Raw genomic sequence first — 111,516 nt, 5'->3', positions numbered from 1 at the left:
GCCCCGAGCCGGGCCACGAGAGAGCCCCCGACAGCTCCAGGGCGATCCCGGCCCCTCGCCCCCTCTCCTCCTCTCCTCGCCCCCGCAGCTCCGGGGCCGGCCCCGCGCCCCCGCTGCCCTCCGGGCTCCGAGCGGCAGGGGGGAGGACTGGGGGGGCCTCTCTCCCGCCCCCCCGCGCTGTCCCCTCGCTCCCACCGGGGAAACGGGGGCCGCGTCCCGACGGGGAAGGGTCCCCCCTCGCTGCCCCCGGCAGCCGGCGCCCCTCCAGCCCTGCGCTCGGGCAGGGCCGGGCGGCCTCACCGCTGGGGCTCGGTGCGCAAAACGTGCCCGGGATTTTTGCGCACCGGCGGCGGCGGGCGGCGGGGACCGGCCCGTGCCCGGCTCCCGTTGCCCCGGCGCAGGGCGGGGGGGCGCGGACGGCGGGGCCGGGGCCCCCCTGCGGAGCCCGGAGCCCCCGCTGGGGGCGGGCAGGGCCGGCGGGGGGGCGCAGCCCCGGCGGGGACGGAGCCCCCTGCTCCCTCCCCAAAGCAGCGCGGCGGCGCCCGCCGGGGGAACGGCGCCGCCGGGAGCGGCCGGGCCGGGCCGAGGAGGGGCTGAGGCGGCTCCCCCGGGCCGGGCCCCGCTCCCCGAGCCCCGGTGCTCGCCCCCCGACCCCCGGTCCCCGTTCCCCGGCCCCCGGCCCGGCGGTGCGCGGTGCCTCTCCGGGAGCGCGGCGCGGCGGCTCCGCTCCCCCACGGGCGGCGGCGGCGGGCGGGGGAGCGGGGCCGGGGGGCGAAGGGGGGCGAAGGGGGGGGGGAGACGACGGCGGCCCGGGCGCCCCTTCTCGAGGGGCGGCGAGGAGGGCAGGGGAGGATGAATAGGAAGGGCCCGGCAGGTTTTTTTGTGCCTGTGCAATTGGATGACAAAAAAATCTGGCGAGCGAGTTTCCAAGCCTCAGACTGCCCACTTCAAACGTCCTTCAAACAAAAGCTGGAGAGGGAAAGAAAGCCCCACCTGGTACCACTGTTTGCTAAAATAATAATAAATAGATTTCGTTTAATAAATAATTACAAGAGATTGTAAAGTGGAGTGCTTTGGGAAGCATTAATCATGGGGCTGGGGGCAGACATCACCTGCTGGCAAACAAGACAACTTTATTGTTAAATCACCTTCCCACTGCCACTTTCCGATAACTCCCTCCTGTTGCCACAATGCCCGGCCGGGTATGTTTACTCATAGTTAGCATAACAAGCACAATATTACCACAAACGTGATAAAAATCTCCGGGGGCACCGCGTCGGGCTCCTGCTCACACCTGTCTGAGCCGCTGCGGCGCGGGGCTGGCACCAAACGGCCCTTCCCGGAGGGGCCCTTCTGGCGTTTACATTGGCCTATTTTATGCTCCTTTATAACAGGTTTACTGCAAGCCCTATCTCCCGGCCCTATTTGTCTTATTTTATTGAAAACATATGGCAACCAGTGGAGCCCCGGCACATCCCTCGCCTGCCAGGCGTTGGAGACGTTTTGCAGAGCCGCGGCCCGGCCGCAGCCCGCCCGCCCGACGGCCTCGGGTCGATCGGCGGAGGAACGGGGCTGGGGGGGCGGCCCGGACCCCCACACCCCCCTCGCCCCCTTCCCCGGCCCTCATGGGCACGGCCAGGACCGCTCCGCGCCCCGCAGCCCCGGCCGCGCACTGCCCCGGGGCGCGCCCGCTGCTCCCCTTTCCCTCCTCCTCCTCCTCCTCTTCCTCCTCTTGTCCCGGGGCCGCGGCCCTGCCCGGAGCCCCCGGTGCTCACGGAGCCCCCCAGGGACCCGCAGCCCCTCGCTGCGGCTCCCGGCAGACGCTGGGCAGCCCCCGCGCCCCGGTGCGAGCGCGCTGCCGGCACCCGAGGAGCGCAGATGCCGGGCGCAAGGTGCGCCAGGTGCCCCCCTTTGTGAGCGCCGGGGACAAACGAGATTTCTCCCTTCCTCCCCCCCGCGGCCGGCTCCCACGGGGGGAGAGAAAAAGGGGCAAAAAGGAGGAAAAAAAAAAGCAGGAGGAGGGCAGGGAAAACGGCGCCGGGAGCGCGTCCCCGCCGCCCGACGGGGCGCATGGCTGGGGAGAGCGGGGCCCCCCCGGAGCTCAGCCGGGGCCGGGGCAGCAACGAGCCCGCAGCCCCGGAGCCCTGCACGGGCAGAGCTGCAAAGGGAGCTCGGAAAACCCGCAGGCACCGCTCTGACTGTGCCCGAGGAGGAGAAGAGCTGCGAGGGCACGGGGAGAGGAGCGCCGAGGGCTCCGTCTTCGCGTGGCCCTATAACGCAGCCTGCGGGGGCAGGCGGCTTCTGGTGCCCTGCTTTTGGCCAGAACAGAAGTGCAAGCGTTCATAAACCTGTATTATCTCCAGCTAGGAGGTGGGAAAGGAAAAGAAGTGCCAGGGAAAGGACAGGGAGGGAGCAGACACCAAGCACAAGGCGGTAGGAGAAGGATTGGGGTGGGCGATGCCGACAGGTGCCTGTGCCGCCCCGTTACACAAAGGCATTCGCCCAGGGTTCACCTCCAGTCCCACCTCCCCGGGTGTGCTCCCCTCTGCTTCGTGCTGGGCTGCTGGCCCCGTGCTGCTTCACCACCAGCAAGGGGGCTGCTGCTTCCCCAGCTCCGCGGGGACGGGTCATGCAGCCAGAACGTCTCCCTCGGGTTTTCCAGGCATGCCCAAGCCTCACAACCAGCCCATGGCCAGGGTGCTCGGGCTGGCATCGCCCTGAGCAGCACTCCTGTCCCAGGGGGCAAACCCCAGCTTCTGGCACACTGGTGCACAACGGGGCTGCAAGGGTGCAGGCTGGGACGCTCGTCAACTCTTTGTCCTGCCAGCTGCTCATCAAACACAGGGACAGGGCCCACCTGCTGCCCAAAATGACCCCAGATGAGCTTTCCTCTCCAAGTTGGAGGCTCTGCTGGTCAAACTGGAAGAATTGCAGAAGAAAGCAGAGAAACCAATGCCAAGTGCCAGCCCTGTCTCTCCTCACCCTGCTGCTCAGGACAAAGCCTCTCCTCGCCTCCATCCCAGGTCCAGCAGAACACAAGGCAAGGCCCAGAGAAAAGGGGACAGTTTCTGCCCCAGGCTGTGACGTGTGATGGATCCAGTGAGGACACCGGCAGCTGTAACAGTCCTTGGCAATGCAGTTGTAGCAAGCCAGGATCAAACCTCACACCAAAAAGCCAGGACAGCGAAAGGCCGCGATTTCACAGCAGATAACAGCAGGGAAAGCTCACAACATTCCCTCGCCTGGCTGCACCTGGGTGACATTAGCAATTTGTGCGGCCAGGAGACCCCCCAGCCACGGGGCTCATTGCTGGCCGTGCCTGGCAGCTGGGCTCGGACCAGAGCCAGCCTCAGAGCAGGGGTTGCAGCCCATGGGATGGGGTCGGGACGGGACTGTGGGCTGCAGAGACCAAGGACGTGGTCCGGCTCCAGTCTTCAGCCCTGGCACGTGGCATTCTCCAACCCACCGATGGCCTTGGGGACCTGGGGGCTGCCTTCCCCCCATGCGCACACGCCTCGGCATCCCAGCAGCATCTTCAGCTGCTGCTTTGACAGCAAAGACATAGGGGAGGTGCTGGTGGGCTGGGTGAAGCTTCCTCGGTTTTATCAGCACCTTCCCAGGAGCAGTTCCCCATTCCCCCCAGGGGACAGAGGTGGGCTCAGGTACCACGGGGCACCCACAGGTGGTGCTCACGGCCACGAGGAGCAGCTCCAAGCCATCACCAGCTTTTGAGGGTCCTAGGATCCAACCCCCCCCCGTGCTCGGTGCAAGGATCCCCTCCCTCCCCCAGCTCTTTCCATCAATCCCCACCATGTTCCCAACATCACTTAAGTTTCTGAAGCAATTTCTTTTTTCTCTTTTTTTTTGTCCTTTTCTTTCTTTTTTTTTTAAGCAAACCATCTACCATATGTTCTCCCCTGAAAGGGGTAATTGTTAACAGATCATTAAAACACCGTGGCGAGTGCTCTGAGATTCCTTCCCTCGGTCTTACGCATTATCCCGTCTCTGTCACCCTTTCAATGCGGCTTTGAGGGCTCTGCTTTTCTAACTTCCTTCTCGGGGGAAGAAAAAAAATAAATGAAAGAGCCACTAAAGTGACCCTCTTCACAGCTCTCCTCCTTTCTTTTCAATGTCTTTTTCGACACCCAACAATAATCGGGGCCGGCGTGCCACTGCCGCGGGGCTGGGGGCTGCAGGGCCGCATCCTGCCCCGTTCGGGGGGCGCCGGGGTTGAAAGGCAGCGCGAGGCACAGCGCCACCAGCCTCACCTGTCCCTTCTGGGAAATGGGTCTGCTCGCACCCTGTTTTCATTACGTGGCTCAAAAGCTGCCTCCCGTCCATCCCCGTCCCTTTCTCCCCTTGAGTTTGTGGAGCTGGCCCCGGGAGGGCTGCGAGCAGCATCAGCACAGGCAGGTGTGGTCAGTGCCACATTTAGGGCTGCTGTTTTACTGCCAGAATGAGCCAGCAAAGCCACGTCCAGCCCTGAAGATGGAGCAAGGCAGGGGACAGAAAGTCATCTTCTGCAGGGGCAGGCTTTGCCGCGGGTCGCACACACCTCACCTGTTACTCCGATCAGCAAATGACAAGTGGTCGGGGAAGGAGAGGGGACTCTTTCAAGGCAGGACAGGGAAGGGGCAGGACACCGAGTTTCCTGCAGGGATCCAACAGCTGCATTTGCAGGTGGCTCTCAGCCCCGTTACGAGGCAGAACTTCAGCCCTTCCAGCTGCAAAGACAGACTTGAGCACAGGACCAGGGGCAGCGTTTTCATCCCGAGTGTGAGAACAGACCGGGGCTGAGCCAGCTGAGGGGCCAGATTTAATTTTAACAAGTCTGACACCTGCTGACAGCACCGGTGAGGCAGGTGCCCCCTTCCCTCCACGCAGAGCCCCCTCCCCAGAAGGGTGCGAGTATAAATGATGGAGACAAAACCGAAGCAGCCCTGTGTGCCCCCAGCGCACTCCGGTGAGCTGAGGTACACGGCATGGCAGAACCTGAGATGACAGCGAGGAGCTGGGGGGAAATAGAAATATAGATATTACTTCTTGTGCCGTGACAAACCCACACCGCTAGAGGGGGAGCAGCCGGCTTCCTCCTCCCGGCCAGAGCTGCACTAATTGCGTATTTCATCGTGTAACATCACAAAAGCAGCGGTGCTGGTGTTGTGCAGGGCTGTGTCCAGTTGTAACAGCAGCGAGGAGCATGGCCCAGGGCAGGCTGGGGGTCGTCTGCGAGGAGGGGGTCTGCAGGCAGGGAGCGAGTGGGACCAGCCTTCTTCACCCTTTGTAAGCCCGTGGCCTCAGAGAGCCCGGATGGTCTTGATGAGCGGGGTCACTGCAGTTTTCGTGCACAGCCACATGCAGGATGAGACTAGGACAAGCGTGGGCATCTTCAAAAAGAGGATGCTGGCAACCGGGTCAAAAAGTCCCATGCACCTAGTCCACGATTGCCTGGTAAACCCTGCTCTCAAGTACTGTGACAGTGAACTCGGGATGGTCCAAAATTCAGTATGACCCACCAATTTCCATGCCAAAGGAGAGCAGCTCCCTAGCATCCCCCAGTATTGTCCCCATGCCATTTAAATGCCCCAAAATTTAACCCCACAGTTCTGTCACTTCCCACTCTCTTTGTCCTTCAAACATCCACAGCACTTAAAAGACACGAGTAAAATAATAATAATTGTTTTGTCATTCCCTTCTTCCAAATTCAGCAGAGCGCTCCTGTCATCCCAGCCCCGGGTGTTGCTTCCTTCTTGATGTAGACCAGGGCACAGCTCTGCTTCTCCCCATTCCTCAGCTCTTGCTGCTTCCAGACCCCGTGTTCCCAGCCCACTTCCCACAGCAGGCAAATTTGGGCTTCTGCACAGCCCATTCACCCCTTCCTCCCTTCCACCGGCAGCCAGCTTCATCCTTCCACCCTTCACCCTCCTTTTCTTTTCCCTCTTTCTTGCTTTATCCATAAATCCACCCTTAAAAACAGCCTTGCTTCTCACCTTGCCAAGCTGTGTTACGCAGGACAGAGAGCAGAAAAATGTAGCTGCCAAAGGCATGGAACAGCCAAATCCCCAACCAAACACTAGAGTGTGCTGTGTAGGAAATAACCTCACTGCGCTGCTGGACACGGGGAGCTCCCTCTAACAACCATCAGCTACCGTCATAAACAGCAAAGACTCGTGTTAGTCTTTTTTTGGCACCCGGAAAAGCACAAACCCCCTCAGAAATCCTTGGTGAAGGAAGGAGTCTCTGGTTTCTAAGCTGGAGACAAAAAAAGAAACAGAAAACGTGATGAGGATATTAAGAAAAGCAGAAGACAAGCAGCAAGGAAGGAGTGACACGAGATATTTCTTCTTAGTGGACTATCAGAAAAGAATAGATTTACCAAAGCAGGATATAAACCAAAAATGATTTATTCTCATCCTGTTTTTTTGGTTTTAGTTTATGTGAAGGATTCCACCAGTTTGTGCTATGTTTCTCCTGCAGGTCTGGCTGGAAACCCTGCAGAGAAATGCTCAGGGCAAAGCAACAAGAGCAGACCCCAGCGCCCTCGGTGTCGCTGCACGAGGAAGGTAAGGCACAGAACAGAGGTTCAGTGACTTGGTCCGAAGATGTGGGCAGGTCTGCAGCTGAGCCAGGATCCCAGCTTGAGGTATTCCTCCCTCGAGACTCAGTGCCCAACAGACAGGCTCTACTCCGGCAAGAATGTAAAAGTAATTTTAAACAACATCTTTGTGTTTTGTTTTTTTTTAAAAAAAACATTTTTTATTTTGATATGAAGAATCAAATTCAGAAACATTTCAACACATACAACTTCAAAAAAAAATCACCTAGTTAAATTACTAATGAAGAAAAATACAGTACATACAAGACTCAAACATCTCATAAATTTATACCAAACCAGATAGCAATAAATTGCATTAAAAGTACATCAAGAATTACCTGATTAATTCCACATTGGCGTTTGCCCCATTATTAAAAGGCACAAAAGACCGAGCAATGAAAGTGTTCAGCGTCACATCCATAATTGTCAGTAAACTGAAATTAGCATAAAAAATTATTCAAGGTGTTTAATATCCACCATTCAGATCAGTAAGAAATCTGTCTTCTGCCTTGCAACAAGTAAGAAAATAAAGTTTGATAGGGCTAACATTTAAATACAACACACCGAGGTACAAAAGCTCTCGATAGAAATCTAGCTTCCGATTTTCCCAGCATGAAGTCGCCCTGACCATGTATCACTCAGCAGTCATTCAGAAAGATTGAATCGCCAACAAGACCGCCTTCGAGCAGGAGCTGTAACAGGGAGCATCGTTCTCACCCTCCAGGACACCAAAATCACTACCCACCGTGGTCACAGTGGGATGGGGCATCACAGAAGGTCGGCGTCTCGAGGGCTCGCAGACAACCGGAGTGCGCTGCCGAGGGGCCTCGCGATAGCTCAGTGCGCACGGAGGGGCAGTAGAAATATTAAGACCACGGGGTAGGGAGAATTCGGACTCTGTTTTTGGTACTACAGTTTCAAAAATACCAAAAAGGAGTTAGAGTTGATTAATTACACCCAGTGTCTGTAATGGCTACAAAGCCAGCACAACCCAGCAGAGGTCAGTCGGCTTCTTCCTCGCTGCACACCGGGCTCCCGCAGTCAGCCGGGGTAGCACATGCAGCAGCCCGAGGCAGCAGACTCGGGTTGGGAACTCTGCCACGTTTCTTCAAAGAGATTTTCGCTCAGCTTATGTTCGCTGATGATGTCTTCCACTCGAGTTATGTAAAGCAAAGACAGCAACACCCCGAGGAACTGCAAAACAAAGGGGCATCTCCGAGCAGGGGATCGCATGCCGCTTGTCTGGGCTTCTACTGCACGACTTTTACAAATCACGCAGACATACATCAGGTTTATTGGTACACACATGGTGTAAATACTGACAGAAACTCATGTTGATATTCTTCTCATAGGGATTTTGTGTATAGGGGAAAAAAATGAATCATGTTTGTGAATAGCTGATATAGCGAAATATTTACCAGCCCTGTGCCTCGGAGCACTACAAAGTCCCAGAGGACACAGATAGGGTGAGGACTTCAAAACTAACCCCAGCAACCCCCCCACAAGCTGCAGTGGATCACAGTAATGCTGCTAAATTACTGGATGCCATCTCAGCTTATCAGTTATGCTAAATTTAAATAAAAATTAAAATCAAATGTAGGAAACGGGATTTCACAGACCATGGTGACAAATCAGGCACTCCCGTTACTGGGTAACGCACCGGGCTCTCCTTACCTGGGGTAACAATATGCCGAGCAGAATGCCAGCCATGATGCTGTAGTTGTCTAAAAACCAGATGAGCACTGCGTTTGTGCACCCTCGGACGTATATGATGTGCTGAACACTCAGGCGCTGCAAAGTAACAGAGCAGACACTGAACCAGCAGTTGGCACAGGAGCAAGACACAGTAACACATGGCGCTTCAGAGTTCAGTCACACTGGGTCTGACTCCTCCACGCCTCTTTAAACCTCCTGAGTTTGGTGGAGGCCTCACCAGTGATCCTTCAGGCTGTTCCCTAGCTGTTCCACACCTGACCAAGTTATTAAAAACAAAAAAAGCCATCTTCTTTTGATACTACTTCCCCAAAAGAAATGCATCTGACTCTAATTTTAGACCACATGGAAAGGACAGAAGTCTCCCTTTAGCTTTTAATTCTACTTCTGAGTTGAAAGTACAGCAGTGGAAAAATATAAATTGCAGACAGAGTGCTTTGCAATAGCCTACAGGAAGGTTAGGAACAAGACAATTTAAGATTGAGCCCCGCAGGCTGCCCTGCACTGTGGCCCCAACCCACTTGAGCCTGCAAAGAGCCCTAAGCAGATGAATTGGGTAAAGTTAAGCACATGCTTAAGTGCTTTGTGCACTAGGGGCAGGCTGGAGCGTTTAGGTTTTGGAGGCATAAGTCAATGAATCCAAAGGAAGGCAGGTCGTGCGTGAGGATAACCAAGCGGTAAGCCAAACTACGACCCACCAGGCAGGCACTGCGGGGCACCAGCTCTGCCAAGCTGGGAGTGGGGAGCTGTGGCAGATCACATTACTGACTTCTGCACTTAATCACTCCATAATTAGCCCAACTGAGCCAGGAACCGCTACACTAGAGCCTCTGGGGTAATTTCCGATGGGGAAAACCAAAGAAGGGGGCCACATCCAGCCCCAAGGGACGAGCAGCCTGGCTGCCAGCACAGCCCGGGCAGTCCCTTTCCTCTTCCAGGAATAAGTTGTTTCCAAGTATTTTATACCCCAGGAACGGGTACTTATTTGTAGGTCTTTAATCCTAAATCGGCTGCAAGGAAACCAATTTTAGTCATGCCACTGCTGAAAAGCACTGAAGTATCTGTATTTGCTGTACAATTACTGTAAGTGAGTGTGTGAGGTGGGTTGGAAAGAAATGTGTCATGCACATCAAACAAGAAATCATGGAAGGTGCAAAGAAGGGAAGACACCACAAATCAAACAATATTTTTATATATACCAAAGCTATTCCAGGTAAAATCAGTTCAGCAGCTGCTTTGACTTTTTGGTAAATTCAAGGGTGCATAAGACAATTTTGTAAGTGACAAAAATGAATCCAGAAAAGCACAAAAAGCACCTTTACCGTCCCGTGGGGGATACGGGTTACTTTACCTCTTTGTCAATTGTTTTGTATCCGCACATGGTGTTGACAATGTCTGTCTGAAAAGAAAGCAACCAATATAAGTATAGCAAAGCAAAAACCCGAAGGTCCCAACCATCCCAGGCTGTGCTGCAGCTCTGAGGCCATCCCGCGAGGTGAGCGTGGTGGGACGGGTGATAATCTGTGCCAAAATCAGCCAGGGGGAAAAGGAAGAAAATGCTCCCTGGGGGAGAACCAAGAGTTTCTCCCAGTGCCCCCAGGGTCAGACTTGGAGCCCTACATGGTTTTGAAGAAATCAGTATTGCTGGCATCTCACGAGGTGTCTGAACCCTATCCATCCAGCAAGAAGTGTGGTGTCAGAAACCAAAGCTAGCTAGGACAGACCTGCAAGCTATCGCTGTTTCCACAGAACGAAGAGCCAGTTTTAATTGTAGGGCTTTAATAACTTCAGACACCATATTAAGAAAGACAGGGATTAAGGCCATCATTCCGTCACGATGACAAGTTTAAACTTGGAAATGCCCTGGACCCAAATAACGTCTGATACTACAAACATTCTGTGAACATTTTACGAGACCAAAGTCTGAATGTTTGCATTCATCGCAGATTACCAAACCATTTTCTGTAGCCTTTTAATATTTTACTTGGGTCCCGAAGCCTAAACAGCCTGCCAAGGCTAACAGGAAAATACTGTCCTGGACTTGCAAATCAACTAATTTAAAGCCCACTGGCATCAAACAAAGCCAAAAATGAGAATAAGTAAATGAGAATAAGGCAAAGCCAACTCTACTTTACGGCAATACTCCCCCACAAAATTAAGACGAGATGTAGACATGTTTTGTGTGGGTTTTTTTTGTTGTTGTTTTTTTTTTTTTTTTTAAGAACCCAAAAAGCCAGGCTTTCCCTTGAACACACAACTGGCAGGCAAACAAGGGTCAGGGCACACCTCAAGAAAACCCCTGCCTACGTCCCAGGTGTGTCCCGAAGGCACGGCGAGGAGCCATTCGTGAATTCCACGGGCCAGCTGTGGAAGCCAAGGTCGGCAGTACCGGGGGCATTGCCGTATTGCCGTGTTTGCTGCCAGAGACTTCCCATTCTCACAACACTTGAGCCTAACATAAACACGCAGGCCATTAGCAAAATATTTGACAACAAAGAACTTCATTGCATCACTGAATTTTAAACATGAGGCTTGCTAGCGAGACATCGTGGCCCAAGAATCTGTGCGCAATGGAGATGAATGCACTAGAAGCAGAAGTTTGTGTGCTTCTGGAGACTCATTTTTATCTCAGCTACACTTGTGTAAGTCTTTATTAAAGACTTTGATTTGATAATAAATCCTTCAGATTGCCCCCAAGCATAAGTGTGATCAGAGCCTGGCTCATCTTGCACAAGGCTTTTAAAAAGGATCAGAATCCAACCCTCCTACATTAACAGGAGTTTTCCATGACTATGAAGCAAATGAGTAATTACAAACCATATCTGTAGTTTTCCAGGACAGAAACCAGACTGTATTTGGAAGTGTTTGTCAAACATATAAGATTTATGCATCATCTTTTCTTTTTTTCTTTTTTTTTTTTTTTTTTAAGGCAGCTGGCCATACAGCCATGGTGTTAATGTCACCCTGCCCAATACACACCCGTGCTGCTTACATCTCTCTGACCATGGCACGGCACACCAATGGCTCCGCGGTCCTGCTTCCAGGTGCAGCAAATCTACGAGCCCTAGCACATCGCAGTGTCTTGCTGAAGTCTACCCTTAAACAAGAAATTTCTATGTGGTTTGGGGACTTCTCCGTGCCTCTCAATTAACTTCACTGAGCTTAACAGTTTGCAGACAACTCCCAGCTACTCACTCTGTTACAAAATCCATCAATGCACATAAAATAAGGAACACAAACATACCACAGATGGGACCTAATAATTCCAAAGGTAACTTCAATGCTGCAGCAAGAGCCATGGCTTGTTACGGCACTTACCCTCATGGTACTGCTGCATTTCTACACATATGAATTAACAAAGCGTTTTAAACAAGGCTTCATTTGAGAGATGTGAGATTCAGAAAAGCAAGCCCTGTAGCTGAATCACCACTAAAAAGACAGATTGCTCTTTACTGGTCATCTCTGTCTTCCTTTACCATCAACTGAGGGCAAAATCCTGAGCTCTCCTGCCAGCTCCATGCAGTTGTGGATCAGTGTGTATTATTTTCAGATACACCATTTCTCAAACACCTGAGGCTTAAAACATAACTGTTTAGCTTTGGTTTCTGAGAATAAATCAAAGCTCAGCGCATATTTAAACAGACTCCTTCTGACCCACAAGAACGTGTAAGCTTATGTGATAAACACCTTCATGCTATACACATTTCTCAGCAATACCCAGCCAGATTACTGAGATCACTATTGCATTTTTCTTTCTTTTTTTTTAATTAAACACCCATGCTTGACAATGAAAAGACTGCGCCTAATAGGCAGCGGTGGGCTATCTATCACTAGCTCTCCGTCAAAACGGGTACAGGAGACAAGCTGCCAGGTGTTCCACGTGAAAAGGAGACATGGATTTGCTTCTCCGAGACGTGCCGACGCCAGCAGAGGGCACATTCGGGTGACACCTCTCCTCGCTGCCAACTGCTGGCCCCCAGGGAGATGGAAACTCCAGCCTAATCCCTGCTTGTGATGCCCTGCCAGCTATTTTACATAGCCCTGGTCCAGCCAAACCACCAGGTCAGAGGATGCTGCCCCCAGGCTCACCTTGTTTCTGACACAGCACGTGTAAGGCACTCCACAGGCCAGTGGTCCTGGTGCCCCACAGCTGTGGTACACGTTTTTTGACCAGTCTCTGTAGTCCTCCCCACCGCAACACTTAAACTGGAGAAACGACACAAAAGACAAAGGAAAAGAGTCAGATCTTAACAGCAGCTCGTCTAATAACTGGAGGGAAAAAAAAAAAAAAGAAATAAAACAGTTTTAAGAGCACCAAGGAACACGGCAGCTACCTAGCAATTCTGTTTTTTCATGAGAAAGGCATACGTAGACGTATTAATGAAGTGTGGTTATATATGCAAATAAAATATGTAAGAAAGGAAAAATATATTTCTGATCGGATGAAGCAACAAACCTTTAAACCTCCTGAACGTTTTCAGAATCAGCCAAGCTACACGGATTGGTGAAAAGTAAAAAAGGAGTCTGATTCCAAGGAGAAAAGTTGTTTAATAATGTATCTTGTATAAAACCATATCCAAAAGAATGCTTTCATGTTCAGGACAAACAAAAAGGGCAGAAAGAGACCAAATTGGTATCTAAAATTTGTGAGAGTGGCTTGGCCAAGGCCAGCATAACTCAGCATGGGCAATCAATTCAAGTGCATCTCCAAGTGCTGACCACTACTTTACACCAACCATGAGTGCAGGGAGGGTGCAAGATGCCGGAGGCTCTCGTTCTTAAACAGCACAAATATTGCTCCTGCACCAAAGAAACACAAGTGAAAAGAATTCAGGACATACGTAGCATTCCTCTGTCACTCATCAAGCTATTGCACAAGGTGTCAGAGGAAAGCACCTGGTGCTAAGTTCCACCTCCAACCTTTTCCAGGTTGAAAAACTTTCTTTTCAGGTCTGGACATCATTGAAAAATGTTTTTACATTCACTTCAGCTCATCTACAGCTGTAATGCAGTCCTTCAAATTTTTAAGGATTTTGACATTTCTAAATGTCTCTAAAAGACAACAGTGTTGATATAAGGCATTTAAAAAAAATCACCAAAATATTTCAGGTATAATTTAGTTAGTAGAACTGAGAGCTGGCAAAAAAATACCGTAAGTTTACACCAGCTTAATAGAAATGTTCCCTTCCTTTAAAACATTATGTAAACAGCAGCAGTTTATTTAAGCACTAACATTTATATTCGCTGCATATATATAAAATTTTGGGCAGTGCATGGAAACTTTAAAGCATTATGAAGTATTATGACAAAATTTCCTCGGGATGATTTGTTTTTGACAGACTTTCTGTGCTAACTCTGTTTTTTGAAGCAGGCTGCCATTTCCATAACGATGTCATAAAACATACCATTTACTATGTTAACTTTTTGTATTTTTTTTTTTATTTGGCGTGGTCACTGGCATCACATGGGCTCTGTAAGCACATTTCTGAACATTTTCTGCTTCTTCTATAGCCTCCAAACTGTAGGTCAGAACTCTTCAGTAAGCCAATAAACATTTCAACACAGCAGTGTGAAAAAAAAAGGCTATGAGTCAACTGCAAGTGCCATTAAGTAATGCTCAGCTGTGCCCAGCACAACTTCTGATTTTTAATTACAGGTATATATGCTTCCATGGGGATTTCTTTTGAATAACCACCTTATTAAAGAGCTTCCTATGTGCCCTTGAGTGAAAATACAATTGACCAGGTTAGAACAGCTTAACTGCCACCCAGTTTCTTCTTATCCAGCGCTTCCCGTTAACTAGATGTTGTTGAATGTCTTAGACCAGTCATCAGAAGCACTAAAAACAAGAACTTCAGTGGAATTTAAGCTGAGTTTGTCCAAATCTGGCCATGGGGCCCATATAAGCTTAAACATTTGCAGCATCTGGCCTCGATCATCAGTCACACCTAGCAAGACGAGAGCTGTGCTTTGCCCTCCCTTCTTGCAGTGATTTAGGGAGCTTTGGATGCCAGCTGGGATGATGGAGGAGCCCTGCCCACAGCCACGCCGTAACAGATGACACACAAGACCTTGTCAATATGAATTTGATTACAACATCACTGGAAAAACTTAACGCTGTCACTGAGGACCCAGCACATCTTGGCACTGCTTGGAACTGGGTTAGTCCCAGGAAAAAAAAAAAAAAACAAAAAAAAACAAGCAAACCTGTTTCTGAACTGAATCCATGATGTTCTTGAAGTCCAAATCATCGTAGTAATTCTCAATTCCTCTTCTAATATTATCGTTCAAAAATTTGATTGTCTAGAAGGCAAAAGTAAAACAAGATTCATCAGTTAGAAATGCTGAAGATTAAGGAACAGGTTTAAGTCCCAAGTTCACCTGACAAGCAGAAAAGGACAGCCTTTTTATTTTTATTTAAATTTTAAAATAAGGTTATCACCTCTGCAATTACAACTAACAAGGTATTTTGCAGGACTATCCTAACTATCAAAGAATGAACAACAGCAAACATCAGCTACTTATGTGCCACCTTTAATTACCATCCCATTTAGACTCGACATCTTAGGATACGCTTTGTCCTCCCATCAGGCTCAGGAGGAGCAGTGAACAGCCAGCTCAGCTCTAAATAAATTATACATCTGCATCACAGCACTGCAACTACTGCTTTAGTTGTAAGGGGCAGAAACATCGACATTACACAATAGTTTTTAGTCCAAATCACAAGTGAAATAAACAAGGGTACCAAATGTACATGAAGAAAAAAGGACAAGCAGGGCCCTATGAAACCCATTTGTAACACATTCAAACAGTGCTTGTGCAGTGTGGCAGACGGGCAAGCTGCACACAAGCACACAAATACCAACAATGTTTCCTTGTAAATACAAGCCACTGAAAGATATTTCTTAGAATAAGCATGACTCAAAGAAAAGAAATAGACTGTCACAGATCTGAGAAGGAAATAGAGAAAGAAATGGAAAAAGACAATGGGACATGTAAAACAATCAGTATTTAAATGGAGGCTCTTAGTGTAAGCATTTATTAAATACTTCCTTCTCCTCCCCATCCTAACCCCAATTTGTCCATTAACCTCATAAACCAAACAAAAAACCCTATCCCCTGCTCATAGCTGCCCTGCTCAGACAGCCAATAATCACGTCAGGAAACCGCTTAACGCGCAGAAAACCAACAATACTCTGTCTGTGTGTGGAAGTCAATAGCTATTCTCCCTCACCCTCTCAGAAATACCACAGTTGGTATTTACTTAATTTTCTGACAACCAAATTCTCTGTGTCCCGTGATGCCCCCTCCTACACTGTTGAGGCTGATCTGCTCCGTTCAGATGAGCCGGGTGCTCCCACCACTACTCACAAGAACTCCTTGTGCCAGGCCAAGGTGAGCACATTGATGCTTTAAAACCCTTCTAACAGAAAAATAGTCTGCTGCTTTCCATTAGAAAAATAAAGGTTTTTATATATATATGGTTATAGTAAGCTTGTAAGCGGTGTGGTCTCCTACAGAAATGAGTTATGTTGCTCATGGACGTGGGCAGGGAAGAGGTGTCCCTTATGCAAGGTAAAACATTTTGGCCAGTAAAAAATAACTTAGTCTCCAAATCCAGCTGGAAACTCCCTGAAAGAGCAATCTGAGACACAGAAGGAAAACTAGAAGAAAGCATGCTGTAATGCATTAAAAGCTGGAAAGGCGTTTTGCCTGTAGTTAGTTAACAGATTAAGTTAACAGATTTTCTCCAAATTCTTTAATCTGGAACTAATTTCCAGAACTGATGACCAGTTCCACCCTTCCCTAACCTGACAGGCCCTGAGAAGCCCGGACTTGCCTTCGGGCTCCCATCAGCTAGTGCTCAGGTGACAAATGTAGCTTGTATGTGCTCGGTAGCAAAGCCAGAACTTCACGGAGTGCCAACACTGGCAAGTAAAGTCTCTGTTCATGCTGCTCACCTGGTTTCTGAAGATCAATGCCACAACTCCACCCGTCAGCTCAATCAGCAAACAGAGACCAAGGATGTACATGAACTGCGGGAAAACAACAGCAAGTGAGATCTTAAGCAGAACAAATCACAATTACTCTTTCAATTACTCTCCTTAAAGTCTATAGCATTCAATCGCCAGCATACCTGGCTTTCTGAAAACAAGATGTCTTTAAAGAAAGATAGAATTTGTTGCTGTTCTTATAAAAATTGCTTATGTCACAAGAAAGACTTTTTTCTTCACTTGAGTGATTCTATATTTTTTTCCCAACTGGCAAACGTTATTTTACTGCTCTGAATGCAATCCAAACCAATAGATGCATTTATCATGCTTCACACTTCTCCCTGTAAGAGCAGCCTGGTTCATAGCGAAGTATATACCTGAACTGCTACAAAATACACAGAACATTAGGTTTTGACACTTCCAACAAAGATAGCACCTAGCTGTTTTCAGTTTTTGAGTAAAGCAGTGTTTTAAGATAATCCAAACCATTTTATATTAATTTGCCAGTATTAAATCAAAGCCAAATTCTGGCCTTGGTACATTTCAGTGTATCGTTCCAGAAGTGAAGCCAGCAACTTGACTGCAGAGCCTGCGACGTGAACACTTGCTGTGCTCCATGGTAAGAAAAATGGTGTCAGCTAGCTATTTATTTACTTGTGTCCTCTGAAGCCAGGACAGTGTGTAAAACCACATACATACATACATATTCCCATATACATTGGCACACAGCCACAACATAGGTATCTGTGGCTACTTATCAAAGCACATCCAACACTTGAATATGAAAAAATACCAAGAAATCCATAGCAACACCATCAAATAACTGAAACGTGCCAGTACTTGAAATGTTTTTCCCATCCAGAGGATTCTCTAGGTATAAAAGATCTGTTATGTGAATTTAGGTCCACTTCCTAACAGCAAAATTCACCAGGAAAGAAGTTTTACGACCTCTGATCTGAAAATAATCTTCAACACTCTTACAGCCTGGTTACTCTCAGGAGGATGAGGTTATTCCCATTCAGTATAATTTAGATGGACACGCAGCAATACCACCGGTGCCCCTGCTGTTCTGCTCACTAACGAGCTCTTTAACGAAGCTGGGTGACTTCTGCTGCAGTCCTCCCTGTTGCAAAACCCTGGGCAGCTGCAGGACTTGTCTGCAGTGCTCGCTCCATCCCAGCGTGCTGTTTTAATGCCTGGCCCATCGATACCTGGAATTGGTGTCATGAATTTACTGGACAGATGGATATCTTGTTGGTTTTTTCTGCTAAATATGGAATCAGAATGAGAAACAGACATCAGGGACCTCGTTTGTTTAAGTGCCCTACCAGACTTTCCACCACAACACGAACAGAAAATGCTCTCTGCATCAGATGGGGAAACAGAACCAGGCTGAGAATTGAGGAAATCGCTCCCAGCTCAGGACAGACTCTCAGCCATTTCTCTTTCCCGTTGGGGATGACAGCACAACGCCCCTCAGCCAGGTTCCAGCATAATTCCAGAATTCACAATTACCTCTTGCTTTGGCCTAGGTAGCATACCACGAATTTAGCATTTCTTCAGAAATTCACTCTTTCAAGGCACTGGAGATCAGAGCTGTGTCCGTTTCACTTCTCCCTCGGGACAGACCCCTGTCTGAGCCCAAGGGAGGTCCTGTGGTGCCACACAGTTCCCTAACAAGTCCCATTTCTCTGCCTTACCCCCTTCACACCCCAGCCGAGGGCAGCCAGACCTCAGCCATCTGATCCACATCGGCCCTGCGGCTTCTCTCTCTGGTGGCTTCCTCTGGGTCGAAAGGAGAAGCTTTTGGAAGAACCACCAGCGACCACAACTAACCTCTGCGCTTTGAGCCTTCCCCGTCCGCCCACCGTACAGGCTCACAGCTTCATGGCTTTAAGGAACTCCCTGCGTTCACAGACGGAAGTTGCAGTCAGACTCCATGGGCTTTTTGGCTGAGTGGCAGCGCTAATTCCTCCCAGACACAATTCCTCCGCAGCAGGACACGTACTTATGGCATCACCAGACCAGAAACAGAGCGGGTGCCATGGTGCCAGGCTAACGTCAAAGGCTATGTCAACAGGTGAGTTTGCACAACATCCACGGGGACCGATAATAAATCACACTCCTGCTTGTTTTCCATAAAGCCCTTGACAGTCCCAAACCTGCTTTTCTCAGAGGCAGGCTCTGACCCCATTGTATCACTGGCCAGACGACACGCTGCTTCTCCCTGATTCAGTCTGCAGCATTTTCAGACGGGGTGCTACCAGTAGCAAACTCCTGGAACAAGCTAGCTTCATCCTAGACCTGCTTTTAAACACCAAACGTCTTTTCATATTTTTATCTCACTTTCTGTATGTCTAACAGCAGCTTTCTTAAAAGAGCAGGCTTGCTACTTCCATCCAAAGCAGCTGATTACAGACAATCTGGGTTTTACCACCAAAAGGATTACAAAGAAGATATTTTTATAGCACTGTTGCAAGACACCTCAGTGCTGGGATGCCCTCCTCTTCCTCTCATCAGCCCTCATCAGCCTTGCAGACCTCTTGGTCTCCCTCCCCAGCTGCCGCAAGCCTGCAGTCCCCTTCTGTGCACAGACAGCACCCCCTGACAGCTCTGGCTCCATGGTTTAGGTGATGTTTAATCTCTTAATCCTTCCTCTGCCGTTTACTATTTTACCTCCAGCACTCGTCCTGGTTCCCCTACGTAGACACCTCCTGCCTTGATTTCACTCCACTTTCAACAAAGTCACAACTAGATATATTTTAAAGACAGCAAATTAATCATCAAGAGGAATCAAAGCCCACCTATGAAATAAAACATGCCCTAGGAGCACGCTGTCACAAAGCTATGATTCCCCAATCTTCCGAACTTTTGTCTGCTTTGGATGCTATTATTCATCGGTGTCTCAAAGTGGTGATGGGGGACCCATGCAGTAGTGAAAACTGCTTCCTACACGAGCTTCTTTGGATCACAAGACATCTACGGACAACAGCCAGGGGACCAAACAAAATTAGAATATTTTTCCGTGCAGCATAGATAGGGTTACAGGTTTAAATTCATGTGGCACTAAAAGGAAAAGCAATAAGCTCTTAATATTATTAAGAAAAACAAACAAAAAAGCACCACTTACCGCTTGAAGAAGGCATAAATTGTCTCTTAAAGAAGCCACTACGCCCACTAAAGATACAAAGAACATTATAACGCCCAGAAGTATTAAAATAATTGCTGGGGCTAGAAAGGCGCTTTCCAGAGTTTTGTACTTCTGTCTTTCAACTTCTGCATAAATCCCAACTGCAAGGACAAGGGCTCCGATCACCTGGAAGAAAAAAAAAGCAGAATACAGATGTTAAGCTTTTTCCCAATAAACATAGATATGACATTTTACGAGTACACACGAACTTGTGACTACTCACTTCAGAATTAATTATAACCTGTAAAACACTTAAATCAGAAGTTTGAATAATAATAAATAAAAAAAAAAACCTCAAAGTCTAAAGCAGAAAAAAGCTGGGTTAGCAGAACCTGGGATTTGTTCACTTCCAAAAAAAATGTATTTAATAACATTTTAACTTTCTGGAATTCAAGCAGTTACGTATGCTTCAATGCGTTTAAAATGCAATTTATTACTCATCTGACATCACATCTATTACTCACACTACCAAATGCCATGGCATTAATTCTCCTCCTTTGTGTGTCTTTCTTCCCCTGCCTGTGTATGCAGATAGATACACATGCCCCTAAAATGTCATGATTCCTAGCCAGTCTGCAACCAACAGCTCATAAGTCCCTTTTTTTGCTACCCAGCCCAGCTCCTGGTGTATTTAGGGTCACTAAACATGGCCAGGTGTATCCTGCATCCCCACTCCTCCTGCCATCATGGGAAATGGGCCCAAATAAAGGGAAAAACGGCATGTTTGGGATGAGGTCACCTTCCTGAGCAACTACCGGACAGAGCTGGCAAGCGAAGCAAGAAGCCATGCATCGCGTGTAACAAGTTAAAGGTATTTCAATAAAATAATTATGGCTAAGTCAAAATCATTTGGTATTAATCCCACAGCATGCTGCAAGTTGATTTAAATGATGCTGAATTTGGGGAAAAAAAAAAAACAAAAACAAGTCCACAGTACTCAATCCACACTGCAGTGGAAAAACTTCAACTCAAAGAGTCAGGCAAATCCTTGGGGATATCCCACAAAGCCCCGAGCATCAAATCCATCATTTTGGCAATCAGATAAATAACAGTCACCTCTTCTGCCCTGACTTCGCCGCAAGCTCCATGAGCCTGCTCTCCGCACGCAGACGGTCAGTAGTTACACAAGGCTTTTCGATACGACGCAGAAAATCCCAGCCCCAGCTCTAGGCAGACACACAAGTTGCTCAGCTGCAAGATCATGAGCCCAACAGTTGAAATATTTTTTCTTGATTAAGTGTTTTTAAATAAATAACTTACTGGAAATACTTGATTTTCTACAGAAGAATAAACCCAAAGGACACTATGTGAGGAATGCCACCAAATTGTCATTTAAAAAAAATCTCAAAAGGGTTTTCACCTATAAAAATAGGTGTATGGGAGTAGTTAAAAAGCAACTTAAAATTTGACACAGCTAAATTCAAAGCAACTCCTCCTCTGACAAATTTAGAAGCTGTAAGATTACGGATGACAGAAGGGAAAACACAGCGGACAAACAGCAGGTACACATGTTTACCCTTTATAGGATTTGACCTTTTCTGCTGTAAAACTTAATCGGGTATTACATTACTACACGGTCACTTTGCAGTGTTAGCTAGTATCTTTAAAAAATTAGAACGACTGAGTAATAAATTACAAAATATTATTCAAGCAGAAAACAATATAAACAACTTATCTTGAAATCTTTAAATGTAGAAATATCAGTTGAGGAAGAGTCTCAGAAGCATACAAAAATAATTACAGAATTTAAAACTTGCCAAGTCCCTTTGTTTCACACCGAAACACCACGTTGGTAGTGCTCTGCTGCGATGCAGGCACCCAACAGCAACGCACGGAGAAATTGAAATTAATTCAACTCCGCAGACCTTTGGGACAACAGAAAACTCCGCTAAACCCAGAGACCGGCGCAGGTGTTTGATTAAAACTCTAATATTACTACTATTTTTTTTAAAATGAAAGTAAAACCCCAATACCCTTATGTCCAGACCACCTTTACCTGCTAGGCAAGCAGCAGGGAACACAACGTACAGACAAGCCCACAAACAAACACTACGGCCTCACCAACAAGCCGACCACCTGCAGTCATTACTTCTAAACCTCAAACCAAAAGCAATGGGCACGGAATAACAGGCACAAAAACTGGACGGAAATTATCTGACTTTCAGAAGTGGGTTGTTCCAAGGCTGGCGCTTTCTATGGAAATATCTATTTCTTAGCTGTAGTTTTCTAATCAAAATACTCCGACTAAAGATGATCTATAAGGATTCAGATGTCTGTGAGTAGGAATACAAGAGGCATTCACACTTCAAGAGCTTTATACCGAGCCAGAGATGTTTATGTACGTGTATCTTCACTCCTGCCATCTGCTTTTGCCCAGACACCCTCCAAGACCACCTCTAGCACATTAAGTGTACAAAAACTTCAGTCCCGCCTGTTGTTTTCTGCAACCAGCTTGGCAACAAAAAAAAAAAAAATCCACCCCAAATTCCCCATTTCCTTCTCTCAGTCCCGTTTGCTGCTGTCCTAAGGCTCGAGGCGGACAATGTCACATCCTAGAAAAATCACAGGATTAAAGGTATCTCACGAGCCACGAGGGCTAACGGGCTTCCTTCCCATCACTCCTCTGCTCCCCGCCAAGCTCTGCAGGGCTGCTCGGCGTGTAGACGTCGACGCTTCACCAGGAGAGAAACCCAAAAACTCGGTGTAATACAGCTGCCTCAAGCGATTCTGAAATAAGTTCTGCAAAACGTGACCTGCAGAGAGCAGGAAGGCTTCAAGCTGCATTCATCAGCATCGCTGTTAACCTCTGGGTAAAAGCACCAGCTGACGAGTACAAGACTCAGCTAAAAACTATTACTGGGGGAAAAAAACACATAATTACACAATTAAAATCCTCATTCCTTGCATAAGATTTATGCTTTTATAATGTTGTGGCTTTTAAAGTATTAAATAAAAATCTTTTCACCCTTTACCACACCGCTGTGCTAACTCGGTGGGAATTTCACCCCACCGGCGCCGCCTCACCAGGAGTGCTCTCCCTTCCCGTGACCAGAGGTGGAAACACAACTTCTACGTCGGTGGCCACAAACACACCGCCTGTTTACATCCTGCATCCTTCCCAACAGCCCTGAATCCGGCAGCTCAGGCTGCGTCCGCAGGAAAAATCGACTAGCCTTGACTCACGGCCAGCGAGCATCCAGCCCCCTGCAAATACCAGGGGCTTTCCCAGGCACGGAAGTTGCTTTCCCAAGAGGAAAGAAAAGCATTTATTTCCTAGCTGCCGGTTTTAACCCCATCTTTACAGCATTAACTCACCTGCCCCCCCAGCAAGAGCACCCTCTGTTTAAAAGGCTGGATGCTGCTGGCAAAAATTGGGTTCCTGCCCCGTGCCGGGAGAGCACAGGGGTAACACCCAGGTTGTCAACAGGCTCCAGGTGACACAGGCAGGCACCCAGGTGACAATGGCAGGCAGGGCAGCGACGGGCCCGTACCGAAATCAGCCATCCAACATTGTCACACTGACCTGCTTCGGACCCGTGATTTTAGGGAACGCCAGCAGCCACCATGCCGGGGAAACGGAAGCATTCGATTGCAAACGGGGACCTGGACATAGAAAATCCGGAGCAAACGACCACGAGCAGTAAATGAAATCCTCCTCGCGCTGCTTGAAAGGGGCTTTGTTCCAGGCAGCCGCTCGGCAAAACGTGACAGCGGTGTCCTTTTCGTGCTAGCAGAGGGATTTTTGCATCCCGCCAGCAGCAGCCCCGGGGCCGAAGGGTGGGACGGAGCAGGCAGCGCGCACCTTCCTTCGTGGGGAGCCTGCAAAGCCGGGTTTGAAACCAGCACAGCAAATCTGCCTTCCTTCCCCCAAAATCGCACCCACACAATAACTGAGTAATGCAGGAAGCCTCCGGAGTCGAAAATAAGGGGGTTCCTTTTGTTTGCTTGTTTGTTACGAGAGACAAAAACACCAGAAGGCATCCAGGATCCCCCAGGAGCCTGAGCTACGCCCGAAGCACCTGGCTTTTGGATTTTCATTCATTCCTCAGCTCGCAGCCTTAAAGAGGCACCCGGTGAATCCGAAACCACCCTCCCACGTCTTTAATCTACAAGGCGGAGACAAAAAGAAACCTGCCTGAGCGTCTGGTGCACCGACACAGCCCGGAGCCCCAAAAAGCCCCTTTAAGAGAAAACGCACGGGCTTCACCTGACAACCTGCATGAGCTTCGCAGCATCGTTCCCCCAAAGCTCGGGGGAGGAATCGCCCCTTTACGCTGCCGGCTGAGGGCAGAGGCTTTACTCCTCCATCTCACGCAGGGAAGTAGCAGCAACACGCCTGACACCGGTACCCCGGTACCCCCGGCTCACCCAGAAGGCGGTGGAGTAGGCGATGAGGGTGAACTTGAGGCAGAGGTAGGACAGCCGCTGGCAGTAGCGCGCTTGCTCCGCGTCCCCCGTCGCCATCCTCGCAGCACCTGTCGCTGCCGCCCTTCCCTTCCCGTCTCCTCTTTTCCCTTCCCTTCCCTTCCCAGCCTGGCAGGGAGCGGCCCCGCTGCTGCTTCCGCCCCCGGGGACGCGGGGAGCGTGGGCGTGGGACGAGCTGCGTGAACCTCCGAGGGCAAAGGAGAAAATAAAAGCGTCGCGAGCACAAGGAGGCGTCCCCAGAGCGCTCGCCGGCTGGTTTTCCTCTGGTTTTCCCCCCCCCGGCAGGGGCCTTCAGACAGCGCGGACAAAAACACGGCCGTGGGGACGTCCAGCGATGCCTCCGGACTGCTGCTGTCAGCGTTCGCGCTCCGTTTGCCACCGCCGGGGCTTTGGGGAGCCGCCAGGGCTGCGTGTGCTGCGGGGCCAGGCTTGCTTGGGGGCAGTGAAAACACAACCGATTGTTGTTAACGTCTTGAAAAAACAACATCAGCCGCCCCTCATCACCGGCTGACAAGCAGGGGATGCAGAAAAGCTGCCGCGGCGATCCTGTGGTTAGGTGTGCCCCAGGTAAGGAGCAGCAGAACCTATACCTTTCACTACCTGTGACTGCTCGTGCACAGACGACACCCACAAACCCCACAGTTCGCAGGGGTATCGCTCATGGTCATGGTCCATCCACGTCCTGCTGACCCGAGGGGGTCAGCGCTGGCGATCAGGCAGTGGCGGTGAAGCACACGAGTCCCTCACATGCACGGGACTGAGCAGCCCCTTGCCGTCCCACAAAGGGCTGCTTTCCTCGGGAGAAATGCCTCATTCAGCAGCAGCAGACAACTGCCCCAGTCAGTTGGTGTGTCCTGGCAAACGGCATCGAAAAATCGGTGCCTGGTGTCACAGCAGATGAACTGCGGCCACTTTTGTCCTGAAGTTATTTAGTAAGAAGATAGCGTACATAAAGCTGGGTAAGTGGCCAGGCACACATCATTTTCTTAGGTACATACAATAAATCAGCAGTTGTTAAAAAATAAACTTATTTTTAAAGCCTAAAAAACCTTCCTGGGAGTCATTCTGTTATGAGAAGTGCCATTGCTTTTGCATGCAGTGCTGAACTTTTTCCCTTTAGGAAACAAATAATCCAGCCCAGGTCCCCGCCAGCAGCAAAATAGCTCAGCACCTGTTTAGTTTCTGTCAATAACACATAATACAATACTTTTGAGTATTTATCTTCTAAAATATCAACAACTTCAACCTTCGCACAAATTTGCAAATGTCCCTGACACCTACCAACTGCATGCGGTCAGGAAATCTCATCACATGTAGTGTCACTTTGTAAATCATTGACCATCCATCCCTTGTATCTTGTGGGTATCGTACCCACCCGAATATATCCCTGCCACTTACACAATTCCCTTGTTTAACTCAGTCAATAGCTGTAGTTTGACTTTCCTGCCACCTTACCTTGCCTGTCGTGCTCCAGTTTCTGCAAATAAAGTTTCAGAGCACGAGGGGCTGGATGGGGAAGCCGTTTGAAAGGAACATCCATTGTCCTGTTGTTTTCACTCCGTGCTGAGCCAATATGTCAAAGCAGGTTTCTGTTATGAAAGTGTATGAAAATAGCAGAATAATCCTCTTTTGTCTAAATCCCAGGCTTTGTCTAAACAACGAAATGACAAGATTTCTGGACACAACACAGTTTGGCAGTAAGTGGAGGTTCAAGTGAGATGTTCCAAATTGCCTGCAGTGCTGGGGGTCCTCCTTGCCTGCAGGTTCCCCCCCAGCCCGACGAAGCTGAGAGCTGCAGTTTTCCAGGTAAGACCCTGGCATCGCTGACAGCACGGAGGCAGGCTGAGTGTTACAACACCTGCTCCCGAGGCCTGCTCTGGTGGCCCTTTTTTTTATCTCACAGTAAGAGCCAGAGTATCTTCCACATCTCCTCCCTCTCCTTCAAGGCCACCGAGTCATTGCAAGCACACACAAGGCACGGTAGGTCCCGCAGGTCTTCAAAAAGCAATGGTCTGCAGAGAGCTTGACCCAGGACGTTGGAGATCTGCAGGAAAGGTAAGTGAACCACAGCGAGCCCTGTGCCAGGGAGTAGCAGGAGGGCCCTGAGCATTTCAGGGCTACCAGCAGCCTTTCTGCTGCTTTCTTCCAGCTCACGTCTGGCTGCTACAGCTGCTGTCCAGCTCCATCCTGCCCCACACCTGTGGTCCTCATGTCCCGGTCTCAGAGCTGTTCCCTGGACAAAAGTCCTTCCTCCCAAAGCTGAGTCCAACGTGCAATATGATTAAAGCCTCTACCACCTCTTATTTTGTATTATTTTTCCACCAGACCAAATGTACCTTATTCACCCTTCACTGACCTTCCAGACCCACATCTTTTGTTTGCATCTCTCGCCCTTTGCCTGGACCTGGCACCAGTGACTCAGCACAGCAATGTTTGGCCTCCAGCTATCTTGCCCATGGTAAAAACAACAATAAAGCCAGCCAAACCCAAAAGCATGCCTTCAGATAGTCCCTTTCCCTGGTGTATCTCCAAAAACCATTACAGAAGCAGATTTTGCTTGTAGTCACAGGCAAGCATGACTTTCCTGAAGAATTTGGACTCTGCCTTTGTAAAAATTGCTGCAGTGTGTAAGTCAAGAGGCCAACAGACCACGCTTCATAGCTGGCCAGGCTCCAGGACAATAACCTCATCGATGCACGACCAGCAACCAAATAAAAGGTGTAGGTGTGTAGAAGTGAAAGCAAGTCCCCAGTAACTTGTATGATGAAATGTTGACCCAAGGGTGGCTGCTCTCAAACGAACACCCAAGTAACAGATCAGATATACAGAGTTCAAAAAAAGGCTGGGGTGACTCCGAGGAAGTGCAGGCACCCTGAGCACCTTCAAATTCATGGTCAGCCCACGGGGATTTTGGTTTCACCTTCAAAACATCAGTAATTTTTTGGTTGAATGCTTGCTAATATTGTGCTTCCTGTAACAAAGGCTGATGAATTACTTTAGCTACCCTCTCAGCTAAACACATGGAGGCTTTTGCTCATATTCTCTGTGAAATTTGAACAGATTTGAGTGAGCTGAAGTAAAAAAAAAAAGTGAACACAATTAGCTACTGAATTCATATTGCAAAACAGATGAAAAGCCTTCCTGCACTGTACACAGAAAGTGAAAGGCTCATAAGCTGTTGAACGAGGTGTCAGGGGAAGGGCCTGGGACAGGCCATGCTCAGGAAGTGACATTTTTGTACATTTTTGCAGTTTCTGGGTAAGGGAACGAGTTGAATCCTGAAAGCAGGTTTTAATACCTGAAATGCTTTTAGCTTCTAGCAGAGCACGCACGAGCCAGTGCCAAGTACTCTTTAAAATCTCAGCCTCGATGTGTTGCATCTGTTTACGCAGCTTGCTCCAAAGCTGCCAGCGAGCAGGAGAGCTGTGCTCTGAGCAGAGGTGGGGCTGGGGGCTCCCCTTCCAGGTGCACCAGACGTGGGCTTCTCACATACATTTTTCTGCACCACACGTTGGGAAAAGGGGTGCAGGGATCCCAGGGGGAATTGAGCCTTGGTTCCCGCATCCCTTGCTCAGCCCCTCAGCATCACAGGCTGGGAGCTGAGGTCCCTTTGTGCTAGACAGCAGCTGAAGGTGGGTTTCTGGAGCTCCAGATGAGATCCGGGGTGCCAGCTTCCCCCTGAAGCCTTATTACAAGTCACTGCTCAGGTTTACTGTAACAAATGCCTCTCTCCAGGCAATATTCACCGGCGATGCTTCAGGCACCCACAGGACAAGCTGCTCTGATTGACATAAATCAAATCATAACAAATCTACTAAACAGGGCTGGTTGAGTCACATTATATTGGATATTGGAAGGTCCCCATTAAATGAAATGTATCAAAAGCGCTGATAAGCCACAAACACTTGCAGAGAGCAAGAGCCCTTTGCTCAAATCATGCCGAATGTACTCTGTTTCTTTTTTGCTCCAAGAACACCCATGAAGTCAGGAAGGGTCCTGGAAACCCATGGACAGCAGGACCGGTAAGCCCAGCGAAGCAGCTACCTTTGCATTTAAGCCTACAAACGCTGATACAGCAGCATGTCCATTTCAGAGATGACTTCCAAATAAACAGAGGGAGGAAACGAGTTTTAAGCACCACTTTGCTGCGTTTCATTCGATGTCAAATTGGTTGTTTAGCTTTTGCCTGCAAGAGACTCCACCTCCTTTCAAAGTGCCCTTAAACCCCACAGCAAGTCCATCCCAGAACAGCTCCTGCCTCGGTGCCACTGCAGAGGAGTCGGATACCTGACGCCGTGGAAAACCACTGCGTCAAAAAGGGATTTCCATTGGATCGAAGTTACTTATGGCTTGATACTTCTATTATATTTTCTTGGCCCTAAAAATAAGGTAAAGGAAGAGACTGCCTGTCACTGACCTGGAAAACACCCCCCTTTCTTTTTTTTTTTGGTCTTTTTTAAAGGAAAAAGGACCTCAAGTGGGAAGAGTTAATCTCTTGGGTTTGTTCTTCAGGCACAGGTTAAATGTCAGGCAAGTTGGAGGCCCTTGCTATCAATCACTTCCTCCTGGAACTGCATCGCCTCACTTGGAAAACAGGAGGAGAGGACATGAGACATGGCATCCCAGTGCCTTTTTAACAGCACTTAAGTCATACGCATGGGGATTCATAACACCAGCACTTACCGCAGGAAAATGAGCAGACACCAGCTGATTTTATTTTCTGCTTAGCTGAAGAAAAACCATGAGCACATTTCCCGTTTCAAACACGAGCAACATTTTGCAGGCTGACTCCCTCGAGGACGGCGACAACCAGACGGCAGTAACCCAGTTTACCCAGCCAGGCTGGCAAATCGCTCTGTGGGCTATCACCTACTCCTTCATTGTTATCACCTCCATCGTTGGCAACATCACCGTCATCTGGATCATCCTTGCGCACAGGAGGATGAGGACTGCCACCAATTACTTTATCGTTAATTTGGCTCTTTCGGATTTGCTGATGTCCGCTTTCAACACCATCTTCAATTTTATTTATGCCAGTCACAACGTCTGGTATTTTGGCAAGGAATTCTGCAGGTTTCAGAACTGGTTCCCCATCACCGCAATGTTTGTGAGCATTTACTCCATGACAGCCGTGGCCGCCGAGAGGTAAGAGGCGATTGGGGAAGATAAAGATCTGAGAAGTCTGCTGTAAGCTAGAAAACGTTATTGCAATACTTTTTGCAATTGGCCCCCACTTACCGTGGCAGGTGCCTTATCAGCAAAGTGGGAAGAGTGCTAGACAAATAGGCTATGGGGTTACACACTATTAATGGGAAGAAAGTTAGGCTCTCCTGTCTTATCTCCAGCCTGAGCCATTCCTGAGTCTGTAACAAGTACAAGTGGTTGAAATTTTATTGTTCCCACGTTCCTGGTCCTAAAATGTTTCCCCATCATCATGCGAGTCCAGTGCAGTGGTAAACCACCAGAAATACTGGGAAGTGGATCAGACATGGCAGTCGGTTTCACCAGTTCACAAGAGTGACCAGTTCCAAGAGGGAGGAAAGTAATTACAGAGACTTTGGCTTCTGAGGTAATCTGGTATTTTCGTAATACTCTCTCACATCCACCAAGTCTCTTTTACTTGAGCTTAAATTTGGGCACTCCGAATGTGCTTCCACCTCACTGTTGAGTAGCACAACGCTGTTTTTCTTTTTACTAGAAAGCGGTCAAAAGTCCATGGGAATTTCCTGCCTTACAGGCCATGGCGTGTGAAAGAAATAAGGGAGATTATGCTCCCTTTGAGACTCTCTGCCTGCCTTCCTTCCTTCCATTTCTTCCTCTGTTTGCCCAACTCTGGGAAGGAACATCTGTGTCTTTTCCATCCTATGTCCCTACTGCAACCCCATAGCAAAGGTCTTCCCCCAGTCAGCCAGAAATCAAGCCCTCGCGTTGGCTTTGCAGTTTCCTTCAGCTTTCTTCTGCTTCTTATCAAGCGTGAGTATCTGCACAGGGCTCTTCCAGCTCCCCCAGGAAGGGAGCCAACATCCCTCTGGAGCCATCTGCAAACCTTGCTCCGTGAGTCATCGGGGTCACTTCTGCAACTCCCGCCCCTGCGGGCGGCTTGGTTCACCCTGGCACACCCAGCCAAGGAAGCAAGCGATAGACAAATCAAACGAGATAAACAAACCTAGCTGGCGTAAGAAAGCTTTGCCCTGCACCGCCCACTGAAACTTGCACCCGAAGAAGGGACATGGCCGCACAGCTTCCAAAGAGCAGAGCAGTGGCTCCTGTAGGCACTGTGAGGATCGCTAGCAAGCCCGGGGAGATGAGCGATGTGCTGATCACCCCACAGTTGTCCAGATGAAAGCAGATCTCTCTTTAGAGGCGACAGCAGCTCAGTTTGAGACTCAAATACTCTTACGCTGTTCCTGGCTTTTAATCAAGGGTTGTTGATAACAGCTGTTTTATACGTGCGGTTTGCCAAAGAATATTAAAAAAAAAAAATTCCTTTTCAGCCTGTCCCCATGTCTCCCATTTCCCATTTTCCTTGGGGACACTTGGCAAAAGTTTCTATAAAGCCAAAATCTCTTTAGTTGCATGACAAGGATCAGAAAGAAAACTTGGCATCTCCCTGCGAACCATATTTAGCTATTCTTGCTTAACCTTAAAATAGATCCTGACACTGTCTCCTGGAAACTTGCAGCTTCCATTTATTGTTATGAGAACTTGTGTCCTCTTCGGCTCAGTTGTTTAAGTTTAATAAAACGTCTTTTGAACCTGTTTATTGTAAGACAGGAGGACAAGAGGTGATCGATCTATTAGGCATCTTTGTCTGCTGTAGACAAGGCTCTGTCACAACCGCTCATCATCACGTTTAGGACTACTCTGCTTCCTCATTTGGGGCTGCTGCGTGCTGGAGCAGCTGTTTCCACTGCGCGCAGCACTCCAGGCAGAGAGGTATTATCAGCTCAAGTTTCACACTGCAGATAACAAAATCTCCTAGGCCCTCTTTGGAAGGTTTGCAAGAGCGGTAGGAGCTCAGCGTATTTTGTCCATGCGGGACAAGGACCAGAGAAAGGGTGCCAGCATCTTGGGGTGTCACTTGGAGGGGGCACAAAGCAGGGGACAAAGGCAGCTCTTCTGCACAGCAAGAAGAGTGAGGAGACTTCAGCAGATCTCACCAGTGGCAGCATTTATACCTGGGGCTTGCTGGTCACCGAGAGCTGCAGTGCATGGGTTTGGGCACTTCCCTGGGCAAATATTCGGGAGAACATTTGCCACTTGATTCCTCCCTGAGCAGGTTTGAGCACTGTATAATGAGGATGAGCTAAGGAAAGCGAGGTGACATGAACATTTCATAGCTAAATAAGGCTCTGCTGCTGTGCAGCTCTGGCTTACTTACTGTGCTGCCTGTCCGTGCAGTCACCCTCTGTCCTGCAGCAATGCCTGAGCAGAGTTCTCTCCAAACAGCTTGGCCAGGAGACAGCACAGAATTTGCCACATTTTCGCTGTAAAAACCAGGAGGCAATTGGCATTTTCCACTCTATTTTGCCTTTGTAAACAACCATGACAAGGAGAAGGGAAAGCATGACAAGAAATGCATAATTGATTAAGGACTTGTTACGATACCCTGTGTTTCTACAGAGGGAACATAAAACCAGACAGCGCCCTGGGCTTGCAAGTAATCTAATAGTCAGATGTGCCATGAGGGCTCTGAGCAGGTGCAGGAAGAAAGGGTCAGCCTTTCCCTTAAATCACAAGCACAAGTGCTCCAGCATTTACAGGCAGAGGTGGATGGCACAGGAGTTTTCCACTGCTAAAAATCAGGGGGAAAAATTCCATAGAAAAGGATACTCAAGACTTCAATCTGCTGTTGTCATAACATGGGGTGTAAAACAAGATTGAGATAATTAGCAGGACCGGCACGTTTAGGTCATTTTCTTGAGGAAGGAAGAAGGGCATGGTGTTAAACAGTGCATATCTCCAAACTAACACAGAGTTCACAGCACCAAATTTCAGACCAAATGTACAAAGCATTTTAAAAAGTAATTAAAAAAAAAAAGAAATGATCAAAATAAGGGAAATACTTGTGAAGGACTATATGCACACAGTATAAATGATTGCTTCCTCCTTGCACCAGAAGTATCCATCCAGATGAGATCAATCTATCCTAGCTTAAGACTTGAAATTATTCTCTTCAGAAGGGGTTTAGCTCCTTGAACCTGACAGAATAGCTCTACAAATAAATCCCACCATATCAGCTGGTGAGTTTTTACACTTGCTGTATTTGTTGTACAGTTTGCCAATGGAACCATAAAAGCATTACCCATTTTTCTTGCAGGTATGTGGCTATAATCCATCCCTTCAAGCCCAGGCTTTCTGCTGGAAACACCAGAGTCATCATAGGAATAATTTGGCTGGTGGCATTTGGGCTTGCCTTCCCGCAGTGCTTCTACGCTGAGATCTTGACAGACAACGGAACGACGAAGTGCATCGTCGTCTGGCCAGATGACGTCGGATCGAAGCACCAGCTCACGTAAGAGAAACAAGAAAACTCACGATTCCTGCAAAAGTTAACTATGAAATTAATGTCGTGAACCAAACTGTTGGCTACAGACAGTACTGGGAGAGAGGGTAGAGGGAGGGGGAGGTTTTTAGGGGAACCACACAGCTGGGGAATATGGGTTTGGGGCAGCCCATCTAAGCTCAGTTTAATGCAGCTGTGGAAAAAGCTACCACGTTGTCATGCTCAGGGCGAAGAAGGGTGATACTCCATCCTCCCCTGCTTTGAAAACTGGCCATAAGATCTAGAAAGCCTAGATACAGGGCTTGGTGGATTTAAGAGAAACCAGAGCATAAAGTCTTTAAACAAGCAATAAATCCTGGTTTTAAAGATTTTAGATTCTCCCCCTCCATCAGGCAAAAGGGAGCTGGGTATTTTTAATGCTGAGAAGCCACATAGTTAGCTAAAAATCATGCTGCTGTCTGTGAAAAAAAAAAAAAGAAAAAAAAAAGAGAGGAGCTTGTTTCAAACATCTTAAGGTTTTATAGATCTACTTATCTAGACACACATCTGCACTCCCGAGAGATCCTAGCCCTCATAGCAATTTCCTCCTGCTTTAAAGCAAGATTGTTCAGACAGATGAAACAAGCCATACCCTGCATTTAGGGGATCTGCTGTGATTAATCATTATTCAAAGTACATGATACACAGAGCAGCTTGAGAAATCTATCAGGCAAAACATTTATACAAAGCAGTAATGGAAGAACGGAGGAAAAGGAACAAATTGATTAACAAAATAGAAACAATTCTTCAAACCAAAACCAAGTGCTAATCTCCCCACATCCATTCTTCGCTGTGAATGCCTTTCCCCAGCTACATGCGCCATGGATGCTTTTCCCTTCAGCACCTCTGGCAGACAGCTGGGCGCCTCCTACGGTTAGTTATTACCCAACTAACTGGTTTTCACACTAATAAGTGCCAAGTTCCAGGAACTCCATGTAAACTTGGCTGATCCATGGCACATTCAGCCCCTGGTTGTCAGTTTTTCCCAGTCCCAAAAAACAGCAAAGAGTAAAAGCAGGTTCACATCCCAGCCCTGCTGGGTCACATACCTCCGAGGGCTCCTTGGTGGTACCTCTGTCCTACGTGCTTGGGAACAAAGTACACCAGGTTCCCATCAACTGAGAAGGAGGGGTAGTAGGAAATCACCTTAAAACCAAGAAACCTTTTGGTAAAGGCTCTGTTCTCACCTGAAAGTGAAAACAATATACTGTGTCTGCATTTGGGGATGAAGCACGCCTATCTTCTTTTATGAGGCAAGCTGGAAAATGCTACATAACCCCTCACCTGCAAAGGTGCATGCTATTTCCTTCAGATGAAAAGCATTAGGTTTATTTCTCCCACAGCCATTCTTTGGGAAGGACTGAAGCAAAGCTTTGGCAGATTACCAATGAAATCGCTGCCTGTTATCTCTGTGGGCCCAGAAAAGTTGGTCCTGCACATGGCAAATAACGGGGCAGGTTCTTTCTGGGATCCTCAGCTGAAGAGCAGCAGCTCCTGAGCACAATAAATCTCGCACATTGACTAGCTCACCCCCCGAACAGCCTCAGACTTGCAGGTTTCAGTAGCTTTCCTAGCAAGGAGGTTGGAAGCAGTGATCTCCAGAAATCATCGTGACTGATGGCTCTGTCGGGATGAACGCCTGCAATACGGAGCACGGAGAAAAAGCCCCATGCAGCCACTCTCGTGACAATCCAAATCCTGAGGAAAAGAAGTATTAAGAGAGGTGGAAAGCAGGCTGACAACAAACACTCCACATCTCACAAACAGAGTATTTTTCTATACTTATTTACTTTATTAAGTGCCTTTTCCAGGGCATTGGCTAGCAATGAAATGCAGCCCCCCCCACATGACAGGGTAGACTTCCCACTTCCAGCACAGCTTTACACTGCTATTTCCTGACTCTGAACCATCACCACTCCCCTTTCAGTGTCTGTCGGTGGGCTTTAATGTTGCAGAAAGGCTGGGTCCCATGTGGAGAGCCCCAGTGCTGATTCCTACAGTGCTCTGCAATACAGCCGACCCCGGTTGCTAATGCGATGACTATCTACACAGTGTTGTCCTACTGAGAAAAAACACACGCACCCAGCCTTTTGTGGTCACTGCCAGCAGTGTGTGCCAGAGCCCTCCTGCCTAATCCCAGTTTTTCACACTGTTTATGTAAATGGGACAGCTGCTGTAATGGAATGAGCAGGTTGTTCCCTTCCCATAAATGGTGGTTGCTTAAAAAAATCAAACCCAAGCACAGAGGAACCAGCAGAAGCTCATGGGGTAACAGAGCTCAAGCTCACATACAGCCAAGGGAGATGGCAGCACTTTCGTCTGGAGCAGAAACCAAGTACCCTGTTGGTGACAAAAGATTTAATTGTGCATGTGCTCACAAATAAAACCAGCTGGCAATAGAAACACAATAATGGCTGTCACTCACTGTGCACGTGCTATAAACTGGCAATGCTCCTTCCTCCCTACCTGCCCTGCTGAGTTCGTGCACTCTGCTAGCAGCCAGCTACATTTGGAAGTCCCGGATCGTTGCTGAATTAAGATTTTGGCACCATTGCATTTGTCAAGTAGTTTTTTGGAATATTCCTTTTGCAAATGTGATTGAAAGGTTCACATTTTTACAGCCACAAGCCTTAGAAGTCTCTTTCCTGAGTGCAGCGGGATAGCAAAGTTCAGGTGACCGTGGACTGTAACCCTCTGACAAAAGATAAATAGCATTACTCTGTCTTGAAAGAGCAGTGAATCCAGTCCGAGGACTAATCATCACAACGTGGGAGAGATGAGATGAGCTTTTGCTGTTTACAAAAGCCCCTCTAATGATGTTTGTAGGCAAAATTTCTGCTGCTTTACGCTTTGGGGTTGAAGTTAATGGGAGCCATTTTCTGATAGACCCCTTCAAAGGATATACTGATGATGCAAATGTGCCTGTTTTTCTTTTTCAGATACCACATTGCAGTGATCGTGTTGATTTACTTACTGCCTTTAATGGTGATGTTTGTTGCATACAGCATCATAGGAATTACTCTGTGGAGCAGCGCAGTTCCAGGCAACCACATTAATAGAGTCCGCTACGAACATCAAGTCAATGCCAAGAAAAAGGTCAGAGGTGAAACTTAAAAATAATTACCCTAAACGCACCAGCCCTTCTGCCCCCAGCTCCAATAAAGAGCTTGCATTTCATGCAAAATCTTGTGGGATTGGGCATGAAAGGTTGACAAATTATTTTGGCCTGGGAGTAAAGGGGGTAAAGCCAACAAGCATGAAAAAATGGTGATTTACATGCACCAGCCATGCTCCGAGGAGGAAAGGCTCACGTCAGTGGGCCAGGCTGCCCACTTTTAGAGAGTAAAGCAGTACCCAGTGAATCCACATGCCACAGTGATAAACTCTGGACAGGGTGGAGAGGCTTCAGGGTAACAGCAGTTCTCCCATTTCCCTACCAAATCTCCCTGATGGAGCTGCAAACGGTTCCTCTGCAGGAAGCGCACGGCAAAACATTTGTTCTCACTCCCCTCCCTGTTCCCCATTTCCATCACCAGGAGTTCGTTTGCTCAAGCAGCCCAGCTCTACATACCACACACAGCACTTCAGGAGGGCAAAACACACCCAAAACAACAGTGGCATTTTCCATTTCCCCAGCAAGCCCAGACAACTCTACAGAGGCCCAGGGATAACACACTGTGTGTTTCTTCCAGTTTGTGAAGACCATGGTGGTAGTTGTGATCATTTTTGCTGTCTGCTGGCTGCCCTATCACATATACTTCATCCTGGGGAGCTTCAAGGAAGACATCTACCAGCAGAAGTACATTCAGCAGGTGTACCTGGCGATCTTTCTGCTTGCCATGAGTTCAACGATGTACAACCCCATCATATACTGTTGTCTTAACCAGAGGTGAGTAGTGTGCACGCAGAAAATCTCAGTCTGTAAAGGCAGAAACCTCTGGAGGTCAAAGCCACTGTGATTTTCAGCTATGCTCAACAGGCAGAGAAGTGAATTTATATGCTACTAACAACAAAACCTTAAGATTTTCTGCCTCCAAATAAAAAGCAGACAGCAGGCGTATGATCAGCACGTGGCCACGAGCGAACGGCTGCACGAGCACAACCCTGCCATGCCAAGAGATGTCCCTCTTGCTCTGCACTGAGAACGGGCTGTTCTCCGGACACTGGTGAAGCAAGCCCAGCCTCAGGCTCCCCAGAGCCATTTCCTGCTTCCATTTCAATAGGAACCTTTTATCTCCATGCTCATTCAGAGGTAGAATTACACACTTGCTCTTTCTCTGTGCAGTTAAAGAGATCTTGCCATTTAATTTCTTTTCTTATGCTTACAGGTTTCGTTCAGGCTTCAAGCTAGCATTCCGGTGGTGTCCGTGTATAAAAGCAACTGAGAAAGACAAGCTTAAACTGACATCCCCATCCCTTTATCAGTCGACCCGCAGGAAGTCAAGGAAATCAAGTTTCAACACAGAAACTCACTTCAATGAGGAAGAGAAGACATCATTTACCCCCACCCAGCAAACACTTTGATTTCTTCTTCTAGTTTTGACTATTGAAATCACAGAACAGTTTGGGTCAGAAGGGACCTTAAAGATCATCTAACTCCAACCCCCTGCCATGGGCAGGGACACCTCCCAGCAGCCCAGGTTGCTCAAAGCCCCATCCAGCCTGGCCTTGAACACTTCCAGGGATGGGGCATATTCTAAGACATCATTTAAAGGCAGCAGGTTTGTAGATGTCCTGAGACAGGTCTGTTTCCTAGGGGACTTTTACAGGTGCCATCAGCATCAAAAGCACTCTGACAATAAAACAAGACTTATATCCATGTAGGTCTGAACATCACTCAGCTCTGGATACAAGTTCAGCCCTCCTTTAAACCCATGCTGCAATACAGAAAAGACAAGTTTTGCCCATCAAGTCAAAACAGAAGCAAAACAGACCTCAGGCAGCATTCTACTAATCAGTATTTCCTATTTCCTATTTCCTTCCTGACAGCGAGCTCCTGTTCTCTGTTCCACAAGACACTTCCATCTGGAGAAGAGCTGATGGAACAGAAAGGCTGGGGCTCATCTGGCCCAGTCTGGGCGGACCCTTGGGGTGTGTGGGCAGCTAATTCCTGTGGCTCAGCAGCCTTGAGGTGGATGAGGCTGTGGAGCTGAGCTCCTTTACAACAAAGGCACCCATGCGGAAAAGCCTGCCCTGAATCTTTCCTGAATTCTGGGATTTTCAGGCCTGTGATTTCACCTGCACCATCTCTCATCATTTAGAAGTGAGAAACAGCTCCCTGAAGAGTCATCTTTTCATGGATTTCTATAAGCTTGTACCAACACGATTTATTTTTCCTGTTGAAGTGTGCTCGAGCAATTCCTCCACCTGCACATAGATAACTGTGGTACCTCATCCGGGGAGCGAGGCTCTCTGAAGAGCCTTAAGCAGGCTTGGTCAGAGGGGCTGCAAGCTCCCATCACTGGGGAAGGTGCTCAAAAATAGCTGCTGAGCGTAGCTCGTTAACTCCCTAGCTGAGCAGTCATGTTTGCAGCACTACTGCTTGCTTACAGGAGCAGAGGGCCACCCGGGTGTGACACACTGGGGTGGTGCACAGCTGGTGACATCTCAGAGCTCTGCACTTCCAAGCTGCCTGTACCCCAACCCCAGCAACCCCACCATGGTCCCCACCACAGACCCTTCGTTCCCCTTTCCAGACTTACCCCATCTTGTCGTCACTGTTCTTCTCTTCTCAGATACTTAAATAAAGGCTGAAATATGTCATCTTCGAAGCCTGAGACATTATGTGCAGACATGCAGAACAGGACAAGCTGAAATACAAGCCCAATACTTACTGCAATGCAGTATTTAATACTGGTGTGATAAGTAGCACCTTGCAATCACCTTCACCTTTTGTGACAGGTTGGCACATAACATCACAGAGACATACCTTGGCATACAGGAGGCTCCTACAATGTCAACAAGTCCCAGTTATTCCAAATATTCCCCTGTGCTCTGAGAGAACAAAAGCTACAAAGCGTTGCCAGGCTTGACTTCTACAGTAAATTCAGAACAAAGATTTGTTGCTTAAACAGAAAAAGTGCTCAGGGAAATGATTTTCCCAAGTCTATTTCAGTATAGAAACCAGCAGATACATCTTCCTTCTCCACTTAATCTCCACCACCTTGCTGGCTGCTGTGGGGAACAATTATGTTACACAGAGGCCCAGCAGACTTATCTCACTAATGGGACATGGCAGACGGCACAGGGCTGTGTGCCTTTCTAAAAAATGTTCATCATTTTAAATTGTTCCAGCAGGCAGCTTCTAGCCTCGATGTTATCTGCCCAGCCCTCCTGGCCTATCTGGCCAGCCTGCTCCTCCTGAGAGCGCACCGTAAGGGTGCGGCCAGGGCAGAGGGAGAACAATAACGAACAGGCACTGACAGCCAGCCACCACCAAGTCATCTTCTACAGGGATTCAAAACACTTTGGGAGAGGTGCTTGGTGAGGCACACACCTCTGGGACTCGTGCTTCAAGGAACTGAAGAACACCTGCACAACAAGTTCACTATTTTACATACATAAGCTGTACCTCTCCCACGTGCAGCTGAGGTGACAGTAAGGCATTAAAGCCCTTCTCCAGCAGCTTTCTAACGCAGATCTTTTGGGACCAAACAGGTTTGTCTTGAGCATTCCATCTTCCATCACACCGTAACAGCCAGTTGGATCCCATCTCAGATGCCCAAGTGTCACGGAGGTGCTGACACTGTTTCCCCCGTGCAGCCCCTGACAAGCACCGACGTTTCCTGCTCATGGCATCTCTCTCATTCTGGTGCAGAAAGCAGAGGATGATTTCTCCTGTCTGCAAGCGAAGCTCCACGTCTCCTGAAGGACTCACACTGTGGATCCTGAGAAGTCTGTCTGCTAGAAATAACAACAGTTAAGGAAGTAGGGATGCCCCAAGCCCTCATTGGAAAGAAGAGGCCATGCCATGGCCAACTACATTATTTCCTGTGATATACGAGGTAACAGGAACACCGTGCTCCAGAGTAAACACGTACAATTCTTCATATAAATATAGACTTGATTAAATGCCACGCAGCAGTATAAAGTGTCCAGGTCAGTGATAAATCCCCCCACTGTACAGTTACTCGTGGTCTAAGTACCAGGGAGTCCCTGCAGACTGTAAGGAAAACCATTTGAAGAATCTCATTGTTATAGCAAAGGAACAAACAAAAAGCACAGAGCAGGGTTCAGAAGTTCAGAAACACTTTATTTTGCCTTCTGCTATTATTTTTTTTTAAGAAAACAAAACAAAACAAAGGCTGCTTGTTTTAAACCTATTCAAAAGGCTTCTGAGAGAACCCCCAGAGGAATAAGGAGCAGATGACATTACAACAGTGGTGTGCAAATGGCCTTTTCCCCAGGAAATGTAAGATTTGTGTGTCAATATCGAAGTAATTTCTACAGCTTAACAATTAAGAAGACTATGATTTTATTCACCAAGCCTAAAAGCTTTAAGTAAGACATCTCAGTCATTGCTTGGCTAACACTGAAGACATTTCTCCGGACAATTATAGCTCGTGATTCACTTGCAAGTTTCCTAGGGGTAAGAAGAAGTTTGGAAATGGAAGTCCCACCAGGTCCAGCTGTTTCTCCTCGAGTACATCACCTACGGTCCACAGTAGGAACAGTCATGCTGTTAGAAGCACAAACTCACTGTTTGTTATGAGCTGGATCCAATAAACAACACCACCTCTGCCAGCATCTCCTCACTTCACAGTCACCCCATGACCAAGTTTAACTTGCACTTCACATTCATCCTCTGTCCTGCACCGAGCCTAGCCCACAGATCATAGAACGATTAAGATGCTGAAGAGCTCCAAACTCAGGTCTCCCATACGGCTCACACCACCCCTATGGCAGGCATAAGATTTGCAAAACTTCAGCAACTAAAACGCAATGCATCCCCTGCACCCGTAAACCTTCTCAGCTTCTTCTGCCTCCTATTTGGGGTCAGAGCTGCAGATCAAGGCTGTCAGACTACTCAAGCTGTAACATAAAATGGGTTAGGGGAGAATCACAACTGTAGTGTATGCAGGAGGGGCCTTTATACACAACTCCAACATAGGATGTGCAGACCAGCAGTGCAGGAGCACCTGATGCCGTGCTTCTGCAAGCACCAGCCCTTCGTGCACGTGGCGCTTACAGGCGTTGCTGTGCGTCAGGCTCCTGCAGGAGCACAGCACTCGCAACGTAGCCATCAGAGTATCTGGCAAAGCCTAACATAATCACATTTGCTTTGGTGCAGTGGGCTGAAGTCTCCCTGCACTGCGGTTTCCCCTGCACAACAGGGATTAGACACACGCAGACAAACTACACACACCCTAAGGTTTGGGCGTTGTGTGCTCTGTGCCTCTGCTGAGCCACATTAGGAAAGGCAAGGTATGGTGTCAAACAAAACCCACCCTGTTTGAATCTGACCCCGAACGCCCGGGAATAAAAACACACACACAAAACCCAGGCACCACTGGGATTAAGTTACAGCTCTCCCTGCACAATAGCTCTTCCCAAAGCACTAAGCCAGCAGCCGACAGAATCTCTTCCAGAAAGAACCACTAAACACCAGTTAACGCACATCAAAAAAAGTTTAATATTTTCACAAATATCACGTAACACTAGTATCGGAGCTACTAGTGTGCAAAGTAAAAAGACTCTCTACCTTTGCAAAACCAGTTAGGCATGCAATTTTTCAGGTAGACACACACTTAAAGCTGCGATGACTGCTTGCGACTCACATGTTACTTTACAACATTCACTCACAGTGCACCATAATGCATATTGAAATGTTATCAATAGGTAGGGCAATCCAAATCTTAGGGGGTGGAAAGAGGACAGAGAAGAGTAGCCTGCAAATTTCCATCTACTTTCTGCAGGAGAAGAGAGCAGGGAAAACCATGCAGAAATCTCAAATTCATTTTTGGTAGGAGAGCGGGAATTAAATACTGCTGTGGGGTCTCCCTCTTTGCAGAAAGCGGCGTGACTTGCAAATGTTAGTTACCTTTTGCCTTCCTAACTGGTTCTCGATTTAAGTAATGCAACTGCTATGCAAGTATAATAATGGCATCAGCTCGACAGAGGGCAGAATACACCAAGTGTATATGATACGAACCCTGTTGCTGCTTTAGTTCATGGAATAAGCTGGGTCCAATTTTGTCTGTGTGGTTTGTTTAGTTTACGCACCCAGGTCCTCAACATCGAGACCAAACTCAAACCCTCACATCCCCTTCTGGTCATTAACTCTAGCTGAGTGTTTGTGTTTCGAGTGGCTGCTTAACAGTATTAAAGATTAAAGCTTTGCGTGGAAGCAAATACCCATTTAAGGCAAGAGACAGAGGTGTACACATCCAGGTGACACTGTTTGGCTGCAGATCCTGTAGAAGGGCAGCTGCAGTGCCCTGATCTAAACTCATAACAAGAGAAAAAAATATTTTTTATACAACCCCTTAAACAGATGAATACAGCACAGACTGCCTAGGGACCATAAATCTACCCATTTCCCAGGTCTGGAGATTTGGATTACCCCAATCGCCAACCACTGTGTTTTACTCGTTAGGGATTTCTTGCCCAAATGTTACAGGTTTTGCTCGGTAACACAACACTATTCACAAAAGCAATGGGAAATACCAGTGGAACCAGATCCGTGGGACAAGGGCGTTTACTTTAATTTTACCATGACAAAACAGGCATCGAGGAAGCAAGTAAGTCACATTGTCAAGTCCCACTACAGAGTCATGTGCGTGCACAGTGCCGACACACCGCGATTTTTCCACGATTGCTTTAAACGAAACAACAGCAGGTAGATATGCAGGAGGGAACCGTTGCTTCCCTTTCACTAAAAGCTTCAACACCCAGGTTTGGTGGTCAGCGTGCTGGCGGTGCACGTAACAGGGATGCTGCAAAGGTCACACTTGGTACGATGCAACAGCAGCTCTCAACGCACATCAACTGGGGGCAATTTCATCTCAGACAACAACTGATTTTTGACATCTGCAGAAATTATAGACTGATTTTTTCCATGACCTACAGATGGGGAAGGTACCAACAAGGTGAATAAGAAACATGCAGATTGGGGTCCATAAACAGGAGATATTATTAACAGCACACATTCTATCTTGTATCCTATACTTTTTTATGTCATTAGTTGTATTTTTTTTCCCAATAAAGCAGTGAGTTCTGTTTTATTTATTTATTTACCAGTTCAGACTACGCAGTCGCTGCTTTATGAGAAAGTGCTCACAAGACAGAATCAGGGCCGGAATTGTGGAGTTCAGTTCTGCTCGGCATCACGAAGCCTGCATCCCACCGCTGTGATGAGCGCTGCCCCTTTCCCACTGCCGTCTTCCGAAAGCAGGAAGGTCACATCGCACTTGGGTGCCAGGTCTTTGACTGTTTGGTGCATAATCCTCGAAAAGCTGTGAAGGGAAACAATGGCAGTGGGCAAGGGAGGTCTTGCAGCACCTACAGAGCATAGCACCGCCACGGGCCTTTGCAGCACTCCCCCTTTCACAGCAGAGAGAAATAAAACGCTGGAAACTATGGTGGGTGTGAAGACTGGGAGCAGGGGCAAAGCACTTTCACCCCAGCCCTTTGCTCTCTCTCCATGCGGGGTTAGATGGATCTCTTCTGCCACAGCAAAGTGCAAAAGACGAGATGGTGCATTGGTCATCTTCCTACCTGCCTCCTTCTGTATACACTGGAGACAGGCACTAGTCCTCCCCTCCCTGTGTTGCTAGCTGTTGCAGACTCCTGCCCTCACCTGCCCCTGCTTTGCAGCAGCCCACCTCCTCTGCCTGATGGACAGAAATGTCTGCCCAAGAGGCACCAGGCAAAGAGGCACCAGGCATTCGAGCACTGCTCTGTCACTGCCTTTGCATAGCCAAGAGATCATTCGCCTTCCTGTGTGGCTTCCAACTTGCCCAGCAAGCTGTGTTGCCTTTAGTTTGGCACAGCCCCCTGAATCCTTCATGATCCTCTGATTACCTTTTAGAAAGCCCAACCAGCCCTGATTAAGATCTCTTTTCCCTGGCTCTTATTCTAGCAAGTAAGAGAAATCGGTTTGGAAAGGGACATGCAGCAACACGTTACAGGTCACAGGCAAACAAACACAGAGAAAGGTGAACACTCACTGTGGGTGTAGCTTGTACAGCGTCCCGTCCACACCAACCGTAATCTCCAGGTGCTCTAATCCCCTGTTCTCCCGAATTTTATCTACAACTGCAGCCATGCCAGCCCCACACAACTGAGCCGCTCGCTTCGACACTGCTCCACACACGGTCTTGACAATGATACTGTCATCACAGGTGCTGTTGAGCCCCAGCTGCTGGAGTATGGTTCGCACCTGAAGCAAAGCTAACCTGTCGCTGCAGGAGCAGAAGAACACAGCGTTTAATTAAAGGCCCTCCTCAGTCGAGCCACCAGCACAACCCCCTCCACATCAAGAGCTGCACCCACACACCCAGGCCACGCAGCCGTCCTTGCTGCTGGTACAAGAGACCAGAGAACGCAAATGCACCCACCCCGACATCATGCTGATGCCAAATTCGGGCAGAGCAGGAGAGGGGCACAGGCAAGCCAGAGGGGCTCTGAGCACAGCTCTGCGTTGCTTCCCCTTCTCTTTTCATACCAAGTGCATTTCAGGAAAGTATTTTTAATGACCGACTTTATTGTGTCCCCCCCCCCATAAAGACTCGACAGATTTTAAGATAGCGTCTGAGCAATAAAGACACAAAAATATCCACTAAAGAAGCACACGTTCAGCTAGCTCTCATTCAGTTCAACAGTTATAGCTAGGCACACACAACAGGCACGGGAAAACAGCCTGATTTCCAGTGCTTTAAAGAGCCCTTCTGCACAGGTACAGGCTCTCAATGAAACCAAAATCATCTCTGGAGCACTGAGCCATCCTCTCCAGCCGTCAGTCCCCTCCAGCAGCATCACCAGATGAGCATTACCACAATATTTCACTCTGAACAGCCTCCCGTGCCCTCTTACCTCTCGATCTGTGAAAGGAACTTGGTTTCAAAGATATGCCTGGTCTTCAACGTCTCTGAAATCTGGCCTCTGAACAGGAACCCCCGCTTGGTGAAGTCGATCAAAATATTGCGGACTATTTCCCCCAGGTACATCCCACTGATCATTTTCTCGTACCTGCAATGGAAGACAGCAGCACAGCTCAGAGGACACAGCTCATACTTGCAAAAGTGGCACTGCAGATGCATATCAACTAGACGTCCTGCCTGCACATGCTGGGGACATGAAATATGCAAAGTGATTTATACAGAATGGCCATTTATTACAAGAATTGGGCAAGAAAAAGCAGTGGAAAACCTTGCGAGTCCGTCTACAAATACCTCACGTACTCCTCACTACCATTTCCCCCTAGGTAGGCAGGTGCTGACAATGGCTGCTATTTCTGCCAAAGAGGAGAAATGAAAACCTGTTGCCCGGTTGAAAGTAAGTTTGCTGTGCATCCCTCAGCAACAGCCCTGAGCAGAACCCAGTCTCCACTGCCCAGCGTTTGGGGAGTCCTCTCAAACCCTGGCTGAGGCCTTGAACAGAAAAAGCTCAGTGGCCCCATGCAGGAAAATTACAGGAAAAGCACAAGGTACAGGCACTGGGAGTGCAGAGTTTTTAAGGGAGTCCTGTGCTGCAAAGCACCCTGTGGAAATTAAAAATAAATAAATGAATGTGAAGAGGTATGTTCAGCACATTCCCAGGATCACTGACCTGTAAACACGCGAGCCAGGGGATCGGGGTTGGTTTGTGCTTTTTGGTTAATTCCGGCACCTGGTTCCCAGCAGGGAAATAACAGCCCAAAAGCCACAGGGAGGAACCAGAGTGTTTTGAACCCCTCGTGACCTCACTTTGCACACAGAACCCGAGTTTTCTGCTGGAAGGCTTGCCCCAGGCTAGAGAGAGGGATATTTTCCACCTGCAGATCCCTTCCTGGCACGCACCAAGGGGTGCTCAGTGCTGGCACGGGGCAGCCCCATACTGAGAACAGGAGTCTGCTTCACCCCCCTTCCCCTCCAGCACCATTCTGGTTTGAAAGGGGCATTCTGTGGTCCGTGACTAAGCTGTGCCCTCAGCAATGAGAGCTGAACACTTTCTCATTTACTGAAAAGTTCATTCAGCTACGCATCCTTTATTTCACCTCCTGGAGCTCTGAGCAGGGTTTCTGCCCTGGACTGAGCTGAGCCCAGCACACCAGCCACCTGGAAGCAAGCCATGCAGTCCATTTAATACCATGAGCTCTCTCAGGCTTGTACCCAGCAAGCGCCTTCCCTCTCGAGTGCCTAACTTCTTCTGGAATAAATTATTCCCCTTGGCAGTTTCCCCTTCTGCCTTTAGCTGCTTACTCCATGCCAACCCTACCGCTGCATCAGGCTTGCTCAGCGTCCGCCTCTCTGCATCTGTTCGTGCCCTAAACCCTAAAGAGCTTCCCAAGGGAGCTGCCAACCTGCCTGCATCCCCCAGGCTTCCAGGCAGATTTGCTGGAGTCACACAACTTTCTTAATAGCTTCACTGCCCTCGTGTCAAAGCAGAGAAATTATGAAAAATTGCAGTCTGGGCATGCAGCAGCCTCAGCCCAGGAGCGTTGTGCTGGGTCCATCTCCTTGTCAGCTCTTTCTTCATGGGGGCAGGGAAGCACTTGCTCACACAAGAGCTGGGTTCCCGAAATGGGATAATGGGATCCATCCTCCAGGGCCGAGAAAGGCAGGTCCTCTAATGTGGCATGTCATCCAGAATATTGCCTGATGTAAGAGCTGGCTGCAACTGCTTTACAGTGACCAGCTCTGAGCTCCAACCATGCCTGCAGGTCTAGGCTGAGGATTTCAAGAGGCAGAGCCCTTGAACAAAGAGAACTCAGCTAAAAGAGATTAAACTGAGACCAAGAGCGTAGGAATGACAAGCCATCTTAAACCTTTAAGTACAACATGGGATGAGAAAAAGGATATTTTACTAATTTAAATCCTCCTGAAGTTCTCACCAAAAACCCTGTTGCAAACAAGCTCTGGGCAGATGTTCAGTGGCCACAACAGCTCTTCCTACCCAAAAGACTGGCAGAGGAATTTGGCTGTAGCTAAATGAACGGCTGCAAAACAGCCAGACAACGATAAAGACATTCATTGCTCATACAGAAGAGAAAGCAGAAAGAGAAGATCATGGATGTTTGTCCTTCGGAAAACTAGAAAAAAAGAAGCAACCAGAGGCACAGAGGAGGGAAATCCCACAGGACAGAAGGGCTGCATTCGTTTTCCACTCTTAATCTCTCCCTTCTGAGAAGGGGAGAATTCCAGTTCTCTCAAAAACATTTGAGGCAGCCTGGCTTATTCTTAGCACAGCATTTATCTCACAGTACCTTTGCTTTCCAGCATTTAGTGAAAAGTCATCAACCGCTTTGTCATATATTGTCCTGATATCGTCCAGGCATCCATTATCCCCGAACGCTCCCCACTCCATGTTCACACACATCCGTCCTTGCTCACCATCCACCATCTCTATGTTTCTCATCTCTTCCATGTAACAGGCATTGCTGCCAGTTCCTGAAAAGAGAAAACAGTGAAATTTCTGTGGTTTTTGTACCTTTTTTTTTTTTTGAACAAAACAACACTGGCGCAAGAACAACAGTCCTGACAAAACCTTCTGGTGGATCTTGAAGGTGCTTTTTCTGAATGATGAAGTCAATCCCAAAAGTCACAAAGGAAAAAAAACAAAAATATACTTTGATAATCCTAAACTAAGGGAGAATATTAGTGCATTATAGGGAAGCTGTGGCACACTGCCCAGCACGGCTCAGAGCAGCAGAGGCTCATCCAGGCTGGCTGGGCTGAGGGTCCCATGTTACAGGAGGACCAGCAGCATGGCATTTTCAGCACACTGACCTCCAAGTGTTTTTGAACCCAAAACCACAGCAAGCAGCCAGATGAAATCTGAAGTTTCTGTAGTTAGGAGTCACCTTCCACAAAGCCCACAGACCTTCTAAGTTCAGAGGAAAAACTGTTGAAGTGAAAACCTCAGGAAGATTTGAGGCATCAGGCAAAGAAAAACCCGGGGATTTTGCTGGCTAATGGCAGGGCTTTTTTTAGTTCTTGTTTGTTTTTTTATGATGCACAAAATTCAGTTTTTTCTATTGTTTCTCAGGGAGGCAGGTAACTTCCACATTGAGATGATGCCATATTTGACTCTGCTAAAAGGGAACCCTAAGGATTGTGGTAATTACCAAGTGCTCCATGGGCACTAAGTCTTAGGAAGCAGAGCTTTGTTAGCAAAGAGAGGCAGATTTGCTATTACCTGGGGCACAAAACTTCGTGAAGATGCCTAGGAAACTATCACATGAGTCCTGAATCACAGGTTCTGCACAAATTATACTGGCAAGCGTGTTTTACTTTGTGATCACTAGGTGATATATTGATACAATCTGAGCAAAAGTCGGTCCTCCCACAGTTCTCCCCTGCTGCAGCCAAGCTGAGACTCAGCACAGGGTCTTGGGGAAAAGCCTGGGCTGGCAGACAGAGACCAAGACTTGCAGGAGCAAGGTGGACCAGACCCAGTGTGAACTGTCAGCACTGGCCAGCCTCCAAGTCTCACGGTCCAGAATGAGCTAAAGGCTTCCTGACTATGTGAATGGCCATTAAATACAGCCTGTTAGGCTGACAGACTTTTAGATATCTCCTGTTGCCAGCAGGGACCCAGCCTCATCTGTGGCAGTTTCCAAAGCATGCAGCAGGGGAGACTCAAAGCATCGGTTCTCCCAGGAGGAGAAGCGGTGCCAAGCAGACAAGACAGCATGATGTGAACTCACCCCTGCAAGAATATTATTCCCTGACAAGCAGCAGCAGGAAAGTTCAACCAGCTCCTTGCACTGCAAAGCAGGACAGCTTGGGAGACCAAGCCATCAGAGCGGCCAAGGCAGTCTCAGCGGGGGAGAGGGAGTTGTTAGAGCCCTGGGGCTTTTGCTCTCCTTATCCCAGATGTACCCAGGCCACCGAATGAGGCAGGGCTGCAGCAGACAGTCAGAGGATGCTATCAGCATCCCAAGGACATGCTGCCCTTCCGGCAGGGAACTCTCACCAAAAGCATGTCAACAAGGGAGCTCACAGACACGGCTCCCTACCCACACTGTGCTGTGCTGACTCATCCTGGACGTTTTCCAACTGTCTGAAGGAGAAATTGGTGGCGTTTCATTTTCCTGCAAGTCACTTTGCAACTGAAAATGTTATTTAAGCTCACAGAAGCCTTGTCCCCTTCCTTCTCTTTCTCACCTGGCAAAGCCCAGCAAACTCCTTTCTCTGGAGAGCTCTGAGAATTCACAGCACCCATGCTACAGGGACTGTCAAATCCCAGGCGTAGGTTTTGCAAAGGCATCAGCAGTCACCTGTGGAATTATTTCAGGTGTTTCACTGCTGGGAAGGAAGCTGTTAGCTGCTGCACTTTGTCTATCAGAGCTTTCCATTGCATGCTATTCAAAAATTGTGGCTGTGCATTACAAGTTTATTCTGAGAGACTGCATGCTCAAGGCAAACTGTGGGCCACCTGAACACCCAGGCAGGGAAGCGCTTATGGGTTAAACTAACAAATACTCCAGGAGCTGATAAAACTACCTGACCTCAAGTTTGCTCAATTCCCAAGCAGCACAGCATCTTCGCAGTTAAAACAGGCAGGATTTGTTCAGCATTACAGCCTGTGGACATCTCAAATGATCAAGCACAGAACCAAGCTGCCTGTTGAATTTTGCTCAACTCCTTCACATGGCTTGTTTCTGAAGGTATAGCTGTTAATCTCAAAATCTTTCACTTCTGGACACCCTAGCTCTATTTTTAGGTAAGAACGGGGACGGCTCCATGAGAATACAGACAGGTGTCTGCATGCTGTTTAATTTAAAAAAAAAAAGTGCCAAATGAAAAGCATTTCTAACACATACCCACAATGAGTCCAATTTCACAGTTTGGGTCTTCATAAGCACAAGTCATCATCGTGCCCACCGTATCATTCACCACAGCCACCACATCCAAGTCAAACTCCTTTGGAAGAGAAAAATAAAACAGTGAGAACTCTGGGTTTGGAGCCACCCCTAACACCAAAGGGGACACAAAAGGAACACAACAAAGGGTCACTGTCAAAACACACCAAGAACAAACAACTGGAAGTACTGGCCCAGGTTTATCTGTGCAGAAATGAGAAGTTAACGTACCAGCAGGTAGCTAAGGCTCCCTGCATGCTTTACCTACTACAGACTATGGCAGCAGCAGAAGGTATATTCCTGTCTGTTCTCGTTGGCTTAGGCGTACTTAAGAATAGATCTTTCATATAAGCACACAGTAGAGATCTATTGCCATTCTGTATTAGAGCAGTGCAGTAGCAAATACAGCAACATTTACTGATAAAATTCTGTTAAACTTAAGCTCTCCTCAGGCTGTTTTTCTTCCTTTCCTAGAAAGTTTCAATTAAGCTGCTTAAGACTTTTTCAAGAACAAGAGCTGGGGGTGAGGAGGGAACTGTCATTTAGGGTGCACTGAGAAGCCTTCTTACAATCACTACATTGGAAATTCCTGCTTTCTCCATGCTCTAATGCAGTGACAATTGCCACAGGGTTTGAAAAGTGCTTGGAAAGGTCTGCCAAATTTAGCAAATTCAGAAGCCTCTGGGGAAAAAAAAAAAAAAAAAGGAGTGAAGAAAAAATCTCCAGCACGGCTCATTTTGAGTAGCAATTTCAGTTTGGTGGCTGAACTCTCCCATTTCTGCTGCATACCCTCTAGACCATCCTACTACTGGGTTGTGACTGGGCTACGTGCCAGCACCAGAGCCAGTACAGCCACAAGCCATCAGGGACTGCTGTATCTGGACCTGCTGCAAGACAAACACCTTCTGTGCAGGGCAGGAGGCCCAGCCCGTTTCCTCGAGGCACACTAACCCCACAAGAGGGAGCCAGCCTGACCCATGAGGCCTGTAAACTCTGCAGGGGAGAAAGAAGAGGAAGGAGGAAAAATAATAATAATCACCTCTCTTCTTTTAATTCCTTCTCTAAGCAAATACACCACATCTTCTCCCTCACAGTCTGTAGCCTTGAAGCCTTTTGTCCAGTTGAGGAGGATACCCTAAAAAGAAAGCAAATAGGTTATCACTTTTCTCGATGCACTACAAAATGCCCCAAATCCTATAATCCTCTAAGGAAGCATCACTGAGTAACTTTATCTAATAACTTCCTTGCATCTACACTTGAAATTTAAAATGCTTTAGTGTGTAGTTATACAGAAGACTTTATAAAAAGAAATCTCTATATATATATCTCTGGAATTTGCATCTAAAACTAATCATGCTTAGTCTCCAGATTTCCAAGACAGAAACACTTGCTAATGAGTGAACCATTCTGCATCGTGCCCAAAGACAGAAAATAAAAACAAATCAAAAAAAAAAAAAAAAAAGGCAAAACTTCAGATACTGTAGTTCAAGACTGGGAAACTATTTTTTTTTTTTTTAAATGCAGCTCACTAAAAAGCCAGATCACCAGGAGACAGCACTACTGCCTAAACTGTAGCAATGCAACAAACTCAAAAATAAGAAGTGTGAAAGAAAAGATATCTATCTACAAAGAAAGTGCTAAGTAGACCAGATATTATTAACAGCTGCACAGATGGAATTGGTGAAGATGCATGGCAGTGAAGGAGTTAAACAGGAGAGCCAAGAAAACAAGGATACGCTGACAGGGACATGTTATAGGCTCCGGCAGTTCCTGGTTCATCCACTCCATCCAGCAAAACCAGATCAGCCTGGGACCAGGCGCTGGCAGCAGGGAAGGACAGACCCAGCTTGTGCTTATCACTCACAAAACCAGGGCAGTATCACAGTCCAGCAGGTTTATATGATTGGAAAAAAACATGTTACATTAAAAAGGGCCTATCACCACCACGGAAACTGTAAATGCTCTCATCTGTCACAGCCGCGGACCAACCAGTATTTGCACTGCTACCTTTAAAGGAGCTGTTTATATTACAAGCTGTACTGGTCAGGGTCAGAGCATGAACCCTCCCCTCACACGACCTTCCTGTAAGTGTCGGGTAGGTGATATGAAGGCAGAGAAATACAACCTAGCATAAGCACAAAAGCAGATTTAAAAAATACTAATGAACTTACAGCATCTAGACTGGTCTGCTTGCACGGGAAGGAAAACGTGAAGCCGAGAGGAAGCCGTGCACCTTTTATTCCCATATAATCCAGGAAGTCAGAAATGCAGGTAACGATGTGATCAAACAGCTTTAAAGAGAAAAGTCATGCGTTTGAAGTTGTACATTACACTGCTCTTAAAAAAGTATTTAAAAAGCAGCAGTGCTGCAGAAGAGAAGCACAGATACTCACCTCTTCTCCCGTTCCCTGCATCACCTCTATAGGAATTGCATAGATCTTGTTGTGCATTTCAACTGTTCTCCTTTTACCACTGCGAATTTTCACCAGCAAAACTCTAAAGTTTGTCCCTCCAAGATCAAGTGCCAGAAAGTCACCGTTCTCTGTAAAAGAATACGTGTATTTAAAGAATCTATGAGGTGAAGATATTAGGTGCTGCTCTAATTATTCCAGACTTTTTTGTTTGTTTGTTTGTTTGCTTTTGTGTTGTTGTTGCTGTTTTGGGTTGGGTTTTTTTTGTTTGTTTAAATCAGTGAGGGAAAGAGGACCCAACAGAACTGCTCTTTGTTTTCACTGCGAGAAAGTATCAGTTAGCTGGCCACACTGAAACACAAAGAACTGCCCAGGTTGTGTGGGCAGGGTTCAGGTGGGTTTGGGTCGTTAGCCTAGCTGTGGTCTTCTTCCCCTGGGCCACAGCTTGCTTGCACCCAGAGGCAATGAAATAGGGCTGGAGTGTCTGCCCGGCCCAGAGCTGGGATTTTCTCCTTAGCACAGCTCAGGAGTCTCCCCTTCCTTTACACCAGATCAGCTCTGTACCTGTCCCATCCGGCGTACTGCGGACAAAGGTGGGCAGCATTTTCACTTTGGCAGTCTCGTGACTCTTCTTCTTCAGGCCTGCTTCCATCTCCATCCTCATCCTCTTCTTCACCTGCAGCAGCTGCTCGTGGGTGAGCTTGAACTCAGCCAGCGTCTCGTCAATGAGCCGGTGCTGCTCCGACAGCCGGTACGCCACCGCCGTCACCATCGCCGCCCCCTTCCCGCTGCCGCTCTCCGACAGCAGGAACCGCACGTCCGAGTCAGGCACCAGGCGCCGGGTGGTTTTGTGCAAGCGCCGAGCGTACCTGCAGGGAGAGGCTGCACGTCCACCGTCTGCGTTGCCTCCCCCACGGCCCCCCAAAACCTCGCTGACTGACTGCAAGGGGAGCAAGGAGCCTCGCCAGCCTGAGCTATCTATGGCCTCCCAAGCATTAAACTGCCAGGGAAGATCAGCTCTTCCTTACAGCCTCTTTTCCCATAAATTTCTAAGAAAAGTCAGCAAAAAACAGGGCAGAGCACTCAGAGTCTCATCCCCTGAATCTGACCCTAGATGGAAGAAACCCCCTGGCTCTGGCACTGCTCCGATCCCCTCTGAGGGTCCTCAGCCGTCCTTTAGATGGCGTGGGGAAACGGTTCAGAAATAAAAATTGCGCACGTATGTTATCTTAACACACCCCAGACCTGACCATCTAGAACAGTTAGTCAAAATAGTATTCCTGGAAACGGTTTTTGCTTCCCAAATGCTATGTTTTTCCTTAATTAATGAAAATGTTTTTTGTTGATTTTTTTTTTAACAAAATAGTGGCAAACTGAAAATTAAATGCTATGTGGTTTTGTTCTTTCATAGATTTCCCCATAAACAACACTCAGTCCTCCCTGCCAGCCCCAATACCAAGGCAGAATCATAGAAAGGTTTGGGTTGGAAGGGACCTTAAAGACCATCTAATTCCAACCCCCTGCCATGTGCAGGGACCCTTCCCAGCAGCCCAGGCTGCCCAAAGCCCCATCCAGCCTGGCCTTGAACACTGCCTTCTCTACTCCAGGCTGAACAACCCCAACTCCCTCAGCCTGTATTCACAGGAGAGGTGCTCCGGCACTCTGAGCATCTTTGTGGCCTCCTCAGGACTCATTCTAATACTTCTGCGTCCTTCTTGTGCTGGGAGCCCCAGAGCTGAACGCAGATATGTCCTGTACGCTGTGCTGCTGTTTCCCTTCTACACCTAGAGATAAATCCTACAGCTGAGACTGAAAAGTCATTACTACCAGCTATTATTTACTAAATAAAATTAAAATTAAATAAAGCAACTGCTCCCAAACATCTGCAGGTCCCATCAAAGCCAAATCCATGTACACGGATTTATATTTTTTACCAAGAAAGTCTCCTTCCAAGAGGAGACCCTCTGAAAGAACGTGTACTCAGAGACCACCATAGTTTTCACTGGTATCCAATTACTTCAGGGTTTGGGTTCTTTTGTTGTGTTTTTTTTCTGTTGTGTGTGTGTGTGCTAACGGCAGTAGCCGGGGGACTCACTGTGGATGCATCTTGTAGAGGGAGCCATCGACCCCCACGGTGGTGCGGAGGCGGCCGACCCCCTTGTTGTCCCGCAGCTGGTTGAGGATGGCGCCCAGCGTGGAGGCCACCAGGTTGGCCGAGCGGAAGGACACGATGGTGCAGACGTGCTGGACCGCCACGCAGTCCTCGTGGGATGGCTCCACCCCCAGGCGGGTTAAGATTTCTTTGGCTTTGTTCAAACCTTCTTTGCTCCTACAAAGAGAGGGCGGTAAAGGAACTCCTTAAAGGGGGGGGAGCTATAAAATGCAGGATTGAGACACATCCAAGCACGAATGCCCCTACATGGGGTTTGAGAAAGGGGTTAGAAAGAAAATTTCTTAGAGATCTGGACTGAGAGGCTTTATGAGGTTTAAAACAAAATGCTCTAAATATTCATTCATTCACAGATAGAAATAGCTGTCCATTAAAGCCTGGTGCAAATGTGCCACCTCCAAAATATACCATTTCAGCTACCGTAGCAGCCACACTCTGGCTGGGATTCCTCCATCTGTACTCAGCATCCTGCCTTCTTCACATTCCTTTCCCACTGGGCAACAGGTTTATCATGTCACCAGAAACCTATCAAACAATAATCACATACACTTCTCTCTCCAACAGTTTCAGTTGTGTTAGATGGTAAGATCAAATCTCATACTGAGAGAGGTTCCTGTACCCCAAAAGCACAGGCACAAAGCTTGGGACTGGCCCTGTCCTGCTGTACTGGGGCATCTCCCAGGAGCAGATCCCATGACAGCTCCTTCAGCACACCCCAAGGAAGTCAGCAGTGACTCCTCCAAGCATTTTTACAGACCTGGAAGAATTAAATGCTTTTTAATCACACTGATGCATTAGACTTCAAACAGCCTCTCCTCTCCAGAGCAGGAAGCACCAGCCCCACAATTCAGCACAGACCCGAGCGTGCAGCTAATCCCACTCCCAGGTCTCAGTAAATTAAGCTCAGTGTGAAAAACAAAACCCTGAGCAAGGGTTGCCAAAGTGATTTCATCCTAACGGCCCTCTTTTCAGGCTTTTACAGCCTCCCTGACTTTCTGCCTCTTGCACTCAGTTTTCCCACGTTAGCACCCAGGCTGAGAGCAAAGTTTCTGGCAAAACTTACTCACATACCGCTCAGTAATTTCCAAGACAAAAACGGAAGGTGTTTATCTTGCCATCACTAACTGCACTCCCACACATCTTTTTTTTTTAAGGATTCTTGCATCTTGCCAGCATCAGCCAGAAATTTGAAGTGGCACAGGAACATGCTCCCTAGCTGTAACCAAAGTGCTCTTTGGGGAATGATGTGGAATTTCAGGTCAACTTTTGCTCTCAATAACTGAATTCTGAAATTGGAAAGCTGGCCCAATCCCCACAGCACGAACTACCCCAGTGATGTGAATTTTAAAACCGCAGGGGGCAGAGCCAGTAAGTGCCGACCGAAAGGGTGATGACACCGTAAGGAACCAACTGGCACATAGCTCAGAGGTCACCACGCAGCGCCCAGCACTGCCTACGAGACTGAATGCTCTGCCTTGTCACACTTGTTTTCTTTCTGCCCAGCAATCCCGTGGATACAGCAAGGAGCAACACAAGTATTTGGTAGGAGGCACTAAGCCAATTCACTCCCACGTTTAGCTGCAGGCTAGCAACTTTTAGGTTTTTGCAAGCAGGGTGAGTGGCAGCACAGTGCGTAGCTTGTGGCTGCAGGGACTGGTAGTGTCTCCCAAAGCAGAGGGAAGGAGAAACCTACCACCTCCCAGCTCACAGTAGCTGGTGGCTTGGAGAAGAGGATGCTGGCTGCCTTCTGGGGATCCCCACATGCTGGATGCACACCCCACGGGTTGGAGCCAGCTACCTCCAATGCAGCACATTCCTCCACAAAGCAAAAAAATAGTGCTGGAAAATGAACAGGCAAAGTCATTTGGAACCCAGGGAGGAGGGGAGAGAGGTACTCACTTTTCTATGGCAGAAACATGCTTTGTCTCAAACTTCCCTTTGGTGAGAAGCTCAGGGGTGATTCTCCCTTCAAAGAGCAGCCCCTCCTTGGCCATCTTCACCAGGATGAGCCTCACCAGCTCCCCCATGTACAGCCCGCTGACCATCTTCTCAAACCTGCAGGAGAGGGCAGCAGCAGTCACCCAAGGGGTCAGGCAGCACCAAGAGACAGAGCCCAGCTTTATGCCTGCCCCAGCACAGGTAAAGTCAAGCTTTCTTGAATTCATAGCTTTCTGCTGAATTCATAACATAAGTGGAGAAGAGAATGGTACACAAAAGCAGCAAGAGTTAACTTTAATTGCCTGGCTCCAGCAAGGGCTACATTGATAAGCTGTGAACTAAAGCTGATAGAGTAAAAATCAATAGCCCTAACTGGGACTGTGGCAACCTTTCCTCTGAAAAAGGCTGCTAAGGGAGAAATTTTGAAGCAACGAGCAAACCATTTGTGGCCTAAAGACTCCAGTCCAAGCTGGGCTGCCTGGTCACTAGGCATGGTGCCTGCACAGGGAACAAGCACTCTCCTCCCAGCAGATGGCAAACTGCAGGCAAAATGAGATTCTGCCTGGACCACGCCACCATTCCCTAGCATCAGTGAGAGCAAATATTTCTCCTGAATCATACCACATGTCAGCAAAAGCCAGAGAGCTCATAAATAACCGCCTCACTCACAGCTGCTTCCCAGGATTTAGGGATCCGCGGTCGATCTCTCTGTCGAACTCGGTCCTGATGTCTTCTAACGAACCGTCATCTCCAAAGGCCCCCCACTCCGTGTTAATGCACATCCTGCCCTCATCCCCTTCCACCAGGTCTATGTGCCGCATCTCCTCCATGTAACAGGCATTGGTGCCGGTGCCTTTAGGGAAAGGACATGAAAGTGCTAAGCAAACAGGCCAGGCAAAGGGAAAAAAGCCGCATGCACGCTGCTGCAGCAGTGTGTGTTACCAATGATCAAGCCAACTTCACAACGCTGGTCATCGAAGCCACAGGTCATCATCGTCCCGACGGTGTCATTCACAACAGCCATGATGTCTGCATCGTAGTCCTGGTGGGGGAACAAAACGTTACTTGTACCACATGGCTGCTCTGCAAAACACTGCTGGTGTTTATCACTGCTTTGCTTATACCCACTAATTTCCCCAGAACAGGAAACGAATCATTTGTCTGAATACCACAGCTCAACTTTTAAATATCACCTGCTCCATCTGCCACTTCTCTATCCCATAAAGCCAGGGCAGGAAGAGCAGACTTAAGACACCAGGAAAACCAACAAACGGTTGCAGCGTGACTTCTAGAGGGCAAAGACCTGCTCTCACATACCACCCTTAAGTGGGAAAGAGAAGGGGAATGCATGAAGGAGGGAGGAACTATGTAGTTAGAAGATCATGGAGTAATTTCATGCCATTTTGTGGAGATGAATATAGAAAATAGTCCCGAGATAACAAATTTCTCACAGAATTCACTTAAAGCATTCTGGTTTATTTCAAATTAAGACTTTAATAACAAGTGCATACGCAAATAATGCAATTAAATAAGCTATCCAAGTGACAAGCAGCCACTCCTTTCTAGAGTCTTCAGTGTTACTCTGCCTGGTACTAAGTCTGATCACAGTCACTGACTACAGTAAAGCTACTTGGTGACAGTAAAACTCATGGTTAAGGAAAAATCCACAGCTACCCAAATTGTGCCGATATTGCTCAGTTTCCAACAAATTTAGATGCTGAGTAATCAACATATCACCTGGTTGGAAGAATCATACTAGCCCAAATTCTTCCCATCTCACGCTCAGTGCCTTCTTATTTGCCTAAATCAGCAACCTGGTCACCTTCATCCTCCATAAAATCAGCAGAGAGAAACTGCAGGGAGCAGCACAGCTCAATGAGCCTGCAATCCCCCTTCTCTTCTCTCTGCTCCTCTCCTGCTCGCGAGTGAGCCAGCTACACAGCTCAGCTGAGCTCCTGGGGAGAGCCCAGACCACCAGAGGCAGTTTCTCAGGAATGGAAGGTATAGGTATCACTGAATAGCTGTGGCACTGACGGGCAGCACTTTCTCAGTGTTTGGAGGGTGATAAAATTGCTGTAGTTGCAAGCCCCAAAGCAGAACGTAGTTTTGTGCTACAAGGAAAATCACAGCTTCCCCACAGCAACCCCGCAATCACTCCATTTCCCCAGCAAAGAGCAAAACACCCCATCTTCACGCAAGAAAGCAGAGCTGCACCATCACTCACATCCCATGCCCAAGCTGGCGATGTAAATGGTGCTCTCTGGCAAAGAACCACAAGTTTGCTATGACAGAGTTTAAAAAAAAATAAATAATGTACAATTTACCCCACGTTTCTTGATGGCCTTGTTAAGCAGCTTCACAACATCTGCTCCCTCCACTCCACTTGCTTTGAAGCGCTTTGTCCAGGTTATCAGAACACCCTGATAAAAAAAGAGAGCAATACTCAATACATTGCCACTATAAGACATTTTTTTTTTTTTTATTTAAAAACAAGATTTTGTACTCAACATCATCTTCAGGTCTCTTTTCTTGTGTGACCTACCAAAACAAATCTGAAGTGACCGAGTCCTTTATTCTCATTACAGTTACCATGTTTTTCTTTGCTCTTCCTTGCTAGCAAAAAACTTTGTTTATATTTTGTATCTTCAGCCCGCTCTTATGCCTTCCACTCCTTGACAGCTTTTCTTGGAAAACCATTTAATCCTGTTGGGCCACAGAAATTAGCTCCATTCATAAAAAGCTGAGTGTGCAGGACTGTCTAAAGGAAAGGGACGTGATTTTTGTATGGCCAGGACTTGTCTGCAATGGCCATCCAGCTGCTGCACATTTGCTGCCTGGAGTGCCAGTTGGCCAGGCTTGTTTCACTGTGAGATAATGCTTATGAGTTAGGGTAAATGGAAATATTGGAAACGTAGCAAGGGTTAAAATGCTTAAATATGTATGTGGGTACCTGTGCTAAAAGCTAAGTGCCAGGATTCAGTGTAAATTTAACATCTAATTGGCTATGTACTTGTATAAAAGGTCTATATGCAAGGCTTAGACAAAAAGTCTAAATATGAAAATAATTTCTATGCTGAAAAGGATGAAGAGAAATAAAACTAAGGCAAGACAACAAGATTTAAAAGTTAAATGAAGAAGAACCTAAGCAAAAAGCAGGTGTGAGATTACACTAAAAAAACTGACACACCATGGATCAAATAGAAAGGAAACCCTGGTATTGAATTCCTTGTCTGCAAACTCCCATTCATAAAGAACCTGTAAATATCTCAATGTAATGACTACATCTGATTTTTTTTCTATTCAGATGATGCCTAGCTCATTCAGAACATTCAGTAAATAAGTCAGTGATACTGAAATAAAGATAAGAGCATTGGCAGCAGTCAACAGGAGAGAAAGGACGACTGGGATCAGCTCAGCTTTTCATACCCACCACATTATTCACACCTATCACAACAGGAGTCTGAGAAGCTAAAAACCAGAGAAGCTGAGGCCTATAGGCACAAGCAGCTGTTGCCCAGGTGTATGTTTGTCCATATCTCAGCTTAAAAATCAACCACTTGTACTGTGAGTGCTCACCCTCCGGGTCGGGAGGGTCCTTAGCCCCAGAGCTACCCGGAAAAAAAATCTAGTCCACAGAACCCAGAAAACCATCAAGCTCCTAAAATATCATGAAAACTCTCAGAAAACCTTCTTATCATAGGACACCCTTGTCTGTCTCTCTTTCCCTCTCCACTCTACCACCACTTTTCTCTGAGTCTCTTTGGGTGTCCCCAGCCCATCCACGTGTTCCCCTCTGCCCCTGCACCACACAAGCCTTAGTTCATCCATTTCATGCAGCTGAACAAGGGTAACTCAGCTTCACACCTACATCCCCAGCATGGCTCTGCTGGGGTCTTCCCACACCCCACAGCCTGATTGCAAAGCTGCACCAAAATGAACTCATCTCTTCTGAATTAATGCAGGAAAAGGCCCTTCTCTGCTCTGAACCACATTCAAACCCCGAGCTAATAAGCACCCTTGGCTTCAGCTCTCAGCATTGCTCAAGACATATGAAACGCAATAAAAACCATTGCCTCACCTGGCCCTGCTCAGCACAACACCTGGGAGCTGTTGCAGCAGGCTACCTAGAACCCCAGCAGCCAGAAAAGCAGGTAATGCTTTAACTGCACCACCTCTTAGGGCTTAGTGTGGGTTTAACATCCCTGCATGAATTTGCCTCCCCATTGCCATAGCAATGCTGTCCCAGCGGGCTGCTGAGTCACTGGTGCTGAAATGAGCAAAAGAAGGGAAATATTGGGGCACCCTTGTCACAGGAGCCGCGTCAGTGGTTCCATACCACGCTGGTTATTTGCCTGCCTTTGTAAAGGAGTTGCTTCCAGGTGTGCTATTCAATTCCTCTTTGCGCTGAGCACCCGGCTGTTGGCACGGCTCAGCACCACTGCTTGCGAGGAAGACCCTGATCTGGATGAGTGTCCACATTCGGGAAGTTCAGCAAAGTCTGAGCAAATGCTGCTGGACCGGGTCCTTCCCAGTTATACTCCATGGAGAGGAGAAAAAGGCTGTACAGAAGCCAGGCAAAATTGCTGCTGTGTTTACACGGTAAACCATAATACCGGAGAGGTCACGCAGAGGCAGCACAAAACATCAGCTGGCGCTTTGTCATCTGTTAATCAGCTCTTTCAAACAGAAACGTAAATACAAACACCAAGCCTCACAGTGAAATGAGACCTGTCTGGGACGCTGCTTTTATAGCTGTGAGTTAATAACATGGTGGCTCTTCTGCATAGTAAGAAAATCGTGAAATCTTCTTACCTCATCTAGCTTGGATTGTCGGCACGGGAAAGAGAACGTAAACCCAACGGGTAACTTCTTGTCTTTGATTTGTTGTTTCTCCATAAAGTCTCCCAGGCATTCAGCAACATGATCAAAAAGCTGTAAGAAAGGGAAGAGGATAAAACCATCATTAGAGTACAGTCTGGGGGAGAAAAGATTTCAAACTGCATATGAAAACCATACGGGATGTTGAGAAAGGGGAAAATATCTGCTCCAGGTTTTTAAGGAGATTTTAATCACAGACATATGAAAATGCTCTCAGTCACTGTATGTTAACATCTTAATAATTAATAAATTATGAAATATGATGTCATTTTATGCACCTAACTCTGCACTGCATCTTTTACATCCACATCAAAATGCTCTTCCTGAAACAAGCAGCACACAGCTCTCCAGCCTGCCATAACACTTCTACTTAACATTTGATGAGAATCTTTTAACCTTTCCATAACAGGAAGGACTATCTTAAAAGAACATTTGGGATCTGGTCCCATGTGAGGCTGAGCGCTTTTACAGTGATGCAGAGAAGATCAATGCCTGCTTCACTCAAGCACTGCTAACACCAGAGAAGTCCGCAGTTGCAAGAGCCACCCAGAAGGACATCACCTCTCAAATCTATTCCAAAAGCACACAGCAAACAAATAAAATGGAAACCTGGGGGATTTGTCAAAATGCTCTGAGAAACAACCCCAAATGGGAGCATTTTCTGTCTTACCTAAGATGCTGAAGCCTGCAGGCAGCCAGTGCCAGGCTGCGGGTACCAATTCCCACCCAGCAGCCCCTCGTGGCCCTGTCTGACAGGCCAGGGAGCACGTGGCCCCAAAAGGGCAGGATGCCTTTCACACCAAGCTACTCGGGCAACCCCTCGGGTGGGCTGCAACACTCAAAGCCAAAATCAAGCCCTGGCAATAAAAGCAACAAAAATACACATCTGTATCCACCTATAACAAAAAGCCATATGTGAACTGACCTGCACCCCAAATAGGTATCGAGCCTACTAACAAGTTGCCTCCTGCCCCAGAAGATAACTTCACTTTTTGTTTAACTCCTTGCAAACATTAAATAATTACATAATACTGAAAAATAAAAATCTATCTGCAGTGTTGGCAGGCCAAGGCCATGAAAACTGCCCAGAAGACTGGGGATAATTGGGAGAAAGATATCTGTTGATTACAATTAGCCTTTGCAGCTTCATTAAGAATAATTTAGAGTCTCAGAGATAAGGCAGAGCACTACAGACAATTACAAAAATGACGAGGAATATTTTGCTGTTTGAAGCAGGTCAAGAAGTGCTGTGTGTAACGTGACAATTTAACAAATACCTTTAACTAATTCCTACTCTGAGATCAAATTGAATTAAGCAAAAGCACGGTGGTTTCCCAGGAAAATGTTGCCATTCATTGTCCCGGGCAGATCAAGGCCACTTCCCGGAGCCCACACAGTGCAGCAGCATGGAAAGCAACGCACACTGCACTGCTGCAACACGATTTTCAGCTGTCCCAACGATGGAGAGAGGAAGAGGAGTTAAAAAAATAACTACAGCGAAATAATAAAATACCACAACTTCTCCAAGAGGAACACAAAACTAACAAGAGGGTACGTCTCTATTATGTTTTCCATCTGAATGTATCTTGCTACATGGTGAAGCTTATTAAACTCCCAGCTGCTACCAGGATTACAGATGATAACCAGGGGCCACAACTGCAATCCCCTCAGGAATTCAGAGAGCAGGAAACAGCAACGTTGACTGAGGACATTGCTGCACAACCCCTCCCTTACGCAACAAACCACAACCACACAGAGACAGGGCCTGCTTTTCAATTCCGATCACGGAAGATCCCTCAGCGATCCCAAATCACTCACTAAAGTCCATACACTTGCTGGCATTTGCCTGTCGAAAACTCCCCTCCGCGGGCTAGCGCACAGCAAGCAGCACACAGCGACTCGTGCACCGTGCACAGGGAATGCCAGTTACCCATTAGCCACGTTCCTCATGTTACGGTAGCTGGGTCTAGTCAGTACTGTCTGGGCTGGCTGTGCTACTGCTTTCAACGAAGTACAGAAGAAAGGCATTGCTCAAAAGGAGGGGAAAAAAGAAAAAAGAAGAGAGGCATTTATTGATTTTGCTGCCGTCAAGTATAGTATGGTTTTTGCCAAGAAGACTCAAAGATGCATGTGTATGTTCCTGTGCCCACCTTAACACCCAAACCCCACAAACAGGGGACAGCAGAAGCACCATTACAAGGTCCTGCGGAAGACATGAAGCAACACAACCGCCAGACACTGAGCAACACACTACCAGGCTTCATTGCTTCCTCTGGCCCTGGGATTGCCTGCTCAGGTTGGGCCCCACGAAGTTTCCACAAGGATGCATTGGGCTGGCAGCCAGCAGACTTTGGCAAGCAGCTGAAGATTGGAGCTGAGGCTCAGCCTCCTGAATAGGGAAGACTTTAAGGAGCGAGGAGACCATGGCTTCAGATCAGAACAGCCACAAATCTAAACCCTACCTCCAGCAGTGGCAGAACACAAAAAGCTGAAATCAAGCCTCCTGTTTGCTGCGTTGACACAGAAGAAAGGATTCTTACAAGTTTTAGACCTGCTATTACACTGTGGAAGTCAACAAGTTTTGCCCTTAACTTTGACAGGAAACTGTCTTTGACCGGCAAAGGTGTCAGCCTACACCTGACAGGTGAGGGAAAATCGAAGTGTGAATGCAATGAAGTAGAAAATATCAAAATGAACTGTGCCATTGAGGCATGAGGCCATAAATCGCAATCCCTTCCATAAGCTGATTACATATTAGGCTTTAAGAGTATAATTCAGTGAAGTTAATGACATAGCCTGCTGAAAAACATATTAGTAGCCTACCCTGTGCAGGCAGTTCAGTCCAGTCCAAGTATTCCACTAATCTGGCCCAGAGATTTTGCAGTACCTCACCCACAGGCATCAGGCATAAGCATCAAATCACCACCTGCCTGTGCTCCTCCTGGGCATCTGCCATGTTTTCCTGTGAAGTCTAACATCGAGCGTTTTAGTCGAGGTTGCATATTGTCACAGGACAGCTTCAGACCTGGATGCAGTTCTGATGATGTTCATCTCTTTTTTTTCCTTTTACTTAAATACTGGGAGTGACTGTCCACCAAGGGTCACTGGAAACCTTCCTTGCTTCCCTTCCCGTTCAAAAGCCATGAAAAAAGCTATCAGCCTGAGCTCCAGGCTGCTGGTTCCCGACAACCAAATGGCCTTGGGATATTTAAAAATTAAAATACCAACACAACAACACCCGGGAAAGAATGCAGACATGATGTCTCCTCTCCCAGCTTCTCCTCAGTGTCCTTATCACCTCTCCATCACGTCTCACCCTAAATCAGCCTGTGTGCACTGCCTGGGGCAGACACTTGCCTCCTGGGTGTGCATGCAGCCCTATTGTTTGTTGGCCTCCAGCCTCTGACCCCCCACTTCATGGAGGGGCAGCCCCAGGCTCCAAACTTGCCTCCTTGGCAGCCCACCTGACTTCTCTGCTTCCACCAGTAACAAGCAGTGCAGCTTAGCTCCCCTCCAAAATCTTTCCATGGGAAGGCTGCTGCATGACCTGTCACAAAGCAATAATACTAGGAAAAGTCTTTACAAGAAAGGCGTTTTCTTGCTGCAGTTTAGATATTCCAGCAATGCTTCTTACAAGCCACGATTGCCATCTCAAATGCACCTTTACAAAGGTAGCAGCACTTACTAGATACATACCTTAAGGATGCTGAGGTGACTACAGAAAATATATTAAGGATAGAAATGCTGTTGATTTTTTATTATTTATTATTCTTTTGAAACAAGCTTTAAGTTTTCTGCAAGTCTCTTGTTATACTTTTAAATAGCATCTTATTCTAGTAAAAAGTGTAAAAACCATGCTTTTTCCAACTATGAAATTACCTATTGTATTACACTGAAACAGAGACAAAACTACCCGTAAAATATTCACTGTAATCTGCTTCCTGATTATAAAAAGAAAATAAATTCTTCCAACTAACACAACTTGAAAACCAAGCAAATGGATTCAAATATTTTCTATTCTTGGAACATAAGGGGCCAAAAAAAAAAAAAAAAAAAAAAAAAAAACACATCATTTCTTCAGCAGAAATTAAGTTGAAGTTGTCCCAAAATGTCTTACCAGCTTCCTGTAATGTTTCTAATGTACTTGTACCTTTCATGAATGCTGAGTTGCTCTGACTGCTAGGACAGGTATTTGGTTGTCAGGGGTTTTTCTGTCCCCCATCTAGTGTTAAAATCGCAGGGCTGGTCTGGCTACCTGCTTACAAAGGCCAAGTTGTTTTTCTGCTCTCCATTCCTATCTCCAGAAAGTAAGTTTACTATAAAAGCCAGAATTCTTATTTCTAGGCCAGTTTTCTCCTAACCACGGCAGAAGTCTCCCACACAGTGACAGCAGAGCTGCAGCACCCAGGAATGCCCTGTTACTTATTTATCCTCAGTACTGACAAAGAGCTGTAGCAGGGTCCATGCATGCTATAGGTGCAACTGTTAAGATGATAAAGTCAATCTTGTGCCCTTTTTCTAAAACAGCAATGTGAAAGCAGCTGATCTTTTGAGAGAAGTCATAAGGAGGAGGCACTTACCCGTGTCCCGCTGCCATGTATGATATCTTCAGGTGTGTTATAGATTTCACTTTCCATTTGTACTGTCTGCTTTTTTTCATGCGACACTTTCACCCGCAGAATGCGAAAGTAAGAACCACCGAGATCCAGAGCAATGAAATCTCCTTTCTCTATGTGGAAGACAAGACACAAGCAATTAAAATGTGTAGGCAACACAAATTTGTGAGAAAATAAGCTCTAAGAAGTACAATGCACAGGCAAACGCACAGTGCTTATAGCAAGCAAGTTCTCAGCTGCAGGGCATCCACGTGAAGTCCTGCACCACTGAAGGAGTTATTTGGAATCTGTTAGCCCTTGTAAGCTCCTGAATACGTCCCCAGGAGCCAGGGAAAAAGTTAGGATACCTGCATCTCCCTCTGTAGTGGAAAGGAATTTGTATTTAAAAGATCTGGAGCCAAATCCACTGTCCCCACTCTGTCACAGACTTCAGGGTGTAATTCAGGTGACAGATGTGTGGGCCAGCTACCTGAGAAATGGCACTCGGTACCCCTGGAGAGCAAGGCAAACAGATTTAACTGAACCACCTCTGCTATCTTGTCTTATCAAAGAGGGAGCAAACAAAGACAGCAATCACTGAAGTCTGTGAAAAGATAATATTTAGGAAAGCAGTGTGCACACCTTATCACACAGCCGTGTACATTCCCGCTGCAGTTAATCACTGAGGCTCTTTGCAAGCATTTGCCTCTGCACACAACATCCCCAGGCTCACTCAGAAGCGAAGCACAGGCATGCAGCGCTTTCTCATCCCAATTTCCTCACCAATTTGCACTTTTCTGCAGAGCCAGAATCGCCCTGCACTGCAGGCAGGGTGAGCTGTGTCCCCCACTTCCTGCACCACTGCTGCATGTTACCAGTCCCATACCATACACTTAGCCCTTTGGGCTCTTTTTCATTCCTGTTCCAACTTTAAGCTATGACTATATGAAGGCCATTCCCAGCATCATCGGTTTTCCATTTCTAACTAAATGCAATGTGGAAAAACCTCTAGCAGTACCTGTTGACACACCGTGTCACCTCAAACTGCAGCTCAGCTCCCGGAGCCTTCTGAGGCCATGCTGCCACCAGCAAATCGGGTATGCACCTTACCCACGAGGATTTCCTAATGCAGATTTGCCCCTGAGATTACCATGCCCAACCTCAGGCCCAAACTCCTGAAGCCTGACTCAGTGACCCACTCCTCCTCATTGCCCCATGCACCTCTCCAGGATCCCCATCCCGCTCAGCACAGCTGAGGAGCTGGAGGGGGTGTCCCTCAGGGCAGGACCTCGAACAGGAACAGCCAAAACAGAGGCAAACACTCTGCAAAAGTCTTTGTGGTTTTCCAGTGCTGCAGTGTAATACAGCAAACAAGGCACCAGCGAGGGAGAAACTACGACGAACAACAGCCTGCACTCAGAAAATGTAACAAGAAGACAGTGGGAGCCCACAACTCCTACCAAGCTTTGTAATTTTACAATACAACCTTTTCTTTGTGCTGCTTAAGACAGGGGCAAACTCAGAGGTCCCGACCTAAGATCACACAGAGCTTGTCTACCTGTTTCTTAGCTTTAAATACTGCTTAGCTCCAGTACAAATGTCATGTCAAACATGTATGCAGCCAAACTGCAGACGCTGTTCCCTCATTGGATTTTGCATAACGAATTCAGCTCCTCAGCCTTCACTGGGACAGGGCTGGAAGAAAAGCATTTAGCACAAGTACCTCATTAAGCCAAATACCTGAATACACGTTCTCATCCTGGAGTATCATTTGTCCAATGTAAACCATTACCTTCGATGAATAATGAAAAATCAACACTGGACCAGATGGCCCTTCTTCAAGCCTAAATGCCCCTCAGTAGTACTTCAAACAAAGAGTGCACTTCAGAAATATCTCCCTGGCAGGAAACTAACAGATTAGCGCGTCTGATTTCCACTGCAGTCAAGCTCATTACAAGGTAAAATTTAGCAAGGAGTTATCCTTCTGCATCAAAAAGAAACAACAATTTTAAACGAAATGTAAAGCTTCCTGTATGCAAAGTAACAGTTTTCTTTCCAAGTATTTTGGGAGCAGTATTTAATCTATACTTTATAAGACAAAGATACAATCAAAACTGCTATAAATTAATTTAGGCAGATCCTTTGGAAGTGTTTTGAAATAGCTTCAAATATTGTTCAAGGCACTCTGGACGAAACTTCGTGGCTTTCATAGACTAAACTCCTCTGAATGAAGCAAAAAGCCCTGCCAACAACAACATCTCCACAGTCGCAAAAAATTATCACTCAAAGGCTCCTTGTTAATGGAGTACACGAGCACAGATCGAAACCAAACAAGAGCATTTTGTCTGACCAGCCAGCTCTCAGAACAACGATCACACTCGAAGGGAAGGGCTTAAGAGGCAGAAATCAGAGAGGGGCCAGAGAAAAGGACGGGGTTTCAGCCCTGGGTGTTTACGGAGGGAGAGCTGAAGGAAGAAATTGTGGTCAGCCAAGAGCCACCCTGGGCACTGCAGCACAGACGCATCCAGAGCCCGCCCGGAGCCTTTGGAGGCAGAGGGATTGGGACGGGGACGCTGTGCCTGCCTTGACGTGGCCAGCACGAGCAGGTGAGTCAGGGAAAGCAGCACCATGACACCGCCCACAGCAAATATTCCTCCTCAGTGGGGTCAGAACGTGCCTTTCCCAGGAAAATAACGCAATGCTTCTACTTGTGCTTCCAACAGCTAGCCAAGGAGACGCTCACAACCTGTGTACACAGACGACAAGCCAGTCATACAGAGATTATCCGGGGCAAACCACTGCCTTGCCCTAACTCCGTGCTGCAAACACAGCGAGCCTGTCCCTGCGAGGCTGGTGGTGGCCAAACGGGCACGGAACCAAGAGCTGAGCTCCCTGCGCACAACGCAGGGTGACTTTTTTCAGTAGGTGTGTGGCATGTGATCTGAAAGGAATGCCTCAACATGCTCGGCCGGGGCTGCCCACTGCTCTGGTCCATGCCTGGTCCCAGCAGCGTTAGTGAGCGATCTCTCACACCGCTCCTAGCCAGGCACACATCTCCTTTCCTCGTGCCATATCTCCAAATCTCCCCAGTTTGTACCACGGAACAGCCTGCAAAATTATGCGACTCACTGCAAGCGGCTCTGATTTTTTAACCTGCAGTGCGTGAGGGACCAGGGGACAGGTTTGTACCCAGCTGAACTCAAGCATGCAGGAAGGAAAACCAGGGATTTCAGAAAAAAGCTTGGGATTTCCCACAAAAGCCGCCTGGCAGCACTTGCACGAGGTCGCCTCACCTGCAGTCCCTTAGAGAAAACCCTGCCTGTGACCAGCAGCGTGCAGCAGCGAAATGGTTGCCTTTCTCAACTGACTGCAAGTTTCAACACATTTCAACACAACAGCTAGCAGTGCTAATTTAAGGGAAACACAGGGTTCAAGCTTGTTCTCCCTTTAGGCAGAAAATAGCATTTCTATTAAAACGCATAAGGTGGCAAAAAGCAACAGCAAAGCAGAACTATCAAAGATTTCCACCTGCCAGACAGCTCCAACTACTGCAGGCTTCTTTTTCCTTCACCCAATCGCTTCTTGATCTTAACTCAAAAAAGCCTCAAAACATGCAAGAACTGTTCAACAGCTAAAGCAGTGTTATTGCTGCACACAGGGACTTAATTTGTGGAGGCACCAAAATATGGTTAACCAACTCATGCTACACAAGATGGAAACCCAGTGTTAATGCTACACAGTAAGCCCTACTGTACAGCGTTCATAAATATATCTATATACTATACATAGAACTTTGGTTTGTTTGCTTGTTTTGTTTGTTTTTATAAATGCTAAAATAAATACTAGGTGTAATTTTGGTCTCAAACACCAACGCAAGATCTTTTTGGTTTCTGATAGCTCTTCTTGCCACTTTCATCAGTGGTCGCTGAAAAATGAATCCTACATCTGGATGGAAAAAGCTCTGTACACCAGAGCAGCAGCTTGCAAGCCACATGCTGCAGCCTCCTTAAGTTCTGCAAATTTGCCCTAAGACAGTCCCCAAGAAGTAGCCTCAAAAAGCAAAATGATTGCCAGGAAGCTGAAATTCAGCAAGTATGGGTTCGTACTTCCACTGGAAAAACTAAGTAGGAGAAGAGAGGTTGAGTCAAGCAGCAAATGACTAAAAGCCGCTATATTTGTTAGGACTAAATCACATGAACGTGAACTGCATAAATCAGAAATCTTATGCGGAGTACTGATTCTTCACAGGCCAATCTCTGTGTAAGTGTATCGGCTGTTGGTGGTGTGATCGACAGGAACGGCTCTTCTGCTGCCATCAAAGCGGGTTTAACACAAGAATTACAAAATCCTCCAGCTTCTATGGGAACAACCCTGAGCACAGAGGGGAGGTTATCTCCAAAATGTTGTCTGGGCTCACCAGGGAGCAAATTGCTCTTGTTCTCAGTAGTGCTTTGGTGTATTTCTAACAGGTTTTCCCACCCTACTTAATAGGGAAAACAATTTCTCAGACCCTTACCTGAACCATCAGGAATGGACCTCACGAAGGTCGGAAGCATTTTCACTGTGGCCGTGGGGTTAAAGTCTCGGGAGAGGCCGTTCTTCATCTCCCTCCTGAAGCGAGCCATAATGTCGATCAGCGTTTCGTCGGAGAGCCGCATGGCGTAAAGGTATTTATCAATCTGGGGAGAAGGACAAACACCACCACAGGGTGAAAGGCTATCCCGAGGTGCCCAAGCAGAGCTACACCACCCTTTAATTACAAGAATAATGTATAGTCCCTGCTTGGCCCTGGGGCTCTGCCCAAGCCAGCAACCCAGCTGAGCGTTTTGTGCCTTGTCTTTTGATACAAAATCAAGGAAAATGTACACGTTATGACTTACATGGCCTATAAGTCCATCCTGCTGCCTTCCCAAGGCAAGGCCCACTCCCCCATCACTCTGCCTTCTCCTTTCCCCAGAAAGACCTCACCCACAGCCTCACACCTTATCTCCAGCCCTCCTCCCACTTCTCATCTCTCCTGGCTATCCGCGAGCTGAGAAGCTGAAGCTAAAAATGTCTGGTTTTGCACCTTGTCCGAACAGGGGGCATCGCTGCAATCCCCAGAGGTGCCTCGTATTTAAACCTTTCACCACGAAGGACTCGCCAGAGCAGTTCCAGCTCTGTGCTCCCAGCTGAGCCATGATTTCTGTGTACCAGGCCATTTTCCCTGTCCTGCTCCAAAGCAATCACAGCCAGAGACTCAGGAGAGACAGAACGGCACTGTGGGCAGGTTGTGTCTGTCTCCTCCACACACAACATCAAATTAAAAGGTGTTGACTTCTCCCTCGTGGTTTCCCAGGAAGGAACTTTATCTCCCTGTAAAAAGGAGATGGTTCCAGTTTTATGGTAGTAATACTTTCCATAACATTACACCCGTCTTTATCATCAGGAAGAGCGAGAGATGCTTTGATGGCTTGGAAATACAACTTGGCCTTGCGGGGTTCTTGCTAAATGCACGTCCCACCCCTTTCATGTCAGCTGCCAGTCTACTCTTGCCTTGTCTCATTATCTGCCTTGGAAATTTGGTTCTGTAAACAGTTCAGACCGAAGCCACACCTTTGGGATCACTTCTGCTTGCAGCTTAGTGGGATCAAGAAAATAAAACCCTGCCCATGTCCTCCGTCCTCAGCAAAACTGGAAAAGCCACCTCATTTTAATGGCCTCGTGGGCCATTCCTGCGCCAAGGCTGTCCTACTCTGGAAGCCTGGAGAGCGCTCACCTCTCCCCTGACACCGCACCCGAACACAGCCAATGCCTCAATAAAACACCCCTCATAAAACCTATGCATGCAAATGTTCCGTACACCTGGGACTTTGAGACGGGAAGCGATGAATAATGCCGTGGGTGAGCGGAACGCGGACAATCGAGATGCAATTAGACCCTAAAGCTCCCCATAAAAGCAGCTCCCCGGGAAGCAGTGCCGCACGTAGCCGAGGTGCGCAGCGCAGATAGCCTATCTCCCCACGGCAGGCGCCCTCGCGCCGTGACCCAGCACTTCCACAGCCGGGGAGGAAGGCGGGCATGGGTGGCACCGCGGGGCGCAGCTCCCCGGCCTCATCCTGACCCGCAGCGACGAGGAGACCCAGGCTAACCCGCGGGGTACCCTGCGGGGTTTGGTGCCATTGCTCGCAGAGGGAGAGCAAGAGAGAGGTCAAGTGCAAGTTGAAGGGGATGGGATGGAGCAGCAGTAAGGCAGGGCAGCGTCCATGTGCCCCACGAACTGGTGAGGTGATCGGTGCAAGGGCACAGCTAAAGGGCAGGAGAGCTGGGACAGCATCCTGGGGTCCTGTCCCGTGCCACCCAGCTGGGCCAAGAGCCCCGGCACAGCCCCAGCACATGACCGGCTGCTTGAGGAGCCGAAGCCCGGACAGGGCAGAGCCTCTCCGCAGCCCCAGTGGGCGCGGGGATGGGCGCAGGGCTGGCGGCAGGCAGGAAGGTCGCTCGGCTCCGCAGCAAGCCCTGCCGGAGCTTTTTTTAGCCGCGACTGTTTAGCAGTGATGTCAGAGCCTGAGGTTATTCCCTTTTAAAGCGGGGGGGGGGGGGGGGGGGGGGCAGACTGGGACTGTTAAGGCTGTCGGCAGCCCACGCTGCCACTCAGAGGCCCGCTTACACAAATCCCCCAGGGAAAGCTACGCTAACACACTGTTCACAGGCAAACCGTGCAGTGAGAGCACCCCCCTACAACGCCCTACACCCTACATCCTCCCAAAGCCGGGGCTGAAGTGCTTACCCCACCAAAAGCCCTGGTATGAGCACAGATTTGGGGGTTTGTGTGCTCGGGACCAGACGTGCCCACACTCCCCTCCTCTGCAGCAAGGGGAAATAGGAGGGAGGGCTCTTTTTCCTCCTGTGAAAATACAGCAAGAGCCGTCAGCATGCTTACACACGGGTAAGGGACCCTCCTGCACGCAGGGAGCACCGCCAAGCATCACGCTGAGGCCACCTTCAACGCTGAGACTCACTGGGCAGGGAGGACTGGAGATGAGCACTAAACCTTGGCTTGAAACAAAATCACTCCTGCGTGTTACAGTGTGAAACAAACCCCAAAATAAAGCCCACATGTTATTTTCTCCCAGGCAGGAAAAGCGTCAGCCATTAGGGTGTACAGCTGCAAGGGAAAAGCCAGATCTCAGAGGGACAGCAGGCCCCAGGGGAAAACTGGCAGGGAATGGCCACAGAAACCTGGGCTGGGGGAGATGGAGGCCGGATGGCAGGAGGGAGGATTAATTACATCCCGCTCTGCTCATCAGAAAGCCAATCTCGGCCTTATCCAAAGGGAAGTGGCAGGGACAGAGGCACCTGGCCGGACCCAAAGCCCTGCTGAGCTCCAGAGGCCACAGCCCCGGGGGAGTTGGGTGCCAGCCCTCCCCTGGGGCTGGAGGAAAGCAGGAGCGATTTTGGGCAGGCAGCTGCGTGGGCAAGGAGCAGAAAAGGCTCCTTTATTTAGCTGCCACCTCAGAAGGGCATCGTCCCAGCGTGCTGCTGCGGGAGCGCTCCAAGTGCTCAATCAGTTTTTCCTTTTCCATTTTTTTTTAAACAGACAAAATTTGCAAACCAGTTTTTAAAAATAGGATTTCATAATCCAAACCACACGCATATAAGTTTTCTTGGTCACATAAGAAAGACTCTTTGTACGCGGGGAAAAGAACCTTTTGGAATTCCAAAATCGCAGAAGCCTCCACGGAAGCTGGGAGTACTTCTGAGTGCATAGCGAAACATGCAGCACTCCTGGCCCTTCCTCAGACACGTGGCTAATTCCTGGGACACTGACAACAGGCGGTGGTATCCAAGAGCAGGGCACTCCCATCACAACCCCAGAAATCATTAGCACCTACTCTCCTGACAGCTTTGCACGAACACCCTTCACTGTGTGAAGGCTTTTGTGCAGAGCTGGTCGCGCTCCGCACACCTTTCAGCATCAGGAATATTCACTGGGAGCCAAAGCGTGTTGAAACAAGTAGTTTAGGCACCCTGAAACCGCTTGTGCTTGCTTATGATTTATCAGATTGGTTCCTAAAAAGCCTCTGTAGTGGCAGATGCCGTTTCAGGGTTTTTTAATACCAATTATTTCATTTCACACCTCACTCCATCACATTCTTTTCAAGGTTAATGATTAAAGTGTCACTGCTGATTGCAGGACTCTTTGTTTTTTCCTTCTCTCATCAGGTAGCGCGACAAAAAGGTTTTGTTCCCCTGGCAGGCGGACAGAAAGCAGGCAACACCTAGAGGCTCCCTTCTCCGGTGCCAGCCACTGCAGGTCCAAACCTGTTGGAGCCAACAGGCACTCGCTCAGCGTGCACTTTTATAGCAGCTCTCCTGCACCTGGGCCAGCAGCACAGACACCAGGGACGTCCTGTGGTGCTTGCACCCCCGAGGGCACAGATCAGCTTGTAGAGAAAGCGGGGCCAAGGCTCGGGCCGTGTGAGGTCCTCTGTCACAGCAAGGGTGCTGAGCAACCACCGCTGTGGTCCCTGGAGCTGTCAGGGAAGAGGTGTTCTCAAAACCACCTGGGTAATTTGGAGTAAAGCCATATGAATGTTTATATCGTACCTGGCATCGTGCATTGCCAGCTTGGCTTCTGCACAGTGGGGTCGCGTGAGAGTGCACGGACACGGGGCTTCATGCGGCCTTCAACCCTACGCATCCACCCTGCCCCTTCCTCCTGCTCGCCCATCTTGTAAAATGTCCCAGAAACTGCCAAGTGGGGGAAAAATTCATCTCAAACCTAAGAGAGTGCCTAAAATCCAGCCGGACCAATGTGGAGGCAGCAAACACTATTAAGAGCAAGGGTATCCCAAGGGCCTGAAACCCACCGGCCCCACTGCTCCCCGGGGCAGGGTCCCACTGTGGGAAGGCAGCGCTGAGCATTAGTGGGGTGGGAACAGGGTCATGAGGGAATTTGGGCTTTCAGCCTCAGCACAGCAGAGACCCCTGTAACAAATCCATTCCCGAATTCACCTCGTGGGCACGTGTAACCCTTTCTCATCCCTCCCAAGGCCCGCAGAGGCATCCTCAAGGTGACCTGCACCATGGAGGCTGAGCACGTCACCGCCCAAGGAGCGAGGCAGAGCCCCGTGGGACCAACGCCTCGACCTGCAGCCCCCGGCCGGCTGTGAGCACGTAGCAGCAGAAAGCGAGCGCTGCTCTTCCGGCAGCAGAGAGGAGAGGGAGGGACCTGCACCGGAGCCCCGCACGCACGTACTCCAGCGAGCTGAGACAGAGCAAAATCGCACAAGCAGCATGCTGAGATGGAGCCCAAAGGGCCTTGCGGGGTGGCAGGGAGCGGCGTCAGGGCTGCTGACCCTCCTGCAGGACAGCCAAGTGAGGGGTTCGGCATCCGCTCCAAGAGGATACAGACAGGAAAGGCCTCCTCACGTCCTCCAACACCACCAGTCTGCTTTTCTTTAATTGGATTTTATTTCGCTCTCCTAATGAAACCAGATTGCTCTATCAGAAGGCTTTGCAGCGCCCTGGCCAAACAGCTTCTTGTGCCGCCAGACAATAGCGGCCTCGTTGTGCCAAGGCAGCCCACAATAAATAACCCCTGGGAACACCACCGAGTTTCCCCCATGCCTGCAGGCCCCCCCGAGCCCTCCCCTCGCAGCCTTCCTGCTGCTCCTCAGGCAGCGTGCAACCTTACGCTTATCTTGGCTTTCTAAATATAACAGGCACAGCGAGACGGAGAAGGCCTTACCCAGGCACACAAGCCTGGCGCGGGCACAGCACGTCCAAATCCCCCAGAAACAGGAAAATAAGGGGCTGGGGGAAAGGCCGAGCCGCTGCGTGGGGACAGAAGAGGCAGAAATCTGCCTGCAGCTCCTCGCGAGAGCTGCTGGGCGGAAAAGCAGAAGACCAGAACCACCGAAGGAGACGGGGAAGGCAGGGGGTGCTGCTTCGGGTTTTATCCGACAGAGGAAGGGGTGCAGGCGGGCTCTGCAGCAGCTGGAGTGAGCGCTGAGGGGCAGGACATGTCTCCCCCATGAGCCTGGTGCTGTCTGTGGGGTAAGAAGTACAGCACGGCCCTGCTGGGGTGTCCTCCAAGTATTCTAGGGATGCTTCCTTCGGTGGGTGCTCGCCGCGCACCGAGGCGGTCACGTAGCACCACCGGAGGAGGTGGCCAAGGGGAAGCCTCCGCTTCGTGACGTCAGCCCGGCTCCACCGCGGGGCTCGGTGACATTTGCAATTATTTTCCCAATTTGCATCCCCAGCCCTGGGCTCTCGGCTCCCTGCAGCCCCCCTGTAGGCTCAGCCGGGACCCAACTGCCATGTTTTTATTTACCCCGCGCTCCGCACCCGCTCCTCTGGTCGTGCTGAAGCCAGGGCCGTACCACTGGGGCAGCAGCAGTCACCTAGGGCTAAAGGCAAACTGAAAACACCCACAGAAAAACTTCTTTCTGCTCATCGCTCCCTATAAATTCAGGAGCGGCGGCGATACGGAACCCAAAAGCCAGCTGCAGGCCGTCGCGTTATCCCTGCCACCCCCACGCCGGAGCGATGGATCCCAGGGGCAGGAAGGGACATCCATCCTCTTCATCATCCTCCTCCTCCTCCTCCCCGCTGCCATCCCCATCGCCAGACCCCGCAGCCCCTCGCCCCGCAGCCCCCTGGGGGGCTGCAGACAGGATTTATTCCCACTTCTCTCCCTGCGGGGTCGCTATGGGGACACAAAGCAACGCCAGCAGCAAAATTCACCATTTTTTTAAAAAATGGAATAAATAAGGCTATTCGGCCCGGGGCGGGGGGGCAGCCCGTCCGGCGGGGGGGCTCGATCTACCTTTTTGACCTGATCCTCCTTCAGCTCCGTGAAGTAGTAGGCCAGGAGCTGGGCGGCGATCATCCTGCCGGCTGCACGGGCGGCTCCGCGCACGCAGCGATGCGGCGCCCGGGGATGGCCGCGCCGCCAGCCCAGCGCCTCCCCTTCCTCCCCTCCCTCCTCCTCCTCCTCCTCCTCGTCCTCCTCCGGCTCCGCCCGCAGCCCCGGCCCGGCACGAAGCCCCCGCGGTGCTGGCCCCGGCAGCGGCAGCGAGGAAGAGGAGGAGGAGGAGGAAGGAGGAGGGCAATCCACCGCCCTACCCTGCGGGGCTTTTTACAGCAATCCCACAGACACCGAGGGCTGCTGGAGGCTCCCTGTTGCTCGTTAAGCTCTAGTAGGGAAAGGGAAAAGCAAAATATATATTTTTTTTTAAATGCTGAGCTAAAGCTGTTTTCAGAAGCAGCCTCTGCACTCAGAAACCTTTGAGAAAACAGTGGAGCTGACCCAGACATCGTCCTCTGCCCCACGTGTGGGATCATGGCCAGGGCGCCCCGAGCATCCCCTCGCCACAAACCATGGGACCAGAGTGAGCAGGGCACAGCCTCGGCCCCTTGGGGTTGCTGGGAGACCCCCAGGTGGTCCCCTAAAGAAGGAGAATCTCTTGGACTGCTGTGCATTGAGGGATGCCACCTCCTATCTCCTCCATCAGTGAAATCCCTGCTTCAAGGATGCTGATGGCCGGGACGTGCTGCTGCCGCGTGCGTTCCCCAAGGAGGCGTCCACCGCTGCAAAGCCTCCGAGGGCCTGTGCAGCGATGCGATGCCCCTCTGCAAGCCGAAGGATGGATGTGAGCAGACGCCAAGGTGACACGTGTCAGCGGCCCGCAGGGCTCTCCCCCACGCCCTGTCCTTCCACGGGGACAGGAACGCACACCCATGCAAACGGCGGTGATGCTGGAGGCTTGATTTGCATGGAAATTGTCTGCCAAAGTCCAAGTGATTCAAAACCTGTTCCTTGAGTTTCCGGCTTCCTTTTCAATGCTGCTTTAATTCAATGGTTGCACTGGCAAAACTCACGAGCTTCTTTGGCAGACGTGTCCTCCTTCATGCTGCCCTAGTCAGCGCAGGCCGGCCGGACAGGATTTCCTTCTCCACCCCACCATGTCGGCTTTAGCCCTTTCTCAGTGAGATTTTCATCAAGCGATGGTCCTCTGGCTCGTTTGCTTGCCAAGCTAATGAGCAAACCTGCCTGTGCTCCTGGTGCAGGCCTTGCGCACCTGAAGGCACCCGGGGGCTGCCCTGCTGCTGGCATCGCCCTGCGACCAGGCGCAAAGCTCAGGGGTGGCACAGAAACGTGGAGCTGGGCAGCGTCTTCCCAAGCACATCCTGCAACATCACCCTTGCACAGGCTGACCAAGCTCCCACTCGGGTGCCATTCACCTTTCAGACACTCTCCTCCTCGTCTGCTGGTTAGAAATTATCTTTAATTCCCGGCCCAGGCTTGCTCCTGTTTTCAATCCATCTGTCATCTGCTAAACCTCGCCTTTCAGCTGAAACTGCTCCCCTAACTCCCTGCTGCTCACTTGCTATAAATACCCGGGAAAGTAACCGTACACCTCCCGGCTTTTCCTTCATTAAGTACGACAGAGCTAGCTCTTTTTTCAGCTCCTTTCCCAGAAGACGACCAAGCTGGATCAGCAGCCTTTTTCACATGTGCCCCAGTCTGAATCCATCTCTACCAAATGTGGCAGCTAAAGTCAGGGAAATTGTTCAAGAAAGGGCCAAAACAGCTGTGCTGACATGCACAGTTCTCCAACTGGAAATACACCAACCCCCTGCCCGTTCAGGAGCACAAAACCTGGGGCTGCTGAGGTTAACAGGGCCATGACGATTGCCTCGTACCATCAGCCCTGCTCCCAGGGGACAGCACACCTTTCATCCCCCGCCAAAAATCGCCCTGCTTACAGCCCGGCTTGGCCGGCAGCATGCTGGCTGTCAGACGTCCTCGCCAAAAAGCTGCCCTGCAGCAGCCCAGGTTGAAATTTGCAAACAAGAAGTCATTTTGTGCACGTGTGTGTTTACATCTGCCTTTTGCTCCTGTCCGAGGGCAGCCTGGCACTGCTCGATTCCTGAACGCCTTACGTTCGTGGTGCTGCCTCTACACAAGGTGTACAGGCTGTCCTCATATCACTGCCAGCTCCAACACCACCTAAACGCATGAAACATCGCTGCAGGAGCGTCTGCCCACTCAGTTAACACACTTGGATGAGCTCAAGTTCTTTTCAGCTAATCTTTGACCAAATGAAGGCAATTCAAACCGCGCCCTCTCAGCTCTCGAGGAATTTGAATCAGCCAGCTAAACCTGAGAGGTACAAAATATCCAAACTGGCTGGGAATAACAAAGGTCTTAAGAGCGATCAAGGGAAGGACAAATTTATTTTTCTTCACCTACCAATTGAATTCTTCACCTACCTAGAAGTGAATTGAAATCACAAATTTCACAAATCATTACAGTGGCTTTTCTCTCCACTGACCATTTGTATTACATATTTCAAAACTCACCAAGAACACCTAGCTCAGGTTTCCTTTAAGCTATAAAAAGCAATAAAAAAGTTCAAAACGATTACTCTAAAGCCTTCCAAGTTCTGTGCAATGAAAATAAGACCCATACACAATATAAACCCCCAAATAAACTAGAGAATAAAGCATACGCTTAAGCAGGAGGTGGTTCATGTGACAAGAGTCAACAGCAATTAATGGAGACGGCACCATGGTTTAATGAGTATTGCAAACAACGTGGTTTGTCTTCAGCTGTTGAGCGTGGCATTCAGGAAGAAATTAACTCTACACCCTAAACGACATTAGAAAAAAAGCAACAGCCCACCTGAAGCAAAACAAGTGCGCTGTTTGAACATCTAGTATCTTTAACCTGCACCTTGTGAGGGAGGATAGGTGAGCGTGTGGGCAGCTTGCGTGCTGTGACCAGCACTGGGATGCAGGAGCAGGGTAGCTAAATACCCCCATGGACACCCAGCCCCCTTGCAAGCCCTCTTTGCACCAGGCATGCTGGTGTTACTTCTGGGGGGCCAGGAGGAGCTGTGCAGAGGCTGCCTGATGCAACCACGCAGCTCCCTGCCTCTGCATACCAGAGAAAGCCGCCTCCTGCGAGGCTCTTGTACCTCCTTACCATCCAGCCCTGGGTTTTTCCTTCTGCTTTACTGGAAAAGATCAATTCAGCAGCCAATTAATTACCGGCACCTAATGTACGCTGCCAGGCATCCAGCAGGCTAATTTTGAAGTCTACCGTGCCTCAAGACAAATCACTGGAGGCTGAAGGTGACACCTGATGACTTGCAGCTATTTTGATGGTGCTCTAATCTTATTGCCCAGGTTTAGCTGTACCAACTGAAGTCATTCAGAATATCAACTCTCCTGGGTGTTCCCCCCATCCCCCCCTGCATGTTTCTTCATTAAGCGTTTACTGTTCTATATTAGTCTGTGTTCAGATGTGACTCCTAGAGAGTTTTTAATCACGTCCATCGCGTAGCTTTGATGTACACAGCTGCTAAATCATTCCTACTTTTGTAAGGAAAAATTCAAGTGGTAGTTGTGGGGTTTTTTTTGGTTGCTGTTGTTTGCTTAAGTGTCTGAAAAATGATCAATCCACATTTATCCACGTTGCATTTTCCCTTCACGATACTTAAAGCAAAGCGGAAGAGAGCAGCATCTCTAAGAAACAGTAATTTACCAGCTCATAGCAGCACGTCCAACTAACAAGAGGATTTTTTAATCTCCTTTGAAGCTCCCGTTCCTCAGTAGGAGACTATGTGCTAGCATGAAAGGAAGCACTGAGCATTTGTGCTGAACTCGGTGCAGAAGCTACTAAGAAAATCTGAAAGCAGCACAGATATCGATTTGCTAATGCATTTAACCTCATTCAGCTGAATTGCTTATGCAATTTCACCTTGCCAGGAGGCATGGCAAGCAGGCACTACCACACAGCCGGCCGGGGGCCGGGATGTTTTATCTCATTTTTCCCCTATTAAGAAACACGATTAGCTAGGAGCACCTTGAGGAGATCTCATTCCACGCATGGGAAAGGCCACGCCACACGTGGATGGAGCAGCAGGCACTCAGAAGGTGGTTTTGATGCTCCTGGTACAGCACACGAGAGCATGTTTCCTAGGGATGAGTGCTTCCCCTGGTTAACAAAGGGCCAGAACAGGCTCGGCACGTCTCACCGAACCAGACACCCCAGCCAAGAAAGCGCTGTGGGTTTCACCTGCACCCAAATATCAGCGAGGCCCTCAGGCAGGGACCTGGTGGGACTGCCAGAGCTCTGGCAGGAGAGCCCAGAGAAGACAACCACCTCTGGCCCGGAAAGTAGGATCCCTCTCCTGGCCTTCTGGTGACACAGGCTGAGGACTGCCAGTGCTAACAACTGCCTAATAGTTTGTTTTTCTTTTTAATGTATATTATATGTCATCAAAAAAATAATTTAAGTTCTACTACTTTATTTTAAAAGCTAGCATTTTCCATGCCTAGTAGTGTGTCTGGGCTGTCAGGAAGCATCACTGCGATACACACACCGCTGTCGCTGCCTGCAGCGGCCGCTGGTGGGGAGAACGCACATAGGGGAAAAAAATAAACAAAATAAAAAATAAAAACACTATTTGGGAGGTCTAGCTGATGATTTGTTTTTAAACCTTAATGATGGCAAACTTCATTTAACTGGGATCAAAACAATTACTCCACCTTTAGCTAACCAATACCTCCAAAACCCATGGGCTGCACGAGCTGTTCCACAAAGAACTTCCCTCCCCTGCTCCTCACATTCGTGGTTAACGCCAAGAAACATCTCTCCAGAGTCACACCACCACATGACCTCATCTCCAGCTACCGTGCTACACAGCAGAGCTTCTCTTTGCAGCCGTACGACAAAGATGCTAATAATTTTAAGTGGTTTAGTGTCTGCTTGCGCAGTGTTTCAGCAGAGAAAAGCCAACGCAACGGGAGGGCAAAAACTGCAGCAGAGCGGAAGGGCGGAAGGGAGGACAGGCGGCACTGTTAGTGTCCAAGCCTCCCCTGCTGGCTGGAGATGAAGTGGGACGAGGAGAGGCGTTCCCCTGCTGTAGGGAGAGGAAGAGTTCCTGCGGCAGTGGCAGGAGAGGAGCCCGACTTGGCAGCGAGAGCCGGGCCTCAGCCAAGAGCCACCAAGTCCAGGCCTCTCCAGACACAGCTGTGAATGGGGTGATCCAGCACCCTGCTTCAGTAACACTCAAACAGGGAACTCAGCAAAACTGGGAATTTACCTACAACTAAATGCTCTCTTGTCACTCTTTAATCTCAAAGCCCAAACTCAGAAGCTTTATCACCCCATATTTATATAAATACCAATAGTCTAAATCTCCTATCCTCCAGTATTTTATAATATTTAAGAGGAACTTGAAACCCAAATACCGCCCCGAGATGGATTCCCTCCCCATAGCAGTGTACCTGACAGCTCCACCACAGAGCAGCTGCAAAAGGAAGGCACCATCTCCTTAGTGCTACAGACATCCCCTGCAGAACGGGGATTCACCACAGCAACTTCTCTCTCCCCAGTGTCAAAAGATTACAACGACTTTTACATCTCCACAGAGGAAAGCAACAACCACTCTTAGTTTAACACTTTTTCCATTGAGGTGAAAACTGTTGCACCAAGGAAGCACTTTTACTAGTGCATTGGTACCAAGTCACCACTGCAGACCTTAAGTGTATACATACACACACACATACATAGCAGCATTTCAGCAAACACAGTTTATAGGGCAAGAGAAGGGCAGAGTTTCTACGCTGATGAACCTAAAATCAATTAATTGCCATTCCTGACCAGGAGGTGAGCATTTGTTTCATTTCACAGAACATCTCTTGACTCCAGCAAATTGAAATGAGCACAAATGCAGACTTCTGATACACTACTTAATTTCTAATGTTAATAGAAATTTTACAGAAATGACAGTGAAAAATTAAGTATAATACAGAGTTCAAACTGTTTTGAAATTCCAGAAAGCAGGACGTAAGTTTAAAATATTTCCATTCAAATCCTTCATCCAGAGCAGAAGCAGCTCAATTAAAGAATGCCTGCATAACCAGCAATTCACTTAAGTGACAAGGCAGTTATGATTACTTTAATGAAGAAAACACAACCTAACTTATTGTACTACATAGAGCTTTTCTAAATCTGCTTTCAGCTCCTCACAGATCATGGAGGCACTTTGTCAAAAGCTCTAACACACCCTCTGTGCTGGATGACTTACAACAACAAAGCCAACCCTTCATCCTTACAAAAAGCGTGCAGGAAAGGGAAGGGTAAAAATGCAGGTAAACTCTGGCAAGCAGCTGGTTACTGTGCACTGGTATGCACTGTCCCAAGAGGGTTTTAATCACACATTCCAAAAATGTGTCTTAACCATGTTGCATCTTTTCTACATCAGCAGTAAAACTGTAATGAAGAGCTTGTATTTTACTGTACAGAGAATAAGATCTGTCCCCCTCTTTTGGCTGTCCACTAATAACCAGTTCAAAACAAGGTGCTACCTCTCAGCCCAGTCTGAGACCAGTTTCCATTAAGTGTACATCTTTCTCCTTGATCCAGCATTTGATCCTAGTGAAAATCAGTTTGCATTGCAAGTCCCAAACCCACACTGGTACAGGTATTAATTGCAGAGACTTCAGGGTTGTGCCTCCTTTTCCAGCAACACCCAATGTAAGAGAGCTCGTCTTCCAGGCCGTGTTAAAACACACACGACAGCAAGCTTGCTCCAATACTGTGTTAAGACACCCACCACCCTTTAGCCCAAAAGGGGTGCAAGGCAGTTACTTACTGGGCACAGCAGGGAGCAGCAGTAGCCGGGCACATCCAGGGCATTCAGCTCCTTCCATGTAGCCATAGCGAGAGCACCTCTTGTCATGTCACATTGTCATCACAGGGGGCTGTCAACAAGAAAGGAGACAGACCTGTAGGTTTCCACATCTGCTCCCCCACCCTCAGGATGCCTATGGACACCCCACAGGCTTGTATATACCTTGCAGACAGGTGCTCTATTCAAAACCCATCCAACAGCTGGGGTACAGCAGATGCAGACCCTTGGTTAGTACACCCCAAGAAACAGGGGAAATGGGGGGCATATGGGTTACAGACAGCAAGGGTGACCCAGAGTAATGGTGGAAATGGGGAACGTGTGGGCAAAACATCGACCCTTGCATGGCACCATGCTATGGCAGAGTCGTCTAATTCCTGCTGCGTACAGGGAAGGAGGGCTTAAGCAAACATTGTGAGACAACACTCAAGTCCTGGTAACAGGACTTATCCTAATCAGAAGAACCTGCCAGGCCTTGAAAATATGAAACTTGCACCAAAAATCAGTAGAGGAACACAGTCACACAAGCTGGACTTGCAGTCAAGCGTCATCCAGGAGCAACAGCAGATTTTGAGCTGCGCTGTGGCAATTTGGTATTTTTGGCCAACCTCTTCCATCTGCCTCAGGAGATGCTGGAGGAAGATGTCCACAGCTCCTCCCAGCCTACCTCCATGAGCTGAGGAGCAAGGACCAAGAATTTTGGCTTCTGTGATTTTCCAAGTCTTAATCACAAAACCCGCACTTTTTACCCCAAGCAACTAGGGACCAGGCCGAGAGCTTTCTCCGGAGAGCAGAGGTTGATGTACAAAGCTACCTCCAGTGTAAAACCACAGGGGACGAGGGCGGCATGGCAGGCTCAGCTCCCATGTGCCTTGCCCCAGGATGGGCACCCTGTTGGATCCCCACCACCATTTTGGCTGCCAAGGGAAGGGGTGACAGGCCCTGCAGAGAGAATCCACCTGCACCTGCCATGGTCAGCCACGTCTGCAGGCGGATTCCCCTCACCTCCCCAGCTCTCTCACACAGCTTTTGAGGAGCCAGCAAACTCCCTGTGAGGGGGTTTTCCACCCATGTTCATTTTCAGGGTCCAGCTCCAGCCCTGACCAGCCCCCAGGGCACCCACGAAGCCTTTTTGGGGTCCTCCTCTTCCCACCTCAACCTTTGCTCCCTCAAGCCACCCTGACTCTCACAAGGTATTTGCCAGGTGAACAAGGTGCCAGCGGCGGGGCTGAGGGGACTCTGGGGGAGAGGGCATGGCTGCCCAGCTGATTCCAGAATGTTCCAGCAGCCCCACTGCAAGCCACAGCTGAGTCCCTCGGGGGAAAACAAATTGAAGAAATGGCAAATTGAAGAAATACCAAACATCAGAGTAGTGAGGGGAAAAAAAGCGCGAGGAACAGTCCTGCAAGCCCCAAAAAGGAGGGGAAGTCTTGGTGCCAGAGCAGAGACTGACAGCCCATCAGGAGACCACAGTGGGGCCGGTCCTCACACTGGTGATATGTCCATGCTGGGGAAGGCGTTTTTAATTTTGTCTTTGGTTCTTACAATCCAAATCTACTTTGATTGGCAATGAATTAACTTAATTTTCCCTCAGTCAAGTCTGTTTTGCCTGTGACACCTGAATTTCTCCCCCTATCTTGATGAGGATGATGGGTGAGAGCAGCAGGATGGGTGTCTGGCAGCCAGCCCGTGGCCAACCCAGCACACCAGGTCAAATACAAACCTCAAAGGGATTCTGGGCTGATGTTTTCATTCTCAGATTTTCACACACACAAAAAAATGATAGACGGGGAAGAAAATTTTCAAAATTCATGTAAGTATCAGAAAGTCCTTATTTTAACTAAATAGGTTTCTCAATCTCTCTGACCCATTCCTGACAGAAACTCAAGAGTCTGGGTTCATGAGATATTGATTCTCCATTGCCTGTCTCTTGTAGCATTTTTTTTTCTTTTTTAGTGTAAAACGAGAAGATGAAATACCCAGAATAAAGTAATAACTTGGTTTTGCAGACAGAGGAATTCATGTCTGGAAAGGAGAAACAGTCTGTGGCTACCGGGCAGCATTTGAGACCCAGAAAATCTTCCTCAGTTGCTCTAACACCTGCCCTCAATATAAGATGCTACTGATTCAGGCCTCCAGCACCAATCTGCAGGGATGCGCATCATGCAGAGGTCAGGAGGTCTCAGGCTTTTCAGTACAGGCCCAGACAACCCCTTCCTTCCCCCTGGATAGCAGTGACACCGCACGTGGCTTAAAAAACAGTTTCCTCGGTGGTGGGACAATCACCCTCCTTGCAGTGCTTTGTCAGCACCCCAAGTACTCAGGGAATTTTTGCCTCTCTGAAGCACTACCTATTCAAAACAACAGGCCTCAACTCAGATTCTTTAAACTTTGATCAGAGCTGGGACAATAAGTCTGGTCAATTTCAAACTGCAAGAGAAATTTGCGTAAAAATAAAACTGAGTTTTTCACATACCCTTGGCTTTATCTGGAGAGCAATCTGGACATTAAGAGACAACCACCAGCACAAACAGGATCCCAAATATACTTAAAGAGCAAAAAGTCCCTCTGCAGCCGAGTGACAATGGTGCTTCATTTGGATCTGCTTTCCAAATACTTACAAAGCATCCCCTTCCAATCACAACATGCCACTTTGAAATGCCAGTACCACTTAGCTCCTGAGTCTATTAGACCATGAAACAATAAATCCAGAGATATAAAAATAACCCAGATACCTACTTTAGCACCCAGTTGAGTTGACAGGTGTTATCCCGATGGCTCCGTGGCAAAAGCATCTTCAGAAATGCCATACCTTGACCTTTGCACAACAGGCGTCATGAAGATGGTCTCCAAAACCCAGTGTCTTCCCAAAAGGTGCTAATATTAACTAGAGCTCTTTGTTTCTTTGCACTCAAGGTTTCTCCCTGTCAGCTTTCTGGCATTTGCCAGCGTGGTGCACGCTTTATTGGGCAGATATTGAGCTGCAAATTCCTTCATACTTCTCTATCCGCAGCATTCTGCAGCTAAAGCGCTAACCGGCCAGCAGATGAAAATGCCACTTACTGCTTATTCCTGCTGCAGTTAGTTGAATTAAAACCTCTTTGTTTGCAAGCTGTAAACAAGTTCTTCTTAATCTTTCAATAAAAAAATGTCAATTATGCTCTCTAACAATGTAACTTCATTGTGATGAAAGAAGGCATTGCTATTGCACTAATCATGATAACATATCAGCTGCTTTTAGAGTCAATTCCTTTTTGTGCAAAACTTAATGACCATGCAATTATTCAAATTTCAGACTAACAGACTAGGCTTTAGACCTACAATGCTGCTCCCTTACTCTGAAAACACACACTTGAAAGCAACAGAAAAGTCTCCAAAGTACGATTTCCAAGCTCAGAACACAAAACACCTTTAAAATTCATTCAGCACAGATGAACTCGGGCCCATATTAAGCACAGCTACTTCACTGGAGAGCCAAGAAAGAAAGCCAAATCTTCGGCACGCTATCGCAGGCGCTTCTCAGGCCCATGGCTTTCATTTGGCTTCACTGGGGGCCGTGTTTATCTCCACCTTCCTCGTCTCTCTCTGGTTTCAGTGCATTTCCTGCAGAATCGCTAGCCGCAGCAGATGTGCCCTTCGGGCATTTCAACTTTTTTTTTTCTCATGCCAGTATTTATCCCATTTGTTTCCAGAATCAGCTGCAGCTCCCAAATCAGCATCTGTAACTTTCCGCTTTGAAGTATTTAGGACATGCCTGCTGGGAAAGCATCTTCCTTCTTTACCTGCTCAGACCCTCACAGACTCTGACTCCGTGCCCTTCCGTCATCCATTTTCTCCTCCTGCAGAGAGCTCCCCACTACAACAAAGTTGTCCATCACCAGCTGCTCTGCTCTGTTAACTGCTTATGTCCCAACAACCGTTCTTGTCATCCTAACCATGCTTTATTTGTGTTTTCATGCAGCTGCAGGCAGACGTGGCTGCTGCCACAGGACCTCAGCTCACCCTGTAAGGTGTCTTTCCCCCACTGCTGAGGGAACGCCTGTGCTAAACGCAGCCCCGCAGGACCCATCCCCTCCATGTCACCCTGCTCTCCAGCTCTCCACAGCAGCAGAGTACAGCGTTTTTTCACTCCCAGGAGGGGCCAAAGACTGCAGCAATGAGGACAACCCTCTATACAGCCTCACGGGAGCAGCCCAAGTCCTACAGCTAACCAGATGGCCCAGCATCACCGTATGGTTGCCCTATAGGAACTGGGACTTCCTACGGCCTTTCCAGGTGCACAGAAACCTCTGCCAAGCTGAATTTCCAAATAGCAAGAGGCAAATTAAGAAAAACAAAAATAGTAAATTGAATCAACATCACTGGTGTTTTGAGAGCTGAACCCTGGCGTTTTTGAAATGCCCAAGGCAAGGAGCTATGTCGTCCCGCCAAGTCCAAAGGAAACAGACACCAGTACAGTAGCCACCCCACTGCCTCCCTTCCCTTTTTATGCTGCTCACAAAATAATAATAAACTGAGACAGTTGATTTACTTATATCCCTAAATAGTCCTTGTAATTCACTGCTTATAACATATCACATCTTGCATTGCTCTTACCCCTCTTCTCCACTACTGTGACTTACTTTAAGATGTTCCAATCTGCAATAACAAATCTATGGGGAAGCTTTGGCTGTTGCTGTGCCATACTCTTCACACATCTCTCCCTTCTTCTGCAAAGTCTTTATCCTTCCCAACAAAAAGGAGAAAAGAAGATATAGTGGCAGTGAAACCATTTTGGTCTTTCCCCTGCCCATCTCCCCCTTCTGCATTTTTTGTTAAAAACATACAGCTTTATTTTTTATTACTTGGGTTTAACTTAATGCTTTGGGGATAAGAATAGGAATTCTGTTACTTGTTTTAAAAATCAGTCAGGAAAAATAAAGAGTGAAAGGACCTTCTTCCACTCCTGGCAAGCTCCAAATTGCTGAGGCTCACCAGCATTTGGGTCTTCAATTCCTTCACAGTAGACAGCCAGCCTGGAGTCTTTCATCTGTTTTCCTGTAGCACATTCCTTGTGCTAGTGGCAAGGGTTTTCTGGAGGAACCCATGTTTACTGGGTTTCTTACCTATTCTGTCCTCTCTTCATGGCACAGTTTGTACAATCTCTAGAGGTGCCAAGGCCATGTGAGGCCCTCAGACACAAGGCACAGACAATATGTAAGACTGGGTAGGGAAGGGGCTGAAATCCAGAAGACATTATAAAGCACACAACAAGATCAAAGTTATTTCGGCATTTCCTTCTCTGATAAATGTGACCACCATTTTTACAGCACTTTCAATGTGCACCTGCAATGCAATAGGATCAACGAGAGAGAGGAAAACATTAATTAAGCTTTCTGTGTTTTTATACCTTGCTTTATATCCACTGAACGGATGCAGTGCTGGGACAAAGTAGACATCTGATTTCCCTGCCTCCCCAGACAGGCTATCCACACTCACGCATAGGAATAGTTCTGTGATGTTTTCTGTTGTTGTTTTTATTTTGTTTGTGTGTTTTGTTGTTGACGATGGCTGTTTTTTCGTGATGTTGTGTTGTGGGTTTTTGTTGTTGTTTTGTTTTTGACTGACAAGCTACCTACTTGACAAGTCTGGGAAATGCTCTGGATGGGCCCTCAGTGACGGTCCAAGGCAGCGGAGGTCCTTACGAGAAAGACTGTGAGTTTACAAAGCTGGACAACACTCATTGAGTCTCCAAAGTCCCTCCTCCCTCTCCATGCACCACTACACTGACATTGTATCTGAGATCCCAAACAAAAGACAGCTCACTTTACAAATGCAAAGAAACAAATGACAACAATACTTTCGTTTCGGTATTACCTACATTTCAGCCCCTGACTTCTTTACACTGATCTGCTAATCCTATATAATACTGACTTCCCAAGGGAGATTATGCTAATCAGGATTTCTGAAAGATTTACAAATGATCCTATATTTACTTTTGCACTGACAAAGGGTGGATGTCACCAACGAGCTGCTACTGCATTTTCTCTGGATTATGAGTCAAGCACCAGCGCTGTCCAAATCTATAGCCACTGAAATGTCTTTTTACCAGGAATAACGATATATTTAGGATCACCTTTTCCCCACAGTTGAAAGGGTAACTGCAACCTCATACTGGGAGTTTCTAGAAAGCAAAAGCCTTTATACCTCTACCCAGTTAAAACTTTCCAAATCAAATGTATGACTTGGATCTGAAAAAAGATGTTCATGTCTTCAAGAAGCAACAAAACAAAAATCAGTAAATTCAAGAAGCACCAAACACATTGACTGGAGGGAAAACCCACAGAAGTGAAATATCATCAAGGTACCAAAACACAGTAGAAAAGCACATCTAAGACATTAAACTGGAAGAATCCCATTTTATTTTAAATCAACTACCAATGTTATGTGATCAGTTGTACTATGTGTCTTTCAGAATACGGAATACTGTGTCATATTTAATAGAAGGCCTCTACTTTTATTTTAAAATAGGGCTTTTAACCAAATCGCTACATACCACGTGCATAGAAGGGTTTTGGCTCAGGGGCTTGATATCCATACAAAACAGACTGCAAGTTTGCAACACTCCTTGAGTTTCCACACACCATCGTAATCAGCAACATGAATGCTGCATCATTACCCGGATGGAGAATGTTTTGTCTTAGTGTCAGCTGAAAGCCTGTGTGTTTATAGGATCCCTGGGAAACTACTAGGGATGTTTGTAGCCCCCGTAACTCTCACAGCCCTTCCTTCCTCCATGGCTGCCCAAAAAAAATCCTTTCTCAGCAGCCTCCCCAGCCTGGATGCCATCTCCCTCCCCAGCAGACGTGTTATCAGGTCTGTGTAGCAGCTGCCTGGGTTCACAGCAAACCTACAGAAAAGGCAAGAGCGTGTGTGTGCTGGGCCTTAGGGACTACAACAAGAGCTGTAAGTGCCAGGCACTTTGCGAGCAGAGTTTCAGGTTCATGTGACCAGATTCCACAACACCCACAGATTCACTGGAAAAAAAAATGCAGATGCAAATATATATATATATATATATATATTATTGTTGTGTGGGGTTAATCTACTGCAGAAAAGGGACAGCTGCAACAGAGGTGTAAACTGACTGTGTGAATATTTCCCTAAAAAGACTAAAACAAAAATCCAAAGCAATATAGAATTCCTTTCTAAATTTAAAGCAAGAATCTGCACAAGTGGTTTACCTTGTGTTGTTACTGATATGCATTCCAGTTGTGCAGAGCCGCCTTTAGAACAGAAGCGCGATACATTCTCTGCATCATACTCACGTGTCCATCATGAGGCAAGTCCATGTCACCTCTCTCCAGTTGTACAGGGACATATTTCACCCACAGATGTACTTTTGCAGATTAGCACAATCCACGCCCCCAAAAGGACCCAGAAGTACAAAGCTAGTACAAGATCGCAGAATGCCCAGGGGAAAAACAGCCAGTGCAAAAGCACTATTTCTAGGCTCTGCATAGCCCCAACCCTTGATGTGTTTTTTTTTTTCCTGTACCCAGCTACATATAACTTTGCCTCTGCTACACAGCAAGCAGTTTCCGTGACTCTGTGGACTCTGAAATATAATGAAAAAGGAACATATTAAGCTGCATGGCAGGAGGAGGAAAACATTACACGTGAGTTCACAACTTGTCTCTTCTCCGTTGCTCTGCACAGGGAGCTCAGCATCACGAGGAACTCCTTCAGAAACAAAAATGACTTCCAGCTACTATTTTTTACCCATCCTGTGGCTCCAACACTCGGAGAGCTGTTGACTTATTGCTTGTAAAAACTACAAACCAGGAAAAGTATCTTCAAATTTTACATTTGCCATTGCTAAATTTAAACCTGTTGGCCTTATTACAGATAATTATATAAATCCAGCTGCTTATCCCCTGCACGATAGTTACTTTTGACCTATCTAAGGCTTAAAACACATTTCCTGGCCCCACTTTCTGCTGACAGCCTGAGCAGAAGTAAATAGCCAAGAAGAGAGGATTAAAGGAGATACTGCAATACTCCAGATCTGCTGCTTCTCTGTACTGTATTGTTTCAGTTTACTCTGAGATGGGTAAGTTAGTGGAAGGGCATCTGGTGACACAAGAGCATGTTTTTTTTTCCTGGTGTTTGCAGGCCTTTGGATATGCTATAGCCAAATAAAACAGTTCTTTATCAGTGTAGAGAAAGAGGGATATTTGGCTTCAATTTGACAGGCCCTATCCACAAGCCACCTTTGTAATAACGACAATGCTGCTGAATATTGTCAGACGCAGATTTAAAGCTCCCACTTGCCTGCAGGTTCTTCCCACAACTCAGAAGAGGCACTAGACAGAGAAGCAAAGGCTCACAGCACCACAGATTTATTTACAACAAAGTACAGACAGGCAGAACAACAGGCAACAGAAAATGAAAGTCAAGGATAAACTCCCACATAATGGAAGCTATCCTCCCTCAAACGGGCAAGTAGATAGCTGAGGGAAAACAAAGAGGAGAATTTCAGAAATTCAGGTGATTTTTTTTCCTTTCTACAAAACTATTTTGATGACCCGAAAATGAACAAATTTGTTACTCTCTACGTAGCTCTAACGTGCACATAGCAGACCCTGTAGCTGCTTCTACACCCTCTTTTTCCCCCAGAATCAAAAGAATAGCCACAATCAGAGTCCATCCAGCACTGGTTATGTTTATGTGCATTCACGTGCACTGATGTATTTTGATACAAACTGATATTCTGTAGAATCATATTTCTTTTTCATTACATTCATCTATTAAACATGTCTCCTGTACTCACGGAAGTATTACAATACCGATGTAGCTGGGTGTGGGGGGAAAGCATCACTGATCAAAGCCCATTAACTTATTTTACCTGCAGATTTACTGTAAAACCTGTGATGTCTTTGAACAAACATGTCCACTGGATATGTGCAACACCAGATATCAATGTTCCTTGAGACAGGCCAAGTCAAAACTAAAAAACACACAAATCCTAAGAACCTGGTGATAAATTCTGTTGTGGTACAGTAGCTTAATTAAGCCATTGTAAAAAGACACATTTGGGTTTTTGGTTGGTTGGTTGGTTTGGTTTGGGTTTTTCTGTTTGTCTGACTCTTCCATATGCATTATATTATTATTCCACTGCAGGAAGTACAGAACTGAGTAGATTGCAGTGTGCCGAGACATAACAGTGGGGAGCAGAAACACCTGGTCCAAGTGGTGTCCAAAGGACAAAAACCCACAATCCTGGCTGGTCAAAAACCAGCTGCTCCCTGAAAATCAGGTACCTGGGTACTGGTGTCTGGCAAAGCTATCTTCAATCACCGCTCAGCAAATCTCTAGAGCACACGCCTGGCAGTGCTGAAATGACTTCATTTCTCATTTTTACTTCCGTCCAATATTATGCAATCTTTTTGCTACTGCAGTAATGAGAGCAGCTCCCTTCCCACTCCCATCTTCAGAGAGCATGAATGTCACGTCACACTGAGGTGCCAGTTCCCTCACTGTTTCCTGTAGGACCCTAGAAAAACTGAAGGGAAAGAACATTTTAGAAGTCCCTTTCCAGTCTAAGACTGTTGTATTCATATATTAGCAATGAACAATAACCTCAACCAATATCTTCCACTGATTCTCCATAGCATCCTTTTCCATTTGTTTTTCCCCCTATACAGAAAAAGAGAGAAGTTTCTGTACTCTATCAGATTTTAATTGCTGTATCTCTACTTTAATTTTGTTCAGCAAGATGCCAGACAGGCCTCTTGCCTTCAGAGACCACAGAGGAGGTGCTCATCTCCCAGTTAAACCATCTATTTCAAGGCCTTGCTCACAAAATACCGACCCAGCTCTAAATACTCAACATAGCTTTCCTTCTGGGATACCTAGACATCGCGGAAATCCCTTGAAACACTGAAAAATAAATATTAGAAATGTGAGTTTGCTCAGTACACTAGAGAACAAGAGCCTTCCAGTGGTAACTGGACTTTTCTTCACAATTTTCAGTCCTTTGCCTAGGCAAAGGAAATGGCAGGATGCAGGAAAACGTATTAGATCTTTATCCCCTCTCCTTTTTGTCTGCCTCAGAAGAAGGCTGATGCAGCTTGCTACATGTTCTCGCTGGAAATGAGCTAACAGCAAAGAGAAGGGGTACCAAGGTACTCACTGCGGATGGAGCTTGTACAAGGTCCCATCTACTCCAACAGTAATTTGCAAGTGCTCCACACCTCGGTTTTCTCTCTTCTTCTCTACAATAGCTGCCAGTCCCGCCCCACAGAGTTGGGCAGCTCTCCTGGAAACAGCTCCACACACTTCTTTCACAATGATGCTGTCTTCACATGTGCTGTCCAGGCCAAGCTGCTGCAGAATTCGACGCACTTGGAGGAGGGCGAGCCGGTCGCTGCGTAAAGGCAAACACAGGCAGCAACAGGGCGTTATGGGAAGCTCTGGCAGGCAGGAACCTTTACAAGCCTTACAGATGAGATTCTGAGGTGATTCACAGGAAGTGGGACCACTGCTCCAGCTCTCATACCCTCCATTTGTTTTAAAGCAAATTCCAGCCTGAACTCAGATCAAAATTTTGCTCATGGCACGCTCTTTGCTATGTTAGACTGTATTTCCAGAAGGCACAAACAATAGTTATTCACCTAACTCCCAAAGTCAGGAGGAAGCTGTGCCAGATCAGCCACCTGACCTTGGTTTTTTTTTGATCTGAAGGCTGAGACATTACCTTCAAAGTTTTTCAATAGTGGGAAGGGTTTCAAACAGCCTGGAAGACTGGTTCGATCATGTACAGGTATTTAGGTAAGCACATATTCATGGGATATTTATATATCACTGACTTTTTTTTTTTTTAAAGTACTATCTTAAGTTCTACAAGAACGACTCCAAGTACAATAATGTTTGATAGCTAAGACATCCAATACAACACAGGTGTGTGAAAATGAAATGATAATTCATTCGGGGTTGGGGGGGGCAAAGAAGGAAGCTATAAATGACTTCTTGAAGGAAAAGCCTCCACATTTTTGCAGAAGATTATTTTCTGGAAGTTCCAGAAGACCTTGAGGACTTAAAACATGTAAATTAATTAATTTTACCTTTCAATCTGAGATAGGAATTTTGTCTCAAATATGCCTCTTTTCCTGAGTGATTCTGAAATCTGTCCTCTGAACAGCAGTCCTTGTTTGGTTAAGTCGATCAGAATTTGCCGCACTATTTCACCTAGGTACATTCCACTGGTCATTTTTTCATACCTGTTATGTTATAAAAGAAAAAAAAATGCTTTTAAATGGGTTGCAAGTTAGCTGTATTTAACAAGTGTACATACACACCTGAGCAGTGTAATAAACTTGAAAAAGCAATAAAAACTTGCAGAGTAAGAGACATCTTTCAACCATCAAAAATCTGTTGCAGTGACTTCACGTGCAAACATTAAATAAAACATATTTACTCATGTTAAAAGGTAACAGAACTAGAAAAAAACATAATATTAAACAGAAGATAGTGTTAAAGCCAGAGCTGACAGTGAGATGCAACATTTCTGTTGCGTCTTCCCCATGCATTTGCTGGTGAGTCTTATGTAAAGAGTCAGACCAGTTTATCTTCTGGCATGAGTTGTATTTTACCTTTGAAGGCAGAGGAGTATCCAATCCCCAGCAATCAGCATCAATGAAAAAATACTCTAAGAGGAGAATCTGGTCCCAAAGCAAGTGGAACTGAACAAGAGGCAGGAAAGAACAGAGCAAGACCTACATTTTGCTGGGAAATATTAAGAGCTGCACTGTTTGATAAGTGCCCTAAGATGGAAATAGTGCTCCAGGAAGAGAAACATTGTACATCTTTGCTTTTTTTGTCAGGATATCTGCATTACTTACTATGCAACAAATGAAATCTATTATTAAAATTTCCTTTCCAATTACTCTCATTAAGTACATTTTACAACTAAGTCAGTGTGTCTCAAAGACTTGCTTAATCAGGCTCCTAGGACCAGAACCATCCCATTTACCTCTGTTTCCCTGCATTTAGCGAGCCTTCATCTACTTGTTTATCATATTTGGTTCTGATGTTGTCAATGCAGCCATTGTCACCAAATCCTCCCCATTCTGTATTAATGCACATTTTTCCTTCGTTCCCTTCCACTATTTCTATGTTTTTCATGTCCTCCATGTAGCACACATTGCTGCCGGTTCCTAGGAGGAAAGAAATAACAAGGCTTCAGCCAGAGGAGCAAAGTAGCAGCTTAACACAAGCAAGATGATTATGGCGATCACCTTAAAAGCTCTCTTTTCCCAGTCCCATATTTCAAAGATCTCTCCAGATCTTACAAAGGCAACCATCAGCCAGTAATGCTTCCCTAAGTGCATGTGCTGTTACGGTATCACAACAGAAATTTTCCCCAGTGGGTTCAGCACAGCATATTCCAAGTGCAGAGGAAAAAGGATTCTGTCATAGGTCAGAAATGACTTTGGCAGCCTTTGGCAGATCATTGCTGCCAGTCTGGTTGCATCACAAATCATCTTCTGCATTAGAGCCTGCTTTCTAAAGCAAATCCTGTCTAGCAGCCAGTCAGGCAGAAACCAAGTCTGAAGTGATTTGGTGAACAGGGCCTCGTTGCTTGCAACACAGGTTACACAAGGCACTATAAAGACCATTTCTGCAAATAAAATGAGATGGCTGGTGCACTTAACCAGCCAGCAGAGTTTATTTTCTAACTGGGGCTTCAGATCTTCTATGCTTAGATGTATTTCTGGATGAAAAGTTGGAGGGACCAATTGGGGGGATCATCGAGAAAGTCCACAAAGAATTCAGGTAAGTTTCAAATTCAGATAAATATTCTTGCTCCAAAGCCTATGAACTAGTTACACAGGTCCTATTTGCTAGAACATTAACACACTTGCTAAAACAAAGACTCATGCTGTATCTACTGTTCCCATATTCTTTTACCAGGCACCATCAGATTCTGAATCTGTTGGACTTCTGATTGTATCTGCTACTGGTGCTATTATATTGTTTGTTGAGTACCATACAAATCTGCCAAGAACCCCGAACAACTAGTAATACCATATATCTACCTCAAATAAAGGACATTGTTTTACGAATTCTATAGCAGGGCGTGAAGCCCAGCACCTGCACACAAACTTTCTTCTTACGGGGTGACTTCAGTATCACTGTACCTGCAATAAGGCCAATCTCACAGTTTGGATCCTCGTATCCGCATGTCATCATTGTCCCAACAGTGTCATTCACCACTGCTACAATGTCCAAGTCAAACTCCTAAAACACAAGTCACAATCATTAGTGGGGTGCTGGAGGAAGAGGGAGCGTGCGTTAACACACCAAAAAGAACAAAGAAGAATAGCTCACATTTCTTCTCCTGATAGCCTCCCTCAGCATATCAACAACATCTTCCCCTTCACAGTCTGTTGCCTTAAAACCTTTTGTCCATCCCACAAGCGTACCCTGAAACAGAAGAGGAAATAAAGCAGAAAATGAAGATAGAGAGATCGTACACCCCAAGTGTAAGCCTTTTTCTCTGCTCCTCCACCCCCACCCCCTTTTTTTTTTTCTAATGATGTTATTTCCCTGTCTAGCAACAGTAAGTTCTAGCAACAGTAATAGACCAAACACATTGGGCGACGTATTATGGGCCCTGACAGTTGGGTCTCACCCACCTTTCCTGTAGTTTTGGAAAGGATATTGAGTGGTCTCCCCACAAACAGACAAATCTTATTACTAAGTGTACAGATCCCAGTTAACATTAGAGGCTGTCTAGATTGGTCTCTAGATTCACAGACTATTGTGAAAACCACCAGGACAAAAACTTTTGATAAAACAGTAGTCTCTCGTTTCCCCATGTAGTCTATGTATTTGACTAGAAACAGGCAGCAAAACTTCTTTTTCCCCTTTAGGAAAAGAATAATCAAGAATGATTTCTTCCTGAATTTGATTTTTTTTTTATTCTAATTATTTTTCTTACATCAGATGGCTGGAAAGACAAAGAGATGAGATCTGTCAAAAAGCCATATACATCAGATTAACAAATCCAAGTCAGAGAGGTCTAACTCTTCCAAGCTCTGAACAAGCAAACTCAGTTCTGCTCACTGACATTCACCAAGAAGCAGCTAATGTAGTACAGAAGTGACACAATCAGGGCTGTGCAGCAGAGTTAGGAAAACACCCAGGGATTTTAGCTGAAGTAGTACAAGGAGGAGTCTGTTCTCTCTTGGCATTAAAGGGAGAAGGCAGCATAAGAGATTCCTGGGCTATTAAAAATGTGTGGTCATTCAGGCATCATAAGCTAGCACAGCCTCTTCATGGAGTAAAAGCAAGGAACATCTACCTCTTTTCACATACATTAGGTGGAAGTTTTACACACACCCTTGTAAAGTCCTACCTGGGGGAAACATTTAGAAGTGTTTTTACCTGCAATCTCCAAACTAACAAGCCATCCTCCCCCAAAATGATATCAGCTCTTATTTGACCCATTTGCTGTTGCAGTCCTTACCTTGTCAATGCTGGCTTGCCTGCATGGGAAGGAGAAGGTGAAGCCCAGAGGCAGCCGGGCACCTTTAATCCCCATATACTCCAGGAAGTCTGCTATGCACTGGACTATATGGTCAAAGAGCTGGAAGAACAGAAAAAGCATGAAAATCTCACTTGCTCTCCTATTAATTGGGTCTTGACTAAATCAATTAAGTGTTCATTAGAAGTTACCTCTTCCCCTGTCCCTTGCATGATCTCCAAAGGAATGGCAAAGATTTTGTTATACATCTGCACAGATCTCCTCCTCCCGCTTCTAATTTTGACCAGCAGAACTCTGAAATTCGTTCCACCAAGATCAAGGGCAAGGAACTTTCCGCTCTCTGTAAGGGAAGATAAGTATTTCATTTTGGTGCTTTTTGCAGCACATTTCCCAGTCAGAATGCCATACTCTGCCACACATCTGCAGGAAACTTAATCTGGGCCAACAACAGCACGCTGCCCCATGTGGCATTTGTTCTCTCAGTTCGTTAGGCTAGGGGCTAAAGGGCCAGCCAGAAAATGCTGCAGGAAGCATTGATTTGCCAACAGAAATCACCCTGGCATTTGCCAGAATAATTGGCATGTTCTCCCCCAAAAAAAAGACAAGCAGCTTTCATGCACCACCAGGTGTGCAGGAAATAAACTTACCTGTTCCATCTGGTGTCCCACAGACATACGTGGGCAACATCTTCACTGTGGCACTGGCTTGCGTCTCTCTCTTGAGCCCATATTCCAGCTCAGCCCTCATTTTGTTCTTTACTTCTCTGAGGGTGTCCAGGGACAGCAGGAACGGTGCGAGAACGGCATCGATTTGCTTGCGCTGAGCGGCCAGCCTGTACGCCACCGCTGTAACCATGGCGGCCCCCTTCGAACTGCCGCTCTGAGAGAGGAGGAACCGAACATCACAGCTGGGGACCAGCCTTCTCACTACCTTGTGCAGACGTTTGGGGTATCTACGGGAACAAAGAGTTTCTGTAGACTCCCGCAAGCATTTCACACGTGGCTTACTTCACCTACACTACACTTCTAATATGAATCCAACACCACGAGTATTGAAGCACAGCCAGAGAAGCACAGAAATTAGGACATGTAAGAAATGTAAGCATAGGTTCAAAAATGAAGAGGAAAAAAAGAAGGAAACAACAAACAGCAAGTGCCCTGGATGCTCAGGAGTCACCTGAGAAACCAATTGCTCTCACCCAGACAGCAGTATTGTGTGTCATGTTGTTCCCATCCCACCGCAAGCTCTAAAGCTCTGAAGCAAACCCAGCTTTGCAACAGCGAGGTCAGTCTGACCCTCCACATCCCACCATACCTCATCCCAACCCTGCAGCAAAACAAGCAGCTCTCCAGAAGCCACACAGACGCAGGTGGAAAATCTTTGCAACATCAATACACAGCTAGCAATTCCCAAACCCTCTTTAGTTACTTACTGGGGGTGAGTTTTATAGAGTCCCCCATCAATCCCGACAGTGGTTCGCAGCCTTAACACCTTTTTGTTCTCTCTCAGGCGGGTCAGTATGGCTGCTAGGGCAGCGGCACAGAGATTGGCCGAGCGGAAGGAAACGATGGTGCAGACGTGCTGGACAGCAATGCAGTCCTCTTCAGAAGGAAACAGGTTCAGCTCAGTAAGAATCTCTTTCGTGTTGCTCAGACCTTCCTTGTATCTACCCCAAAACAAAGGAAAGCATTACCTAATGCAAGGGTATTAAGGCAGCACGTAAGTTAATATCTGCACGCTGGCTCAAACAAATGAGAGAAGACCAGGGCACAACCCATCAGGCACTGTCATAATTGGTTCCCATAAACGAGGAGCGCCTTTCCCATGCTATACCCAAAAGCATTAAGAGGCTACTCCCTGGAGTTCAGTTTTCTGCAAGACATACAAATTGGCTGACCAAGTACAGAACAGGATGAAATATTTAGTCTGTAAGAGAGCACAGCAACAGATGTACAGCTTTACTCAGCACAAGAGAAATTATTCCTGAAGTAACAGCGTGGACCAAGATTCCCCTTTAAAAAAACAGAATCTGTCAGCTTTCCATGCGGTCATCCATTAGGTGACCTACAGCGTGCATTACCTCTCTGCAGCCCCAGGATTTGGACAACACAGAAGTTGAAAACTGCAAGAATCCTCCCACATGCTCAGGTCTCCAGAGAGACCTTAAACAGCCTGTCTGTGATGGTTAACAAACCGTTTGCTACTGGGGTATTTTGCTAAAACTTCATCTTCCATCACTTCTGCGTACAGAAGGATCAATTTTTCTCCTAGGAAAAGCAAAACCAAGCTGAACAGCTCAGGATCAATTCCCACTACCCCCTGATTATGAAGAAATGTTAGTTATCATTGCTGTGCATGTGAAATATTAACAGCCCCTCTCAAAGGGCACGTCTTAGACTCTTACTTTTCCATTGCACACACATGCTTCATTTCGATCTTGTCCTTAGTAAGCAGAGCTGTTGACACTTTCCCATTGAAGAGCAGACCTTCCTTTGTCATTTTTAGAAGAATGAGTCTTACAAGTTCCCCCAAATACAGGCTACTGATCATCTTCTCAAACCTGGAATGGGAACCAAGAGGGATTACAGGTGTCCACCAGCTCACCAGAGCCAAGGCAAGTTCAAGTATGTTCTTACACAGGTCAATCACATTTAAGCATCTACAAAAGGGGTTTGGAAGCTAAGATACCTTCCTGAGGTCCTGAGACCCAACCCCAGCCCCTCAAGATAAGAGAGTGATTAAAAAGACTAGTCAAAAACTTGCAAGCAGCTCAGCCAGTAGAAGCAGTTTTGATGAACCAGGCTTTAAATACGCCCTTTATTTATTTTTCTCCTCCTCTTCCCCTCCGCAGCCTCATGCCAGAAGAACCACCTATTTTTAATGACACACAAGCAACTGCAGCAGCAACCCTTTGGCCTGTGAGGCAGGGAGGTGTACCCACCTTCCCAGGTACCCACCTTTCCCAGAAGGGAAAGGTCTGAATACGACGGGACCAGGACCAAGTTGGTTCAGGTTCACTCAAGTGGATTCCTGTTCCAAAGGGACTCCTGGGAAATGCCAGAAATGCACTCGGAGAACTTAGATTGCCAAAGCAAAACATCCAGGGAAATCACTTACAATTGTTTTCCAGGATTGAGAGATCCCAGATCGAGCTCCCGATCAAACTCTGTGCGGAGGTCATCCAAAGCACCATCATCTCCAAAGGCACCCCACTCTGTGTTAATGCACATCCTGCCTTCATCACCTTCCACCAAATCGATGTGCCTCATTTCCTCCATGTAGCATGCATTGGTGCCAGTCCCTAGGCATGATAGAGCCAGTGTGGATAGATTACCCATTTGCCTCAGGTTCCCTTTTTGTTTTAAGCCCACATGTTTGGAAATAAATCAATATATTGTCTTTGAAAGAACATATATAACCTTGTGGTAAGGATGCTAATATCAAGCCACCTGTGTTTGTTAAATAATCATTTAACAGTGAGTGAAAGTACAAGAAATTAATCTAAGGCTTGACTTGTTCAATTATTTTTTCCCCTATCTCAAATGTATTTCTACGTGGCTTTAAAAAGCCACCACAATGTGTAAAGTGGAAGGGTTGTGGAAAACACAGCTGATCCTATCAGACGTGAGAGGAATTCAGCTTTCTCTGGACGACGGACAGTAGTTTTCTACACAGTCAGCAGAAAAGTTTAGTATGCTGGTCACAACTGAACCCAGACAAAATGGGGACTGTGGCATTTGATGGCAATGTGATCAGCATAAAAACAGCTGCTTTACAGAAGGCAGCCAGGCTTGAAAACCTTACCATTGTTTTTTTTTTTCATTTTCTTCCTGCTCTTTCCTGTACTGGGACACTCCCTTCTACTCCAGATTTGTTAGAATTAAACAAATGAGGAAAAAAAGATGCTTAGTGAACAGAAAAACTTACCAATTATGAGTCCAACTTCACAGTGCGGGTCATCATAGCCGCAAGTCATCATGGTTCCTACAGTGTCATTGACCATGGCCAGAACATCAACGTCGATGTCCTAATAGCATGAGGATGAGGGATTAATAGGAAAAAAAGCCTACAAAGCCTTTGTACTTTACTATTACTTTGAAGGCCTGGTTCAGGAAAGCTCTTCAGTTTGAAGACATGCTACTTCCCTTCGTAACACTATCCCCACAACACTGGAAAGTAAGAAATAACTCAGAATTATCAAGCGCTTCGCCAGACAGGATCTATGGCTGCAGGACTTTTTACCCAATCCATCCTTCTTTACCAGAAAGCAATTCTTATTGGTTTGAATCTTGTGATATACTGGCACTAGTGCATCTGTCCTCACAGGCTGAATTCTGGTAGCTTGCTCATGCTAGGATAATGTCCCACCCCATGAGCAGACCCCATGAAACTGGCAGATTGACAAACTGATCCCAGCAAAATTGACAGAAAATATGTATGTAAAGGCAATTACTCAATACAAGGCCATGCACCCGTGTCACATGCAAGTAAAAAGCCTTTCCATCAGAGGTGTGCAGTTGATTTTCCACCCTGAGGTAACTTGATAAAGTGTGATCAAAGTTACCAACAATTCCTGTAGCACAGATGCCAAGACTAGCAGGGAGCTGGACTTCACCCAGGAAGTCTCAGGTCCATCGTTTCTGCCAACCACAGCAAAACTGACGCAGATAAAGAAGTGAACGGAAATCAAGGATGGATTTTTACCATGCAGGAAAACCCAAGAGCTTCCTTTTTACTGCAAAGATGTCAAGACACAGATTTTCTTCACGTTCCCCTTCCGTGGCTTCAGCTCTGAGGGAGAACTCCCCTCAAAGATGGGGCGGCAGAGAATTGCCTTCAGAGGCCTACAGCCAGATCTACTAGACATACAGCCACATCAGACACTGCAGTCCTTGAAGAAAGTCTTAAACTCCCAAAACAACCCAGTTACACCAAGCACAGATCAGCCACTCAGACTGAGGTATAAAACTTGCCTTGTGCTTCTGGAGGGCCTTGCGCAGCGAGCTGACTACATCTGTGCCCTGCACTCCTCGGACCTTGAAGTGTTTCGTCCAGGCGAGGAGAGCCCCCTGAAAAGTAAAAGATCAGTGACCCCAAAGCTCCAGCCTCAGAAGGCAAACCTGCCATAAGGTCTGCGGAGAAGCCCACTATCTCTCTCTGCGCATAAAAATCTGGGCCAAAATAAGTCACAGAAGATCTCACCCTCAGGTGGGTGCCCGTCAGTACCAGCACAACTAAATAGTTCAGTAATAAAGTCCTAACCCTGTAAATGCATCTCCCTGTGCTTTGTTTAAAGCATGCTTGGCTTTACTGATGTTCATTGCACACTGACAGCATTAAGCACAAAGCACTGGCAGGACTGGCACCCAAGGCTTGATCCCTAGAAATAAAAGAGAAGTTGGAATAAGAGGCCACAAAATATTTGCAACCAGCCCTTCAATCCCCCATATGGCCTTTCAAACAGCTCGGCTACAGGTTTACATTAATTAGCACCAACTGTAGAAAGTACTGAATGAGAGGGATTTAAAAAATCATGCTTTAGGACACAAAAGCATGTGATTTAGTGTCCAGCAGCCTTCACACAAGCACATATGGTTACTATGGAATCAGGTATGGATTAAGCCATAATTTTAGCTGAAAGATCCCATTGCCTTCAGATAAGGAATGAGTCCTTGAATGGTAGTCAGCTGTAGCTGAATGGCAATGGTCATCCACCTCACCTTCTTCAGAGCACTGTGGAAAGCTGACCCCACAAAAAGGCCCCGAGGTAGCACTCCCATGCAATAGCTACCCTGGGTTCTGCCAATAATATTCCTTTTTGCATCTTACCTCTTCCAGTTTGGTCTGTTTGCACGGAAAAGAAAACGTAAAGCCAAGAGGTAACTTCTTATGCTGCAGGTTTTTGGATTCCATGAAGTCTAACAGACAGTCAGCAACATAATTGAAGAGCTGCAGGAGAAAAGAGAGGACAGAGTCAGGCTTCGACCAGCAGACCCTGGCCCAAGCACAGCACCACCACAGAAGACCCTGCATGGCCTACCTCGGTTCCGCTGCCCTGTATGACCTCCTTTGGTGTGGGGTAAAACTTGCTCTCCAGCTGGCTGCTCTGCTTCCCGTCGTTAAACACCTTCACCTCGAGAGCACGGAACTGGGAGCCACCCAGGTCAACAGCGAGGAAGTCACCCTTCTCTGCAACACGAGTGGGCAGCTGTCAGCGGCGATGGCCACCAAGCACGGCTCAGATGCCATGGTGAGGGCCACGGGCTCTCCTGCCCCACTGTGGCAGGTCCTTATGTCCTTGGGCCTGGGAACACCACCAGGAAGGCTAAGACCTGGCTGTGCCCTGTCCAGAACCCAGGCAAGGGTATCAAGTCCCTCCTGTTAGCTTGATATGTGGCAGCTAATTTCATTTTTATTTCACAGTCTGGCTTTGCCCACCCTGCTCCTCCCATAGCAGCATATTTTCAAGCTGGAGAGGGATGAGCTTCTCAGCAAGAGGTCCAAGGACAGTTCATCCTCACTGCTACAATAAAGCACTTATCTAGCACCCACAGCATGCACATGAAAAGGCCCTTCCCCAAAGGAAAATGCAGCAGAATGTCATAGCCCTGCATGATCTTTGTTCCATGGTACAAGCACCTGACTAAATTTTATCAAATCTGACCCTCAAAGGGAAGGAAGCAGGAAATTCTACCTGTAATACCACAGCTACATACGGCAAAGGTGACGAGGCAAATTGGGTTACTCAGTAAACCGTGATATTAGTCAGACCATTAATCCCTAAATGATTAAAAATGGATGATGCTCCACGCAGGTCATTTCAGGTAGTTACACCGAGGGCAGTGAAAAATCTCAAAGTTCATTGGGAAAAATCCAGCCAAGTTTGAGATGTTTGAACATGCTGGAAGTTTTGTCTGGAAACGAAATAACCAATAAGGAACTCATAGGAAGGGAGCAGAAATAGAAAAAATCGATGCAATGCTTAAAATAGGCGGTATGTCAATAAGTCGTAGCCCGACGTGACACCGCTGTCCGGCCTTGGTACAGAGGAAAGGACAGGAGAGCGTTGTCCAAGGCTGGCCTTGAGGGGCACAAAGTTTTGTAACAGCGATGACACTACATGCAGCTTGCCAAGTCCCCTTACCTCAGGGGCTCCCTGCAGCTTCCGGACACGGTCACTGCCAGGTGAGACCTCAGGACCTGGTGGTCACAGGGGTAACGAGGGCTAAGCTAATATTTCTTTTTCTTTGGGGAAGGCAGAGCTGAAAAGAAGGGTACCCAGTTCCAGCTGGGCAGTTTCTGAGCAGTTTGTATATAATCTCTCTAGCCATCCCCCATTTCAAGGGACTACCTTCCAAATGTTCTCTTTATGCCATTAAAGCTGTTATTTCTCATTTAATTGTGATCAAATTACCTTCAGAAGGAATAAATTCCTGTGGAAACGAAGTACAAACCAAACATTTCTCTTAAGATTTCTGTGTGAATGGCTGTTACACACAGTCCTGACCCAGGCCAGACACAGAGGCCCATACAAATGGGGTTGAGACTTGGTTACACTTGGAGAAAACACTCTAAATTTCTGTCAGCCTGCACTGCTAGGAGCCAGCTGAGCCAGGGGCCTTAGGCACACTTCTTCAAGCAAGACAGGCTTGTAGATCCTCACCTCACACCCTCCCAGAGGACACCACTCCACTCTCTACCTCTCTAAGTCTTGGGGCAACTGGAAATGAGGATCTAGCTGCAGTAGCAGAGCAGGCCGTTCGCTGGCAGGCTCTATGCAGAAGCAGGTTCTTAGTGCAGAAGGCAAGGAAGGGCAGGAGGGGACCGCTTTTTGGTGCGACAGAGAAAGACAAGAGCACAGAATTTGCTGTCAGAACACTGGAGGAGCATTCTCACAGCTCTGAGAACACGATGTTGCCTCAACTTTGTGATTTGAGGGGTTTCACTGCAGCATCCTGCCCTCCCGTACCTGGCAGTCCCCCAGGAGCAGCGCCGCTTGCATCCCCCCGGCTGCACTGCAGGGGCTGAGCTGTAGAGGCTGCCCTTGCCATGCTCCTGCATAACGCCTGCACTAGGCATGGCCACAACTGCAATAAGAGGCTGCTTTCTAAGATCTAAGCCCTCAAACACTCAGCACTTGGTCAAAATCCACCTGGTGTGGACAAAAAGGCACCTGCCAGCCCCCCTAAGGCTGTTGTCTCCTCTGCTTACTGAGGGGCAGTAACTCAGCCCTCCGGCTGCCCTGCGCTCTTGCTGTGTGATCCTCGAGCACCAGCAGCAAGCCATCGTTTTCCTAAACCAGCCCCGCTGGGACTGAGCAGGGGGAACTCACCCGAGCCGTCGGGAAGGGAGCGCACAAAGGATGGCAGCATTTTCACCGTTGCTGTGGAATTGGTGTCTCTGCCCAGGCCCTTCGCCATCTCGGCCCGGAAGCGCGCCATCACGTCCAGCAGGACATCGTCGGAGAGACGCATGTGGTACAGGTACCTGTCAACCTGGAGACATGCGAGGTGTCACGAGGGAGGCAGGCAGGCTCCTCGGTGCTCAGCACATGGCTGGGATGGACGCTGCCTTCATGCTGCATGTGCCTGGGAGGCTTCCCTCTTCTCTGCAAGCAGGGAAACTGCAGAACCTTCCTAACCACTCGCACTAGTTTTCTAACCATCGGGGTGTAGTTTGACATGAGGGATCTGAAAATCCTGAGCTCCAATTGCAGTGATATCCCCGCATGGTTAGTTTGTTCATTCCCTCCCATCTGACAGACATGAGGCTAAACACACCGTGAGGAGACACAAGAATCATTTACACGCATAAGAGACTGAAGGTGAACACACCACCTATGCAAACTGCACCTCTCTGATCCTGTATTCATTTCACTTGTAAACTCAGCATATCTAAATTCCCATAAACAGCAGTGAAAGCAAGCTCTGGAATATCATCACATTTACTCTTAAAAAAACTTAGTTTAGAAAGTGATTAATTTTTGAATTACTGTCAAAAAAACATCTTATTTGATAGATCAGTAACTTCCTGACCTACATAAGCCCACAAGACTCTCTAGATCCTGACAGGCTGTTTTTACACCATTTTTTCCTCCTATTTGTTTAATGAACTAAAACTGCAAAGTATCTCAAGCTGGTGAGAATTTGCCCTCTCTGAGTCAGGTCCAGAAAATGCTGTCAGTGCCCAAGCGTGTCAGCTACAATCTGAAAACATCTATTCAGCTACTGCTTCGCTCCCCAGCCAATTCACTTGGTTGGCACGCCAGGCTGGAGCTCAAAGCCCGTTTCTCACCCCAGCTCTGCCCTCTGTTCCCTGTGATTTTAGGATTACATCGAGAAAACATTTCTGAGTGCAATCAATAACCTTCCTTAGGAGTCTGTAATTCACAGGACACAATAAAATAAAAGCCAACTGAATTTAAAGGGAATCAAAAGCATCTATGCCTGGTAGAGAAGCCAATCGGTGTTTCTATTCGGCTTCATCCGAGCAAAACTTAAGGTCTCCTTCAGGACCACCCACTGCTTGAACTGCTATTTACCTGCAGGGCTGGCTACACGGCTGTAAGGAGGACTACAGCTACACAGCTGCATACAACAGAGGATTCATCCAGCAAAATAAGAACCTGTCACCATTTAAATACCTTTCATTTCCACTGGGGAGACAGACTTTGGTGCTGTATGAACAAATATGATGCAAGCATAGTATTTGTGTGCTCCAAAGAGCTGGACATCCTCTGACGTGAGGCTCAGGGCCAGAGGCAGTGGGCAGGGGAGCTCAGTGTTTCATCAGTCCCATATACATAGGGAGGGCTGAGAGATCACGCACAAACCAGGTCCCACCAGCAACAAGTTGGGGTTTAAGAAATAACACTGTTTAAACAGAGAAGGCAGGCTGGGGATAAACTGGCCTCTTCTGTAACTGACTGGCCACCTACGTTAATGATGCCCAAACTAATTACCTAGTTACTCATTCACAGTCCCATTTTAAACGGATGGTCATTAATGACTCATCTGAGCACGCCAGGACCCTGACAATAATATGGGCGCCTACCTAACACCAAACACATGGGAGAAAGTCAAAATATGAGATGTGACTGTAAGTGGCAGCAGCTGCCTTAGATACAGCTATAAGACCATTATTTAGATATTTCTCTGTAGCCCCAGTTTGCACAACCATTTGATTTTCTCCAGGGCACCTCAGGGCACCTGCAGGAGGTGCCATCTCCGCCCAGGCACCAGCACTGCCTCCTTGGGCACGCCAGAAGAAGAAAACACGACGACTGGAAACACGCGGCTCTCACGCACTCTCACACAGACTCAAACAACCTTGTCAGATAAGCCCTCAAGGAAAGAAAACTAAACAGTAATAAAAACGGCTGTGTCCGTGTTTGCAGCTGTCACACGGGAACTCTCTGCCCCCACCAAAGCTGCGTTCTCCACCCTGATCAGCTCCAGCCAGAGGAGGAGACAGCCCTTGCCAAGGAGCTAGATAAGGCACAGCCTGACAGCTCCCTAGCCTGATTTACAGCCAGAGCAAGGGCACACAACAAATCACTGGCTTGCAAATGCAGGAATGGCCTGGCTGTGCAACACCAAAACGTGTTGTACTGCCTCCCCCCAACACGCAAGAACAGTCCTTGCTTTTAAGCGTCTTGCCTAACTCATAGAAATACTGTTTTCACAGCAGAGACAAATAAGCCTGGGCAGCTGAGGAAGGAGGTATTCCCTCTAATCAGAGAGGGATCAACCCTGCTCCACACTGCCTACCGTGGGCTTCCTAAAAGAGACCTCTGAAAAGCACTGTTTCCTTGCCTTCGTGTGGGACTAATTTGCACCTCGCAGAAAGATGCTCTTCTTCTAACAGCTTTGCAGACTCTCTCTGCCCCTCCTCTCCCTCACTTCAGGCAAGCCCTCCCTCGACTGCACTCTGCATGTTGCTCTTAGGAGCCCACTGTCAGAGCACTGCCCCACAAGGTCTCTCCCTTTTTTGGTAAAAAGCAGGAAGGAAAAGCACTGTCCGGACGAGAGATCTTAGATCAGATTCTCACAAGGAAAGGGCACTGGGGCCTCTTTCTGGTCATAGTAAACCATGGGGATAAAAGGGCTGTGACAGTCAGAGACAACCGACTTGAGATACCATGACACGTCTTTGGGATCTCCTCTCCAAGGCAGAATTAGCGAAGAAGCCCCTCTAAACATGAGAGAACTCATGTTTAACCAAGGGCATGGAGAAGACAACAGGGTGTTGCTGGCTTTGCTGCAGAGGTGGCACTGCCCACGGGGACCTTGGATCACCTGCACTGCCACGCTGCAGGCAGCCCCACCTCCAGCTGCCGGTAAAACAAGAGGACGGGGCTGGGTGGCGATGGCCACCATGAAGCACCCAGTGTAGGTGCCAGGAAAACAGAGGACCCCCAGGGGACATATCTAGAAACCGGAGGCCCTCTGACCCAAGCAGCTTACAGGTCCCATGAGGTCTTACGATGGAGAGAACAACCCACAGCAGCACAGCCACAAAAGCAAGCTGGGGAAGAGCAACCATTAGGCAGCTCACCCTCGGTACTGACAGGTTCTGACCTGGCTGATTTTCAGCTTTTCCACCTTTAGTTCCACCAACACAAGTTGGAACTGTGTGTTGAATCACAGGAGACCTGGCCTAAAGTCCCCAGGAGCTTCTCCTGCCCCTGCTGCAATGGGAGTGAATCAGGCTCCTACTCAGTTTTAAAGACCCCATCCTTCACACTACTCACAAAGCAACTCAGCACGAAGTTCCTTGCTGCCCTCTGGACTACAGACACCACACCAGATAAAGTTCAAACCCCATTTCTCCTTACCAAAGAGCACTTGCTTCATTACTGGAAAAGAACTTACAACTGTGCAGGGAAAAGCACTAACCAAGACCTTCTTCCACAGTCATCAGATGGTTTGTGGTCCAAATCTTTCTTACCCCATTTGGCCCTATGGCTTTAGTAGATAAAGAGCTGCCTAGTTTGCATTACAGACTTTAGACCCCAGAGAGCCCTTGAAAACAGGAATCTCAGCTACTGCTCCATCTTACGTACCTTTTTTATTTGATCCTCTTTTAGCTTTGTAAAATGGAAAGCTAGCAAGTGGACGGCAAACATTTTCTTGAGGCTGATGGATGTGTCAGTAGTGACAGCTGCTGCTGAGTAACTCCAAAGCGATACGTCTTTATTCACGAAGCTGGAGCTAGAGAAACTTCAGCTGAGGCACTTCCCTCAGGGCGAGACAGTGGCGTTCCTGGGAAACTGAGTCCAGAAATAAATCCATCCAGTGTGATCGGTTCAATGATTAAACTCCTGTCTCTTTGTATCTCCCCCGACATCACCCCAAAGTCCCTCCCCCCCCAGCTCCACGCTTCATTGTGCCAAACGCAGGCACCTGGACTGCTGCCAAGCTGAAGGGGAGAAAAATCGATTTTGTTACTGCTCCCCTTGGGAATTGTTACCACTTTGCCATGGAGTTGCCACACAGCCTGCCTGGCTTCACCCCGCTTCGTACCCCCGGGGGCGGAAAAGCTCACACCAGCACAGTGCAAAGTGCTGCGGGGAATTGGGAAAGTTGGAGAGGATTTTAGGTTTCTTCCCTCTGGACGGCACTCCCACTTGTGCTCTTCTGCATGAATTAACTCCGCTCTAGTTCCACACAGTGCACCCTTATCTACAGCTAAGCCTCAGCTGCGTAAAGGAGAGAAGAGGCACACACAGACCCCTGCCCCCAGCTGAAATACCTCTTGCGCAATTCCCAGCGGAGGAAGGTTTTGCACAGACTATTCTCCCTTCACCCCTCCTGAAGGCAAAGTTTCAGACCTAGGCAGATCCTCCATGTTGCAAAACTTAGGGAGGGGACAGACTTACCTGGCAGCCAGTGCAGAGAGCAGACTGTGGCACTTGATAGAATACGTGCCTCTGGCTGGCAGCACCCAGTGCCTGCTGCAGGAGCTGCTTCCTTGCCACCAGAGCTGAATCTGACAAAGCCTTCAACTATTACTCACAACGTTTATTCTGAATACACGAGCATATCCCAGATTTCGATATGGATATGGACTAATGAAACATCATCCAAAGAAACTGGGTGAGATGTTGACACAAAGGAGAGAAGAGGAAAAGAAAAAGTCATTCTGAGTAATTAGCACTCACTCCCAGCCTACACCTACAGCCAGTGCATTTTCCCCCAGACACTGTTCAGTGTTTCAGCTGGAACAGAGTACACACTGCACTGGCAGACAACCTACACCCAAAATTTTGCTGAAGATTGCAATTAAAAATTATTTTGATAAACCAGAAAAAACAGCCTCGGGACAGGGGGAGAAGTGGTAGATGGAGAGGTGGGAGGTGCCAACAATGGCAGGAAACAGAAAACTACTACACAGATCCACAGCAGGGCAAAAGTGGACAGTTAGCAGAAAAGGATCTCAGGCTGTCCAGTCATAGCCTAAAATGGACACAACAACCTCATGCTATTGTTAAAAATGTGTGTATATACATACGACTGATCGGTCATCATATTGAGCTGTATGAACAGGAATACAACTCACAGACACAAAAAACAACAATACTTCAACTCTGCCCAGCACAGTTCTCAGGAATAAAACAGTTCTGGCAGCTTCGAGAAAGTGTGGATCAGAGCAGATAGCTCTGCTGAACATCAGGAGCAGTCATAGGTGACATTTTCTCAGCCTCTGATCACAAGGAAAGACTGAAAGAGCTGAGGGAGGGTAAGAGAACTGCAAACAAATCACACAAAAGCTCCACTTGGAAAGGCTGCGGTCTTTTTTGTTCCTTCTGCCTGCCTTGCATCAGGGATGAGCT

At 47.6% G+C, this 111,516-nt stretch overlaps 4 protein-coding genes and 1 long non-coding RNA gene across 9 annotated transcripts in view; 2 read left to right on the top strand and 3 right to left on the bottom strand.

Moving 5' to 3' along the window:
• Window positions 1–325, bottom strand: part of NEUROG3 (neurogenin 3) — a 2,132-nt gene extending 1,807 nt beyond the window's left edge. Inside the window, exon 1 of the mRNA XM_080598118.1 lies at window positions 1–325. This exon is cut by the window's left edge and continues 271 nt beyond it. The gene's annotated coding sequence lies outside the window, so the exon portion shown is untranslated.
• A 6,397-nt stretch (window positions 326–6,722) lies between these two features.
• Window positions 6,723–24,029, bottom strand: TSPAN15 (tetraspanin 15). Its single transcript, XM_080597545.1, has 8 exons — window positions 23,861–24,029; window positions 19,433–19,618; window positions 16,270–16,344; window positions 14,516–14,611; window positions 12,398–12,514; window positions 9,660–9,707; window positions 8,270–8,386; window positions 6,723–7,789 (listed from the first exon to the last, which is right to left on the bottom strand). The coding sequence occupies exons 1-8, from the start codon at window positions 23,954–23,956 to the stop codon at window positions 7,637–7,639; spliced, it is 888 nt and encodes a 295-aa protein (XP_080453671.1). The 5' UTR covers window positions 23,957–24,029; the 3' UTR covers window positions 6,723–7,636.
• LOC308197302 lies at window positions 23,701–28,591 on the top strand. Its single transcript, XR_013952786.1, has 3 exons — window positions 23,701–23,905; window positions 24,025–24,876; window positions 25,562–28,591. It is a non-coding gene; the product is annotated as an uncharacterized lncRNA (long non-coding RNA).
• A 10-nt stretch (window positions 28,592–28,601) lies between these two features.
• On the top strand, window positions 28,602–41,890 carry TACR2 (tachykinin receptor 2). The gene is made up of 5 exons (XM_080597526.1): window positions 28,602–29,062; window positions 32,238–32,432; window positions 35,402–35,558; window positions 36,155–36,351; window positions 36,791–41,890. The coding sequence occupies exons 1-5, from the start codon at window positions 28,659–28,661 to the stop codon at window positions 36,984–36,986; spliced, it is 1,149 nt and encodes a 382-aa protein (XP_080453652.1). The 5' UTR covers window positions 28,602–28,658; the 3' UTR covers window positions 36,987–41,890.
• LOC308197274 (hexokinase-1) lies at window positions 41,071–110,848 on the bottom strand. Of its 5 annotated transcripts, XM_080597496.1 has the most exons (26): window positions 109,747–110,332; window positions 106,015–106,177; window positions 103,723–103,871; window positions 103,512–103,631; window positions 102,656–102,751; window positions 101,610–101,709; window positions 100,800–100,983; window positions 100,087–100,242; window positions 99,115–99,348; window positions 98,330–98,634; window positions 97,874–98,022; window positions 60,799–60,918; window positions 58,311–58,406; window positions 56,929–57,028; window positions 56,656–56,839; window positions 55,948–56,103; window positions 53,974–54,207; window positions 52,443–52,747; window positions 51,861–52,009; window positions 51,639–51,758; window positions 50,507–50,602; window positions 49,429–49,528; window positions 46,867–47,050; window positions 44,496–44,651; window positions 43,631–43,864; window positions 41,071–42,916 (listed from the first exon to the last, which is right to left on the bottom strand). In XM_080597496.1, exons 1-26 carry the CDS (start codon window positions 109,807–109,809, stop codon window positions 42,772–42,774), a joined length of 4,098 nt encoding a protein of 1,365 aa, XP_080453622.1. In that variant the 5' UTR covers window positions 109,810–110,332; the 3' UTR covers window positions 41,071–42,771. The 5 variants fall into 5 exon arrangements, with proteins under 5 accessions (XP_080453622.1, XP_080453618.1, XP_080453621.1 ...); XM_080597495.1 differs by lacking the exons at window positions 41,071–42,916; window positions 43,631–43,864; window positions 44,496–44,651; ... (10 more) ...; window positions 58,311–58,406; window positions 60,799–60,918 and adding exons at window positions 91,518–92,696; window positions 93,327–93,560; window positions 94,258–94,413; ... (3 more) ...; window positions 97,665–97,784; window positions 110,563–110,848 and having other exon boundaries at window positions 109,747–109,945; XM_080597494.1 differs by lacking the exons at window positions 41,071–42,916; window positions 43,631–43,864; window positions 44,496–44,651; ... (10 more) ...; window positions 58,311–58,406; window positions 60,799–60,918 and adding exons at window positions 91,518–92,696; window positions 93,327–93,560; window positions 94,258–94,413; ... (2 more) ...; window positions 96,524–96,619; window positions 97,665–97,784 and having other exon boundaries at window positions 109,747–109,945; window positions 110,154–110,364.
• Between the last annotated feature and the right edge of the window lie 668 nt (window positions 110,849–111,516).

This window comes from Anser brachyrhynchus (assembly GCF_964034855.1).
Source record: "Anser brachyrhynchus genome assembly, chromosome: 6".
NCBI lineage: Eukaryota > Metazoa > Chordata > Aves > Anseriformes > Anatidae > Anser > Anser brachyrhynchus.
Note: the sequence above shows the minus strand (reverse complement) of the source record. Positions and strands in the feature narration are given on the sequence as shown.

Coding starts and splice junctions, on each gene's coding strand:
- TSPAN15 (XM_080597545.1), bottom strand. CDS start 23,956: ATGGCGACGGGGGACGCGGAGCAAGCGCGCTACTGCCAGCGGCTGTCC. Junction 16,345..19,432: donor ATTTATGCCTTCTTCAAGCG/GTAAGTGGTGCT, acceptor GTTTTCCCGCAG/TTCATGTACATCCTTGGTCT. Junction 12,515..14,515: donor TGGATTCAGTTCAGAAACAG/GTTTGCTTGTTT, acceptor TCGTTTCTCCAG/TTTAAGTGTTGCGGTGGGGA.
- TACR2 (XM_080597526.1), top strand. CDS start 28,659: ATGAGCACATTTCCCGTTTCAAACACGAGCAACATTTTGCAGGCTGAC. Junction 29,063..32,237: donor ACAGCCGTGGCCGCCGAGAG/GTAAGAGGCGAT, acceptor TTTTTCTTGCAG/GTATGTGGCTATAATCCATC. Junction 35,559..36,154: donor AAGTCAATGCCAAGAAAAAG/GTCAGAGGTGAA, acceptor TGTTTCTTCCAG/TTTGTGAAGACCATGGTGGT.
- LOC308197274 (XM_080597496.1), bottom strand. CDS start 109,809: ATGTTTGCCGTCCACTTGCTAGCTTTCCATTTTACAAAGCTAAAAGAG. Junction 44,652..46,866: donor CTAAATGCTGGAAAGCAAAG/GTACTGTGAGAT, acceptor CTTCCATTGCAG/GTACGAGAAAATGATCAGTG. Junction 43,865..44,495: donor TTCCTTTCACAGATCGAGAG/GTAAGAGGGCAC, acceptor CTGCTCCTGCAG/CGACAGGTTAGCTTTGCTTC.